Source organism: Bubalus bubalis, chromosome 16, assembly GCF_019923935.1.
Source record: "Bubalus bubalis isolate 160015118507 breed Murrah chromosome 16, NDDB_SH_1, whole genome shotgun sequence".
Taxonomy (NCBI): domain Eukaryota; kingdom Metazoa; phylum Chordata; class Mammalia; order Artiodactyla; family Bovidae; genus Bubalus; species Bubalus bubalis.
This window is the reverse complement of record NC_059172.1, coordinates 27,057,709-27,201,887: the sequence shown is the minus strand read 5'-3', so window position 1 is coordinate 27,201,887 and position 144,179 is coordinate 27,057,709. Positions and strand designations below refer to the sequence as shown.

Genomic DNA, 144,179 nt, shown 5'->3' with positions numbered 1-144,179 from the left:
CCAGCATCAGAGTCTTTTCCAATGAGTCAACTCTTCGCATGAGGTGGCCAAAGTACTGGAGCTTCAGCTTTAGCATCATTCTCTCCAAAGAAATCCCAGGGCTGATCTCCTTCAGAATGGACTGGTTGGATCTCCTTGCAGTCCAAGGGACTCTCAAGAGTCTTCTCCAACACCACACTTCAAAAGCATCAATTCTTCGGCGCTCAGCCTTCTTCACAGTCCAACTCTCACACCCATACATGACCACAGGAAAAACCATAGCCTTGACTAGACGGACTTTTGTTGGCCAAGTAGTGTCTCTGCTTTTGAATATGCTATCTAGGTTGGTCATAACTTTCCTTCCAAGGAGTAAGCGTCTTTTAATTTCATGGCTGCAATCACCATCTGCAGTGATTTTGGAGCCCAAGAAAATAAAGTCTGACACTGTTTCCACTGTTTCCCCATCTATTTCCCATGAACTGATGGGACCGGATGCCATGATCTTCATTTTCTGAATGTTGAGCTTTAAGCCAACTTTTTCACTCTCCTCTTTCACTTTCATCAAGAGGCTTTTGAGTTCCTCTTCACTTTCTGCCATAAGGGTGGTGTCATCTGCATATACACTGAGCTACATACAACAAACTTTAGATTTAAGTGAGAAAGAAATGTTAGAGAAGATTGGCAGAAGAAGACCTTGACTTCAGGCTCAAGCTTTCAGGACTGAGCCAACCAACCTGATTATGAAACCCCAGATTTCAACATTATGTTAACCTCTGTCAGGCTAAAATAGTAATAAAACTGTACTTGTATTTACATCCCTATCATAGTTTTGGTCTGAGAGCTACATAATCTGAGAATATCAGAGATAGAAACAATCTTCACAAATGGAGAATCTGAAGCATAAACAAGTGAAGAAATTTATTCTGGGTCACATAAGCTCAAGGTATCAAGGCCAGGACATCACAGAATCATGATCCAGGGAGGCCGAGTTCATCCCGCTCACCTGGTCAGTCCTCAGCTGCCTTAATCTGACAGCCCAGCCCTGACTTGCACTGCTTGAATTATAGGGTGCTCCCTTGTCTCTGGAGGAATGCATGCAATTGTCAGAGAGTTCCAACTCTTAGAAAGTCCTTCCGTATTTTGAACTGAAATCTCTCCCAGTGGGGTTTTTACCACTCAGAGACTCACAGCCTCATTTATCCCTTTTCTACTTCAAGTTAATCAAAGACCTGGCAGCTCCTTTGGTCAGGCTCCATAGACCCAATTCCTCCAACCCCTCCTTCTGTAATATGAGAACCAGGGTCTCCTCACTTTATCTTATTACCAGGAAGCAGCTATTCACAGTGGTTAAAATCATGGGCTTTGCAAACTGACAAACCTCTAGCTTGAATCTCAGTTCTGCACTCACAACACAAATGTCTAAAGACAGATTACTTATCCTGACCATAGCTTGGGTTCCTTTTACATGCATCAGTGATGATGATATTTCATTTATTCATGAATAACATGCATAAAATAACACACATAAAATTACAAGTACTATATCTAGTACTTCATAGGAATTCAACAATTATATCTGAATGAATGAATGAACAAACCCTGGGTTGGATCTTTGCATAAATTCATCATGAATAAGGGAGCTGTATAGAAAAGAATTGCAAATTTGGAGAAGACTCTGTTTAGGAGAAGGTCGAAGGAAGAATGAAGAGGAGAAGCCCAATGATTACCCCAAAGTGACTATGGCTGATGAGCTTTCCGTGCAAAACATCTTCAGCTTATCTGTCACTAGTTCACCAACTATGTGATAAGCAGGGTACTTCATGCTCATGGCTTTGCTCAAGAAGAGGATGAGGATTCAAGTCTTTTTAACTAATTCTGGACTTTCCCATAAAAGTGTGACCATATGCTAATTTGAAAGTTCTAACACTAAGATATTTGGGGCATGGAAGAGAAGGAACTTTCTATCTTATCCCTCCCCAGCCCCTCTCCACCTACGGAAACAGCTGACCAGACTTTCCTAAATCCTTTCCCAAAGTTCTATGTTTGGGCTGAGCTCAGGCCTGGAAGGTCTCACTCTCAAGAGAAGGACCTGAGAAAGCCATTAAGGCAAATGAAAGCCCTGGAATTGAAATACACAGGGAAGATGGGAATTCAACTGGCTTTTTCTCCCATGTGATCCATCTCTTAATAATAGGAAAATGAAACCAAAGCAAACCATCTTAAAGATAATATCTTTTAAATCACACAAACTTCAACAGAGTGTTAAGGAGAGGCTCTTTAGACACAGACTGCTTTGAGTTGAGTCGTAGCTCTTCCTTTATCACCCGGGCTGTCTGTGGCAAATGATTAAATTCCTGGGCCTGTTTTCTTCTCTATACATGGATACTATGGTCCTTATCTCCTAGGATATTGAAGAGGATCAAATAAGAGACTCTAATTTGGTATATGGGATTTCCAAGTGGCTTAGTGGTAAAGAATCCTCCTGCTTATGCAGGAGACATGAGTTTGATCCCTGGGTTAGGAAGAGCCCTTGGAGTAGGAAGTGGCAACCCACTCCAGTATTCCTGCCTGGAGAATTCCATGGACAGAGGAGACTGGCAGGTTACTGTCCATGGGGTCACAAAGAGTCAGAGACTACTGAATATGAAAGCACCTCAGGGTTGGTAGAAGATGTGGCATGTATGTTACACTATTGCATTAGATGTAAAAGCACAAAGGGACTTCCCAGGGGGTGCTACTGGTAAAGAATCCACCTGCCAGTGTAGGAGATCCAGATTCCATTCCTGGGTTGGAAAGATCCCTGGAGGAGAGTGTGGTAACCCACACCAGTATTCTTGCCTGGAGAATCTGCCTGCTAATGCAGGAGACACGAGTTTGATCCCTGGGTTAGGAAGTGGCAACCCACTCTAGTATCCTTGCCTGGAGAATTCCATGGACAGAGGAGCCTGGCAATCTGCAGTCCATAGGGTCTCAAAAAGTCAGACACAAGTGAAGTGACTTAGCATGTATGCACAAAAGAACAAAGAGCAAGCAGTCTTTGTCCCCTCAATACAATGGGATCGGAATGATTAACACCCACAGTCCACACTCATTCTCCTATCCCTTACATGTTTAGCCTCTTCTTTCCTCCTCTCTCCCTCCTGGCTCCTGGTAAAAAGGAAAAAACTGCACTGACACATGATCCACTCCACTTCCCAACAAACAGGTTATGAAGGAGGAAGAACCACATGCATTGGGGGATAGAGCCTGACATTAAAGGAAAGGCATAGAGGCCAGGGATGCTGATCAGCATCCTATAGTGCACAGGATGACCACCACGACAGAGTCCTCTGGCCCACAATGCCAGTAGTGCCAAGGTGGAGAAACCCTGGTCTATAAATGTAAGACATAAGGGGGGCAGGAGGACAAGAGAGAAATGGTAGTTAGACTGAGGATCCTGAATATCAAATTAAAATTCTTCCCAGACGTAATTGGTGTATTATAGAATTCAAAGCAAGAAGAAAATACAAATTTTTTTTAAAGGTTTGTATTAGGAAGGTATGTCTGATGTATTCGGAGAAGGTAATGGCACCCCACTCCAGTACTCTTGCCTGGAAAATCCCATGGATGGAGGAGCCTGGTAGGCTGCAGTCCATGGGGTCGCTAAGAGTCGGATACGACTGAGCGACTTCACTTTCACTTTTCACTTTCATGCATTGGAGAAGGAAATGGCAACCCACTCCAGTGTTCTTGCCTGGAGAATCCCAGGGACGGGGGAGCCTGGTGGGCTGTTCTGTCGGACATGACAGAAGTGACTTAGCAGCAGTAGCAGCAGCAGTCTGATGTATTAGAGCACAGTGATACTTAGAGAGTTTCAGGATGCCTGATGTGAATTCACATATTTTATATAGTATCACGGTTACAATGCCCCAGCATCTGGCTGAAGACTGAAAGCATCTATCAACAGGCTAATCTTATCTCCTTGGCTGGGCTGGACAAAAAGACTGGACTTCTGGCCTTTACATTGATGAGGCCTCCCCTATACTCTGGCAAGACAATTAAAGGGAATGAGGGATGTTGATTTTTCTAAGTAATAGCTTGGTATGGTGTAGATGAAACATCTGGTTGATTGGCACTTTCGTTTTTCACTTGGTGGTTTTGACATGGAGGACACATAATCATTGTTGGATGTTGGCTAGTCATCATTGTAAACCTAACTGATGGCAGGGTAGAATCAACTTGTCCTAAAATAAAGAATTGTAGGTATGAATCTTCAACCTGAAAGACCTTTACTTACAAGAAAGAGGAGCTCTAGAGTTGAAAATGAAGAACTGATGCAGAATCTTCATTTATGTTGCCGTATGATTGCTTATACCCAAATATCCTCTCGAAGTTACCTTATACCCCTGGGAAGTTTGTGTAATCCATTGAATCATTAGATTAAACATTAGATATCTGCCTGGAAAATGGGGCTCTTTTTTCTTCATACACAAGTTATTGTCTGCTCACAAACTCAAGTGAATGCATCTACTCATGGCAACCCACTCCAGTTTTCTTGCCTGGAGAATCCCATGTACAGAATAGCCTGGTGGGCTACAGTCCATGGGGTCACAAAGAGTCAGACATGAAAGGCGACGGATCATGTACACTTTACTGCTTCCTTCATCAGAAGGTGGCATCTTATATTCCTCCCTTTGAGTCTGGATGGCTGGGGGACTTGCTTTGATCAATAGAATGTGGTGCACGTGACACTGTGCTAGTTCTGGGTCCACAGTTTAAAAGGCCAAGAGCAGCTTCCATCCTTGTACCCTGGAAGCCAGCAACTAAGGTTGGGTTAGACAGTTGCATGAAGGAGCCCAAGTGTAGAGAGACCAGGGAAGGTGAGAAGCCATAACGAACATGACGGGGCCATCTGAGCTCCCAACTGAATGCAGTTGTGCGAATGATCTCATCATAGAACATGGAACAGAAAAATCATTCAGCTTAACCCAGTCAACCCAAAGAATTGTGAAAAATTTAAACTGTGGTTATTTTTAAGCCAGTAAGCATGGAGATCACTTGTTACACAGCAATAGCTAACTTAAACACATCATATCTAAGATAGGACTCTACCACATTCTTTTTCTATCACATTTCCCTGTTGTATTTTCTATTTTCTTTATAGCTCTTATCACTAAAATTATTTCATTTATCTTTTTTGTTGTCTGTCTCCCCCAACAGGAGAAAACTGTGATAGCAGGGACCTTGTCTACGCTGTTTTCTGCTGTAGACTCTGTGCCTAAAACAATGCCTGACCGAGCAGAAGGTCAGCAAACACTGCTGATTAAGTCAATAGATAGACAGTTGTAACTATGATAGATAATAGAAGTAGATGTTGCTATAACTGTAATAAGACCTGGAGAGGGACATCAGGAATGAGAAGACTTATTTTGATAAAATCTTCACATGGTTTGTCCAGAAGGAGAGTAGGGAGAGGGGCTATTTTCTTTCTAGTTACTGTCCAGTTAATCATTATAAGTGTCATTATCACTTTAAACTTCCCATGGTGGCAGGCCATAAAAACTTTTTCAAAATATTTTTAGAGCAACCTTCTGAGGATCCAGCTATTAAATACATAAGTAATCTCCTGAATTATAAAAAAAATTAATTTTACAAAACTGTTTTAAAAAAGATGTGGAATTTGCTCTGCTACTCTGCTAGAATTGTAAATTAAAGGGAAAATTCTGCTTACTCAATTTGAGGAAATAGTTCTTTCTAAAAGTGAGGAGACTTTGAGGAGTGTTTTTTGTTTCCTAAGCACAGAGTCCATTTGGGAATCTTTATGGGAAAAAAGAAAGAGATGAGTTCTTAAAGAATAGATTCAGTGGGGGAGAAACATGGAAGGATCCTTCTCCTTCTTCTTGAGAAAAATGTTTTCTTGCTGGAAAAGGAGAAATCAGAAGAGCTCTGGAGCTGCATGAACCAAAAGTGAGAGTGCAGTAGACATGGTTTCAGGGCTGTGAGTGAGGTGGTGAAGGTAAACAGCTGAACTTTCCTTCAAAGCCAAAACATGAAGATAAGGAAAATCAGAAAGAGAAAAAGAAAAAATGAAGACAGGAAATAATGGAGTTGGTGTCAATTTTGCTATGCATGTGAAATATATATAGAATGTGTGATAGAATTAAATAATTCTACTTTCTTCCTTAAACACATTTTATAAATGTTAATTTTATACACACACATATACGCATGCATGTGCTTAGTCACTCAGTTTTGTCTGACTCTTTGCAAACCCATGGGCTATAGCTCGCCAGGCTCCTCTATCCATGGGGATTCTCCAGGCAAGAATACTGGAGAGAGGTTGCCATGTCCTCCTCCAGGGGATCTTTCCAACCCAGGGATCAAACCCAGGTCTTCCTCTTTGCAAGCAGATTCTTTACCATCTGAGCTGCTGGGAAGCCCATGAATACTGGAGTGGGTAGCCTATCCCTTCTCCAGGGGATCTTCCCAACCCTGGAATCGAACCAGGGTATCCTGCATTGCAGGTGGATTCTTTACCAGCTGAGCTACCAGGGAAACCCACATGCATATCTGCATCTATATTTACATTTATAGGTATGCATCTTGAGTTTCTATTTTTAAATTATTCTTTATATCACTGTTTGATCTTTGTTTAAAGTTTGGTTTGGGAAGATATCCCTGGTAGCCCCGTGTCTAAGAATCTGCCTTGCAATGCAGGAGATGCAGGTTCCATCCCTGGTTGGGAAATTAGGTTCCCACAAACCACAGGGTAACTAAAGCCCATACACCATGACTGCCGAGCCCACACACGCTTTGTAGCCCACATGCCACAACTAGAGAGAAGCCCAAGCTGCAACTAAGACCCAATGCAACCAAACACTCTATTTTTTTTTTCTTTCTTTAAAAAAAAAAAAAAAAAGAAATAGAACTTTGGGACAGTCTCTTCCTATTGCACATTCTTTCCCTGTAGAATTTATCAGGAAGTATCGTTGATCAGCAAAGCACTGGGTATGTTGTAGTCAGCTTTGGTGATTGGAATGTATAATGACACCAGTGTGTCTGCTTCCAGGATAAGAACGCATCTGCCAGTGAGAAATGGATGTTTATACCATCTAATCAGAGCACTCCCTCCTCTGGCTTGTGTCTCTCTGCTTCTCTCTGCTGGGCAACATCTCTTCTGAATGACACATTCTTTTCTTAGATAAGGTAATGCCTTCAATCAGGTTTCAGTCCTGTCTTACCAGCCTGAAAGGCACTCTTTCTCCTTTATGTAGCTTTGTCTATCCCTGACGAATCAAACCTCAAGTGTTCGTGTTATAGTTTAATCCTCATGTGGCCATATTATTTCATTTTCTGTGTGCTTTTTGAGGGCACTTCCTTGTTGCCCCATCTATCAGCAACAATAATGATCTAATTCACCTCCAAATTTGATGGTCCCTTCCTGCTCCTCATCCTCTATGCAACATGAAAATGCCCACCTTGCTTGCACTAGGAAGTTCCTGCTGCTGCTGCTAAGTCACTTCAGTCGTGTCCAACTCTGTGCGACCCCATAGACGGCAGCCCACCAGGCTCCCCTGTCCCTGGGATTCTCCAGGCAAGAACACTGGAGTGGGTTGCCATTTCCTTCTCCAATGCATGAAAGTGAAAAGTGAAAGTGAAGTCGCTCAGTCGTATCCGACTCTTAGTGACCCCATGGACTGCAGCCAACCAGGCTCCTCCATCCATGGGATATTCCAGGCAAGGGTTCCTAGTCATCCCTTTTCTAATTAGTACCCAATTTCTTTCAGGGAAATCACCTTCCTCCATTGTTTTTGAAGTTGGTGGAAGGGTAATTCCTGGCTTGCAAGTGCCCACCTCTAATTCTAGCCCAGACTCTGACTCAGCTAGGATTGCTCTGTGACCAAATCTCAACAAATCAGATGCTTTGGGGACTTTAAGGAGCAATCATTCTTATCACAGGGGAAGATAGAGTGGCAGTATCTACTATATTACCAGCATATAGCATGTTATTTCCGGCTGGGGACATTTGCTAAATGGTTCAACCATCCTGTGTTTTTAGACCTCTGGATTGATACATGTATTATATATGCATTTTATATAATATATATATATACACAGTATATAATGTTTAACATATTGTATTATACTATATTATTTTACATGTTACATTATGTTACATCATTCCTGAGCCTGGTCTCCTTGCTACCTTTTTATTGCATTTGAGGATATTTTCAATAAAAATCTTGAGTTTGAGATCCTGGCTAGGAAATCTTTAGCACCAGCAGTCAGGTTTCTCTGACATGACTCCATGGCCAGCTATGAGATTTATCAAAACAACGAACTCAAGCACATTGAATATTTCAACTTTGTATTCAATTGTTCATATTTAACTACCTCATTAGCTACAAGGCTTCCCTGGTGGCTCAGATGGTAAAGCACCTATCTGCAATGCAGGAGACCTAAGTTCAATCCCTGGGTTGAGAAGATCTCCTGGAGAAGGAAATGGCAGCCCACTCCAGTAGTCTTGCCTGGAAAATCCCATGGATGGAAGAGACTGGTAGGTGACAGTCCATGGGGTTGCAAAGAGTCGAACACGACTGAGCAACTCCACTTTCTTTCTTTCTTTAGCTACGAGATAAACCAACGTAATGCTTAATACATAGAACAGATCAACAGATTCTTCATAGAAGAAAATAATAAAAGACTAACCCTTTACCCATGTTTTCTCAAAAATTTTAATCTAGATTCTAAAATGTGTAAACAAGGATCCATATAGTCAGAGCTGCTTTTATAAACTTTTTTTGTTTATTTTGCTGTATATCATAAAAATGAATATCTGGAAATAAAGGCAAATGTTCAGTGATAAGTGTACTTTTAAGTTACTCATGGTTGTATGAATTTTGTTTATATGGCTATTTGCTTATGTTGTTGTTGTTTAGTCGCTAAATCATATCTGACTCTTCACAACCCCATGGACCGTAGCCTGCCAGGCGCCTCTCTCCATGGGATTTCCTAGGCAAGAATACAGGAGTGGGTTGCCATTTCCTTCTCTATATTTGCTTATATGGGTGTTGTAAATGGCAAGATAATACTCTATGTTCTGTGACCCTCTGAACCCTTTCATTAAATCCTTTTGCTTAAAGTAAATAGAGGAATTTTTATTGCTGCTACCAAGGAGCTTTCAGTCTCCTCATGTGAAATGAATACAGCAAAACGGTTTCTCTTCACATTCCCCAGCACACTGAGTTGTACATATTAGGTTCTCAATAAAGTCCACATAATGGAACTATTGTATATTCAACTGCAGTTGAATTGAACTGCATTGAATTGAATCAAGTCAAATCAAGTTGAAATGAATTGAATAGGCCTTTTCTCTGACCCACAGCAACTATAAAACTAGAATATTTGACCACCATTCAGAAAACTGTGCTCACAAGATTATGTTCTGGAATCTTGACAGATAAGATTTCAGCAACTCTTTATTTAAACCCTTCTTAGATAAATTACGTGCTACACTACATGAGTAGGATTTCTGGCAAGGATTTCCAAGTAAAATGTTATTCCAAAGAAACTGCCTGTGTGTGTAGGTGGCGTGTCATCATGAAGTGGCTGTAACAGACTGCAGTGCAGCTCAGGGCTCTGGTTTCACTGCAGACTCTGACTCTACTTCAGCACTGATTTGCAGAAAAAGAGGGAGGAATGTATGCTGAAAACATTCAGTATGCTAAATGCATGCTGAATTACAGAAAATAGCACAAATTGGTTTTTGTTGTCCTGAAGCTCAGAAAAAAAAAAGGGTTTCTCTCTCTGTTTCTGATTTTCTATAGTACCTCCCTTATCCTAGCATTAGATCAATCCTACTCGGCAGTTGTGCAAAAGTCTGTTAAATAAAAATGAGAGATTGAAGTTATGCTTGTGGAAAACACTTCTTTGTAAGACACTTATGCAATAAGATACTTTTTAAAATAATAAGGATAGACTTTGATTTTTTTTTAAAGGCAATCCATATTTATGTGACTCAAAAGTTTACCAAAATGAGACTATATGCTAACTTAGTCAAGTAGTATTTTTACTTTTTCTTAAGAATGAACCTCTAGAGAGAGAGAGAGAACTATCATTGGAAACCACCAGATCTTGCTGACCACAGAGATTTGAATTTCACCAGTGAGTCCACAGAACTCACTAAACACCACCCCATACGTGTACTGGATAACATACACCATACGGACCATACCATCTCAGCAGCTTTTCACTCTCTAACCAGTGTGCCTTTCCCCAACTTTGCGGAACACTCAAACGTATTCTTTCTTCAAAGTGACCCTTGAATATTCTGGATGAAATCTCAATGGAGGGAGATGAGACCCTCAATGAACACATGATTCGTCTTTCTTCACTGATTGTGATCTGGGAGAAAGGATTCGGCAGCAATAATATATGGCCTGGTTCTGAAAAGTCAACCTGAAAGAACTTAAAGCTATGATTTAGAGCAAAGCAAATCGAATAATATCGACACTAAGAAAAACTTAAGAAACAAAATGTTTAATCAGCCTCACTAAAAATAAAATAAAACTTAGCCATGGTGAAGACAGAACCTTTTCCTGCTTAGTTATGATGGGGAGACTTTGTCTACGGGAAGAAATAATGAGGCCCCTTCTATATCATGCAAGATGTTAACCCAGGTAAAATGTCAAACTCAAATCCCTAAAGTACAAATGATGTAATAGAAAGACCTTCGCAAATTGGTTATCCATATGGCCAAAAATAAAATTGGATTTCTGCCTGCCCCACAAAAATCAATTCCAGATGGATTAGAGAACTACATGTCAAAAGTAAAGATTTTAGTGGGAAATACAAGTGAATTTCTTTCTGATCTCAAGGTAGAGAGAATTTCTTAAAACATAAAATGTGTTGTTGTAACTGAAAAAAAAAGGGATGAATTTTACTATATTAAAATTAAGACCATTTATTAATCAGGAGACATTAAGAAAGTGAAAATACATGTTGTGAACTGGAAAAAGATATTTTCAACATGTACTACCAATAAAAAGGAAATTAAACATATAAAGAACTGTGGGAAATCATAAGGAAAGGGCAAATTGCACACTAATAAGTAGTTAAAGGCATAAGCATACCTTTTGAGGCTATACATTGTTGCCCTATACATACAGAGAAAGATTCAGTATCATCAAATAGCTGGAAAATACAAATTACAATATAAAGATGCCATTTAGATCCATTTAATTGGCAAAATAATAATAAGAGTAATGATTTTTGACTAGTGCCAAATGTTGAGAATAATTTAGATAATAGGTTTGAGAGGTACATATTAACTCTTTAAGACCAATTCACTGTAGGCTTATCTCCCCAAAAAAGAGCCAGCTTCCTGCAAAGCTTCATAAAAACAAGCATTAGTCAAAAACGTAAAGTGAAAGTGGAAGTAAAAGTCAAGAGTCATGTCTGACTCTTTGCAACCCCATGGACTATACAGTCCATGGAATTCTCCAGGCCAAAATACTGGAGTGGGTAGCCTTTCCTTCCTCTGGGGTATCTTCCCAACCCAAGGACCGAAACCAGGTCTCCCATATTGCAGGTAGATTATTTACCAGCTGAGCCACAAGGGAAGCCCAGTCAAATTTTTAGGGTGACATCAATCCCATTTATGCCAGACTTAGAGACCAACACTCTGAAATGCCCTGTGATAGACTCGTGCTTCTATAAACATGAGTACTCATGCCAAGAGGCAAATTCTATCACTCATCATATCATCATACAGCTGCAACTGATAGACTGGGACCCTTACCTCCTGACCCCTGCAAGGAAAGGCTAACGGTACCCTCTACTAACTAGCAAGGTAGGGCTGGACTAAAAGTTTTGCTAAATTACTTTGCCATTTTATTCTGGAATCTGATAACATTGGCAGAGGAGCTGGAACATCCTTAAACATACAGATTAAAAGCCCACAACCTAAGAACCAGAGTCTTCTCCTCTGGCCTGACATTTGGTTATGCCAAATAACTGTAATCTATCCATAATGGGTGAGTAAAAGGTAGTTTTAAGCTATATTCTAGTTCTTATATTAAATAGTGAGTCCTCAAGTGTTTCTGGTATTATTGGAAATAAATGAATAATTATAAACAAATAAACAACAAAACAAATGCAACTATTCATGAGCCAGTGATGAGAGTGCTTCATGGATAAAGACTGATTAATCTCATCCTGTGCTCCCAGGTCCAAAATAGATAGGAAAAATGGTTTTATAGCTTTACCTACCTTTTCTAAATTCTAGTAAGAATTTGTAGTGGACCTATTTTGTATCTATATTTCACACAAAGTAAGAGGATAAGATAGGATAAGTGAAGAGCCCAACACTAAATATCTAATAAAAGGTAAGATTTAAGGCTTAAGTCTACCTGATTATATATTAGTTTGATTAAGCTGCAATGATACTAACCCCCAAACTTTTTATTGGCTTAACACAATAGAAGCCTCCCATTCACATAGGTGTCCCAGGAGCATCATTTGAGTCAGTAAGGCACCTCTCCTTTATATGGTCATCAGTGATCTAAATTTCTTCTCTCTTGTGGATCTACTATAACCTTTTAAGTCTTCATCATCATGTACCAGAAAGAACACTGAAGAACACACTGGAGAAGTCATGTAGTCCAGCTTTAGGAGGATAGTCATTATTCCTAATCAAACTGCATTAGCAAAAATGAAGTCACATGGGCACACGTAACTGTGAGGGGATGCTAGAAAACGTGGGAAGAGTGAATCTGGGGTGACAGCTGGTGACTTCCACCACAGGCTCCAGATCTCATGCTCTTTCCAATCTTTCCAATGTAGTGGGTTGCTTCCCTTGAAGACGAATGCCAAAGATCAAAAATCATTTTGGAAAATCACATGATAGCAAGCCATGAGCCAGAAGTTCCGTGGTGTTGGAGCACATGTGCTCCCTGAACTAGTGTATTCATTGTTGTTGTTGTTGTTGTTCAGTCACTAAGCTGTATCTGACTCTTTGCAACTCCACGGGCTTCAGCACACCAGACTCGTCTGTCCTCCACTATCTCTTGGAGTTTGCTCAAATTCATATCCATTGAGTCAATGATGCTATATAACTATCTCTGCTGCTTCCTTCTCTTTTTTTCTTCAATCCTTCCCAGCAGCAAGATCTTTGTCAACAAATCGGCTCTTCATTTTCCTGGAGTATAAAAGAAACAAGTCCCAAGCAAAACTGTATGAGGTTCTTCCTCTTCACACTTGAATCTGTGGATGCATATTAAACAACTGAATTATACATAGAGCTGGCCATTCTTCAACTGGTAACTATAGGGAAGAAATGGGACTGACTATTGTATGGCACTGGGTGTGTGTGCATTGGCATGAATAGAAGGAACTAATGAAAAATGAAAACAATCATAATGTTATAGACCAGTATATGTTGGTTGTCATCCAAGACATCTTCCCTGGGCTTTGCTTCATAAAATACAACATATTATTTTTAATTTTGGCTAGCTAGCCCATTAGAGTCTAATATATTAAAGAATAATCCATATTATTCATAGGTCCTTCAAAATTGAAACTTGTAAAAAGACAGCTTTTCAAACAAAATTAAAAGTTTCTGTATGACTAATAGCAGATATTAGAAGACCATAGTGGAGAAGGCAATGGCACCCCACTCCAGTACTCTTGCCTGGAAAATCCCATGGATGGAGGAGCCTGGTAAGCTGCAGTCCATGGGGTTGCTAAGAGTCAGACACGACTAAGCGACTTCACTTTCACTTTTCACTTTTATGCATTGGAGAAAGAAATGGCAACATACTCCAGCATTCTTGCCTGGAGAATCCCAGGGACAGGGAAGCCTGGTGGGCTGCCGTCTATGGGGTTGCACAGAGTCGGACATGACTGAAGCGACTTAGCAGCAGCAGCAGCAGCAGCAGCAGCAGAAGACCATAGAGGATATTCTCTAAGCTGCATCTATACGTAGTACCAACTCAATTAGTTATCTGCTTTCATGCTTTTATAAATAATAGTAGCCACCATTTAGTAAGCACATACTGTGTGCTAAGACCTTTATATACTTTATATCATTTAACTACAATGATGCTATCAGGTCGTTATTATGATTCCCAATTTTCAGATGAAGACACTGAACTTGGCTTAGAATGTAGATTTCTCTGATTTCCAATACCTTTCTTCTTCCCCATCATGATCAGCAGCCAGAAGTCCAGCTCAGAGTCAATAATGTTATTTACAGGATGTCAAAAAGAATGATGATTCCCTTGTTTTGATTAGAGCATTTCTTCTGGGAAGGCTACAGCGGGTATTATACTTGGTAAGTCTAAATGATATCCTTTCAGCTTGCCTCTCAGAAAGGTTCCAACTAGCCACCCAATTCTGAGCCACCTGGACACAGGGTACCAGACAACTGAACTGAGAATAGAAGGGATTAAAATATTCTCTTGGTTTAGTCCTTTTGGAAACAATGTTTATCCCTAGGATACCACCAACTTAGAATTTCAAGACTGTGCATTTTTGTCCAAGACATGATCTTTCCGGGGCACTCAAATTATACCCTGCAGGTGGAACAATTTCCCTAGTAGCAATTCTGCCCTTGACTGGAAATGTCAGTTTCACACGTACTAAATAATACGAAATGGAACGGATTTTTCCACCATTTCCTTAGAATTGACTCTTAAGAGCCTATGCAGATGGCAACATGACAAGTACCCCACACTTTATTTTTTTAATTTATTTTTTAATTATAGGAAAATTGCTTTATTGTGTCATATGAACAACTTCTCACCAGCTATCTATTTTGCACATGATAGATATTTGTCGATGCGTCTTTCTCCATTCATCCCTCGCTCACGTTCCCCCACTATGTTCATATGCCTGTTTTCTACACCTGTGTCTCCACTTCTTCCCTGCAAATGGGTTCATCAATTCCAGTTTTCTGGATTCCATATGCTGTGCTGTGTTTAGTCACTCAGTCATGTCCGACCCTTTGAGGCCCCCTGGACTGTAGCCCTCCAGGCTCCTCTGCTAAGCGTTAATATATGATATTTATTTTTCTCTTTCTGACTTCTACTTCACCTCTGTATAACAGGCTTTAGGTTCATACACCTCACTAGAACTGACTCATATTCATTCCTTTTTATGGCTGAATTGTATATAAGTATAAAATTGTATATATGTACCACATCTTCCTTAAAAAGAACAAAAAACAAAGGTGAGCCAAATTCTCTCCAAGGCTTATTTAGAAGCAATAGATCTGGCTCTGCCAGATCCAAACCACGTCTCGGCTACCCGAGTCATCTTCCTCTATTCCCTGCCACCTCCATCCTAAATAAACAGACAAAGAGCTACAGGTATATGGGATTAGGGAGTCACTGACTCCCCAACTCCAGCATCTCGTAAGGAAGAGAATGATGCCTCCTAACTTTACCCCACAGCAAGTGAGGAGAGCACGTAGAGAACAATCTGAGAGCCTGACAGTTCCGCAGCAACAGAAAACTGTCGTTTCATTCCTTGGTTGGACCTTTGCTTACACAATGCACACACTAAACTCCCCGTTTAAGCAAGGCAAAGGGACTGAGGAGAGATGGCAACCAGGAGAAAGAGGCATCAGTGGTGAGATTTGGTAAAGGTGTGTGAAATTTTCAAAGTTAAGTGAACATGGCAAATGGTAATTGAACAGGAAATATCTTGCTGGTAACACACCCAAAAGGGTTGGGCATGCAGTGGGATATCAAGAGCATCAAGAAGCTGTGAGATAAACTAGCAGGAACATAGGCTGAATGGGTTCCATACAGTTAAACTAGAAAGAATCTCTAATAAAAAGTTGGCAGTAAGGAAACCTCAAAGGGCCCTTTTGCATCCCACAAGAGTCGGCATATGCATGCTTGCCTTACAGGGGTATTAGCAGCCAGTCAATCTTAGCTAGTGACTCACTGACTGCCCAGAGATACAGAGAATTCCTGTGACCTGCTAAGGTACAGATGCTTGTACTATTCCATCTTTTTCCTTAATAGAGAGAATAAGAAAGAGAAAATAGAGAATGAAGAGATATAACATGTGTTCCTGCTCTAAATCAAGCTGAAGTCAGATGGAGAAGAGTAGAACAGAAGCAGTAAGTTGAATATGACATTTAAGTTTTAAATTCAACTAGACTAGACTGGACTTCTTTGTACCTAAAATTTACTGGAAGCCTATACAATTCATTTAAAATAGTTTGTATTATTGTATTTCATTAAATTATTTGCAAATGGTCACTCCCTCCCCCTTGTCTGCCTCCATAGACTGGAAGAAAATGGCATGAACCCTGCATTCATGTTGGGCTCAACTATGGGACTTGCTTTGGCATAGGGAATGTTGGCAAGAACACAAATAGCATTTAAGCAGATTGGCTGGCTCTCTTGCACTTCTGCTTTTTACCATGAGAAGATCAAGTCTCAGGTCCAAAGAGGATGAAGAACAAGTGACTGGTCCAAAGAGGATGGGAGACCCATGGAGAAGACATGAACCAAGCTTATAAACTTCAGCCAAGCCCTGTCTAGAACAGCTGGAGCCCAACCAACTGGCAAAATGAGAGAAATAAAAGGATAGATAGAAGTTAATGTAGCCATTCCAGCATGTTGATAGCTATTACATTGTTTACCTTCTTAAAATTTTAAATTCAGAGAATGCTGCAGTCAATATCTCTTTGCATGTTTCATCGTGAATAAGAAAATTATTTCTGTATGCTAGAAAATGAAAGGAAAATTTCCTAGCCAAAGGCATTGCCCATTAAAACTTTGTTATATACTGCCTAAATTCCTGGAAAAACTGATAAAACTGTTCATATCATCACTATTTACGTTCCTACCCACTGGACCTAGGAGGATCTGTTTCTCCATTTCTTCCTAAAGACAGGACTTGATCTTGTCCAATTTTATCAAATTGAGAAGTGAAAAACAGAATCTCATATCTCAGTATCAGTGGTTGAAAATAGTAAGGCATTATTACTATATGTGCTCATAGGGAATGTTTACTACAATTCAAGTGAAAAAGCAAGTTGTAGAATTGTGAACGTAATATAATCTCATTTCTTGTGTACACATATGAACTTATACATGCCTCATGTACAAATGTGTACATGTATATTAACTGTGTGTGTAGGCATACCTTTATGTAAGTCTATATAAACATTAAAAATCTGGAAATATATTCTCCAAACTGTTACCATGATTCTCTATGGCACATTTCTTTGGGGACAAGAGAGTAAACAGAGAACTTTAGTCATGTACTTTATTTATGTAGTTCCATATTATTTAAAATTTTATGATCATGTAAAATTTTATAAGAAAAGAAAATGATACAAATAAAAGCATTTTCTTAAATATGAAACAAAGATCTTCATTACCAGAATTATATAGCCATAATCTCTATTAATGATTTCTTTTATTTCCAAACTCACTGAGAAATCCATAAATTGGTATATTCATGTGATATGTCACAATTATTCTGTGGCTGGTATTTATCATTAATGTTATTTAGTTTAGTAACATATCAAATATGGTAAGTTATAATAAAAAATATTTAAACATCATTTATTGATAAGGCAGGCTTCCCTTATGGCTCAGCTGGTAAAGAATCCGGCTGCAATGTGGGAGACATGGGTCAATGTGGGAGACCTGGGTTCAATCCCTGGGTTGTGAAGATCTCCTGGAGAAGGGAAAGGCGACCCATTTCAGTATTCTGGCCTGGAGAATTCCAGGGACTGTATAGGAATTAATAATAATAATCCTTATAATAAGTAAGGAAGTATGAAATATTTTTAAAATCTCATTCTATATATATTCATGACTGGGCTCATGAAAATAACCAAGTAACACTAATGTACTATAAAATAAATCAATTCCAGCTTTCCATTTGTTTTTCTGTCTCAGAGCTCTGTGTTTATCAATTTTTTAAAAGCCATTAATGGGCCAACCCAACCCTTTTAAGTAATCTGTTAAAAGAGTAAGACAACGTTTCCATTGAGATGTTTTTATATCGCTAGTTTATCTGTCTAAAAGCATCTCAAAATTAAAATTTACTCCTACATTTGCAAACCAAGTACACATGTCCGGATGAAGCATTTCTAGTGGCTTTTGATACTCAAGATGACTTTCTCAGAAGTAGGAAAAAATAGAGCACTTTGAGAAATTGAAATTTGGCTAGACAAATAATGAACCCACAGATCATTATTTCCCAAATATTTAATATAAATGGTGTGTTAACTCTCTTTTCCCACTGCTCAAATCATGCAGTGAGTGAGAAGCCACCCTCTTTCTGCCAAAAATGCCATCAGAGTCTTGTGAGCTAATTGGAAAAATGATCATGAAAGAAAAACAAAGAATGCTATAGAACCCTATAAAGCTGAGAACAAATAAAAAGTATTGTAAATGTTGTAGTCATGCGTTCTGGGAAACAAACTCAATCAGAAGGACAATGCAGATAGTGGAGTGCAGTTTATTACCCAAGGCAGAATATCCTCTTAGCCAAGGACCCGGACCAATTTTTGTGAAAACCTTATATACCCTAAGTGTACGTGCCCAAACCCACCTCCCCAAATTCCCTGAAACTAGTCTGAACAAAAGAAAAGAAAGATACAATTAAAGTTAACCCGTGATTCATATGCCTTAAGCCTAGGTAGTTAACAATGGACAATTATCAATAGGTCTGTGGTCATACCCCAATAAGCATAATAGAATTTATGATTCTATTCGGTTACACAGATAATTAGGGTATTCTTTTAGGCAACAGAGAGTCTAGGTACAAGCCCTGGGGCTCTTCCATCTGGGGGCCTGGTTTTCCAGTTGGTATGTCGTTTCCATAGATACTGGGCATAGAGCTCAAAGTCCACAGTCCAGCCCAAGATTGAGTCCTGCTTTCAAGATGGAGTCTGTTCTGTCTGTTTCTTCCTCCATTCCCCTGTCTTGATACTCTTAACTCATAGTATGAGCATCATGCATAGGGATATATCACACCCTGACTCTCCGACCTCCAATTTGGAAGAACAACATCAACCTTTGGGTTACAAAGTTCATAATACATTGTAAAATAAAGGGTCCACAAAGCAGAACTATCAAGGCAACTATAACAATGGTAAATATAGTTTTCCACCCATCACCCTTCACCCAAGATAGGACCAAAGTCCAAAAGGGAAGATTATCAGACATAACTTTTACCTGACCTTTCATGTCATCTGGGGTGGCTGATATATAGCCAGATAAATCAGGAATATATACACAACATTCAACTTTAATTATAGCACAGGTCCCTCTTTGTACTGAAACTATGATTAGTCTCAGGATGATACCAGCAAGTCCTTGTAGCAGCAGTTGATTGTAGAGCTTTGTCTCTGTTTCTTCTTCTTCTTTTTTTTTTTTAATGTGTTTATAATAGCCAGGACATGGAAGCAACCTAGATGTCCATCAGCCTATGAATGGATAAGAAAACTGTGGTACATATACACAATGGAGTATTACTCAGCCATTAAAAAGCCAGAAAGTCTTTTGGACTCTGTTTCTTCGTTAAGATGATCTTGGTTTCACAGGGATCACTGGGGTCCTGTTGTGTAGTCTGCTCAGCGTCCTCCGGGTCTGCATGATATGCTCTCTTCACCCTCATTTGGTGGATCCATGGAGTGACGCTTGCAACTTTAACTGCAGTAGGGCTGGTTAGAACAACAGTATATGGACCCTTCCAATGTTGGACCAAGGAGTCATGTTTCCAGTCCTTGACCACACCTGATCCCTGGGCACAAATTCATGAATCTGTTCCCCAAGGGGGAATGGCACCCTTTCTTAATGTCTTCACAAATTTAGTCACCTGATTTATTACCTTACCCAGTTGTTCCATCTGCTGTAAAATCTCATCTCCCTTTACCTGAGGCAAATTTGTTGACACCTGTTTTGTTATGGGAGGGGGCCTCCCATACACAATTTTGTACAGAGAAGAGCCATGGGACTGTGGGGTCATCCTGAGCCTGAGCAGAGCCGTCAGAAACAAGTCCACCCACGAACAGTCAGTCTCTAAGATCCCCTTGGAGAGTGTCTCTTTAAGTGTCCGGTTGGTTCCTTCCACCATCCCAGAACTCTGGGGTCTATATGCTATATGTAATTTCCACTTGATCTTTAAAGTTTTGCTTACTTGTTATACTAAATCAGCTACAAAAGCGGGGCCATTGTCTGATCCAATGCTGGTAGGAAATCCAAATCTGGGAACTATCTCCCTAAGCAGGCACCAGGCTACTTTTGATGCTCTTTCAGTCCGGGTAGGAAAAGCTTCTACCCATCCCAAGGACATACATACTATGACCAGCAGGTAATGATAGTGTCGGTGAGGTTTCATTTCAGTGAAGTCCACTTCCAGGTGTTCAAAGGGCAGCGTGCCTTTTAGCTGAATCCCTGGAGGTTTCTGTCAGTGCCGAGAGGCAGCATTGACCTGTGAGCAGGCAGTACACTTCCAAGATTCTGTCCTGCATAGGGAAGAGAGACGGGAAACCAAGAAATATTTTCAAATTAGCTCTTCCAGTTTATCATGGCCTAGATGGGTAGCTTGGTGTGTTTGGCTTACCAGAGTGGGTGCCAACTCCTCTGGTACCAATAATTTGCCACCTGGCAATTCCCACCATCCCTTTTCAATCTTGATGGCTCCTTCTGCTTTGGCTAGTTGGTTTTGGGCTTCAGTGTATTTTGGAGAGTCTAGCGTTAGCTCAGGTAGCTCCGCCAATATGAGAGCTTTAATAGGGGCTTCACTTGCTACCCCCAAGCCCTCGTCTGCTTGTTTAGCGGTCTTATCTGCCAATCTGTTCCCTGAGCCCGGGGCGAGGGTATCCTCTTTTTGACGTCCTCAGCAGTGTATGACTGCAACCCTTTCTGGTTCCCAGGCAGCATCTAATAGGGTCTTAATTTCTTCCTTATTTTTAGTATCTTTTTCACTACCTGTCAAAGGCCTTTCTCCTTATACAGAGCCCTGTAGTGTGGCAAAAGCATACCTGGAGTCCGTGTAAATGTTTGTCTTCTTACCTTTTGACAGCTGGAGGGCCTGGGTTAGAGTATATAGTTCGGCCTGTTGAGCGGACCAGTGTGATGGCAGAGAGCTAGCCTCAGTGATGGTTTCTTCCGTGACTACTGCATATCCCGACAGTCATTGTCCTTGTTTCGCCAGGCTGGTGCCATTGGTGTACAGGACTGAATCTGGGTCCGGGATTGGCAGGTCTCTCAAGTCAGGTCTGCTGGCATATTTCCTTGCAATCATGTGAGGGCCCACCTTCTCCCACAAGAAACAGAGTGGCCAGATTCAGGGCCTGACAAGGCTCAGTAGTAACATGGGGGTCTCACATAACATTCCCTGGTATTGAGTAATCCAGGATGTTGACAGCCATTCATGGGGGTCCCCTCGCTAGAGAGTGTTGACCTCATGCAGGGCTTTTACGAACAAATCTTGGCCAAAAGTCAGCTTGGTTGCCTCCCGGATCAGTAAGGCAACTGCAGCAACTGCCCGTCAGCATCCCAGCCACCCAGGGGCTACATTGTCCAGCTGATTAGAGATAAGTCACTGGTCTGCCCCATGTCCCCATAGTCTGGGACAACACTCCCATAGCCACCTTGTCCTTTTCAGTCACATAAAGGGTAAATGGCTAAGCAAGGTCTGGCAGGCCCAAGGTGGGTGCTGATGTAATTGTACCGGGTTTGAGTTCTATTACCAGTGGGACTTGTTTTCCCAGCCTGGGGGTGGGTGGGGGTTGTCTTCGGCCCAGACCTCAGGGAATTGAGTTAACTCTCTCTCTTGACTGTTTAGTCCATCTGGTTTCCTTGCCAGGAGATTGTGCAACCTCCATTCATCTTGAGGGGTTACTAAGAGGAAGAGTAAATAGGTGGTCGAGCCCACTTGAACAGTGGGTCTTCCGTGGTGGGGAAAGGTCACTTGTGCTCCCATTTTAGACAGAAAGTCCTAAAAAAGGTACTGGGCATTCAGGGATGTATAAAAATTCATAAATACATCTGGATAAGAAAGGAATGTGGGATTTTAGGATTCAGTTTCAAGGGAACAAAAGACACTTAATATGCTTCTCAAGTGCAAATTTGTCCACAATTGCACACATTGGACCAGGTTCTTTAAGACAGTTCAGTGTAGTATATATTTTCTTCCAGTCACACTCTAAATTCATCTTCCACAGTATATTTTCAAATTCTAAATCTGTTTTCCCACACATATGTTTAAGTCTTTTGTTAAGGTATCCAAACAGTCTGGAGAGTACTTCATTTGTTAAACAACAAATCAGAAAACAGAACTATCTGTTACTTTGTCGAAGTACGCTAGCTTGCAGGAAAAGGTTTATGCAGGCATGCACTCGCGAGACAACAGCAAGGCAAGTTTCCTTGGATCCCCCTGGGTCTCCTAGAATTTAGCCAAAAGATAAGAAACATGTTCCATCTTTGAGATCATTTGCCTGGAGACTTCAGGAAACCCCCTAATTTCAAGGTAGATATGTAGGATTCAGATCCACATTACAGAGTTAATCTGGGAACCACTGGAAAATCTTAGAGAGGTATCAGTTTATGTCCTCAGATCCACAGGTACCATTTACTTAGTCCCATTTTCAGCTGTGTGTTCACCTGAACCACCATCAGTGTGTTACACACCTTTCTAAATGCAAAAAATTTAATTACAAACAGCCATTTGTAATATGCCTGTTTGACCTAATTGCACCCAAGGTTATAGATAGTCTTGTGTCTTGTGTTCAACAGGTGCTTGAAGGAATGCAATGGTTTGCATAGCTAAAACCAAATCTGTAATACATGTCACTGAATCTTGGGGGCGGGATACAAATTAAGAATCCCAGGAAGTAGGGATGTCCTTGGAGAGAAATATTTCTGTAAAACTCTGTCTCCCAAGACTCCTCAGTTTTTCCCTCTTGTTTCTTTTACTCTCATCCAAGAGCAGATGCTGCTCCTTGCCGCTCATCTTCTGCCCTAAATGATTCCTGCCCATCTGCTTAACCTTGCTCCTTGCATTCTCCACCTGATCAAGTACATCTGCAGCGGCCTGTCTTTTCCTCAAGGGCACCACACTGACCACTCTCTCAAACTATTTTGCTTTGCGCTTCTCCCTGCCTGAAATATTTTTTATACTCTCTCCCATTCTTCTGTTCTCTCTGCCTGTAATGTTTCTCATCCTCCCCCAAAGGCTGGCTATCTCATCATTCTTGTCTCAGCTTGAGCATTTTCTGCATAATTTTTTTTTAATAAAAGCTTTCCCTGACCAGCACAACTAATGTGTTTTCACACAAATTTCTCTCCACCCTATTTCCCTTTAGTAAATTTTTTACAGCACTTACCACTAACTGAAATCATCTCACTAATTTATTTCCTTCTTGTCTGTGTTCCTCAATAATAGCTCCCTGAGGAGCATCTCAAAGTGTTTATAGCAGGCTCTTAAACATGCTTGTTGAATAAGGGAGTAAATGATTATTGCAGTTGCTTTTAGTCTCTTCATTGCTACAAAGTGAGGGAAGGGAGCTCTGATTTTGAAATCAGAACTGCATTTCAATTCCAGCCTTGCTAATTACCTGCTGAATAAACTTGGGCAAGTTACAAACCTTTCTCTGAGCTCCAATTTCCTCACCTATAAAGTAAGAATAATAGTATCTACCTCATTGGGTTTTGTGAAGATGGAACAAAATGGAACAGGAAACAATGATTAAAGTGTCTGCTCCATAAGAAATGCTCAGTAAACATTAGTGACAAAGTAGTGCTTCTCTCAAAGGACATTTGCATTTGAAAAGGTCTCAGGAAGAGGCTAAATCTTAATGAAGAGATGCTTGCCTTGCAATCAATGAAATGCCTGTTACTGGCATAGTTTCTTTTGGCCAAAAAGAGATCATATTAAGAAAGAAAGTTAACTAGCTCCCTGCACATCATAGTTTGAAGACAACATTTCCAATGGAGAAGGCAAGACCTCTTTTAAGGGATGAGCAAGAAAGGAGCTTAGATATTGGTGAGGAGAAAGACTTACTCAGCAGCATCTCCTGGGTGATTTATCTTAAGGATTGGCCCTGGAGACACAGAAAATGTCAGTCTCTCAGAGTTGATAACACCAAGAGATACTGCCTTGCAAGGTCCACACTGATGCATGTAAACTAGAAGCCAATTTGTTGAATTAGAACAAGAACTCTTAACTTTGAAATGGCAACTATTCATATTAGCCTAAGCTGTCCATTTTCTCTTTCTATGAAAAAAAAATTGTGGAAGACAAATTTCAATATAAAAATGGCTTGATGGGCAGGGAGAACTATTCTTGGGTCTCAAATATTTTTGGATATATTCTATCCGACACTAAGGCATCCTCTTTATTGCCAAATCTTTATGTGGTTGGTGCTAGAAGGGTGTTGGCAGCTTTCTTCTTCTAATTCCTATGTTTCAATATTTCCTCACCTTCCAACTGACCCTTTCCTTAGATATCTTGATATCATTTATCCTGCAACTAGGTGCTTCCCTGGTAGCTCGGATGGTAAAGAATCTGCCTACAATGCAGGAGACCCAGGTTCGATCCCTGGGTCAGAAATAACCCTTGGAGAAGGGAATGGCAACCCACTCCAATATTCTTGCCTGGAGAATTCCATGGACAGAGGAGCCTGGCGGGTTACAGTCTATGGTGGCCACAAAGAGTCAGACACAACTGAGTGACTAACACACACACACACACACACACACACACACTACAACTGCTTGGGTCTTACTAATTCAGACAGGTAAGAGTTGGAAGAACTGTTTCAGCCACTCAGTTCCATGCCAGTTTCCTAGAATGAATTTCCTATAATTACATTCTCAAAACATTTTATTGTTAAGGACTTATTATGCCTTAGTATATTTTATGTTTACTATCTGTGTCATTGAGTTCACACATTTGAAAATTGTCAGTGACTGTAGGAGTAATAAGGATTTCCAGACATTCAGACAGTTCAAAGATACCTCCAGTTTCATCCTCCCAATAACATGATTGGATTGCAGTTATCTGCCTCCTTGAAAGGATGTGTGATGATTGACTTGCTTAACTAATGAAATGAATGGGGGTGATTTGTGACACTGACAGATGGGAGTCTGTAACTTCCAGGCATAATTAGCAATGCTTACTCTGTCACAGCATCTGGTGATGTGCCAGGCAGTAGAGACTTCATCAGTCTAAATCCCCAAGTTCAGTTTTGATTCTCAAGCTCATTGAGCAGATCCCACTGCCCACAAAAAATGGACATGTCATATGTGTAAGAAATGCCCCTCAGTTGCTTTAAGCCATTTAGCTTTTGCAGTTATTTATTTATGCACCATAATTCAACCAGTCCTCACTAATACTGGAATGAAAATCTCTAGAGTGGACACGTAGATGATATCACCTTAATGATACCTGGTTTTTCTTTCCTTTGAAAATATTTCAGATTCACCATCTATAAAATAAGATTTTAAATCAGAAGATGTCTAAGGTTCTTCCCAATTGCAATTATACTTGTACCTTTACTGATGATTTTCCTGAGCCCTGTCTTTAGGTTCATGGGCATATGGATCAATCTGCATTTCCGTTCAGCCATCTGTTCAGAAGAGTTTTCAATACTTTGTGATCTGATCCTAGGTTATCCCTTTTTGGAGATCTTTTGGAGAAAGAACTCTGGGTTTTTGATAGTATAAAGGAAGGTTCTCAGACAAAAATTTTGCTATTTACAAGTGATTTCTTTCTCAGAGTTTTGAATGTATAGAAACAGAGCTCTCTCAACTTTTTCATAGAAATTGGGAGGTAAAACAATGTTTTTTGTGGCATTGTGAAAAGAAAACATGGCTAAAAAAAAGAAAATAAAGAAAAATTATACCTAAAAAAAAGAAATAAAAACATAGCTAATGGTGAAAAAAATATTGAAGGGAGAACAAATGGCTCATTGAGCACACGGGAGCAAAACTGAAATACTTTGGGAGGAAGAAAACACCCTCATGAAAAGTAAAATATATGCTAATTGGAATGATTGAGAAAAAGCAATGCTTTAACTAAGTATATCAATAACCAGTCAATGGACTATGCTCACAGGTAACAACTCTCTCAGCAGAAATGATTACTAATCATTAAGCTTTATTCAATTAGCCAAGCAAATGAGAGGGAGAATGCCACTGCTGAATCTTTTATACTTTCTTATTTTTTGTGTTCATCTTTAATTCCTCACTGAGCATAACATATACAATGACTAAATCTTAGTTATTAATTCAAAGTCCTTTTTCTTTTCACTACCCCAATTTACAAAATACAGCTGAGAGCAAAGTAAAAGCATAAAACACAGCCTTTCCTCCCTGAGGCTCAGATAACAGACTTGTAGCCAAATGGAATTTTACCAAACTTTCTAAAATAAGTAACATTGTGTGAGCACTGTTCCCTTGGGAACTGTATGAAAATGAGATGTCTTATCACAAAGGATTCTCCAAGAAATATCCTCAAAGAAATGGGCAATTGTCTTGATCTAGAGACAACTGTAGAAAATTACAAACACCTAAGAACAGCTTAAACTAAAAAACTTGAATTTTTCCAAATATGAAAATAAAAAGATATGAAAATTTATTGAAAGTCTATTACTCATTCTTTCAACGCCATTTATTGATTGTATCTAAGGTGCCAAGAACCATGTTAGATATTTTTACATGAATTGTGTCATTTGGTCAAGAATTCTATAAAGTACAGATGAATTTATAGATAAATGGCTTATCTAAAGTCATGTAACTATAAACCCTCTTTTCCAGATGTTTATTAAGGTTTTCTGCATGCCAGCACTATTTTATGCACTAGGGTGCATCATAAATGTTTGAGGGGGAGGGTCCAAGAATGGGAGTACAAATTGAGGATCCTATACCATATGGCTAAATATTTAAAATATAAATGTGACCTAACACAAGTTTGTATGCCCGATGCACAATGAGGCCAAAAAAGCCCAAAGTTGGAGTCTGGAGCAGAGACGGTTTTATTGTAGGACCATTAAAGAAGACCAGGTGGTTCGTGCCTTAAAAAATCCTGAACTCCTCAAAGGGTTTCAGCAAAGTGCTTTTATTTTATTTTTTTTAATTTTATTTTATTTTTAAACTTTACATAATTGTATTAGTTTTGCCAAATATCAAAATGAATCCGCCAAGGCAAGGTGAGAACAGAGGCACAGTTTGTGGTTTCAAACTTCTTGGTGTCACAATCCTTTGTTCATGCAGCTGTTCATGTAGGCCAGGTCTGATGTTCCTGTAAAACTCCAACAAAACAAATGCTGTTTTCTGTTCTGCAACTTTTTTCTCTATATGAGTGGACACTTAATTATCATAAACCCAAGAGTAGGCTATTTGGTATATTTCAGGTTATATGCAACATTCTTTTACATAAGGTGCAAAACCAGCATGACTAAGCACAGGCCACAAAGCACAAGGGTTAAAGTCAAAGGAACACATCTAATACGAAATCAGATTTCTTCTTCCCTATTATGTAAATAATATTGTGCTAGATCCAGCTGTTAACAGCTCAGGGGAGCCAAATGCATGCATCTCTTCCCAAATTCATATTTAGTAATATTGCATTGGCAGTTTAAACTTGGCCATGATGGGATCATCTCAGTTCAGTTCAGTTCAGTCGTTCACTCATCTCCGACTCTTTGCAACCTCATGAACCAAGGCACACCAGGCCTCCCTGACATCACCAACTCCCGGAGTACACCCAAACCCATGTCCATTGAGTCAGTGATGCCATACAACCATCTCATACTCTGTCGTCCCCTTCTCCTCCTGCCCTCAATCTTTCCCAGCATCAGGGTCATTTCAAATGAGTCAGCTCTTCGCATCAGGTGCCCAAAGTATTGGAATTTCAGCTTCAGCATCAGTCCTTCCAATGAATGTTCAGGACTGATTTTCTTTTGGATGGATAGGTTGGATCTTCTTGCTGTCCAAGGGATTCTCAAGAGTCTTCCCCAACACCACAGTTCAAAAGCATCAATACTTTGGCACTCAGCTTTCTTTATAGTCCAACTCTCACATTCATACATGACCACTGGAAAAACCATAGCCTTGACTAGACGGACCTTTGCTGACAACGTGATGTCTCTGCTTTTCAATATTCTATTTAGGTTGGTCATAACTTTTCCTCCAAGGAGTAAGCGTCTTTTAATTTCATGGCTGCAATCACCATCTGCGACGATTTTGGAGCCCAAAAAAATAAAGTCTGACACTGTTTCCCCATCTATTTGTCATGAAGTGATGTGACCGGATGACATAATCTTAGTTTTCTAAATGTTGAGCTTTAAGCCAACTTTTTCACTCTCTTTCACTTTCATCAAGAGGCTTTTTAGTTACTCTTCACTTTCTGCCATAAGGGTGGTGTCATCTGCATATCTGAGGTTATTGATATTTCTCCTGGCAATCTTGATTCCAGCTTGTGCTTCCTCCAGCCCAGCGTTTCTCATGATGTACTCTGCATATAAGTTAAATAAGCAGGGTGAGAATATACAGCCTTGACGTACTCCTTTTCCTATTTGGAACCAGTCTGTTGTTCCATGTCCAAGTCTAACTGCTGTTTCTTGACCTGAATACAGATTTCTCAAGAGGCAGGTTAGGTGGTCTGGTATTCCCATCTCTTTCAGAATTTTCCATAGTTTGTTGTGATCCACACAGTCAAAGGCTTTAGCATAGTCAATGAGACAGAAGTAGATGTTTTTCTGGAACTCTCTTGCTTTTTCCATGATTCAGCAGATGTTGGCAATTTGAACTCTGGTTCCTCTGCCTTTTCTGAATCCAGCTTGAACATCTGGAAGTTCTTGGTTTACATACTGTTGAAGCCTAGCTTAGAGGATTTGGGGCATTACCTTGCTAACATGGGAAAGGGCACAGTATAGAAGCCTTTACTGTTTGTCCTAAGATTGATATTAAATACAGAATTCCCAAAGCCCTGGTGGAACTCATGTTTCACAAGAGAATATATAATAGTTTAAATATCAAATATTTAAAACAAATTATTTTCAAGATCAAATTGGTTATATTATCACCGCTCTCTAAGATTAATAGTGATATTAATCATCATAAGATTAAGAATGACTGTTTATGGATAACTTATTTATTTGGAAATTAGTTAGTTCTTGGAGAATAAGTGACTAAAAATTCAGAGCTGAGTTACTGATTTCAGCTTGCAAAATGATTACCAATATTCATTTTTCATCACAGTATTTGTTACGATGGCTGAGGACGGACTCAGAACAGCTTCCTACTCAATAAGAGTGCTCCTTCTACTTACCCGGCTGAGTCCTTTTGTAGATTCTGGCTGGGCCTGCTCCTTGTTCACAGGTCTCTTGATCTTAGATAATGATAGCACTTTTGTTATTTACCTGAGAATTAGAAACTTGTGGACACACAGAGCTGGTTGTTCAATGTTTACCAGCATACCACTGGGTTATACATATGGGTAGTAAATCAGTGTGGACTAAAAATAAAATATTATTAACAGCAATTACTTTTGGGAAAAGGAATTCAAAAGAAGGAGAAGGAAGGCTTTTTATTATATTTCCATATTTTTCTAAGTAATATGAGGGCAATGGGATTATGAGCCATTTTGGTTTTCTTCTTTATAGAGAAGTATGTATATAGCCTTTTTAATATCATTATATTTTGTTTTTTTTAAACCTTTATGAAATGACTAAAATTTAAATAAAAAGAATCAACTGTGTAGGAAGTATTCTGTACAGGTCCTGCTTTTTTTTTCCTTTCACAAAATTGGAAATGATATAAGCAGCAGAATCTTCCCACAGGTACTAGATTTCACTGAAGCTAAATGGTCCTGCCACTTACAATATTTTATTAAGCCCAAGCCATCCCTCACCTCCAGCATCACCAGATGCTAAAAATGAGACAAGTATGTTGCCACTATAGTCTCCAGGCTCCAAAGGCTTCCTCCTTTGGAAACACCACCCATCTTCATATCTTTGAGTTAGATCTTGCTCAATCTCATCAAATCCGACAACATCATAGAAGTCTTTCATGTAACCCAGATCATCCTCCATTCATGCATGCTCACTGAAAGGAAAGCATCATTCATTATATTTCTGTTTAGAATAAAAACTGAGTTTCAATGTGTTTTAATGTCTAACTCATTGACTTAAGTTCAATTATCTATACTTAACAGGGAATTAACTTTTAAAATAAACTTTTCTTCAGTCTAAAGCTTAAAAACACATGGGCAAAATGAAAACATTTCTGGCTCCGATACTGACGTCACCTCTTGCAAGTTTTGTGACCTTCTGTAGTTCATGAACGTCTTCAGCCTGATTTTTTTCCATCTGAAACCCTTAATATTAGTCCTGTTTGCTGCTTCCTGGATAGTACACTGAGAGACCAAATACAAAAGCCAATTAAGGCTGTGAAGGGTTAACTCTGACAGGAGAGAGCCCTCAGGGAACCACTGGTATTTATTTCACTCTTAAAGAGGCTTCTCACAGTCAAGAGTAGAATTTGTTACTATGTTATTTGTTTTCAATGTGGGAATTAATTCTTTATGTGCAGGTTTTTAAACATTAAGCATTAACATGTTTGTTTATTATTGTTTTGTTTCCTTTTACTCTTCTATTAGAACCCATGTTCATGCAGCATATTTTTTTAAACTACGTTCTGAGAGCTAAAACGGAATTCACATAATTTATTCCAGCAACTGTTAACTAAAGCACAAAGTGTGAAATTAAAGTTAGTGGAGTGTATTTCTATTATGTCCTCTAAATGTTTGTTTTTTATATAAATTTATTTATTTTAATTGGAGGCTAATTACCTTACAATATTGTATTCGTTTTGCCATACATCAACATGAATCTGCCACGGGTGTACACGTGTTCCCCATCCTAACCCCCCTCCCACCTCCCTCCCCATATCATCCCTCTGGGTCATCCCACTGCACCAGCCCCAAGCATCCTGTATCATGCATCGAACCTGGACTGGCAATTCATTTCACATATGATAATATACATGTTTCAATGCCATTCTCCCAAATTATCCCACCCTCACCCTCTCCCACAGAGTCCAAAAGACTGTTCTATACATCTGTGTCTCTTTTGCTGTCTCACATACAGGGTTATTGTTACCATCTTTCTAAATTCCATATATATGCATTAGTATACTGTATTGGTGTTTTTCTTTCTGGCTTACTGCACTCTGTATAATAGGCTCCAGTTTCATCCACCTCGTTAGAACTGATTCAAATGTATTCTTTTTAATGGCTGAGTAATACTCCACTGTGTATATGTACCACTGCTTTCTTATCCATTCATCTGCGGATGGACATCTAGGTTGCTTCCATGTCCTGGCTATTATAAACAGTGCTGCGATGAACATTGGGGTACACGTGTCTCTTTCAATTCTGGTTTCCTCAGTGTGTATGCCCAGCAGTGGGATTGCTGGATCATAAGGCAGTTCTATTTCCAGTTTTTTAAGGAATCTCCACACTGTTCTCCACAGTGGCTGTACTGGTTTGCATTCCCACCAACAGTGTAAGAGGGTTCCCTTTTCTCCACACCCTCTCCAGCATTTATTGCTTGTAGACTTTTGGATTGCAGCCATTCTGACTGGCATGAAATGGTACCTCATAGTGGTTTTGATTTGCATTTCTCTGATAATGAGTGATGTTGAGCATCTTTTCATGTGTTTGTTAGCCATCTGTATGTCTTCTTTGGAGAAATGTCTATTTAGTTCTTTGGCCCATTTTTTGTTTGGGTCATTTATTTTTCTGGAATTGAGCTTCAGGAGTTGCTTGTATATTTTTGAGATTAGTTGTTTGTCAGTTGCTTCATTTGCTATTATTTTCTCCCATTCTGAAGGCTGTCTTTTCACCTTGCTTATAGTTTCCTTTGTTGTGAAGAAGCTTTTAATTTTAATTAGGTCCCATTTGTTTATTTTTGCTTTTATTTCCAATATTCTGGGAGGTGAGTCATAGAGGATCCTGCTGTGATTTATGTTGGAGAGTGTTTTGCCTATGTTCTCCTAAGCAGATTTATATTTTCTGGTCTTACATTTAGATCTTTAATCCATTTGAGTTTATTTTTGTGTATGGTGTTAGAAAGTGTTCTAGTTTCATTCTTTTACAAGTGGTTGACCAGTTTTCCCAGCACCATTTGTTAAAGAGATTGTCTTTTCTCCATTGTATATTCTTGCCTCCTTTGTCAAAGATAAGGTGTCCATAGATCTGTGGATTTATCTCTGGGCTTTCTATTTTGTTCCATTGATCTATATTTCTGTCTTTGTGCCAGTACCATACTGTCTTGATGACTGTGGCTTTGTAGTAGAGCCTGAAGTCAGGTAGGTTGATTCCTCCAGTTCCATTCTTCTTTCTCAAGATTGCTTTGGCTATTTGAGGGTTTTTTTGTATTTCCATACAAATTGTGGAATTATTTGTTCTAGCTCTCTGAAAAAATACCGTTGATAGCTTGATAGGGAATGCACTGAATCTATAGATTGCTTTAGGTAGTATACTCATTTTCACTATATTGATTCTTCCGATCCATGAACATGGTATATTTCTCCATCTATTAGTGCCCTCTTTGATTTCTTTCACCAGTGTTTTATAGTTTTCTATATATAGGTCTTTAGTTTCTTTAGGTAGATACATTCCTAAGTATTTTATTCTTTCTGTTGCAATGGTGAATGGAATTGTTTCCTTAATTTCTCTTTCTGTTTTCTCATTATTAGTGTATAGGAATGCAAGGGATTTCTGTGTGTTGATTTTATACCTGCAACTTTACTATATTCATTGATTAGCTCTAGTAATTTTCTGGTGGAGTCTTTAGGGTTTTCTATGTAGAGGATCATGTCATCTGCAAACAGTGAGAGTTTTACTTCTTCTTTTCCTATTTGGATTCCTTTTATTTCTTTTTCTGCTCTGATTGCTGTGGCCAAAACTTCCAAAACTATGTTGAATAGTAATGGTGAAAGTGGGCACCCTTGTCTTGTTCCTGACTTTAGAGGAAATGCTTTCAATTTTTCACCATTGAGGATAATGTTTGCTGTGGGTTTGTCATATATAGCTTTTATTATGTTCAGGTATGTTCCTTCTATTCCTGCTTTCTGGAGAGTTTTTATCACAAATGGATGTTGAATTTTGTCAAAGGCTGTCTCTGTGTCTATTGAGATAATCATATGGCTTTTATTTTTCAATTTGTTAATGTGGTGTATTACATTGATTGATTTGCTGATATTGAAGAATCCTTGCATCCCTGGGATAAAGCCCACTTGGTCATGGTGTATGATCTTTTTAATGTGTTGTTGGATTCTGATTGCTAGAATTTTGTTAAGGATTTTTGCATCTATGTTCATCAGTGATATTGGCCTGTAGTTTTCTTTTTTTGTGGGATCTTTGTCAGGTTTTGGTATTAGGGTGATGGTGGCCTCATAGAATGAGTTTGGAAGTTTACCTTCCTCTGCAATTTTCTGGAAGCGTTTGAATAGGATAGGTGTTAGCTCTTCTCTAAATTTTTGGTAGAATTCAGCTATGAAGCCATCTGGACCTGGGCTTTTGTTTGCTGGAAGATTTCTGATTACAGTTTCAATTTCCGTGCTTGTGATGGGTCTGTTAAGATTTTCTATTCTTCCTGGTTCAGTTTTGGAAAGTTGTACTTTTCTAAGAATTTGTCCATTTCTTCCACGTTGTCCATTTTATTGGCATATAATTGCTTATACTAGTCTATTATGATCCTTTGTATTTCTGTGTTGTCTGTTGTGATCTCTCCATTTTCATTGCTAATTTTATTGATTTGATTTTTCTCCCTTTGTTTCTTGATGAGTCTGGCTAATGGTTTGTCAATTTTATTTACCCTTTCAAAGAACCAGCTTTTGGCTTTGTTGATTTTTGCTATGGTCTCTTTTGTTTCTTTTGCATTTATTTCTGCCCTAATTTTTAAGATTTCTTTCCTTCTACTAACCCTGGGGTTCTTCATTTCTTCCTTTTCTAGTTGCTTTAGGTGTAGAGTTAGGTTATTTATTTGACTTTTTTCTTGTTTCTTGAGGTATGCCTGTATTGCTATGAACTTTCCCCTTAGCACTGCTTTTACAGTATCCCACAGGTTTGGGGTTGTTGTGTTTTCATTTTCATTTATTTATATGCATATTTTTATTTCTTTTTTTTATTTCTTCTGTGATTTGTTGGTTATTCGGCAGCGTGTTGTTCAGCCTCCCTATGTTGGAATTTTTAATAGTTTTTCTCCTATAATTGAGATCTAATCTTACTGCATTGTGGTCAGAAAAGATGCTTGGGATGATTTCAATTTTTTTGAATTTACCAAGGCTAGATTTATGGCCCAGGATGTGATCTATCCTGGAGAAGTTTCCATGTGTGCTTGAGAAAAAGGTGAAATTCATTGTTTTGGGGTGAAATGTCCTATAGATATCAATTAGGTCTAGCTGGTCTATTGTATCATTTAGAGTTTGTGTTTCCTTGTTAATTTTCTGTTTAGTTGATCTATCCAAAGGTGTGAGTGGGGTATTAAAGTCTCCTGCTATTATTGTGTTATTGTTCATTTCTCCTTTCATACTTGTTAGCATTGTCTTACATATTGCGGTGCTCCTATGTTTGGTGCATATATATTTATAATTGTTATCTCTTCTTCTTGGATTGATCCTTTGATCATTATGTAGTGTCCTTCTTTGTCTCTTTTCACAGCCTTTTAAAGTCTATTTTATCTAATATTAGTATTGCTACTCCTGCTTTCTTTTGGTCTCTATTTGTGTGGAATATCTTTTTCCAACCCTTCACTTTCAGTCTGTATGTGTCCCCTGTTTTGAGGTGGGTCTCCTGTAGCCAACATATATAGGGGTCTTGTTTTTGTATCCATTCAGCCAGTCTTTGTCTTTTGGTTGGGGCATTCAACCCATTTACCTTTAAGGTAATTATTGATAAGTATGATCCTGTTGCCATTTACTTTATTGTTTTGGGTTCAAGTTTATAGACCTTTTTTTGTATTTCCTGTCTAGAGAAGATCCTTTAGCATTTGTTGGAGAGCTGGTTTGATGGTGCTGAATTCTCTGAGCTTTTTCTTGTCTGTAAAGCTTTTGATTTCTCTTTCATATTTGAATGAGATCCTTGTACAGTACAGTGATCTGGGCTGTAGGTTATTTTCTTTCATCACTTTAAGTATGTCTTGCCATTCCCTCCTGGCCTGAAGAGTTTCTATTGAAAGATCAGCTGTTATCCTTATGCGATTCCCCTTGTGTGTTATTTGTTGTTTTTCCCTTGCTGCTTTTAATATTTGTTCTTTGTGTTTGATCTTTGTTAATTTGATCAAAATGTGTCTTGGGGTGTTTCACCGTGGGTTTATCCTGTTTGGGACTCTCTGGGTTTCTTGGACTTGGGTGATTATTTCCTTTCCCATTTTAGGTAAGTTTTCAACTATTATCTCCTCAAGTATTTTCTCATGGTCTTTCTTTTTGTCTTCTTCTTCTGGGACTCCTATGATTCGAATGTTGGGGCATTTAACATTGTCCCAGAGGTCTCTGAGATTGTCCTCATTTCTTTTAATTTGTTTTTCTTTTTTCCTCTCTGTTTCATTTATTTCTACCATTCTATCTTCTACTTCAGTTATCCTATCTTCTGCCTCCATTATTCTACTATTGGTTCCCTCCAGAGTGTTTTTGATCTCATTTATTGCATTATTCATTATATATTGACTCTTTTTTATTTCTTCTAGGTCCTTGTTAAACCTTTCTTGCATCTTCTCGATCCTTGTCTCCAGGCTATTTATCTGTGATTACATTTTGATTTCAAGATTTTGGATCTATTTCACTATCATTATTTGGAATTCTTTATCAGGTAGATTCCCTATCTCTTCCTCTTTTGTTTGGTTTGGTGGGCATTTATCCTGTTCCTTTACCTGCTGCATATTCCTCTGTCTCTTCATCTTGCTTATATTGCTGTGTTTGGGGTGGCCTTTCTGTACTCTGGCAGTTCGTGGAGTTCTCTTTATTGTGGAGTTTCCTCACTGTGGGTGGGTTTGGACGGGTGGCTTGTCAAGGTTTCCTGGTTAGGGAAGCTTGTGTCAGTGTTCTGGTGGATGGAGCTGGATTTCTTGTCTCTGGAGTTCAATGAAGTGTCCAGTAATGAGTTATGAGATGTCAATGGGTTTGGAGTGACTTTGGGCAGCCTGTATACTGAAGCTCAGGGCTATGTTCCTGTGTTGCTGGAGAATTTGCGTGATATGTCTTGCTCTGGAATTTGTTGGCCCTTGAGTGATGCTTGGTTTCAGTGTAGGTATAGAGGTGTTTGATGAGCTGTTGATTAATGTTCCCTGGAGTCAGGAGTTCTCTGGTGTTTTCAGGATTTGGACTTAAGCCTCCTGCCTTTGGTTTTCAGAATTATTCTTACAATAGCCTCAAGACTTCATCTGTCACTTTCAAGGCGGTTCCCTCTGTTTTAGCGTCTTCTGTTTGCTGGTCTCTTCAGTGTCTAATTTCCACCCTGACACAAGGGGGCGATGGTGGACACTTTTTTAGGCTCACTTGTTCAGTCCCACTCCAGTACTCTTGCCTGAAAAATCCCATGGACAGAGGAGCCTGGGAGGCTGCAGTCCATGGGGTCACACAGAGTTGGACACGACTGAAGTGACTTAGCAGCAGCAGCAGTTCAGTCGTGCTGTGGGGAGGGAGGAACACTGCAAACAAATAACACTGGTGTGTGCTCGCAGTGTCTTGGCCACACTGGATTTGCCCCCACTCACGGCGTGTGTGCTTTCCCTGTCTACACTGCTTAGGCTCTAGGTTGCTCTGCCAGGAACTGTCTGAGGCCGGCCCTGGGTTGTATGCACTTCCCAGGTCTAAGCCACTCAGGTTCAGGTATTCGGGTACTCCACAAAGGCACAGACTTGGTTGGGCTTGCGTTGTGTGCCCTTCCCAGGTCTGAGCAGCTCAGATGACCAGGTGTTTGGTGAGTGCAGTCGCTGCAACTTATTGCCTCCCCTGTCCCTGCTGCTCGGTTTTCTGGTTGTACGACCAGGGCACCTTCTCAGGTGGATGTTGACCGTCCAGAATCCCAAGAAGTCTTGGTTAGCAATGAAGCCTGCTCGCAGTTTGGTAGATGATGCCTCTCTGGGGCTGTGATTGCCTCCTTCCGGCTCTGGTGGCCTTTGCCTGCCTGTCTCCAGCGGGGGATGGGTTGGTCCATAGCCAGCTAGCTCTAGTCAGTCCTTTCTTCTGTGAGCGGGCCTGGTGCTGTCTTAGGTTAGGGCTTTTGGCATAGCTCTAGTCAGTCCTTTGTTCTGTGAGAGGGCCTGGAGGTGTCTTTAGTTCAGTTCAGTCCAGTCGCTCAGTCGTGTCGGACTCCCTGTGACCCCATGAATCACAGCACACAAGGCCTCCCTGTCCATCACCAACTCCTGGAGTTCACTCAAACTCATGTCCATCGAGTCGGTGATGCCATTTAGCCATCTCATGCTCTGTCGTCCCCTTCTCCTCCTGCCCCCAATTCCTCCCAGCATCAGGGTCTTTTCCAATGAATCAACTCTTCACATGAGGTGGCCAAAGTATTGGAGTTTCCGCTTCAGCATCAGTCCTTCCAAAGAACACCCAACACTGATCTCCTTTAGAATGGACTGGTTGGATCTCCTTGCAGTCCAAGGGACTCTCAAGAGTCTTCTCCAACACCACAGTTCAAAAGTATCAATTCTTTGACACTCAGCTTTCTTCACAGTCCAACTCTCACATCCATACATGACCACAGGAAAAACCATAGCATTGACTATATGGACCTTTGTTGGCAAAGTAATATCTCTGCTTTTCAATATGCTGTCTAGGTTGGTCATAACTTTCCTTCCAAGGAGTAAGCATCTTTGAAGTTCATGGCTGCAATCACCATCTGCAGTGATTTTGGAGCCCAAAAATATAAGTCAGCCACTGTTTCCACTGTTTCCCCATCTATTTGCCATGAATGATGGGACCAGATGCCATGACCTTAATTTTCTGAATGTTGAGCTTTAAGCCAACTTTCTCACTCTCCACTTTCACTTTCATCAAGAGGCTTTTTAGTTCCTCTTCACTTTCTGCCATAAGGGTGGTGTCATCTGCATATTTGAGGTTATTGATATTTCTCCCGGCAATCTTGATTTCAGCTTGTGCTTCTTCCAGCCCAGCATTTCTCATGATGTACTCTGCATAGAAGTTAAATAAGCAGGGTGACAATATACAGCCTTGATGTACTCCTTTTCCTATTTGGAACCAGTCTGTTATTCCATGTCCAACTGTTGCTTCCTGACCTGCATATAGGTTTCTCAAGAGGCAGGTCAGGTGGTCTGGTATTCCCATCTCTTACAGTATTTTCCACAGTTTATTGTGGTCCACACAGTCAAAGGCTTTGGCATAGTCAACAAAGCAGAAATAGATGTTTTTCTGGAACTCTCTTTCTTTCTCGTAGCTCTAGTCAGTCCTTTGTTCTGTGAGCGGGCCTGGCCGTGTGGTAGGCTAGGGCTTTTTGTGGGGTAGCTATCCCACAGTCTGGTTTGCTATCTCAAGTTACTTCCCTCAGATTACCCTCGAGGCATTCAGGCCTGGTCCTTACTCTAAGCAATGCTGCTCATGCCTCCCTGCCCAGCCCAGGCTTGCTAGTGGCAGATGCAGGCATCTGCGCTGCTTCTCTGCTGGGGAGTTACTGATGGGCACGTAATCTGTGGGTTTTAATTATTTATTTATTTTTCCTCCCAGTTATGTTGCCCTCTGAGGTTCCAAGGCTCACCACAGACTCACTGTTTCCTGGTGTTTGGAAACTTCTCTCTTTTTGAAGACTCCCTTCCCAGGATGGATCTCTGTCCCTACCTCTTTTGTCTCTCTTTTTATCTTTTATATTTTTTCCTACCTCCTTTTGAAGATAATGGGCTGCTTTTCTGGGTGCCTGATGTCCTCTGCCAGCATTCAGAAGTTGTTTTGTGGAATTTACTCAGCGTTCAAATGTTCTTTTGATGAATTTGTGTGGGAGAAAGTGGTCTCCCTGTCTTATTCCTCTGCTATCTTAGGACCGCCTCCTAAATGTTTAAAGTATAATTAACTAATTGCTTCTGGCATGCCTATCACCTCAGTCACTGAGGTTTAAAGTGCTGGCAACATTGATGAGTGCCCCCCACATCCACACACCCTCCTCCCATACATGGGAAACAAAACCTGCCTTATTTTCACTGGATGCTGGATGTCAGTCATTTGATCTGGAGACCTGGGAGAGCAAAGGAAGGGACCACAAATGACATGGTTTAAACTTTACTGTGAAAGAGTCCACAGGGCATCATTAATGGAAGGGACACTGCAGTTTTGGAAGGAAGAGTTGCCCTGAGCAGGAAACCAAAGAGGAGACCAAAGAGAGTGGATCTGCATTCTCTCTCCCTCTCTGTGTCTCTAGTTAGCTCTTTATTTCCTGCCTCTCTGAGTATCTCAGGTGTGGATGTCCTTCGGACAAGAATCAACAAGTTGTGGGCTGAGGCTGTTTGGGTACCTTCCTGGGAAGGGTGGTGTTTGCTGGGAGGAGGGCAGAGGGCATGTGTCTCTTTCCTGGACTTTACTTGCCACCTGCAGACTTGCTTTTAATAGACTCTGGGCCCCTGTTAAGAACTAGAACTTGAGACTTGCCCACTAGCCCTCCCTTTGCACTGTTCAGACCCATCTGAATGCCCGGCAGCCAGGCTCTGGGTCCCTGGCATGCTGTCTACCCCGGGCTTTCCCTTTTGTTGCCCTAAGGGCTGTGTGTTGAGAGTCAAGTCACTGGGCAACCAGGTGCCTTCAGAAAAGCCCCACACTCTCTGGCCACTGCAGTTCACTTCAGCCAAAGCTGCAGAGAAAGGAGGGCATCACGCTCAGGGAGACCCATCCCAATCTTCCTACCAGCCCCTGAAAACTAGTCAGGCTCCCTCCAAAGAGACTCATAAGGAAGATTCTATGAACACAGAGATACCATCTCTCTGCTCAGGTGAGGAGCTGGTAGCCCCTCCCTATTAAACATACATCTCAATAATTTTTTCTCCAAGTGAGTGTTGCAACAATAAAGCTGTTGCATGAACAGGTGGGACAAGAGTAAAGGAGCTCCTGCACTTGCTGCTGCCAGCTCGGGGGCAGGAGATAAAACGGGTGAGAACCTGAGAACTGCCCTCCATGTATCAGAAAGATTTTAACAAAGGCAATGTAAGTTGCACTGAGTCCTGGGGTTTTGTGGCTTCCGGAACTAGTAGGAGTTAAAGGATTTTCTCTTTCTAACTGCTTCTCCTCTAGGCCATAAAACCTCTTTACTTTTTTTTTTTTTTTTTCCACCTCCAAGCTCCCCTCAGGAGTTGTTACACCTTCAGATTGGGACATCCATCCTTCCTCATTTGCAAGCCTCAGCTGTGTCTGGGGGCAGGGCAGCAGTGGAGCTGCCAGGAGCAGAAAGAAAGGCTTACAAGTCAGAGCACTACAGGGACACTGGAGGCAGATCCAACTGGGTGGTGACAGGCACCGAAGGTTCCTTGTGCAAAGGACATTGAATAGTAAAGCCTACGTTTTCCTGCCTTGGTAAGTTTTGCATGGTTTGGGGCCTAATGCACATCTGAGAACAGGTAAGGTTGAGTTCAACTTTTTCTTATTTGGAAGAGCTTGTGGATCCAGGTCTATGGATTAGGGGTCGGGGGAGGGGGCATCCAATTGGAAATCCAGTCACATGAGTCTCACAGCCATGTGGGCTGAGATGAGGATGGTCCATTAGGCATTTGCAATAGGCTTGATTTTGGAATGCAGGGGATTTGATTGCTTCTTGGCAGCTTCCTTTCCCAATTATGTTTGGCTTAGTCTAGTAGTCAAATTACTTTGTAGTCCCTAAGCAGATCCAGAAAGCATTCAGAGGGGACAGAGGGGATACTGTCTAAAAAGTAGACTGGGTGATGGGGGGAGGGAGGGTTCTGCCTGGAATCTGAAAATGTTCACTGACCAATCCACGGTCCAGGCCAAAGGAAATGACTGCATATTATATGATGGCCCTTTGTTAAGCTCCCAAACTGAATGTAACATGGTTTTCTAGAATACTGGTCAATTAAGGCTATTGTATCCCTCTTCAATTATTTTGCTTCCTGAATATAGCTCAAGGGGAAGTATGACAGAAATTTTGAAATGTTTTTCCTTGAAAACAAAGGATTTCTCATAATGAATACATATTCTGATTCAAAGATTTAGAGACCTTGTTAAAATCTAGACCCAGTACTGTATAGACCAGTACTCTGCTTTACCTTGATAAACAAATGGATTGATAATTTGTTTCAATCTGAATGTAATAATGTCACCAGATTGAAGCTAAATTTTTCCTTTTTATAGTTTAGGAAGGAAGTATTTGCATAAAATGTGATACTTTAAACAAGTGAGCAGGCAGAAGGGTAAACCTACTCAAGAGAATGGACTGGTTTTAGTAAGGGTTTCATAGAATTCATTATTCCCCTGAGAGTACACTCATGAATTATTAAGTAACTCAGCCACTTATTAAATCAAGTTAGCAAAAAAAGCAACAACTTCTAAAAGTTCAAACGACTTAGATAGCAAAAGTAATGAGTAGAGTATGTATATACTCAAACCATATTAAGGTTCACGTACTACAAATGTGGTCTGGTCAACCTCTACCTCACCAAGTGGAAATGAATTGAGTTTTATGACTTAAAGGTTGATATATAAAAGAATAATAATATTTTAAGCCTTTATGGTGTAATGTCTGGAAAACTTCTTCCTGTCCTCTCCTTTCAATGATGAAATGTCGGATGGTGAGGTCAACCAACAACCAACAATCTTGAGAGTTAGCTGCTATTTTAAAAGTACATTTTTGCTAAATTGAAGTTATTGCCTGGAAAATTATTTGACCATAGATTCTCCATGAGGTAGTCAAGTGTAGTGGCCATGATTTCCGTTTCTTCTGCCTTCAAGTCAGTTTCTTTACCTCTTAAATCTCCAATCATCTGTAAAAGGGAATGATGGCAGGGATCTCACAATGTTTTCCAGAGGATTATGTAAGGTTTATTCAATTGAAAGCATCAGTAGAGCAGTTACCACATAAAAAGCGCTGAATATATGGTTTAGTACATACATCTCATACATTTACCCACGCAATTTGCCTGTTTCTTGCATTTTGATTTTTTTTTTTTTTTTTTTTTTTGATCCTAAAACCTAAAAACAGAAGGTCAAATACAGAAAATCCTGTTCTATCACAGCAGGCCTGATGACTTACCTGAGGAAGAGGAAAAAGACATTAACAGATTCTGACATTTGATAACAGGAGTCTTCTCTATCTAGTCTTCCATTATACAAAAACAGTTGAAAAATGACAGTTTTTATTTTGAAGGGTGAGTAATCTAGTAGATGAATCAGCCTTCTCTGGTGTGTATTATTAACCTCCATCAATTTTAATTTTATATATAGTAACTAGGCAGTGTATTTGTCAATTTCTTGAGAATCCTATCTAAAACCTATTATTCAAATTAGTTGCAATTAGCATTTGAGGAGTTTTTGCACTCCCTTGGATTAGAACTAGAAGGTGTTCACTTTTATATGTGTACAGTAGCTTGGCCAATCCAGGTCTGGGGCAACCTCTCCCACCAGTGTGTGCTTGGACAGATTACACCCAGCATTTCTGAGCTTCCATTTTCCTTGCTATCAGATGAAGCCACTCAACCCAATGATAGCATAGATTTTTCTTTCAGACTCCAGTTCTAAGTTTATTTTATTCCCAAGACCAACACATAAAATAACTTTTAGAGCTATTTTCTTGCCAAGCCAGCTGGGAAATTTTGAGTTTGTAAAACTTTAAAGAAGGCAAAAACCACACCCATGACTGAAGTAAGATAATCTCTAAAACAATTTATTGAGCAAAACAGGAGTCCCAAACAAAGGTCCATAACTCTGAAGGGGGAAAATATGGTGAGTTAGCAAGGAAAATGACAACACATACACACACATCAAGTAATGGGGTGAAATGAAAAGAAATCTATCCCATTAGATAGTAAGCCCCCTGACATCAATCCAAAGTCTGTTTCTCAGGACGTTAATATGACTTCCTCCCACCAAACTCAAGTGATATTTCATGAATTAAATTATAATTGTGAATAATAAGAAGGAAAATGGGTATAAAATAAATATTTTCATTTTATAGGACCATTTTAATTCAGCAAAAATATCTCACTGAGAAATATATATATATATATATATTTAGAAAGAGAAAGAGAGAGGAGAGCTTCTTCATGGCACTCAGCTCTAAGGTCCCCAGGAGGAGAGCATGAGTTCTTAGTCGTTCAGTCATGTCTGACTCTTTGCGACCTCAGGGACAGTAGCCTGCCTGTCTCCTCTGTCCAAGGAATTTTCCAGGCAAGAATACTAGAATGGGTTGCCATTTCCTTCTCTAGGTTATCCTCCTGACCCAGGGATCCAACCTGGGTCTCCCTCATTGTGGGCAGATTCTTTACCATCTGAGCCTCCAGAGAAGTATGTATGTGTGTGTATATATATATACACACAGAGTTATGAGCATCAAATGTTTTGGTTTTTTTTTTTTCTTCAGAGAAACACAACAACTTATCAAATAACTAAATGGTCATTATGCTTCAACACAGCTCGGGGTTTTTTTAAATATTTATTTATTTATTTATTGAAGGATAATTGCTTTACAGAATTGTGTTGGTTTCTGCCAAACATTAACAAGAACCAGCCATAAGAACACAGCTCAGTTTTAACAAGTCAAATTGAAAAATAGACTTTAACAAGCCACACACACATGCAAGCCTATACATTACAGGAGAAAATTTGTTTTCAAGTACAATGTCCATTGATTTTTTTTTTTTTTCCGTTTTCCATTTCATCCCATTTATCCTAATAAAGCTTTAAATAAATCAAGAAAAGTTAAAGAGGGAAACTCTTTTCCCATCCTTTCCCTCCTTTGGTTTGGATTACCATTCACATTTGTCATAAAGTTCGGAAGGGGATTGTAAAGCATAGAAATAACCTGTCAAGTTCCTTCACAGATACCCAAACAATTTAACTTTAGCAACACCCAGGTCTTTCCAGTTCTGCCACTCTCTCGCAGCTGCCTCAGGCAGCCTCCATCAGCCACCCTCTTGATATGGCCTCCTCTCTCAAGATAACCTTCCCAGAACATCCATTTGACCAAGAGGAGTAGGGCAGGGAAGAGTCTGTGTAACGTGTGTGTTCAGTTGCTCAGTTGTGTCCAGCTCTTTGCAACATGCTGGACCGTAGGTCACCAGGCTCCTCTGTTCCTGGAATTTTACAGGCAAGAATACTGGAGTTGGTTGTCATTTCCTCCTCCAGGAGATCTTTCCAACCCAGGGATTGAATCTGAGTCTCTTGGCAGATTCTTTACCACTAGTGCCACCTGTCAAACCCTGGGCCCCTAATGCACTTACCCTCTCCAGTTCAAACTTGCTAGGTAGAAAAAGGAAAAAAAAAAAAAAAGATAAAGAAAAAAAAAGGGAGAGAAAGAAAAAACGTTAGGTTAGAATGGAACAAGTGTTGGTTGGTATGGGCATATCTGTAGGTGTGATCACTTCAACAGTTAGTGGGACTTGGCACAGAGCCATGAGTGAGTACAGAACAGTGTTTATTATGGGAGAAGATGCACCCTTCAAACAATGTAACTATTAAGAATTAATGTGTGAAATTTCAAGTTTTATGAAAATCATTTCAAACAAAACATTTTCAAGCTCATTGGTGGTGGTGTAGTAGCTCAGTCGTGTCCAACTCTTTGCAATCCCATGGATTACAGCCTGCCAGGCTCCTCTGTCCATGAGATTCTCCAGGCAAAAATACTGGAGTGGGTTGCCATTTCCTCCCCCAGGGGATCTTCCCAACACAGGAATCAAACCCAGGTCTCCTGCATTGCAGGCAGATTCTTTACCAAATGAACTACAGGGAAGCCCTTCAAGCTTATTAATCAGCATTTTATTGACAATGAGTTAAGTTTCAAACATATACCAATACACATGAAAGTTTGATGATTAAAAATTAATAAGAAGGGTTTTCCCCCTTGATTGTCTTACTTCTTAGGAGATCTTAAGATGGCATCACCTGTATTCTGGTATTTCCCAGCCTCTTTCTCCAGCTGCTTACCTGGGTAATTGCTGTAGATATTTCACTGGACAGTGATGATTCCAGTTAATTTGGGATAATATAACCAGATCCTTAAATCATACTGGAAATGTAAGGAGAAAAAGAGTAAATATAGTCAATTTTTCTCTAGCTCAGAGGTTGGCATATATATAAAGGGAATATATATATATATATATATATATATAGAGAGAGAGAGAGAGAGAGAGAGAGAGAGAGAGAGAGAAGATACTATATTTTCAGCTTTATATACTTTCCCTGTTGCATGTTCTTGTTTTATTTTTTCATACCTTTTGAGAATATAAAAACCATTCTTTCCTCATGGACTGTGTAAAAACATCTGACCCACAGGCAGCTGCCTGTCCTTGATCAAGTTATGTACGTTATGTTTTTACTACAGTAGGTACAATCTTACTTAAACACAGAAAAGAGTCTTCTTTTTCCTCCTCATGTGTCAAACTAAAATTTTCATTCCAATATTAAATGTCTTCTATGTGCCTGCTGCACTAGAGGATACAAAGATCACTTGGAAGTTCCAGACTTGAAAATAAAGGAGATCATTATGAAAGTAAAAAAAATAATAAGGAAGGCTGGGCATAAGTGACATTGATAGTTGTCTGAGAGGCCCCAGGATGGCCTGTTTAAAGAAGATATCTATATGAGCAAGTCTCAAAGGATGTGAGCAACGCTGCTGAATGCATGTTGATTCCATCTTATTTTCCATCTTCACTAATTAAACATTGATTTATACAGAGCAAGCATGTGACTAGTAAACAGTTATATTTCCCATCTTCCCTTATAGCTAAAGTTAGATTGTGATGTAATTCTGGCCAACAAAATATATCTGGAAGTTGCTAGATGGGGAAGAGTTGAAAATTAGGTAGACTTAAGTGCCACGTGATGTTTTTCCTTTTTCCTCCCTGGAATGTAGATGTGGTATTGGTGATGGAGCAGTCATGTTGCAAACATGAGGCAACAAGCAGAAGGATAAAATCTCTGAGTAGCCTGGGCTCCCCATGATTCTGTGAAATCACATTACCAGTAATGGACAGTCATGTTGGGACTTCTTTTTATACAAGAAAAACAAACTCTTTACTTATTTAAGCCTCTATTTGCCAGATCACCAAGATACAGATAGCCTGGCTCACGAAAAGCAAAGTTTGCGAAAAGTCATCTGTTGAGGTCTTTTAATGTACCAGAACCTGGTGGTCCGGAGTCAAAGATAAGACAGTAAACGAGAGAGAGAAAGAGGCTGATATTCCTTGGTTTACACAGAAAACCAATAAAGCCCTTTGACACAGGGCTTGTGTCGCTCATGAAGGCACCTGGCGCCCTTTTGAGGGGGGTGAAGGCACAGTGCGCCTTCTTGAGAGGGTCTTAGAAGTCTGGGCAGGAGAATGAGCACGATGGGTCTCTGCGCTCCAAAGAATTAGCCTGAGAGAGAGAAAGAGAGCAAGACACGGGGACCAAAGCTCTGATGGAGCAAAGGTCTTTTAATCAACATGGTGTGGGCATATATACTGTCTTACAAGGTAGTTATTCTCAGCAAAGATAAAGATTAAAATTCCAGACTTACAAAACATAGGTGATTCATATTAAAGAGAGAGAGTTGTAAACAATCACTTTTACAGTATGGTTCATAAGAAGGAAGAGGGTACTTATCACCGTGTTGATAAACTAACGAAGGAAATGCCTGGATTCCTCAGCCCCGGGAGAGGCTTGTCTCTCAATTCCTGAATATTCAGGAATTAATAAGGAACAGAGGATTTCTGACAGATCCAAAACAGCACACAGGAAGCCTCCTGTTAAATGCTTCCTGACAATCCCCCCTATTTTATTATATTTGTAAAAAAGGTCCTGACCAACTGAGTTTGTTTAGTATTAACCAACCTTATAGAAAGGCAATGATAAACAACAAATATAATTACCAAGACAATCACCAGAGTTATAGTTCCAGACCTGATGCTGTGAGTCATATTTTGCCTATGGCTATAATGAAAGGAAGTGGGACACAGTCATAAAATATGACTGATTATAGTGAAAGAAATAGTTACTATGCAGCAAGTTTTCAAATGTCCCATTGTTCAGGCCCACTCTGTTTACCGAGGACGATTCTAGGACGAGGTGGGGCTAATCCACCATCAAGCCACCCAAGAAGTCCTTTGTCATGGTAATGTTGCACCGTGGTGTCCGTGACCTTCTAGGTCACTCGTGTAACTTAGTCACACACCGTGTAATTAACCCCTTTTGAGCAGTTAGATAACCACAAACCATGGGGTCCCCAGTCAACCATGTGTTGAGTTTTTAAGACAGATGGAGCCAAAAACAATATATCATCCATATAGTGAATAACAAGAAAGTTAGGAAATTGCTTTTTCACAGGCTCAAGGGTTTTGGCAACGTAGTACTGACACATGCTGGGAGAATTCATCATCCCTTGTGGCAGTACAGTCTATTGGTACCGTTTATGAGGTCCAATACAATTAGGATAAGGGAGAGAGAAAGCAAATCTCTCTCAGTCTAATTGGTGTAAAGGTATATTAAAAAAGCAATCTTGTAAATCAACAATAATAATAATATGCCAATTTTGAGGAATAGTGGTAGGTGATGGGATTTTTGGTTGTAATGCACCCATAGGTTTTATAGATGCATTAACTTTTCTAAGGTCTCTTAGGAGATGCCATTTGTTAGATTTCTTTTTTATAACAAAAATAGGAGAGTTTCAAGGAGAACAGGATTTCTCAATATGCTTTAATTCTAGTTGTGTATCTATAAGTTCCTTGGCCACCTGTAATTTCTCTTTTATTTGTCATAAACCTTTTTTATATCTTTGCATTCATCATTTTATTTGCCATAACTTATATCTTTTTATTAAAAGCATATATCTTACTTTTTTTTAGCAACTATGGAGTGTCTTGTATATTAGCATTTTATAGATTGGTGAATATATTTATTATATCATATTATAATATATATCTATATATATTATACATTATATAATATATTTATTAATAGTTTAAAATCTCTTTAGTTTTTCTGTAAGAAAAACTTTTTGTAAGGGAAGTTAATGTTCAGTAATTAATGTTTTAAAATCTTATTTTATTTGGAAATGACCTAGTTATTTAATAAACTTTTATTATTTAGTTTAGTACAACTTTAGAAATTTAAGTTATCCAAATCTTAAGAGATTATTTTAGATTATAATAATAGATTATTCTATTAAAAATATAATTATTTTTAATAGAGTTTATCTAAAAGTTTTCATCTCATTTATATATTTATATATATATAAAGAGTTACCTTTTTGTTGACAAATTTAATTTACCTTAAACCTAGGCATAATAAAAGTATTATATAATGTTGATGACTTAAGACATGTCTTAATTAGATTAGCAAACAATTATATTTAAATTATATTTATATTTAAATAAACATTATATTTAATATTGAATATTTTTCAGTTCACGTGAATTTGAATTTAAATAGAGCTCTTTAACTTCATATTCTCTAAAAACAAAGCTGGTATATCAACGGCAGCACTGCCAGATGTTGAGGGTTTCAGGGAAAAGATGGAATTTGTCCCTGGTTTTTGTTGAAGGGGATCTGGGGGGTCCCTGCTTGGAGTTTTATGGAATGGGTTTTCCTTCAGTGTCAAATTTAGACTTACAATCTTTGGCCCAATGCATATCTCTATGGCAGCAAGGGCAGATTTTTGGGGTGTTTTTTTTTTTTTTAGCTTTTTTAGGTAAGTCCCTTTTTAAATGGTTCTTATTTCCACATGTAAAGCATCTTTCATTTCCCTTTCTTAAGGCAGCAACCATTGTTTCAGCTAGCAATTGCATCTTTTGAGTTTCTGATCTTAGATTGCGACAAGCCTTCAAATAATCAATAATAGTCTCAGTCTCACAAATTGGAGCTATAGCTTTTTGACATTCCTGATTTGCATTTTCATAAGCAAGTAATTTCTCTAGTTGCCTACTGGCTTCTTCTCCAATTACAGTATGGGAAATAGCAGTTTCTAATCTAGCTAAAAAATCAGCATACATTTCATTAGGTCCCTGAAATTTAAGTAAGTGATTAAGTAAAGTAGAAAAGTGATGGGGCTTTCCAGCCATTTTACCCATATCTTAGTACTTACCGGCCCCAGTAGGCCGTTGAGGTCACTCTGTCCGAATCTGTCACGTGTACCAGGCTCCTGTTTGGGCACCACTTGTTGAGGTCCTTTAATAGACCAGAACCTGGTGGTCTGGACTCAATGATAAGAAAGTAAAAGAGAGAGAAAAAGAGGCTGATATTCCTTGGTTTACACGGAAAACCAATAAAGCCCTTTGACACAGGGCTTGTGTCGCTCATGAAGGCACCTGGCGCCCTTTTGAGGGGGGTGAAGGCACAGCGCGCCTTCTCAGGAGGGTCTTAGAAGCCTGGGCAGGAGAATGAGCACGACAGGTCTCTGCACTCCAAAGAATTAGCCTGAGAGAGAGAAAGAGAGCAAGACACGGGGACCAAAGCTCTGATGGAGCAAAGGTCTTTTAATCAACATGGTGTGGGCATATATACTGTCTTACAAGGTAGTTATTCTCAGCAAAGATAAAAATTAAAATTCCAGACTTACAAAACATAGGCGATCCATATTAAAGAGAGAGAGAGTTGTAAACAATCACTTTTACCGTATGGTTCATAAGAAGGAAGAGGGTACTTATCACCGTGTTGAAAAACTAACAAAGGATATGCCTGGATTCCTCAGCCCCGGGAGAGGCTTGCCTCTCCTCTTAATTCCTGAATATTCAGGAATTAATAAGGAACAGAGGATTCCTGACAGATCCAAAACAGCACACAGGAAGCCTCCTGTTAAATGCTTCCTGACAGTCATCCCTAGCAATGGGGGCAGAATGAGTCTAGGAACTGAGATTTGAAAGTTCCTGATTTGGCTGGATCCAGCGAATTTGGGCCGGAGAAGGCAATGGCAGCCCACTCCAGTACTCTTGCCTGGAAAATCCCATGGACAGAGGAGCCTGGTAGGCTGCAGTCCATGGGGTCCCTGAGGGTCGGACACAACTGAGAGACTTCCCTTTCACTTTTCACTTTCATGCATTGGAGAAGGAAATGGCAACCCACTCCAGTGTTCTTGCCTGGAGAATCCCAGGGATGGGGGAGCCTGGCGGGCTGCCGTCTATGGGGTCGCACAGAGTCGGACACGACTGAAGCGACTTAGCAGCAGCAGCAGTGAATTTGGGCATCAGTTAAAATAGCACAGGTGTGATTGTTACACTTTCCATTTGTGGAGTATTTGTCTCTTAAAAAAATTCCAGAGCTTTTATTCAAGCTTAAAAGTGCCTGTGTCATTGGTTCTGAACTTATTTTTTTTTAAATGCTATGAGAAAACAAGGAATTCTTTCTGTCTGGATCATGACAGAGCATTTATCTTGTTTACTTTTAGTCCCTGTGTTTCTGTTTACAGCTCATGAAATACTCTCATCAGAACAAAGGTCCCAGCACAGATAGGTGAAACCACAAACCCAAGCAAATAGCAGAAGCCAGAGTCCATTTGAATTGTTAGAAGTCAAGTTCAGACCTGATCCTCCTGAGAGTCCTTTTAACACTGATTTGTCATAGCAGGTAGCTGACAAGGTTTACCCCCAAAGGACTAGAAACATGGGCTGCGTCATCCAAAAGGCAGAAGTGCTGGATGGAGCTCACTTGATGCGAATCATCTGGCAGGATGGTACAGACTCTATCTACCCGGCTGTGTGGCTCCGGGACAACTGTCAGTGTCCCGACTGCTACCTTGATTCGGCAAAAGCACGGAAACTTCTTATCGAAGCTCTTGATGTGTACGTTGGGATCAAAGACTTGATGTTTGACAGGAAAAAGGTAACTATCTCCAAATTCTCTCTCCCTGCTCTCTTAACTTAAATAAAAGGTCTAGACTCAAATAATTCAAATAATGAATTATATTGTATTTAATATATGTATATATTATATATCAGAGTCAGGAATGTGCTCAATTAGTCATGTCTTGGCAACCCCATGGACTATAGCCCTCCAGGGTTCTCTGTCCATGGAATTTTCTAGGCAAGAATACTGGAGTAGGTTGCCATTTCCTACTCCAGGGTATCTTCCTGACTCAGGGATCAAATCCACATCTCTTGTGTCTCCTGCATCGGGAGGCAGATTCTTTAACACTGAGCCATGTATAAAAAAAAACAAGACTGCATAGTGCCTGGTGCCAAGTCAGCATGCTCACTAAGGGAAAGTGTCTGCTAATATTATTACTATTTTATTACTACTACTATTACCTTTAATTAAATATACAAAGTTGCTCATTATTCCTTCAGTGAGTGGCAGCCTTGAAGGTACAATCAAACTATTTCTCTAATACAAGGAATGCTCCCTACCTCAGTTTACTCATCTAGAAATGAAGGATACTAACAAGATTTGTTCCTAGAGATGATGTGAAGACTGAATGAGATAATGTGGGTAAAATGTTAGCATGTGGCTGGCATACAGTGAGCACTCAAAAACTTGTATTGATTAATATTTTTAGTCAAATTTGTGAGTAGACGTAAAAGACTTCGTATGGGATTCCTGACAGCTCAGCTCTCAAAACCACAAAGCAGACATGGCCCCAGCCTGTTTCTCTCTTCCAAATTTGCTAGGATGGTTATCAGAAGAGGAAGCGTGACCAGCAAGGTTATCTACCCCACCTCTGTCTTCATCTTGAATCAAGGACTTTACTGCCAGAGTTCACTGCTTGCTAGCTGTGGGATTATAACCATGTTATTTCCTCTTACTTGCCTCACCTGAAAATGTGAATATTAGTTATAGCTTCTCCCACAAGTTCTATGAGGACTAAGTGAGTTATGTTTATAGTGCTTCTTGTATAGTATGCACTCAAAATGGTGCTATTCCTCCTATTATTATCTACCTCATCATCATCATTATTATTTCTGATATTATTGGCAGGAATCTTAATTGATCTCTGACCTCAAGTCATCACAGAAAGTTCAGGGACCACGGGTTTTAAGAATATAAAACAAGAACTTCAGATCTAGCCAGGTTTTGTTTCTTGTGTAATATTTAAGGGGCTTCAGACCTCAGCTGTATCTCCTTGGCGTTCAGTTTCTTCCTTTGCCAAAAGTTTATTCTATGCTTTTGAGTATATAAGTTAAAAAACAGAAGGAAAAAAAGCAAGAGCTAATTTGATTCTCTGATAACCTTAAATAACTTTCAGAAACAGCAATAGCAGAGAACCAAAGTACATAGAAGTATAGTATATGTTTATGTGATATTTGCTTTCTGTATTATAAGGTTCATATCATGTGGCCAAATGACCATTACAGTGAATATGGAGCTGATTGGCTGAAGAAAAGATGCTTTTCGCAGCAGGCCAGAGAAAAACTCCAGAAAGAATTGTTTTTGCCAGGTAACCTTGCTACGGTTTTCAGATTTTAACCTTTAAACCTCATATGGTAAAAAAATTTGCTCAGAAGCAAATTAAAACCCTTGTACCCTGGTTAAAATATTATTGTAATTTACGTGGAATGTTTAATGATTTACCACACAGATCATGCAAGTAGAGATAGAAAGAAACATAGAGCAGGTCTAGACATTCTAGAACTTGGAATTTTCCACTGCAAAAGAAAAGAAATTTAGCAAATTTGTATCCTTGTCATCTAACATGAAAACTTTCACTCCACAGACACTCCATAAGTGTCCCTGCAAAGAAGCAGGATGAATCAAAGGCACACTTGTTCCTTAACAGTTTTGTCTGAGGCCAGAAAAACACAAGATCAACAAGGCAGATATTTCTAAACTGGCATCCACAGATAAAATTATGTGATCCGTGAACCTCATGAAATAGTATACACAGCATTGAATGTGCATGTGAGTGTGTGTGTCAGGCTTGTGCACAGCAAGTTGCTTGGGGAGAGTTTATATGAGTCTCAAGGGAATCTGTGACCACAGAAATATTCAGAAAGTCTCCACTAGACAGATTCAGTCAAAAAGGAAGACTTCATTCTCTTAAAAAAAAAAAAAAAAACCTTCCTTTCAGTCTTTTTTCTTGAAATATAGTTGATTTACAATATGTGTTAATTTCTGCTGTACAGCAAAGTGATTCAGTTATACATATGTTAGGTAGGTAGAATAGGGAAAAAGAGTCCAAAATGGCGGTGGCTAAAAGACAAGGAAGGTCAAAGGAAGGTCCGAGGACCAGAGTGAAAACTTCAGGCAGAACAAACAGCACTCCTAGCTAAGCCCAATTTGCATAGGGCAGGCCCAGGTGGAGGAAAAAACATATAAAAGGAGGAGCCAAAGCGCTTTCTCTCGGACTCTCTCTCCCGTGTGCATGCGTGCGCACGCTCTCTCTCTCTCTCTCTCTCTCTCTCTCTCTCCCCTCCTCCTTCCCTCCCTCCCCACGCACTCCTCCACTCCCTTCTCTTCGAGTCTTGGATTCTCCTGCTATCTTCTAAATAAAATGGAGCTGTAACACTGATTTGCCTAAGAGCTGTAACACGGTTTGTCCAAGACACAAGAGCTGTGATGCGCCGAGGGCTTTAATGTCCGTTGCTCCAAATCTTTGTTGTGATGAGACAAAGAACTGAGGAACATACACTTGCATGACACATATAAATACACTTTTATTATGTTCTTTTCCATTATTGTTTATCACAGGATGTTGATATAGTTCCCTGTGCTGTACAGTAGGCCCTTTTGCTTATCCATTCTACATATAATAGTTTGGATTTGTTAACCGCAAACTCCTACTCCATCTTTCCTCCAATCCCCTCTCCCTTTTAGCAACTATGAATCTGTTCTCTATGAAGAAGGTTTTAATCTTGATCTGAGATACAAAATAAGCACTTAACAAGATAGAAAGTTATTTTTTAAATACGACTTTTCAGAGATATACAATAATACAACTCAATCAGAAGTGCTGGGGAGAAGTGGGAAGTAGTAATACTTTGTGCATGCTCAGTCGTGCCCATCTCTTTGCAATGCCATGGGCTGTAGCCCACCAGGCTCCTCTGTCCCTGAGATTATCCCAGCAAGAATACTGGAGTGGGTTGCCATTTCTTGCTCCAGGGGATCTTCTTGAGCCAGGGATTGAACCCGCATCTCCTGAGGCTCCTGCACTGGCAGGTGGATTCTTTACCACTGAGTCACCTGCGAAGCCATTACAATTTTATTCTCTGCATATTTTGAAGATTTGTATCATAAGATGATGTGGTCAAAGGCAATTTTGAGAACAAGCTGATTCTTATGTATTTACTAGAATCTTGACTTGCACAAATATACTAACAAGGTAAGTTTCCTTGAACATTCTTTCCCACTGTTAACCAGATATATTGGACCACTGTCCCTTTGGGAAACTGATCGGCCTTATTGGATTTTGTAACACATCTCTTCTGGGGATTCTGAGTCATATACCAAGACACAGATTTTTACCTTACTGCTTTCAAATCTGAAATTCTCAAACATGTATGGTGACTCTGCATGGTTTTCAGTGCTAGACTTACAACAGTGTCCTAGGTGTGGAGATATTAGTAATTAGCCCACTTGAACCCTACAGCTTCACCTTGCCCTATGGTTATCAATAGGGTGTGATGTGGTCCCCTTCCTGTTCAAGGATAGGCCTCCATCCCTTAATCTTACCATTCTGACAACTGACGAAGTTTTGCTCCAGTGCTTTCTGTCTAAACCATCAGAAACCCATTTTCCTCTTTATCTAGTCAAGCTAGCTGGTGGAATCCAGATGGATATCCAAGGAAAGATGCTTTTCCTGCCTTCCCCCAGTGAGTTCACGGTTAGATTCTTCAAAGAGTCTCCAATTACATAACTGAATGGAAACTGTCTGGGTCAAATAGCAATATCACAAGTGTATTTTTTTTTATTATTTATTTTAGATTTCTTCTGGTACTCAAAATATTTTTCCTTAACTCTGCCTTAATTTTGTAATCCCGTTGGATTTTACTTTCATTTCCTTCAAGTTCTTTTGATGATCTCAGGGAATAAAAGCCAACTTTTTATTATTACAGCTTAAGCTTTTAAGCATTGTAAGAGTATATGGCCACCCCCTCCATTAATATTTCTTGACAAGCGCAGTTTTATAGCTTGCATTTCTCAGGACCATCAGGCAGTAGCAGGATGGAAATGATACTACTTTCAGTTCAACAGTGGAAAAAACAGGTCACACGGACAGGCTGCAATCAGAAATCGTATAAGGAGAACTGGCTGTTATTTAGACAATGGAAACTATTTTAATGGTTTAAAACAAGATCGGATTTTTTAAATATATTCTCAAGCTGCGTGGTTGGTAGGTAAAAGAAGAAATTAATGGACCATTTTTAAAATATTGCTTCTGTGGCTTTTTGCCTGTAGAATTTGGCACCTTATTTCCCTGCCATTGCATATTTTCAAACATTCATACTCAGAACAAGTAAACAGACTCAGTTACATTTGTGAAAGAGCTTTGTTTTTGGTCCTCAGTGGCAGAGTTTCCTCTGTTGCTCTTTCCTTAGAGTGAAGAAAGACTTTTAAAATCTGATGTCAAGATGCAGATTACTTTTCCTTGATTTTCCCTTGGCATTAGATGTTGCACTCAGAAATGGAAAGACCATCCACCAGAAAAAGCTCTTGTCTTGGGACAGTCACAGCTGGGAAACATGGATAACAATCATTCTCTCATACATTTCTATTCAATTGCACCTATCTTGTGCTGAAAACTGTAAGGAAATACCAAGTTTTAAAAAGACATATTGCAAGACAGCAATGGAGACTTTGGCCACCTGATGCAAAGAGCTGACTCATTAGAAAAGACCCTGATGCTGGGGAACACTGAAGGCAGGAAGACAAGGTAATGGCAGAGGATGAGATGGTTGGATGGCATCACCAACTCAATGGACATGAGTTTGAGTAATCTCTGGGAGATGGTGAAGGACAGGGAAGCCTGGGGTGCTGCAGTCCATGGGGTCACAAAAGAGTCAAACACAACTGAGCAACTGAACAACAGTAGAGACGCAGACGTAGAGAATGGACTTGTGGACTCAGTGGGGAAGTAGAGAGTGGGATGAACTGCAAGAGTAGCATTGACATATATACACTACCATGTGTAAAATAGATAGCTAGTGGGAAGCTGCTGTATAGCACAGGGAGCTCAACTAGGGGCTCTGTGATGACCTAGAGGATTGGGAGGGAGGCCCAAGAGGGAGAGGATATATATATATATATATATATACTTATAGCTGATTCACATTGTTGTACAGGAGAAACCAGTACAATATTATAAAGCAATTATATTCCAGTTAAAATTTTTTTTAGAAAAACATGGATTCTTCCCTAGAAGATTTATCCCACCTAGGAGGGGACATCAGCCATGGAAACAAATAAGTATAGTACATTAATTTAAGTACATGAAGACGTGCATAGAAGATTTATTAGAATGCAGAAGGACTCTGAAGAGATAAGAAAATGCAACTCAAATAAGACCTAATACTTGAACTGGGTTTTGAAGAATCCATTTGTTAGACAAAGATAGAAAGTAAGGAAATTCTCAACAGAGAAAAGAACAAAGAAGTATAATAGAGCAGGGTAGGTTTAAGAAACTGCAATTAGTTTAATATGGATGAAGTTACAATTGTTAGGCAACAAAGAAGGAAGTGGCTTAAGTGCCCTACTAAGAGGCTCAACCCTAAACCCTAAGGCAAGGAAGTTTGCTTAGCACCAAGGTCAAGTATTTTTCCTTCTGTTAGTTTTTCAGGCTGATTCTCTTCTTATCAGGCCAGAGAAATGATTGTTTATAAATTTAAGAAGAAGATGGCTTTATCTATTTTTTTAGGATGCATTTTACATTTTCATTTTTAGGATGCATTTACATTTAGGATGATTTTTACCAAACACATATAATTTCTCAAGTGCCTATGAGATTGTGAATGTCTCCTTAGCTTCCTTTTGTTCTTAATGCATTCTACCCTTCCCTTTCCAGTGTACCCCTTTGGTTCTTGGTTTGTATTTATCTTATTAAAGAGGGTGAAGAGATCAGATCTGTGATGTAGAAAAATCTTGGTCATGGTCATCTGGGCTGGATGTATTGGTGTGGGGAATGCTCAGGAGCAGGGTAACCATAGTATGATCTAGAAATCATCCTGTAAGAAACATTAAGAACTTAAACTAGGGAAGTAGCAGAGAGCACAGGGATAGTATTTGTACTCAAGAAAAATAGATGTTAACCTGGAGGACAGGAGGTTCTGGCCCTCTAATCTTTACCCATTTAAATCCAAGCCTAGCATGTGAATGTTTCCAAATAGATGGACATAATTGAAGATTTTAATAAAACATTGGAAATATGAAGAATTTTTCTGAAATTGCTTTTTAGCTTTCATGAGAAATTGGCATGATTATACACTCATTTTTGGTGACTAACTTTAAGATGCAAAATTCCCAAAATAAAACTGATAGGACTAAAATAGAAGAGAATCAATGCATAATGTAATCTTTTGTATATGAACCTAAATATCTGTTCTTTTTATTAACATGTGGTGGCAGAATGAATGCTTGTTTTCCTAGCTATCTCCTTGAATTGGTACTGGAATATTTGTGTATTACTCTCTGACAGCAGTAATATTTGTTATCGCAAATTGAGATTTAAAAGGTGTTAATTTGAAGAAAATCTTTATTCCAAAGAAGCAATCTGCTCAGTTTTGTCAGCAATCCAGAAACTAAGTATGTTACAGCACAGTCAGAAAAGAATATTTCCCTTCATTTCCATATGTCCCTCTTCTATCAGAGCAAGCCTTCACCTGTGTACTTTATCAGATTACAACCCTTCAGTCCATAGCTATGACTCCCTTCTTTGTTTCAAAAGGAATATGCCACAAGAGGAACTGAAAACTCTCAAGTAGCTATAAGGGTTCTCTAAGATCTCTGTGGTGATTTTGCATATGGTTAAAAAAAAAAAAACAGAGCTCCCCCTTTCTAATAGAGGGCCATATGCATCCTTGAAGATGAAGATTTCTATTATAGTGCAAAGAATAGAGTTGGTTTGGTACACAGCCTATTTTTGTAGAAATCTGCCCCAAAAGCAAAAATTATTATCTTTTTAAAAAATGAACAAGTAATGTACACAATAAATATGCCCAATTTCCTCATAATAGTTCACCCATATCCATAAACGTTGCCCCATCCTTCATCCATTCTTAAACCCCCAGAGGTGGGAATTAGCAGGGCAAGTCAGGGATGGAATGAAGGTATCTGTTTCACTTATTACTTAGTAATTATGAAAAGGACTGGGAGGTTTTTTTTTCCAAGCTATCTTAGAACGTTCCAACTGTATGAACTACCAGTCAGAATGGCTTCAGAAGAGCTCTGTTAAAACAGATGCATCAGAGCAATCAAGCCACTGTGTCACATTGCCAAATATATTGCCTTCCCAGGAAAGACCTAGTATAAGTCACTCAGGCCCACACTCTGATGCACAGGTGGGAGAATGGCCCAAAGTCTTCGTATGTTTAAAAAGAAAGTCTCTATTTTGCCTGCCATATGTGAAATGAACCTACCAAACTTCAGAGAAATGTGTTTGGGGCTTTGATGAAATGAATACAGGTATCTTAAATGCTTGTAAGTTTACAAATGCATATTTTGCTGCCCTTTTTCTCTGTGCCATAGTGATGTCTTTCAATATGTCCTGTTCTTTTCTGAATCACATATCATTTGTTATCACACTCAGTTTCTGCATTGCACTTGAGAAACGAGGGCATAATATCTGAAGGATCTAACATCCCTGTGGACTGTAAGTCAGTGAGTCCAAGATGGGAGATTCACAGCCTGAGAAGCACCCTGCAGTATTGTATACCCAACAGAAGCCCCCAGGCTGGAGGTTGTTTCCACAGCCATCTGCCTAGTTTGGGGTTCTACTTGTAAACTCTAGGTCAGATCCTTTTTCTTTTATGTTTTTTTCATCTCCATCCATACTTCCAGTTAGAAAACACATAATCATATACTCAGAGATATGTATTAAAGTATTAAAGATAAAGTCTGTTTTGAAGCTGGACACATTACAAAAATACAGGGTGGGGGGAAGTCCTGTGAACTACATCTATTACTTTTTTAAAATTTTTAGGTAAGAAACATTAATTATATATTTTTAATCATTTTTATTATTTAACAACTTTATAAAATAAACTATCATATCATCATCCAATGTTAGTGCAAAATAGGACTCTGAAAAGCTCGTGTCTTCAAAAAGTTGATATCTTTAAAAGCCTTGAAAAAGTTTAAGGATATTTTTGAGAATCTAAAGTAAATCTATTTTGAGGAAGAATTATTATAGCCTATTCCCTTTTCATAATTTTTCAGTATACCTACCACATCAAAAGTTAAGGAAAATATACTAATTTCTTTATTCTTGGAAAAGTAATTATCTAGAGTTACACTAAAGTAAATTTATTTCTTTTATTTCCCTTTTCTTTCAAACAGGGAAAAAGTAAAGTGGGCTTTCTCCAATGAGTGAAAAGCTTCCATTTCTCACAAATAAGACTTACTTTTTCTTGCAGCATGGGAATAAGTTTTGTAACATTGGCAATTGGATGGCAAATTTAGAATTTATAAATTAAGAAAATTCTAAAGTGTGGCAATTTCAAGAAGTAAAGTTGTATTGCTTTGTATGCAGGCTTCACTTTACCAAACCTACATATAGGCACATAAGTTATAAATTTAATGTCATTTCTGCTAGTGCCTACACATTAGGAGATTCACCAACTGGGGAAAAAAAAAAAAAAAAAAGGACAACTGATTCTGATTAAAAAACTATTACTTCTCACTTCTGGTTCTACTTTGTTCTTCAAGATGGCAGAACATAGTGGAACAAACATAGTTTGGAGTAATAGATATCTTCATCATACTTAAATTTCTTTAAGATTCCAGTTCCGAACTTTCAATATGTCCATGGAAAAAAATTAGTTTTAATTTCTTCTTAAATTTTTCTATCCCCATAAGGAAAAAAAAAAAAGATTTTGGAAAGACTTTTGATGTTGCTGTTCACCCATTCTGTTGATTTGCCTACTTTCTAGCTGAGCAAATTAGTTAAATAATTTTTAGTCTCTATTCCATTCAACGATTTCTCTAACTTTAACCTTTTGCTCAAAATTCTGTATTTTTCCCAATCTGTAACTTTGCTTTGAATCAAAAGAACAGTATAGCACTGAATTAAAAGTACTCTAGAACCTAAGTCTTGCTAGATCTGTGACCTTGACCAATTTTCTTAACCTTTCTTGTTCCCAAATCTTTATCTGCACAATGGAGATGGGACCAGCTTACAGCCTTGAAAAGCACCACACTGAGTGAAAAACGATGTCTCACTTTACATATGACCTCACTTCATCTTCAGAAGGTTCCCTTGAAAGCAGCTGTAAATACTGATAACTATAGAGAACAGCCTTGAGAGGCTTCTTGACCTTCTTAAATAGTATATCAGTTTACAGAAAAAGAAGAAAAAAAAAAAGCACAATCCTATTTTTTTTTCCATCAGCTATCAAGCTTCCATGTTCATTGCCTGTTTGCCCAGAGAAGACTGACATTCAAAATGCTATAGGTGAAAAAGATTGTATAAGTTGTCCTTCTTGCTAACCACCTAGTCAAAGCCTTTTGTTATCTCATACTTGAGTTACTGAAATAACATGGCCTCTGTGTTCACCCCCAGCTTGCACAACCCTACAGGGTTATCCTCCGGATGCCCATCATTATCTTCCCTCCCCCAGCCCTGGTGATTCTCTGCAGCTCAATACAGTCCAAAGTCTTCCCTGGGACTTTCTAATCATCCCGCAATCTAGAGCCCCATCCACAAGCATGTGGATTCTTCAGTTCAGTTCAGTCCAGTCACTCAGTTGTGTCTGACTCTTTGCAACCCCATGAATCGCAGCACGCCAGGCCTCTTTGTCCATCACCAATGCCCGGAGTTCACTCAGACTCACGTCCATCGAGTCAGTGATGCCATCCAGCCATCTCATCCTCTGTTGTCCCCTTCTCCTCCTGCCCCCAATCCCTCCCAGCATCAGAGTCTTTTCCAATGAGTCAACTCTTTGCATGAGGTGGCCAAAGTACTGGAGTTTCAGCTTTAGCATCATTCCTTCCAAAGAACACTCAACACTGATCTCCTTTTTTTTTTTTTTTTTTTTTTTTACTGATCTCCTTTAGAATGGACTGGTTGGATCTCCTTGCAGTCCAAAGGACTCTCAAGAGTCTTCTCCAACACCACAGTTTAAAAGCATCAATTCTTCGGCACTCAGCTTTCTTCACAGTCCAACTCTCACATCCATACATGACCACTGTAAAAACCATAGCCTTGACTAGATGGACCTTAGTTGGCAAAGTAATGTTTCTTCTTTTGAATATGTTATCTCAGTTGGTCATAAATTTTCTTCCAAGGAGTAAGTGTCTTTGAATTTCATGCAGTCACCATCTGCAGTGATTTTGGAGCCCAAAAAACTAAAGTCTGACACTGTTTCCACTGTTTCCCCATCTATTTCCCATGAAGTGATGGGACCAGATGCCATGATCTTCGTTTTCTGAATGTTGAGCTTTAAGCCAACTTTTTCACTCTCCACTTTCACTTTCATCAAGAGATTGTGTGGATTCTTACCTTTGTCCAAATTCTGCTTGTTTCCCCAATCACTCACTCTATTCTTCTGCCTGGCCGAACTTCACCTCTCTATCCTACAAGATCAAACTCACATCCCAGTGGACCCCTTTACCAGTAGTTCCACCCTAGATTTATAATTATCCCTGAGACAAACCTGCTCAGTGATAAAGAACCCATCTGCCAATGCAGAAGATATGGGTTCATTCCTTGTGTCGGGAAGATCCCCTGAAGAAAGAAATGGCAACCTACTCCACTATTGTTGCCTGGAGAATCCCATAGACAGAGGAGCCTGGTGGGCTACCATCCATGGGGCCACAGAAGAGTCAGATATGACTCAGCCACTAAACAACAACAACAAAGTCAAACTACAAAATATGGACCAGAAAGCAAGCAAGTCCAGAAAACGGACATAATTTCACTGGTAACACTAAAATGCAAGGCTGTGGTATAACAATGGAAGCATATACATTTTTCCAAAAGAATTTTGTTAGAATTTGTTAGGAGAGGAAGTGAAAGAGGGTGGTGTGCCAAGAACATGCTTCCCCTGTAAAACAGCACAGTGTTACAAAAGGAGAACAGCTTTGGAATCGGCAGAGGGGCTTTGACTTTCTGCTCTGTGAGCCTGACTTGTGTCATAAATTATCTGACTCTCACTTTTTCCATATGTAAAAGAGGCAATACCTCTCAGCTGTGGGATGTGAAGAATAAGTGGAAAAAAGTAAGTACTGTGCTTAGCTCAGTGCCTGGCACACTGTGGCTACTCAAATCCTGTTAGGTCCTTTCCCTCCCCTTCTCCTCCTACATAAAGAGCCATGGACATAGTAAAGGCATAATAAAGAACATCTGAGCAAGGATAAAAGCAAAGAGAGTAACAGCATCATGATCATGCTTTATGCATGAGTTCCCCTTACTTGAAGAATAATATTATAATCCTGATTAAACTCTTGAGAGTGACTCAGAAGTGAATTATTGCCATGAAAAGGATTTTACTCATTCAGACATTGATTTTAAGTCTGGGCTAAATTTTTTCTACCTGACAGATAGTTTTCTTTAAATAAAACTAAGGAAGGCAGTGAAAAGACAGGTCAACTTTGACCCTAATTCCAATCAGGTCTGTAAAAATGTTTGCTGAAGCTAGGATGATCAGCAAACTTGGGGAAAAGTGATGTGTCATCTACTGGTTAGTTAAGTATCATTAGAGATGAAGACACCAACACTCAGCAGATATATTTCATGTACAAACCTCAATACTTAGATGAAAAAAAAAAAAATTCCAGACCCAAATTAGATATAGTCTCATGACCATATGAAAACAGATAATATTAATAAAGTAGATAGGGGGAAGGTATCTGAAGAGAACCATGTGCTCATAAAGGAGGAAGCAGAGTGTCTAAGCTCTAACTTCAAAAGGGCATTATGGAAGTGTCTGGGCTTGCCCAGTGGCACCAGTGGTAGAGAACCCGCCTGCCAATGCACAAGACATAAAAGATGTGGGTTCAATCCCTGGGTCAGGAAGATGCCCTGGAACAGAAAAGGGGAACCCACTCCAGAATTCATACCTGGAAAATTCCATGGACAGAGAAGCCTGGTGGGTTACAGTCCATGGGGTTGCAAAGAGTTGGACATGACTGAGCACACATGCACACAGGAACAGAAGTGTCTAGCCCAAAACAGATTGATCAATCATAACCATGATGGACAACCAAAAGGGGGATTTATAAAGTGATTCACTTGGAGAAATAAGAAAAAAGGAGGAAGATCAGAGGAAAGATGAATCCTCTGATGTGAGTAGATGGTCTTAGATAATCCTGCTTCACAGACAGTCTTTCCTGACAGATGGTAGCTCCATCTGTCAGGCAGTGGGGTCAACCACTACTATTTGACATAGTTTTATAAGTCCTAGCCATGGTGTCAGAGAAGAAAAAAAAATAAAAGAAATCCAGATTGGAAAAGAAGAAGTAAAATCTCACTGTTTGCAGATGACATGATCCTCTACCTAGAAAACCCTAAAGACACCACCAGAAATTTACTAGAGCTAATCAATGAATATAGTAAAGTTGTAGGATATAAAATTAATACACAGAAACCTCTTGCATTCCTATATGCTAACAGTGAGAAAACAGAAAGATAAATTAAGGGAAAATCCCATTCACCATTGCAATGAAAAGAATAAAATACTCAGGAATAAATTTACCTAAAGAAACAAAAGACCTATATATATAAAACTATAAAACACCGATGAAAGAAATCAAAGATGACACAAATAGATGGAGAAATATACCATGTTTGTGGATTGGAAGAATCAATATAGTGAAAATGAGTATACTACCCAAAGTAATCTATAATTCAATGCAATTCCTATCAAGCTACCAATGGTATTTTTCACAGAACTAGAACAAATAATTTCATAATTTATATGGAAACATAAAAAAAGAAACCTCGAATAGCCAAAGCAATCTTGAGAAAGAAGAATGGAACTGGAGGAATCAATCTGCCTGACTTCAGAATATACTACAAAGCTACCATCATCAAGACAGTATGGTACCGGCACAAGGACAGAAATAAAGATCAATGGAACAAAAAAATAGAAAGCCCAGAGATAAATCCACACACCTATGGACATCTTATCTTTGACAAATGAGGCAAAAATATACAATGGTGCAAATGCAATTTCTTTAACAAGTGGTGCTGGGAAAACTGGTCAACCACCTGTAAAAGAATGAAACAAGAACACTTTATAAAACCATACACAAAAATAAACTCAAAATGGATGAAAGATCTAAATGTAAGACCAGAAACTATAAAACTCTTAGAGGAAAACATAGGCAGAACACTCTCTGACATAAATCACAGCAAGATCCTTTATTACCCACCTTTTATTTAATGGAAATAAAAACAAAAATAAATACATGGGACCTAATTAAACTTAAAAGCTTTTGCACAAGGAAGAAAACTCTAAGCCAGGTGAAAAGGCAGCTTTCAAAATGGGAGAAAATAATGGCAAACGAAACAACTGACAAAGAATTAATCTCCAAAATATACAAGCAGTTCATGTAGCTTAATACCAGAAAAATAAATGACCTAATGAAAAAGTGGGTCAAAGACCTAAACAGACATTTCTCCAAAGAAGAGATACAAATGGCTAACAAACACATGAAAAGATGCTCAACATCACTCATTATCAGAGAAATGCAATCAAAACCACAATGAGGTACCATCTTACACCAGTCAGGATGGCAGCCATCAAAAAGTCTACAAACAATAAATTCTGGAGAGGGTGTGGAGAAAAGGGAACCCTCTTATGCTGTTGGTAGGAATGTAAACTAGTACACTGTTCTATGGAGAACAGTATGGAGACTCCTTAAAAACTGTAAATAGAACTGCCATATGACCTAGCAATCCCACTGCTGGGCATACACACTGAAGAAACCAGAATTAAGAGTCACATGTACCCCAGTGTTCACTGCAGCACTGTTTACAAGAGCTAGGACATGGAAGCAACCTGGATGTCCATCAGCTGATGAATGGATAAGAACATTGTGGTACATATACACAATGCAGTATTACCAGCTGTAAAAAAGAATGCATTTGAGTCAGTTCTAATGAGGTGGATAAAACTGGAGCCTATTATACAGAGTGAAGTAAGTCAGAAAGAGAAACACCAATACAGTATATTAATGCATATATGTGGAATTTGGAAAGATGGTAAAGACAACCTTATATGCAAGAGAGCAAAAGAGACACAGATGTTAAGAACAGACTTTTGGACTATGTGGGAGAAGGTGAGGGTGGGATGATTTGAGAGAATATCATTGAAATATGTATATTACCATATGTAAACCAGATGACCAGTGCAAGTTCAATGCACAAAGCAGGGCACTCAAAGTCAGTGCTCTGCTCTGGGGCAGCCCAGAGGGATGGGGTGGGGAAGGAGGTGGGATGGGTGTTCAGAATGGGGGGACACATGTACACCCATGGCTGATTCATGTTGATGTATGGCAAAAACCACCACAATATTGTAAAGTAATTAGCCTCCAATTAAAATAAATTAATAAAAATCTAGACTCTTCATTATCTCTTATACCACGCACCCAACGTGCCAAGAAAATCTCCTAACTCTATTGCCAAAACAATCTAGAATCCATCAACATCTCACTGTCTCCTACACCAACCCTCTGTCTGAATTACCAACATGTATACCCTCTTTCTCCCTTCTTTCCCCCTACTCCTTTGCCAATCTTCCTTCTTCATATTTTTAAGCATTGCTAGGCACTAAGCTCAGTGCTTAATATGTATTGCTGCATTTAATCCTAGCAACAACTTTACAAAGGCAACATTATTATAACCTTTTCACATATGAGGAAAATGAGATTGATAAAACTAAGTAGTCCATAACAAAAGAGTTAAAGAAGTGATGGAGCCAAGATTTGACTGAAGAGCATCTGTTGTATTAGATTCCTTTATCATCCTCCTCCTCTTCTAGGTGCTTGTAGCAATTTGTGCCAGCTTCTCTTTCCATGCTGGGCTTCCCTGGTGACTCAATGGTAAAGAATCCACCTACAATGCAGAGATGCGATTTCAATCCCAGAGTGAGAAAGATGCCCTGGAGGAGGGCATGGCAACCCACTCCAGTATTCTTGACTGGAGAATCCCACGGACAGAGGAGCCTGATGGGCTACAGGCCATAAGGTTGCAAAGAGTCAGACACGACTGAAGCAACTAAGCATGCACACATGCTCTTTCTGCTCCATTGCCATTATTGCACTCAAGGGTCAGTGTCTGTGTATTTGACTGTCTGCCCCACTAGAAAATTGGAATCGAGAGAAAAAACTAATATTAATAACAGGTACCATTTTTCGAATATCTTCCATGCATTATAAAATTGTACCAGGAATTGTTCTCTGTCCTGGGGATACAGTGATGAACAAAACAGAAAAATATTCTGTCCTTAAGGACTTTGCATTCTGGTAGAGAATGAGATCACAAAATTTACAAACTTATTTATACCACATTAAGAGACGATAAGGACACAGATACAGGCAGGGTGTTCGATGTGATGGGGGTGAATGGAAGTCTCTTCTGAGTCCTTCTAATTTTTACTGAAACAGGAAGCAAAGCTGTCAGCTAAGCATGAGTAGAAGGAGGATGTGTGGGAAGACTCAGGATAGAGAACATGATAAACAGTCAGCTAGAGTTAACTATAGATTAAGGAGTATGCAATAAAATCGTCATCATGATATGTTTTCGTCCAGCCACATTCAGCTGCTCTGGTTCAAGTGCAGTTAGGTGCGCTATGTCTAGTACTTTCAAGACCATCTCATTTAAATTTCCCCGCAATCCAGCAGATTATTTCCACCCTGTATTTTCAGGAAAGAAGTTGAACTGAGAGAATATATCACTTTCTGAAGGTCATGCAGACAGAAAGTGTGAGAATTCCGACTTGAATCCAGATCTGTCACCCTCAAACCTTTGACACAAAGTCCCTATCAAATTGGACCTGCATCTCATTTCTACATAAGTACTTAGTACATTCTCAGTGAACTAGCTTCGGAAATGAGGACTTGGCTGAGGGGCAATTCTTACATGTTTTGGCAGACTGAAAAGTTAAGCTGAGTCAACAGACTTGAGACTGCCAAAACAAGGTTAATTAGATTTAGGCTGCATGAATAAAAATGTAGTAGCGAGCCCACTGTGTAGGTATGGCCAGAGTACACCTGTAGTATTAGGTCTGATTTGAGACACCCAGGCTGTTATAGGGCATCAGCAAACTTGAAAGCATCAACCAGAGGAGAGCAGAGAGGATGGTATGGGGCTTGGGAGCCATAAAACGTGAAAAATATGGGTGAGATAGGGGCTATTTATTTAGCCTTGTAAAGAAAAATTCAGTTCAGTGACTGTCTTTATACCTTCTCCAAGACTGCCATATTCTGTGTGATTCTGGAGCACTGAATTAGCACCTCAAAGAAGGTGACAGAGGTAGATGTGACTCTGTGTAAGGAAGAAGATGGTGTCATTTGGAGCCGACTAGAACCAGAGTGGGTTGCTCCATAGGGAGACGTGTGCTGTGCAATGAAAAGCCATCAAGAGGGTGTTCTACAACCTTTTCAAGGATGTCAAAGGGGATAGTTAAAATAATGGCAGAGGGTAAAATTGAATTTTCGGTTTGCACTGCCAACTTGAAGGAAGTCTGAGATAATAATCTTCCTTCTTGACATCCTTCGGTGCTTGTTATCCTTCAACAAATTTTTTCTGAATATCCAGAGTCTAGTTCTTCGTGTAGTATCCCAGCTCTGACTTAACATCAGCTGTGTGACGTTGCATCACTTACCTAAGATACTGATGCCTGTCTCATCTATAAAATGGGAACAGTACTAGAACCTCTATTATGGGGTTGTTGTGAGGATTACATGCGACACTCCATGTAAAGTGCTTAGAAAGTGCCTAGTAAGTGTGTTAAGACTTCCCTGGTGGCTCAGGCGGTGAAGTGTCTGTCTACAATGAGGGAGACCTGGGTTCGATCCCTGGGTCAGGAAGATTCCCCTGGAGAAGGAAATGGCAGTCCACTCCAGTACTATTGCCTGGAAAATCCCATGGACAGAGGAGCCTGGTAAGCTACAGTCCTTGGGGTCGCAAAGAGTCGGACACGACTGAGCGACTTCACTTAGTGTTAGCTTCTGTTTTTGTAAATGTTTATCACACTGTCCTTTAGTGCTGTTTCATAATTTCCTGTGTTTTTTCCAACTGTATGGTCACTCTTGTCATAGAGTTGCTGCTGCTGCTGCTGCTAAGTCGCTTCAGTCATGTCCGACTCTGTGCAACCCCATAGATGGCAGCCCACCAGGCTCCCCCATCCCTGGGATTCTCCAGGCAAGAATATTGGAGTGGGTTGCCCTTTCCTTCTCCCATGCATAAAAGTGAAAATAAAGTCTCTCAGTCATGTCTGACTCCTAACGACCTCATGGACTGCAGCCTACAAGGCTCCTCCGTCCACGGGATTTTCCAGGCAAGAGTACTGGAGTGGGGTGCCATTGCCTTCTCTGGTCATAGGGCTGAACATATATAATATATCAGGTACCTAACAGTCCAAAACAAAAATGAGTTTCTCTTCTTTCAAGCAACTTATAAACTTGTTTATACATTCTCAAGGAGACTTTTCAAGTTTGGTGAGATTATCACCTACAGGAAAGGTTTTATGGATTTCTCTATCTTTTAAAATGCTAAAGGGTGCTCAGATACTGTCTTCATTTGAGTTGGTTCCAATTTCCATTCATCGTTAGGAAATAAGCAAATATTTTATTTAGGATACAGAACACAGTAGTTTTATGAAAATCTATTGAATGACAGCCAGCCCTGCACTGTATACCAGGAGGAGAAAGAGTTAGGGGCAACAGCCAGGAGGAAATAGAGATAAATGACAGAATCCTTATAGTTTGCAAGGACCTTGCTGTCTAGTGAGAGAGAGAGAGATGAGGACTCACCTAACCCACCCTTGTTTGCTTTTATACCTCACCTGTGACACCCACGTCTGTCTAGTGCGTCCTAGGCTCAGTGACTTTGAGTTCCTCCAATAAGCTAAGAGATCACCCTCCTTCCTATTGTCTTTCCTATTTGGACACTTTCTCTGCCCTTTGCATGACTGACTTCTCTCACCCCTCAGGATGCAGCTTAAATAGCATCTTTTCAGTTAGACCTTTCTTATCTTCCATGTCTAAATAGGGTCTCCACCCCACTTCCAATGGTTTTTTGTCAATATATCCCATCCCATTTGTTATGCTCATAGCACTTGCTACAATGTTTAGTTTTATGTATTTATTTCTTTGCTTCCTTATTTATTCACCTTTTCCCTCCCAAGGGCAGCGATCACATCTATTTTTATTCACTACACGTTCTCTTTCACATAGCCAAGGCTTTCAACAAACACGTACAGAGTAAATGAAAGATCCTTTCAGCACAGTGTGGTAAGCACTGGGACCGAGGTGTGTATGGTGCTAGGCACCACAGAAGACAGCCATCCTAGCCCAGTCTTGCAGATCCCAAAAGAGGGCATCGCAGAGCCTGTCACAGCCGCGTCAGTGCTCCTCAGCTCTCTTCTCATACATACCAACAGCTTCCTATCCCAAGCCTGCCATGCTCCTGGAGGGTCCGCTCTGCCTAAGGGAGCCTGCTTGGCCAACACACAGGGAAGGCCAGGAGACCCAGGAATGAATCCCCAGAAACAGCTCTCAACCAATAAGTGGTGGGTGTCAGTAGCCTGTGCATCTCAGCTTCCTTGGCTCTGGGTAGGATAACTCTGAATATGAAGTATAGTCTACAGCATTGCCATGAGGTCCAGCAGTGCTGAGTCCTGGCTGCAAAACCCTAACCTGTTCACCTGAAACTATCACAACACTGTTATTTGGCTATACTCCAATATAAAATAAAAAGTTTTTTAACAAACCCATCCAGAGGCCTGCTTCCCTGTCTTACTTCCCCACCTCCTATTGGTGCCTCCTTAGTAAACTGTTGTTTATTTACTCAGTCATGTCTGACTGTTTGCAACCCCATGGATTGAAGAACACCAGGCTTCTCTATCCTTCACCATCTCCCAGAGGTTGCTCAAACTCATGTCCATTGAGTTCATGATGCCATCCAACCATCTCATCCTCTGTTGCCCCCTTTTCCTCTAGCCCTCAATTTTTCCCAGCATCAGGGTCTTTTCTAATGAGTCAGCTCTTTGCATTAGGTGGCCAAGTATTGGAGCTTCAGCATCAGTCCTTCCAATGAATATTCAGGACTGATTTCCTTTAGGATTGACTGGTTTGATCACCTTGCTGTCCAAGGGACTGTCAAGAATCTTCTCCAGCACCACAGTTCAAAAGTATCAGTTCTTTGGCACTTCATGGTCCAACTCTCACCTTAGTAAGTTGCTTGCATTCAAATCCTCATCTTAGGGTCAGCTTCTGGAAGATTTCAATGTAAAAGAGGACAAATGACCAAGATCTTGAAAGGCAGGTTGAGTCACTAGACAAGAGACAAGGATGCCCTTTCCAAAAAGGGCTCAAGTCCTTAGTGCAGAAAAGAGAATCAAAGCCCTATTTGCACTCAGGGGCCTTTCCTCTCCTGGGGGTCAGACTTGGTTTATGGCTGGGCCCCTGCAAGATAGCTACAGGAAAAGATAGTAAGCCATCAGCTGATCCTTAGCACATGAGATGAGCTATTTCAGACAGTTGTTTCAGGCACAGTTCTGTACAGGTGAACAGAAGGTCCTAAATTCATGAAATAACACACTGTAATCCTGCACACTGCATTCATGAATCTTCAGCTGAAGAGCTTCTTTGTGTCTTTTTCTTTTTTGAAAAACAAGTCAGGATTCAGGAATGTGAGGTTTAACCCTGAAAAGCAAGCCTTGTACAAATGGTTCCTTGAAAGCCAGCTTGTAGCCTGTGCATAAATTTTATGATGTGTGAAGCACATGTTCAAGGAAGTATTTATTAGTAAGGCCATAAGTTAAATTAGAAAGGGTGGTTCATGCCTTAAATATTCCGTCATTTTCCATACTGTTTATGTATCCAGACCCAAGTGTGAAATTTAAGTTTGCTTTCAATGTATTCACCTGACCAATGATTTCTTCTAGGCCAATGTGTTTTCATATGGTCCCTGGTGGTGAGGTTTTGTGGTTGGGGGAGATTGGGAAAATGCTTCTAAATTACCTTTTCAACGTCAAAGTTTCTGTTCAGATATCATAGGATCTACACATAGATCATAGAATGATCCTACTGGTTGGATTTATTAAGATGAAGTTTATTTCTCCTGGAAAACTAGAGTATTTTATATTGAGGATGTTAAGATGAATTTGGAAACTGGTTAGTCACAGTGCTGTCCCTGAAAATTACACTTGCCATTATCGAGTCTAGCAGTGACTCATATTAGGACACAGATGCTATGATGGGCTGTGGCCCTTGGTCACTGACTTTTGCAAAGCGGCTGCCTAGGCCCACCGAAATAGGACCTATAGTTGGAGAACTGTAAACTTGGTAGAACTTGAAAGGTACTGTGACCAACCCCTGATAGTAAAATCCTATGAATGTGAAATTATTTATAGTACAGATTGATGCTTATATTAACAGCCTTGTTTTATCTGTAGTCTTTATGTGAATGCGGTTAACTTTTTGCATGTAAAGAGTAACATATTTATTGAAAGAATATAAGAATATTGGATATTGTGTTGGTATGTCCATGTGTGTTTGACAGCATGTGTGTGTTACTCTATAACAGGAAAATGACTCCTGTAGAAAAAAAAATTCATTAAAATATGCTATAAATATATTTTGATGTACATAGTGTGTACCCTAAGCAGTCCTTCTTGAATCCACAAAGTTTCCAAAATACAAAAGTTTTTAAAACATTTACATCTTGTGAAAGTGTTCTTTCCATCTCTATTTATTACATTTCCTTGCTACACAGTCACCAAAACTCTCTGGAAAGTGATAATGGCCTCAAGTAAAACCACTGGCATGGATCACTGACTTACATTGGCATTAACTTTTTAAAAAGAAGCTAGCTGATTTTTAAGCCTTGGTTCACTTCACAAAAGCAGTGAATAGCAATGCTGTTGTAGAGTTGTGCCATGAAACCTAGTTGTAAAGTTTTTTCTGCATTGAAAGTCCTGACTGGGAGCCAAGGTTTATCTTTAAACATTCATGCTTGAACATGTCCAGACGAAGTGTTTCTAATTGTAACTTTCCCTGCTTTACTTTCCATCCAGAAAGTAGATTTTCCATGTAAGGGTTAGAGTAAGCTGTGAACATTCAGACATAGGACTTAAAAATTCATGTGACAACAGTATTTCAAGGCATCAAATGTTTATTTTCTGTGTGGTTGCTAAAATTACAGACTTTGGAATTAGTCACCTGAATTTGCTTAACTAGCTCTGCAAATCATTAGCTGCAAGACTCAGCTCTCTGTTCCCTTCTCTGTAGCATGGGAATACTGAAACCATCACAGTATTCCTATAAACCCTATGATGTATATTTATTATGGATTTTCAAAAAATAATGTATGGAGAGCACCTTAGACTGCAGCTGACTCTAGAAAGTATTCAGCAAATATCAATTGTTATACTATGTATTTTCTTAGTCTCGGTTCAGTTCAGTTGAGTCGCTCAGTCGTGTCCGACTCTTTGCAACCCCATGAATCACAGCACGCCAGGCCTCACTGTCCATCACCAACTCCTGGAGTTCACCCAGACTCATGTCCATCGAGTCAGTGATGCCATCCAGCCATCTCATCCTCTGTCGTCCCCTTCTCCTCCTGCCCCCAATCCCTCCCAGCATCAGAGTCTTTTCCAATGAGTCAACTCTTCAGCATGAGGTGGCCAAAGTACTGGAGTTTCAGCTTCAGCATCATTCCCTCCAAAGAAATCCCAGGGCTGATCTCCTTCAGAATGGACTGGTTGGATCTCCTTGCTGTCCAAGGAACTCTCAAGCGTCTTCTCCAACACCACAGTTCAAAAGCATCAATTCTTCGGCGCTCAGCCTTCTTCACAGTCCAACTCTCACATCCATACATGACCACAGGAAAAACCATAGCCTTGACTAGACAGGACCTTTGTTGGCAAAGTAATGTCTCTGCTTTTGAATATGCCATCTAGGTTGATCATAACTTTCCTTCCAAGGAGTAAGCGTCTTTTAATTTCATGGCTGCAGTCACCATCTGCAGTGATTTTGGAGCCCAGAAAAATAAAGTCTGACACTGTTTCCACTGTTTCCCCGTCTATCTGCCATGAAGTGATGGGACCAGATGCCATGATCTTAGTTTTCTGAATGTTGAGCTTTAAGCCAACTTTTTCACTCTCCACTTTCACTTTCATCAAGAGGCTTTTTATTTCCTCTTCACTTTCTGCCATAAGGGTGGTGTCATCTGCATATCTGAGTTTATTGATATTTCTCCCGGCAATCTTGATTCCAGCCTGTGCTTCCTCCAGCCCAGAGTTTCTCATGATGTACTCTGTGTACAATTAAATAAGCAGGGTGACAATATACAGCCTTGACATACTCCTTTTCCTATTTGGAACCAGTCTGCTGTTCCATGTCCAGTTCTAACTGTTGCTTCCTGACCTGCATACAAATTTCTCAAGAGGCAGGTCAGGTGGTCTGGTATGCCCATCTCTTTCAGAATTTTCCACAGTTGATTGTGATCCACACAGTCAAAGGCTTTGGCATAGTCAATAAAGCAGAAATAGATGCTTTTCTGGAACTCTCTTGCTTTTTTGATGATCCAGAGGATGTTGGCAATTTGATCTCTGGTTCCTCTGTCTTTTCTAAAACCAGCTGAACATCAGGAAGTTCACAGTTCACATATTGCTGAAGCCTGGCTTGGAGAATTTTGAGCATTACTTTACTAGTGTGTGAGATGAGTGCAATTGTGCAGTAGTTTGAGCATTCTTTGGCATTGCCTTTCTTTGGGATTGGAATGAAAACTGACCTTTTCCAGTCCTGTGGCCACTGCTGAGTTTTCCAAATTTGCTGGCATATTGAGTGCAACACTTTCATAGCATCATCTTTCAAGATTTGGAATAGCTCAACTGGAATTCCATCACCTCCACTAGCTTTGTTCATAGTGATGCTTTCTAAGGCCCACTTGACTTCACATTCCAGGATGTCTGGCTCTAGGTCAGTGATCACACCATCGTGATTATCTGAGTCATGAAGATATTTTTTGTACAGTTCTTCTGTGTATTCTTGCCACCTCTTCTTGATATCTTCTGCTTCTGTTAGGTCCATACCATTTCTGTCCTTTATTGAGCCCAACTTTGCATGAAATGTTCCCTTGGTATCTCTAATTTTCTTGGAGATCTCTAGTCTTTCCCATTCTGTTGTTAGTCTACTATATGCTATTCACTACCAGACTCCTTGCATAAACTCATTGCATGGTTAACATATGACCTTCAAGGCAAATATCAGTATGGTTATTTTATAAATTAAGAGATGGATGATCAGAGAAAAGACAAAGAAACAAGCTGGTAAGAGGCAATATGATGACTCAAGCCCAAGTCTCTTTAGCTCCATGTCCTTTATTCTATTCATGTCCTATTTCATATAGTATCAATTACATGTGGCTATTTAAATTAAAGTGTGTGTGTGTGTGCTCAGTTGCATCTGACTCTTTGCTAGTCCAGGGACTGTAGCCCACCAGTCTCCTCTGTCCATAGAATTTTCCAGGCAAGAATACTGGAGTAGGTCGAGATTTCCTACTCTAGGAGATCTTCCCAACCCAGGCACCAGACCCATGTCTTTTGTGTCTCCTGCATTGGCAGGTGGATACTTTACCACGGTGCCACCTAAGAAGCCCAAATCAAAGTTTAAGTCAGTTTAAGTTAAATAAAGAAAAAAAACTCAGTCCCTCAGTTCCACTATCCATATGCCAGGTCTCAATATCCACATATTGTTAGCAGCTACAGTACTGGATGGTACAGATAGAAAATAGTTCCAGCATCTCAGAAAGTTCTACTTGACAACACTGCAGTCTGGACCTTACTATCTCTCCAGTCTGGTTTTCTCTCAATAGGATATGAGATTTTTCTTTTAAATATTATAACAAGGCTCATCAATAAATTACTTAACTCTTTGTAATAAAGACATCACACATTGTTGTAGATGACCATGTAGAGCACAGCTAATCCATCTAGCAGTCTATACAGGAATGAAAAATTTGCCCTTAGCCAGATTATTACAGTGCCCAAGAGCTGAGAACTCTTCAGCTATAGTTTAGACGATCTTTCTATTCAATAATAAGAGCCCATAATGATGGGATATCCTAAAGCCAGTATGAAAATCTCATCTACCTCAATACTCTACAGTTTTCATTTGGAGCTCAATAAGCTTAAAGTTGTTTTCAATATTTTTTAAGATTCTAGATGTAGTCCATTTAGGTGTAAGGTTTGGAAAGAGGATATAGTGATTTATCATTTTTGTTTTTAACACTGATATTTTGCCCAGGAAACTTTTCTCTTTATGGGAAGCCAAATGACTTTTCTATCTAGGTAGCCAATAAGCAGTATTTATGACATTGATCACCTTCTTTTCACAGACCCTTATGATGGGTATCAAATATTACAATCTGGAGACTATAAATGCAAAGGCCAAATAGGAGTGGCAAAGCAAAAAACCATAAAATCCAATATTCAAAAGTCAAGCAGATCTCCTCTTTGAATAGAAGCTCTTTCACATAAATCCAACTCTTGTTAGAGAGCAGAGTGGTACAGCTCAAGCATGCTGGGCCCATAAAAACCAGCTCTGTTTGATTTCAGCAGAAATAGCTGAGGCATGAGGGACAGACATGGGAAACGTCATGTGTTTAAAAGAATAACTGGCATCATAGAAGGAGCATTAATAAGGGATCAGAAGATCTGTTATCTCCACAGTATCTTGAATGTAATTCAACTGTAGCATCCAACAAACTGTGTGCTTTTGTTTGGTTTGTCACCTATGAGTCTGTCTAATCCATACTGTTGTAGGTGGCTAACTTTCACTATTTTGCTGCTTTTACTTATTTTTTTATCAATTTTTATTATAGTTGCTTTACAACATATTGTGTTTTAATGGTCAGCTTCCATGTCCAATCTTCCATAAACCATGAGTTCCTGAAGACTTACTGCTATCACAATGTCTCTCAATATAGCAAAATATTAGGCTTATTGAGGGCTTCCCTGGTGGCTAAGTCGGTAAAGAATCCACCCGCAATGCAGGAGACCCAGGTTCAATCCCTGGGTCAGGGATATCCCTTTGAGAAGGAAATGGCAACCTACTCCAGTATTCTTGCCTGAGAAATCCCATGGACAGAAGAGCTTGGTGGGCTACAGTCCATGGGGTCGCAGAGTCAGATACAACTTAGCAACTAAACCACTACCACCAAACACCACCATCAGGCTTATTGAAAAAATAAACCATCAGAAAATTATTGGGTAGCTAATAGAATCAAGAAACACCAATAATGTGTTTACACCCTCCACCCCCCAAAAAAAATTATGATTATATTCCAAATCATTTTAATCTCATTATTACCACTTTAGCCAGCCTGCTCTGGCAAAACAACATGGCCCATCTTTTCCTCCCCATGGACAGCATTTGCTGACTCCCATGAACAAGTTGACCCCAGATAAAGCTTCTTACCAGTTGAAATAAGAGAAAGCAGGGGCGGTTCCTATCATGGCAAACACTGCCCCCCTCCCCCCAACCCCCAGGGATAGGCTGTTTTAACACATCACTCTCATTTTCTCTCTATTTGGAATTGAGTAATTTAACTTGGCTGTTAAAAATGCACAGTATTTCAAGGCTATTTCTAAGCAATATCCTGACAGAGAAGCCCTAAGGACTTATGTATCAAGAACCATCCACAAGCTACACATTCTCTTGACAAAGTGCTATAGTGAATACCAGTCATGGGTCTTGCACAGTGACAGGCAGAAAGCCTGAGTACACTGGCCTGGCTCCAAGGAAGAAGAGCTGGCAATTTGGGTATTTCTAATATGATTGAACTTTAGTCTGTCCCATGATAGATCAAAGGTCAGCTTCAATGAACTAGTTCCTTCTCTGAAGTTCTCATTGTATGTTAAAAACAGTGTTTTTAACACTGGTTTCTCCTTTTTCATAATTCACAGAGTGTCAGTACTGGGGCTCAGAGTTCCAGCTGCCTACTCTGGATTTTGAAGATGTTTTAAAAGATGATGAGCACGCATACAGGTGGCTCTCCAGCCTCAAGAAGGTCGGCATCGTGCGACTCACAGGAGCAGCTGACAAACGAGGAGAAGTTTTAAAACTCGGGAAAAGGATTGGTTTCCTTTATCTCACATTTTATGGGTGAGTCACCAAATAGTTGGTATTCTGCCATGACAGAGAGAGTTGGATATATTTCTCAGGCAGAGGACTCTTTTGATTGATGATATAAAAATGTCTACACTGTTTTGAACAGGAAGTAAAATGAGAGTCTAAAAAGTGGGATTTCTGTGAGCATGACTGGAATGACATCAGACACCAAAGATAGGGTAGTTAAAGGTGAAGAGTTTGTTTGCTAAGGCCACCACAACAGAATATCACAGATTGGGTGGCTTAAACAGCTGAAGTTTATTTCCTCCCAGTTCTAAAGGCTGAAGTCCAAGATCAAGGTCTTGGCAGCTATGGGCTTCACAGGTGATGCAATGGTAAAAAATCTACCTCCAGTGTTGCAGATGCAGGAGATTTGGGTTTGATCCCTGGATTGGGAAGATCCCCTGGAGGAGGAAATGGCAACCCACTCCAGAATTCTTGCCTGGGAAATCCCATGGACAGAGGAGCCTGGTGGGCTACACTCCACAGGGTCACAGAGTCAGACACAACTGAGTGAGCACACACGTACATTGGCAGGTGTGGTTCTTGGTGAACGCTCTCCTCCTTGCAGTTGGCCACTTTGTCACTGTATCTTCATATGGCCTTTCCTCTGGGTATCTGTACTCTTGGTATCTCTTCCTCTTATAAGGACATCAGTCCTATTGGACTAGGGCTCCACCATTGAGATTTCATTTAACCTGGAGTCCCTGTCAGCCCAGTGATTAGCACTCCACACTCTCACTTTAGAGGGCCTGGATTCAATCCCTGGTCCAAAAAAAAAATTTCATTTAACCTTAATCTCCTCCTTAAAGCCTCTTACTCCAAATATAGTCGCATTGAAGGTCAGCACGTCATCATATGAGTTTGGGGAAGACACTATTCAGTCCACAACAGGTGAGATCGAAGACTGTTTCTGCAACATGTTTTAAAAATATTCAGCTTTACAAAAGTGAAAGTTGATTCAGTTTTACCTCCCAAGAGTTGGTGCAAAATTAAGTTGGGACCTGAGGAAGTGAAACCAGCCAGCAGATGTGTTAGATAAAACTAACGAGCAGAAAATTAAGTCTACACACTTTAGCAAGTAACAGGAAATATTATAATCGATTTTAACTTTGGAACAAAAGGCTGTTTGCATAAGAATTGCCTGGAAGGTAACATTCATTATGGATAATAAAACACTAACAACGGGAAACACTTATCTGGAAATGGGGGCATTCATTAGGGTAAGCCTGTCATTTGAGATGAATACACTTATTCCTGGGCTCAGGGTAGAGGGCACTAAAAGCGAAAAGGACCTCCAAAAGGCAAAGGTCGCAGGCTGGTAGCACACAGGCAGTATTCAGATGTGTTTTGTTTGGCCCACATAACGTTGAAAGAAAATGAAATTAGTCATCTCCCATCAAAAACTGGGAGAGTTTACATTAAATACGGATCTGACTTTTCTTGAAAAATCAAATATAGCAACAACTGAGTTTAACCCCCTGCTTGCCAACAACCTGCAGGAGATATAGATATAGATATATTTATATAAAGGCTGAATCCTGAAGCGAGCACATTCCACACCCCAGTTTCACACATTCTGTCCCCACTCCTGCCTCAGACCTGCAAGGCCCTGCCAGTCTTTGACTTTGCCCCTAGGTCAGCTAATCGAGGGCAAGACCTCATCTGCAGGTAATCAGAAGGTCAAAAATCTTCAATCAGACTTCTCTGGTGGTACGGGGGTGAGAATCTGCCTGCCAATGCAGGGACACATTTTTTGATCCCTGGCCCAGGAAGATCCCACATGCCATGGAGTAACTTAGCCCGTGTGCTGCAACTACTGAGCCTGCATTCTACAACCGGGAACTGAAACTATGGAGCCACATGCCTCATCTACTGAAGCCCGTGTGCCCTAGGGCCCGCGTTCCACAACAGGAGAAGAAACTGCTGTGAGAAACTCATGCATCACAACAAAGAGTAGCCCCCACTCACTGTAACTACAGAAAGACTCATGAACAGCAGTGAAACCCAGAGCAGCCAAAAACAAAACAAATTTAAAAGTTTTAAAAATATTCAGTCCCCAGTGATTTGAACAAGTTTATTCATGGAAGAAGACTATCATGTTTAAGCTTGAATTACCTAGTCTCCATTCCCACCCCAGGAAGTTACAACTACTACCAGCAAATTTGTTGTACAAAATTTTTATCTGCTCTACATCTGCAAGAATTGAAGCTGCCTTTAGAGAAGGCAATGGCACCCCACTCCAGTACTCTTGCCTGGAAAATCCCATGGACGGAGGGGCCTGGTAGGCTGCAGTCCATGGGGTCTCTAGGAGTCGAACACAACTGAGCGACTTCATTTTCACTTTTCACTTTCATGCATTGGAGAAGGAAATGGCAACCCACTCCAGTGTTCTTGCCTGGAGAATCCCAGGGATAGGGGAGCCTGGTGGGCTGCCATCTATGGGGTCACACAGAGTCAGACATGACTGAAGCAACTTAGCAGCAGCAGCAGCAACAGCAACCAGGCCTGACCCTGCTTCGCTTCCAAGATCAGATGAGATCGGGTGCATTCAGATGGTAAAGATTCTGCCTGCAGTGTGGAACGGAGAAGGCAATGGCACCCCACTCCAGTACTCTTGCCTGGAAAATCCCATGGATGGAGGAGCCTGGTAGGCTGCAGTCCATGGGATCGCTAAGACTCAGACACGACTGAGTGACTTCACTTTCACTTTTCACTTTCATGCATTGGAGAAGGAAATGGCAACCCACTCCAGTGTTCTTGCCTGGAGAATCCCAGGGACGGGGGAGCCTGGTAGGCTACTGTCTATGGGGTCACACAGAGTCGGACACGACTGAAGTGACTTAGCATGCATGCATGCAGTGTGGAAGACCCAGGTTCTATCCCTGGGTTGGGAAGATCCCCTAGAGAAGGAAATATTCTTGCCTGGAATTGCACTCCAGTATTCTTACCTGGAAAATCCCGTGGATGGTGGATGTAGCCTGGCAGGCTACAGTCCATTGGGTCGCAAAGAGTCAGACACGATAGAGCAACTTCAGAGATAACAGCAGTTGAAACAGACAAAGGAGAGTTTTAAAATTAATAACAGCTTCGACTGTATTATTTGGTCTTTATTTTTCACAACTTTTTGAAATAGATGTTATCTCTGAGTTCCTTTTGGAAACTGGGGCCCAGAGAATTAAACTATATCCCCAAGGTCCTACAGAGAGTAAATAAGGAACCAAAGCTAGAATCTGGATCTGTTCAAGCCCTGGGCTTCCTAATCTACCTCACTAACAATAACAATATGAAGGAAGAACATGGAAAAGATGCTTTCAGGCACTGGAGGTAAACAGACCACTTCAAAACCAATCTTTTCTATGTTGTTTTACTTCATTTTTACTTGCTGACATCAGACTTTTGCATTGATGCCAACACATTTCATAAGTTCATTACAGTGGCCAAATTTGGGGGCTCTGTTACACTTGCCTAACTCCCACCTCCATGCATCACACTAAGGGTCAGATTCTTAGTCCTGATTTATGGCTTGTGTTTTGTTTTGTTTGTCAAAGTCTTAATAACTCAGCCACTGATCTCATATTGAGCAATTTACTGGAATAAATACTAAAGGCTTGTTGTCCAAACAAATCAGACTTCCTACTACTATTCCACTTCCTTTGCCCAAGATCTTTGCATCTGACCAAATTGTGTGTGTGCAAGGTCGTGTCCGACTCCACATGAGTCCCCTGTGGACTGTAGCCTGCCAGGCTTCCCTGTCCATCGAATTCTCCAGGCAAGAATATTGGAGTGGGTTGCTGTGCCCTCCTCCAAGGGATATTCCCAACCTAGGGATCAAATCTGCATCTATGATATCCCCTGCATTGGCAGGCAGGATTTTTACCAATAGCGCCACCTGGTCAGGATGCCCTGACCAAATAGGTTGCCTACTAAATCTCACCTTCAGCAGATGTCTTCCCTAAGACTCTCCAACTATACCACACTCCAGGACATGCCTTTCTTTCTACTTTACTTCTTTTTCCACTAATGATAACCAAAATCTCTTTTTTTGTTGTTTTTTATTTTTGGTAATTTCTAATCCCCAACTTCAAGAACTTACAGAAAACAGTTTTGCTGTTGCTGCTATTGTTGTTGTAGCTTAGATTTTGTTTGCTTATTTGCTTTGGGAGGGGGGTTGGCAACAGAATGAGAAAACTAATGTTTTCCCCAAAGTTATTTGCCTTTTCTATATTGAAGTTAGGGTAACATGAGATTTTTAAAAAGAAGAGATATTTAGGACAATGTTTCTCAACCTAGGCTGCACAGTGGAATAGCCAATTAAAAAAAACAAACAAACAAACATCTGAGTCCCATCTCCAGAGATTTTTTTTTTTTTTTTTTAAAACAAGACTTGGATTTGGCCTGGGTAGCAGGAATTTTAAAACTCAGCAGGTGATACTCATTTGCATCAAAGGTCTTAAGCCTCTGGTTGAGAGAAAGGGTAGTTCAAGAGAAGGCAGGTCTCAGTTGATATAGAGCTTGGGTTCTTTACAACCTCTGAATTCTCACAATTATGTAACTAAACAGAACTTGTCATGTTCTTCTTGGTACTGTGGTAATGCCTGGACATGACAACTTTATAACATAATCCATAGCTGCCTTATACAGGGTCTCTCCCTTTCATATCTTTATTTCTCTTCTGGCCTTACTCTTGTTTGAAAAATAACTGGTTGGTGAGTGAATGGAAAGAATAAATGAAGGCAATAAATAATGGAGACGAGGGACTGCCAAATGTATGAGAGGGACAGAGAAAGGAAAATGGGGAATGTTAAAGGTAAACTTTGCTTTCCATAGATTTTTCAAGAGCCTGGTTTCTACTCTTACTCACATGCCAAAAACAATAATAGCTTACTATTTCACACTTGCTTGCCTTGGGAAACTAATGCCCACCTAGTACCTTTCCTTTCAAATAGGGTTACTAGTTCGGACACGACTGAGCGACTGAACTGAACTGAACTGAAACTGAGAATTATAGTATCTGATTTGGGGTTCTAACTGTTATCTCCATTCTTATATGATTGGCTGGATAAATAAAAATAGTAGATTCCAGAACTTTGTGTAGTCTTAGTATATAGTAGGCAAGGAATAAATATTTAATGAATAAATTCTCACCTAGGTTTAAAAGGACTGTAAAGCAGTAGATGAATGCAATAATTATTAGAGGATTTCATAATTATAAAATTGTATTCACCTGAATCAAAATGGCAACAGCTTTGAGGGTAAAGCTTACATCATGTTCCACATGTGTATTTTCTCAGATACTTGTCATTTTTTTAACCGTGCGTCATCTAGATGATATTTTTTCATGCAGCCATGTGAAATGCTCAGTAAGCTTACTGCCTTAATGATGAAATCTTTCCTGGGAGAAAAGAATAAGATTTGGTAAAGAAACTCCCATTGTCAGTTTTGTCAAATATATATAAATGTGGAGCAGTATGTAAAAAGATAACATTTTCAGGAGGATTTAAACCTTTGACTTGGGGCAACATAGTTTTTCAAAGTTAAGGCCAAAAACCTCATCCCACATCCCTGACCCCCACCCCAAAGGAATAAAAATAGCTTTCTGGATCTTTTCTTTATTGAAGAAATTATATGAATTTTATGACATAATTTAACCCAATGGGAAATAGTCATTGGGTTAAACACTCCACTGCCACTGTCAAGTTAGAATAAAGCATTCAAGGAAGCATCCCATAGAGTAAATCTGAAAATAAGTATAATCAATGAAAGAGAATGTCTTGGTTGGCGGTATTGTCCTACACATCCATGCAACAATTGAATACTTTGCCATGTGCAAAACACCACACCAGCATTTTGTTCTGAGCCAGATTTGGGTTTCTACTTATGCAAAATTATCTTTGGTGATTCTTGTATGTGGTGCTGGTGGTTTAGTCTCTCAGCTGTGCCCAACTCTTGTGATCCCATGGGCTGACTGTAGCCTTGCCAGCCTCCTCTGTCCATGGGATCATCCAGGCAAGAATACTGGAGTGTGTTGACATTTCCTTCTCCAATTCTTGTATGTGGATGAATGTAAATAGTTGAGTTGACTTCATCTAGATAATGTAGAACAATTAGTGAAAGTTGCTCAATTGTGTCCGACTCTTTGTGACCCCATGGACTATACAGTCCATGGAATTCTCCAGGCCAGAGTACTGGAGTGGGTAGCCTTTCCCTTCTCCAGGGGATCTTCCCAACCCAGGGATTGAACCCAGGTCTCCCACATTGCAAGTGAATTCTTTACCAGATGAGCCACAAGGGAAGCTTATAGAACAATACATATCCCATAAAACCAAGGAATAAACTATCAAGGAGTCCTCGACTTTTGGCATTACAAATGAGGGAACAAGACAGGCAATATATGCCAACAATAATTAAAAGGTAGCATAGAGCTAAAGGATGGTGCTCTCCTGGTCTGCTGAAAGCATGGTGATAATGGGGTGATATTCAGCTATTAATATGCCAACTGGAGAGAAGGAAGCCAGGGCTCCTCAAATTTGCACAGGCTGCTGCTGCTGCTAAGTCACTTCATATCCTACTCTGTGCAACCCCATAAACAGGAGTCCACTAGGCTCCCCCTTCAAGAACACTGGAGTGGGTTGCCATGCTACCAGTGTATAAACAGATGTGATATTAATACATACATATTTAATTACAACTGTATAATTCCGTACAGCTCCTTCTCCCCACCACAAGCTAACTCAACATATATGCAAACCATTTTATCCACCAATGAAGCTGGCAAGGGAACAACTACAGCCATAGTTCTTTTCTCACTTTGCTAGGATTGCTTTTCCCCCTTCATGCTTCACCTTCTTTCTGGCATGCACCTCCCTCACTTTTCCATCTCCCTGCCTTAATCCTGTCTACAAACAACCTGTTCCAAGTCCTCTGTTTTTGGCTCCTTTTCGGTCTTTCATGCCCTTCTTGCTTGGCCTACTCATCTTTCTCTTCCTCTATTCTAACCACCACTCACACTACATCTTCCCTTGCTCTAGCAGCCTCTGCGACTCTAGGGAAGAGAACTCCTTTCCCAGCCTCAGCTCTACCAGCACCTCATTCTCAATCCTGGGCATTAGAAGAAAACAAAATATTAATAAGTACTTTACTCCACTTCCTATGAGCCAGTTTTGCATTCTGAATGGCTTATCCAGAAAAGAGAGTTGAAAAGTCTCCTCTCTCCCATATCTGTATATTCATAGCATCTAGTTAGGCATTTTCCTGTTTCTTGTAAGAGATTCCATTGTTATGGATAATGCATATAGTGTGGAAAAAAAGGAACTATTCTGTTGTAAGATATCACTACTGCTTGTTGGACTGTAGTAATGTTTACTGGTCATTGTCTTTTGAAACTCTAAAATATATGATGACACTGAGAAGTTCAGATGGTCTTCCCTAAAAAGGCAAAAAGATAACCTGAGAGTTCCTTCTCTAATTAGTTGGACAACTAACGTGTGTGTGTGTGACAGAGATGGGGTAGGGGAAGAGGATTCAACATCGTATTTTATAAAGTGTTTACCATTAGCCTCATGTATTAACGAGTTATCTTGCTGCTACTACTAGCCAGGACAACCTTTGACAATAAGTTTATTCATCGCCATTGCTACTTCATACTGAACTCCTTTCAGGTAGGAATGGTGGCCTGATTAGGCCACCACCTTTCTTTAGAACTAGCTTGGTGCTTCACACACATTTATCTCTCAGGAAATGTTAATGAAAGGGAATATAAGCTATGATGTTAAGGAATTCCATTTGATTAAGACATCAAAAATTCTTTTTTAGCATTATCGACATTTATCAGTCCTCAGTTAGAAAATTAACCTCATGAACAACTCACTAGAAAGTCAACCAAAAGAGAACACAAATTTCAACCTTAGCTAGCAAGATTCCTTTCCGCAAGTTCAGTTCTTTCTTCTTTCCAAGAATGTTTTATTTTCTAGCACAAGCAAGATGCAGTAACACATGCAACAAGGATTAGACTAATAAGATTAATAATACATTTTTCTGGAACAGTAACATCAGGGGTAAAATAAAGATGGTAAGAAAGAAATAAAAGAAAAGAAATTTCTGGATTTGGGTGGTAGCCAATTTTTATCTTGTAGAGACAAGCATGAACGTGATATAAATATTGAATAAAACTTATAAGGTCACAAACTGTAGTGGGAAAATATAAATATTTTGAAACACTTCATTTCAAAAAGTTTAGGAAAGAATTAAGGACTGAACACCCCAGACCATCTGTATTGCCTTACTGCCCTGAGAGCTGCCCACAGGACCAATAAGGAAACAGAGCTTAATCATGGCTTCACCACCACCTATTTGTAAGTGAAAAATTAGTCTAAACTTCTCATGTAATTTCCCAGAGTTCTATCATTCTCTTCTAGTGAAGACTTGTTTCTCTTTTCTAAGGGAGTGTTTTAATACCGATCAGGCTCTTCGAGGCCTTTGGATGAAAAGTTGCTGGAAAAAAATGTAAAATGCTACTATTATTGCTGACATTTGCATCTGCATGAGTGCCTTGCATGCAGGCTTCATCAGATGAATCAAAAAATATCAAACAGCAAATGTTTCTGTTGGGCTGTTTGTCAAATACGCTAGCCAGGCCAGTTAAGAATTAGCAATATTGAAGTGGCCTCTGGGGAAAACAAATATATCTCCCATCCAGCATTCACTGGATTTCTGCTAGCATTTCTGTAAGCCAGCCCAGCAGCATTTCACACATTAACTTGTTTTAGAGATTGAGGATGTACGAGTGAAAATATGATTATTTGGCATCTGGACCCTTAGAAATTACTCCTACTGTTAGTACTCCCTCCAAATCTGACTTTGAAACAGCTACTTGTTTGATGTACTTGTTACTATAAAACATTTCTAAAGTGTGGGGACTGAGAAGGGAAAGGAAAAACAAGTTTACCCATTTTGCTGACGTTTCTAGCCAAGCAATTGCTTCAGAAAACCACACAGCCCTTCTTGGATAAAAATGGTTTCTGAGTTAGAAAAGACCAATCTAGAAGCAATTCAGACTTGAGAAGAAAACAAAGAAATCTTGTCTGAGTTCTGAATTGAGTTGTAATTTCATCCTACTTTGTGAAAAATTTGCACTGAGATTTCTTAGTGAGTTGTTTTAAATTTAGCACAGTATTTGAGGATGGGAGGGAGGGTATTTAAAATGTGTACTCTTCTGAGTATTAGGGTTTCCTAAGCAGGACAGCATGCTAAGTTGTTTCAGCCATTGTGAATCCCAGTTTATGTTATCAGCCAAGAGCCAGTCCCTGGAGTTCCTTCTGTAATATTAGGTTTTGCAGTTAATGCCAACAAAACCACTTGAGTATGAGGTCATCTCATGAATGAAAGGAAAAATAATTTCTCTGTCTCATGCTCCTCTAGAAATCACTTGAGGAAATTTATAAGCTACCCTAATAAAGCAGTTGCTTCTCCACAAGCCCTCCGATCCCCGTTACCTCCTTGGTAATACTCTATGATGTCAAGACCAGCAGCTGCTGTTACTGAGGTGTGAGAAAATAGTTTTCCATTAAGCACCTTTTATGTGCTAAGTATTGAACTCCATGCTCTACATCATGAATCTTGACAATTCTGATAAGAATCATTATCCCCATCTTAAAGGTAAGGAAACTGAAGCAGAACAATCAGTTGCTAACTCAGGTTTACTTGACTCAGCCGTCTGCAATCTTGCCTGTACACCATGCTACTATGAGTGGTTTATTGTTATTAACATTTTCTCATAGTTCCTAGTGCCATAATAATCATTGACTATCAAATGTGGCTTCTACTCGTATTGCAAGCCCAGAGGCAGGAAAGTAATTTGACAGCCCTATGTGGAAAGTCCTCAAACTAAACCATAATGACAGCATCAGAATATGCATTCCTTCCCTTCTTCTCTATTAAGCTCAAATAATAGCCAACTGTTTATGCAAAGGGAAGATGACAATTGACAAAGAATCAGATAACTTGTTACAAGAAAAGATTAAGTTTATATTTTAATCTTTCACATTATTAATTAAACTATCATCCAGTTCTTGCTCTGGTGAAATAAATTAAGCAGTTTTCCATCCCCCAACCCCCCAAAAAACCATTACATATGCTTAATGTGGAATTCTCATAGATTTTTTTTTGCAATGGATTGCATTCTAAGTTTTTTATAATGAAGGCCTTTTGAACTTTGAAGCAAATTGCTGTAACTGTTTATGTTTTTAAAGGTAGTTGTCATCTTAGTTGTCATCTTCCTATCATTTATGTGTGTTCAGTCCCCTGCTGCTGCTGCTGCTAAGTCGCTTCAGTTGTGTCCGACTCTGTGCGACCCATAGATGGCAGCCCACCAGGCTTCCCGTCCCTGGGATTCTCCAGGCAAGAACACTGGAGTGGGTTGCCATTTCCTTCTCCAATGCATGAAAGTGAAAAATGAAAGTGAAGTCGCTTGTCGTGTCCGACTCTAGCGACCCCATGATCTACAGCCCTACCAGGCTCCTCCGTCCATGGGATTTTCTAGGGAAAAGTACTAGAGTGGGGTGCCATTTGTCCAATTCTTCATGACCCCATGGACTGCAGCCTGCCAGGCTCCTCTGTCCATGGGCTTTTTTTCAGTCAAGAATACGGGAATGGGTTGCCATTTCCTCCTCCACAGAATCCTCCCGACCCAGGAATCAAACCCTCATCTCATTCATTGGCAGGAAGATTCTTTACCACTAAGCCACCTGGGAAGCCCATCTTCAACTTGATTGCTGAGAGTATTATTAACCTTTAAAAATAGATGATAAAAAAAATACTTCTCATGGTAGAATATAATATGGATAGAGAAAAATCACATAAAACAAATGTATAGTTTAATGAATTACTAAGGCAAACACTCTTAAATACCATCCAGGTCAAGAAATAGAACACTGGCAGCCACTCTACAACCCACCCACAAGTCCTAACCAATCACAAACCTTCCTTTTCTCCCCCCTGTAATAGCTCCCTTGAATTTTAAGGTATTCACTACCATATTCACTTACATATTTTTCTAGTTTAAAGTATGATCACCCCAGTGTGACTCCCTTATCACTAAAGTTTGGATTCCCAACTTTTTAGTTTTCTGATACCTTTTTTCCTCACCTAACAATTGATTCTTTTTGTAAATATAAATTTGTTCATCAGCACCAGTGCTACACCAATGTATTTCTATTCACTTTAGTTGCCTGAAGCCCATTCTCTTGTAAATTTCTCTGGAAGAACTCATGGGAACAATATTCTCTGAATTCTTGCATGTTGAAAGCAGCTTAAGAACTTTATACTTGAAAATCAGCTTGGCTAAATATAAAATTCTTGGCTTATAACATCTCTAATATGTCCATATGATTTTATTAGTAATTTCTTTTCCTTGTAAGTAATTTGGTATTTCTACCTAGATCCCCTCAGAAGATTTTTTTTTTTTTTCGAGAGTACTGATTTTATAGACTATGTCTTGGTGTTGGTTGCTCTGAGGCAACTTTTTCAGAGAGTGTTTGATGATCTTTCAATGCAAAGTGTCAAATATAACTTTTTTAATTTTAAGCCTTTTTTAAATTGTAGTTTCTAGAACTTGCTGTTTTTTAATTTGGGTTTCTTCTTTTGAGGACATCTATTATGTATATATTAAATCTTCTTTGCCTATCCTCTTTTTTTTTAATTTTATTTTTTATTTTATTTAACTTTACAATATTGTATTGGTTTTGCCATATATCAAAATCTTTATTTGTTACTTTCTCTCCAGTACTTCTTATCTCTTCCCTCTTTTTGACATTTAAATTCTTCTCCCTTTCATCCTCTAGCTATCTAAAGGCATTATTTGTTATGCTTATTTGATCTTGCATTTCTTCTAATTTAGCCTTCCTTTTTAAAAAAATTTTAATTTTTTTCCTTTCTGAGTATACCGCCCCATTTTTAGTTTCTAATTCTTATGTGAGTTATTCTTTCATGTAGTGAATCAGAGTTTTCTGGATTCATCAGAAGTAATTATATGTAGAAAACAAATTAGAAATAGGGATAATGATAATATTTTATGCTCATCTTTTGGGGTCATATCCTTCTGGTACATATTGTCTGTGGGTGTGCTATTTTGATTTATTCTTTCCCTCTAAAAAATAAATATGAAACTAAAACTTAATCATTTCTGTGTTGCTCATTTTTATAAAAAATTTGTTTTCTTAACTGTTAAAAGGGTATATGATTCAGAAATCTTTTGTAATTTATGGTTTTATGCCAGATATCACAGTGATGTCTGATAATATTCTTTTTCTCCTTCTCCCAGTCCTTCTCTTTTGCTTTCATTCAGATCTTTGTCCTTTGTCCCTGTAATATTCAATTTGGGGTCTTTTTCTTGGAAGGGAGCTTTATCATGGAAGGGAGTTTGGTAAGTTTTTAGAGTTTATGGGGCCCAGACTATTCCAACTCCTTACCATAGGCCTCTTGTATTCAGCCATACTGGAATGTGAAAAACCTCTCCCGGACTTAATTGTCATTCGCATCCTTACCATAGACCTCTTGTATTCAGCCATACTGGAATGTGAAAAACCTCTCCCGGACTTAATTGTCATTCGCAAATTGCCCCACTGCACTTTCCAGTGAATATGTTTGTGATTTGGGAATTTTCCAGATCCATCAGATATCTAGAACCTTCTCTCTGCTTCCTCCTACACAATTGCTGATACCATGTATTATGGCTTTGGAGGGTCCATCTCTATACCCTAATAGAATGAGATTTTTTGTAAGACTTTGCAGGGGTATAAGAGAATCAGAAATGTGAAGGGAAGCCAAGAACAGCCATGGAGCAAATCCTCTTGGTCCAGCCCACTTGACATCCTCTCTCTCATCCTCTGGCAGACCGTATTCTCTCCCTCCACTGGGCCTTCTCATAAGCTATTTTTTTCTGGCTGTGATGACCCTTATCAGTCCAGTTCACTTGCTCAGTCGTGTCCAACTCTTTGCAACCCCATAGACTGCAGCATGCCAGGCCTCCCTGTCCATCACCAACTCTCAGAGTTTACTCAAAGTCATCTCCATTGAGTCAGTGATCCCATCCAACCATCTAATCCTCTGTCATCCCCTTCTCCTCTCACCTTCAATCTTTCCCAGCATCAGGGTCTTTTCAAATGAGTCAGCTCTTCACATCAGGTAGCCAAAGTATTGGAGTTTCAGCTTCAACATCAGTCCTTCCCATGAACATTCAGGACTGATTCTCTTTAGGATGGACTGGTTGGATCTCCTTGCGGTCCAAGGGACTCTCAAGAGTCTTCTCCAACACCACAGTTCAAAAGCACCAATTCTTAGGTGCTCGGCTTTCTTTAGCGTTCAACTCTCACATCCATACATGACTACTGGAAAAACCATAGCCTTGATGAGATGGGCCTTTGTTGGCAAAGTAATGTCTCTGCTTTTTAATATGCTGTCTAGGTTGGTCATAACTTTCCTTCCAAGGAGTAAGCATCTTTTTATTTCATGGCTGCAGTCACTATCTGCAGTGATTTTGGAGCCCAAAAAAGTAAAGTCTGACACTGTTTCCACTGTTTCTCCATCTATTTTCCATGAAGTAATGGGACCAGATGCCATGATCTTTGTTTTTTGACTGTTGAGCTTTAAGCCAACATTTTCACTCTCCTCTTTCACTTTCATCAAGAGGCTCTTTAGTTCTGTCATCTGCATATCTGAGGTTATTGATATTTCTCCCGGCAATCTTGATTTCAGCTTGTGCTTCATCCAGCCCAGCATTTCTCATGATGTACTCTGCATATAAGTTAAGTAAGCAGGGTGACAATATACAGCCTTGACATACTCCTTTTCCTACTTGGAACCAGTCTGTTGTTCCATGTCCAGTTCTAACTGTTGCTTCCTGACCTGCATACAAATTTCTCAAGAGGCAGGTCAGGTGGTCTGGTATGCCCATCTCTTTCAGAATTTTCCACAGTTGATTGTGATCCACACAGTCAAAGGCTTTGGCATAGTCAATAAAGCAGAAATAGATGTTTTCCTGGAACTCTCTTGCTTTTTCGATGATCCAGCAGATGTTGGCAATTTGATCTGTGGTTCCTCTGCCTTTTCTAAAACCCAGCTTGAACATCTGGAAGTTCACATATTGCTGAAGCTTGGCTTGGAGGATTTTGAGCATTACTTTACTAGCGTGTGAGATGAGTGCAATTGTGCAGTAGTTTGAGCATTCTTTGGCATTGCCTTTCTTAGGGATTCAATGAAAACTGACCTTTTCCAGTCCTGTGGCCACTGCTGAGTTTTCCAGATTTGCTGGCATATTGAGTGCAGCACTTTCACAGCATCATCTTTTAGGATTTGAAAAACTCAACTGTAATTCCATCACCTCCACTAGCTTTGTTTATAGATGACCTTTATGCTTCTAGGTAAATCCTACCCGATCTTCATGTCTCTACTTGATGGTCATTTCTTCACTTTCATAACATCTTGTAAGTTAACTTTGGAAGATAAATCACACTAATTTGTCTTCCCCATAGACTATCAGTTTCATGAGGTGCAAGTACCATGTCTATTCAATTCTCCATCCTCAGTTCCTGGCCTCTAGTATGTCCCTAAAAAAAGTACTGGAAACATAAGTAACTAGAGGTCTAAAGAGTGACTGCATCCAGGAAGTCACATGTGGAAATGTCACAAATATAATTAGAAATAATAAGCAATAGGATATTCCTTTGGATGGTTAACTATACAACTTTTTAGTTTATTTTAGCTAGAAGAGCATTTTCCATGTTAAAATTTAAAAACAAAAACAATACATGACCATTATATTTTTGACCCAATGGGATATATAATGATGTTTCAAAAGGGCATTTTTTCTTAATCTGACCAGAAGAACTTGCAGTATCAGAGGTTGTAGCTGCTAGGGACAATAAATCTAGGTGGCAGGTTTAGAACATCCTTTCATATAAGTACTACTTCAAAAAAGAAAAAGATTACAAATAAATTTAGCTTGATCTTCCAAGTATGATCCACTAACCAAAAGAGTATAAATTCATCACCAAAAGTATAAAGACAAAAAATCTATCAAAAGCTAAACTTCAGCATTCCATACATATTGAAGGATTCAAATTCATCACAAAACACTATTAATATTATGAAATACCATAGTATCTATGAATGGTCATTTAGATTAGGGTAAATCTAGTAAATTAGCACTCAAACCAATTCCATGAAATACTGTCTTAAAATCATGATTTTAATGTACAGAAGCTTTTAACAAACTCTTAAATAGATGAAAAATATAAGGGAAAGTTCTAATTATTAATAAATGTTTAGAATGACATGAACAGCTCAGTGAAAATACATAGGTTTATTTAATGTAGTCTTTGGCAAAAACTTCCCCAGTGGCTCAGATGGTAAAGTGTCTGTCTACAATGAGGGAGACCTGGGTTCGATCCCTGGATCAGGAAGATCCCCTGGAGAAGGAAATGGCAATCCACTCCAGTACTATTGGCCTGGAAAATACCATGGACAGAGGAGCTTGGTAGGCTACAGTCCATGGAGTCGCAAAGAGTCGGACACGACTGAGCAACTTCATTTTCACTTTGGCAAAAACAGTATTATTCATTCAGTGACAATTACCTGCCCCAGGGCAATGCCAACAGGTCTATACCACTGGATATAGATGCTACACTGAGCCTGCTTCCCCAGCTTTAGAACAATCTGGTGCTCCACTTGTGTTGCATCATAACTCCTGATAATCTGCTTTAGTTGTTGCCTTACTTAGATCCAAAGAATATATCACTAATGAGAGGTGCATTTGTAAGTACACCCTAATCTCACTAAGGCCCACAAGTGGGCTTTTAAAAAATGCTTTTTACATAGGCCAATGCATCATGTTTGCATTTATTTCTGCTGTGTTTTATTGGAGATTTGGATTTGAAAAGGATAAGTGAAAACTTAGAGTCATAGACAATCAGCAGCAGCCTTCCTGGCATGATTCATTTCTATAAGGAGGTCGAAAGGTAGATCAAATGACATTTCTAAGATTTTTCCAGACTTATGCTATAACTATTAAGAGAATGTTTTATTCTTGGAACTGGCAAACTCCTTTCCTGGGATTTATCATTATGTGTGAGTGTAGACTTTTAGGCTATACATCCCATACCGTGCCTAAGACACTTAAGGGCTAAAAAATGTTTATTATCCCCTGCCAGTTAGCTCAGAGGGCTGGAGAAGTGCTCTGAAGAGGCCAAGTCACAAGCCTCATCTCTGTGGAAGCCAGTTAGTGTCAAAGAAAAGCTCTGTTCCCTGGCTGAAGTTCACACCTTGAATCTCAGCCAGCTCTGGCCACAGAAAAACTCGGTTCCTCTACTCTTGATCATAGGAGCAATCAGGAAAGAGAATGTAGATGGATCAGTGCAAAACCATCTTCACTCTAGGGAAGAAAATCTAAATAAAGTCATTTCCTCCTGACAGTGTCAACAGCATCATCTTCTTAGAGGATCTTATGTCTTCTAAAACTCGATACAATTACTTTTTTTGTATCCTTAAATCCCTTACTACATGTTGGTTATTCTTGGAGTGCTGATGTTGACAATAGTCTGAATCTGTATTATATATGGGCCATGGAATGACATGAACTTCATAGAGAACATGTATTTCTTGGCTATAGTCATGACGATATAATGGATTGCCTGACTCATACTTGAAATGAGCAGCAGCATGCTATATATACCCTCTTTTCCTTTCACTAGGTCTCTTTCCAGTTCATGGCCACATGTAGATGACTCTCTAATCTTTAATGAAAGATACACCAGGCTTTCCACCCTAAATTTAAATGAGAAAAAGAAAAAAAAAGACCAAAATAGCTAATTTCATCCTCAATCTCAGAGAATGGGGAAGAAGCCCAACCTTTTCATTTCACATTTCCTTGCCTCAAATACCTCTCTCAGAAATTCACATTCTCCTTCCTTTATTTAATTCATGCCTCTATGAAAAATTTCAGCTCTTTCTAGAGTACTTCCCAAAGCATCATTTCTACCATGATGTTCTTCTGGCCCCATTCTTTGTCTCTTTAACTGGCTTTATTTTCTTTATAGCACTTATCTCTGCCTGATATTAGATTTGGTAATTACTTGTTTGTCCTTTTTGTTCCCAACTATATTTTTAATGCTAAAACGATACATGGACTCGAATACATTTGCTCAATATATAGTTATTGAAAATGATTTCACGACTATAAACATAAGGGCTTCCCTGGTGGCTTGGCTGGTAGAGAACCCACCTGCAATGCAGGAGATCAGGGTTCAGTCCCTGGGTTAGGAATATCCCCTGGAAAAGGGAATAGTTACCCACTCCACTATTCTGGCCTGGAGAATTCCATGGACAATATAGTCCATGGGGTCGCAAAGAGTCAGACAAGATTAATCAACTTTCACTCACTCACTCATGAACATAATATAATAGGTGGACATTATAACAACAATAAAATGGCATGTGTATATAGTGACCAACTTCGGTTTATTTTGAGACACAGCTTCCTTCCAACTACCCATTGTTTCCATCTTCCAAGGAAAAGTTGCTCAACATCATTAGCCATTAGGATATTACAAAGCAAAACCATGAGCTACCACTTCACATCCTAAGATAGTTATAAAAACTTAATTTAAAAAAAAAGAAAACAAGTACAGTGAGGATGTGGAGACACTGGAACCATCACACATTGCTGGTGACAATGTACAATGGTTGAGCTGCTGTGGAAAACAATTTGGTGGTAGAACTATACAAAAAGGATCTTCACGACCCAGATAATCACGATGGTGTGATCACTCACCTAGAGCCAGACATCCTGGAATGTGAAGTCAAGTGGGCCTTAGAAAGCATCACTACAAACAAAGCTAGTGGAGGTGATGGAATTCCAGTTGAGCTATTTCAAATCCTGAAAGATGATGCTGTGAAAGTGCTGCACTCAATATGCCAGCAAATTTGGAAAATTCAGCAGTGGCCACAGGACTGGAAAAGGTCAGTTTTCATTCTTATCCCAAAGAAAGGCAATGCCAAAGAATGTTCAAACTACCACACAATTGCACTCATCTTACATGCCAGTAAAGTAATGCTTAAAATTCTCCAAGCCAGGCTTCAGCAATACATAAACCATGAACTTCCAGATGTTCAACCTGGTTTTAGAAAAGGCAGAGCAACCAGAGATCAAATTGCCAACATCTGCTGGATCATCAAAAAAGTAAGAGAGTTCCAGGAAAACATCTATTTCTGCTTTATTGACTATGCCAAAGCCTTTGACTGCGTGGATCACAATAAACTGTGAAAAATTCTGAAAGAGATGGGCATACCAGACTACCTGACCTGCCTCTTGAGAAACCTGTATGCAGGTCAGGAAGCAACAGTTAGAACTGGGCATGGAATAAAGACTGGTTCCAAATAGGAAAAGGAGTACATCAAGGCTGTATATTGTCACCCTGCTTATTTAATTTATATGCAGAGTACATCATGAGAAACGCCACGCTGCAGGAAGCACAAGCTGGAATCAAGATTGCCAGGAAAAAATATCAATAACCTCAGATATGCAGATGACACTACCCTTATGGCAGAAAGTGAAGAGGAACTAAAAGCCTCTTGATGAAAGTGAAAGAGGAGAGTGAAAAAGTTGGCTTAAAGCTCAATATTCAGAAAACTAAGATCACGGCATGTGGTCCCATCACTTCATGGCAAATAGGTGGGGAAACAATGGAAACAGTGTCAGACTTTATTTTTTGGGGCTCCAAAATCACTGCAGATGGTGATTGCAGCCATGAAATTGAAAGACGCTTACTCCTTGGAAGGACTGTTATGACCAACCTAAATAGCCTATTTAAAAGCAGAGACATTATTTTGCCAACAAAGGTCCATCTAGTCAAGGCTATGGTTTTTCCAGTGGTCATGTATGGATGTGAGAGTTGGACTGTGAAGAAAGCTGAGCACCGAAGAATTGATGCTTTTGAACTGTGGTGTTGGAGAAGACTCTTGAGAGTCCCCTGGACTCCAAGGAGATCCAACCAGTCCATCCTAAAGGAAATCAGTCCTTGGTGTTCATTAGAAGGACTGATGTTGAAGCTGAAACTCCAATACTTTGGCCACCTGATGCGAAGAGTTTACTCATTGGAAAAGACCCCGATGCTGGGAAGGATTGGGGGCAAGAGGAGAAGGGGACAACAGAGGATGAGATGGCTTGGTAGCATCACCAACTCGATGGACATGAGTTTGAGTGAACTCTGGGAGTTGCTGATGGACAGGGAGGCCTGGTGTGCTGTGGTTCATGGGGTGGCAAAGAGTTGAACACAACTGAGCGACTGAACTGAACTGAACAAAAGCTTAAAGATAGAATTATGATATAACCCCATAATTCTACTCCTTCATATCACACCTCCACAAATTGAGAATAGTTATTCAAATAAATGCATGTACTTGAAAATCCACATATTCATACCAGGACTATTCACAGTAACCAAAGAGTAGAAACACCACAAATGTCAATCAAATAATGAATGAATAAACACATTGTGATATATCCATACAATAGAACATTATTCAAGCATAAAAAAGAATGAAGTGCTGATACCTGCTGCAACATAGATGAATCTCAGAAATATTATGTTAAGTGAAAAAAGCCAGGCACATGAGTCACATGTATGATTCTATTTATATTAAATATACAAAAGTAGTTAAATCCATAGAGATAGAAAGCAGGTGGGCATTTGCCAGAGACTGAGAAGAGGACAAAGTGGAAAGAAACTGCATAATGGGTAGTAGGTTTTAGTTCGGAGTGATGGAAATGTTTTGAAACTATATAAACAGGCATTTGTTACCAGCATTGTAAATGTTCTAATGCCACTGAATGTCAATGATGTTTTCATTTTAAAATGGCCATTTCATAGTCTATAAATTTTGCCTCAATAATTCACTTTTTAAATGCATTAAGCTATTAAAAACATAACCTACAATCCCATATGCGTGTGTGCATGCTCAGTCACTCAGTCATGTCCAACTCTTTGTGACCCCATGGACTGTAGCTCGCCAGGCTCCTCTGTCCTTGGAATTTTCCAGGCACGAATACTGGAGAGGGTTGTCATTTCCTCCTCCAGGGGCTCTTCCCGACCCAAGGATCAAACCCGTGTCTCCTGTGTCTCCTCCATTTGGCAGGAGGATTCTTTACCACTGAGCCACCTGGGAAGCCCACAATCTCATATACACCTCTTTATAAACTCTGTACTCTTTTTTTTGGAGAGGAGAAGTGAAATGAGAAGCTGATTCTGAGAAGGCTACTTTGGACAAAGAAAGGTCAGACTCTTTTCCTGGCTCGTAGTCATTATGGTAATTATTTCATAAGATGAAGTTTCCATTTCTCCCGTGTCTCAAGTTCATTCTAACACATTTCCTCTGGCTAAGTGACAGACTGTTTAAACATATGTTTCTTGTATTTTACAGACATACCTGGCAAGTGCAAGACAAAATCGATGCAAACAATGTGGCTTACACAACCGGGAAGCTAAGCTTTCACACCGATTATCCAGCCCTCCATCATCCACCTGGGGTAAGGTGAGCCTCAACATGTTTTCCACAAGGCAGGCCAAGGACCAGTATTCTCCTGTATTTTGAGCCTAAAAAACTGTATGTTTCACTAGTTAATTTGTCTTAATGTAGATCTTTCTCCAAACACAATCCAAACTCACAAAATCTCTGTACCTAAATCTTGAACAGCCTCACATTCACAAGGGATAGAAGATTTACATGTATTATTTTTTTTTTTTCACATTTCTTCATTTCTCCCTGGAAATAACTACTGGCACTTACTGCTTTGCCAAGACATTTTACCACAGCACTATATCTTGAGGTCTTTTTGAACATTTAACATTCCCTGGAGAGCTGAAAGAGAAAATAAAACCAGGGAACACAATGTAGAGTTTTTCCCACAAAGTCACATGGCCACCAATCCTATCAGTTAACTATTGCAGTAAAAAAAAACAACAACAACAAATGAACAAACAAAACCACTCCATAACTTACCAGCTTAAAAGCACAGCCATTGACTATGGTTTTACAATTTTGGCTATATTCAGCTAAGTAGTTCTGCTGCTGCTGAGTCTGCAAGGGACTGGTGGACCTAGGTGGTGGCTGAGATGACTTGTCCCTGCCCCATCTGATCTATTATCTCCCCACACACCAACACCCCCACCCGCGCCCTGGCTGGCCCAGGCTTATGCCTGCTACATAGCAGGTAGCAGGATCTCCAGAGAGCATGCTGAAACATACAAGGCCTCTTGAGACCCAGGCTAGCAATCAGCACAGTGTCATCTCTGCCATGTTTTCAAGCTTTTTTGGTCAAAGGTTTTAGCCCAGACTTAAGGGGTGAGGAAGTAGAGGCCATCTTTTGCGGGAGAAGCTGCAAATACATACCACAAAGGGGTGTGAATGCAAGAAGCAGAATAACTTTGGTTGTTTTGGGAAACCATCTACTCTCCCATCTATGCGATTCTTCATCAAGGAGGGAGATGTTCACCATGGAGCACAAATCCTCCAGATCTTCTGGAAGCCTCCCTGTGTACTACCTTGTTACAACATTACCATTTTACTAAACAGCTGCATTTTCACAAAAGCATCATTTTGCTAAACCAAGAAATAAATGGTCAGAAAACTACCTTTGAAAAGAGATGTTGTTCCTATTTTTAGAGCTAAATGCAACTAAATGAAATAGCCCCACAGAAATGTGTATCTTCAAAGATAAATTAAAGTGGAAATTTGGGGTAATTCTCTAGCTAACGAAGGTGAAATGGGGGAAAGTCAAAATCCATCTGTGTTTTTCATCATATTAACTGGACACGCTTCTCCATGCCTTTGTTACCCATTGTCGTCATCAGTATTAACTAAGCTAGGCTAGTATTTTACTTCACCTGTTTCAAATTACTTTGTTGATTGTAAAATACCACGTGATTTCTTTGCACTAACTGCGACAGTGAAATGACCCTCAATAGTCACCTTTTCAGGAAGGGGTTGAGGGGAAGACACACAATGTGATTTGTTTTCAATGTGGCCCAGAAATTTCCTAAAACCCTGGGGGTTCAAAGTCAAACTAATCATCTCAGTTCATTTGCCAAAGACAAGTTGGAGAAGTCAAAGGGAATAAAGTTCTTAAAATTAGACTAGAAAACTAGATTCTATTTGAAATTTTAAATTACCTGGTTTTTTATGAATTTATGTTTTGTTTCAGGGTTAAAATTGAAAGCCTACAGAAAAGTGATCAAATGACTTCATAAACATTCCTGAAGTGTAAAGTTTGACATTTTCATAGTATATTATATTACACTTTCTGTATTTTATATTCTTTCAAAGCATTTTTACTTATATTGCTTTATTTGATGCCTCTTAGCATTCCTTCAAGGTAAATAGAAGCAATCATGTCTTTTTATGTTAAATGAAGGCGCCCAGCATGGTTAAATACTTTCACAGGGTAATAGAGAACTTGAACTTGAAACAAGGCCTCCATCAAAATTTTTTACCACATCTTAGGGATCATGAGTTGGACTTTCTAATTACCATAATTTCTGTAACATGCTGACTATTTATAGACATTGTCATACATTACAAACACATGAAATACAGGAATTGAATCTTTTACTTCCATATTATTTCAAAACTTAGCCCAGTACCTTAGATGTAATAGAGACTTAATAAATATGCTAAAAAGAAGTTTAAAATGCCACAAAGTTGTACCAATCTCTATCAGCAAGTGAAAGGTCCAAATCTAAATAAACTGATAGATTATTAAATAAAAAATGATTCCTGAAATGTCTAGATTCTAGTAAAATAATGATTGAAATTCATGTACTTGCTTGTGCTATTAAGTTTCCACTTTGGAATTATTCAAAGGTTTTTGAACCAAAGTTTGAGTTCTTTTATAGCAAATAGAATAAACCAATATTCTTTTCAGTACAGATGAAATGATCTGTATAATGAGTTACCTGTTGAGAGTTCAGTTTGATCAATTTCAATCACATGGGGCAGGATAAGGAGACATATCTTTAATGAAACACAGATGTTGTTTCATTCAGTGTCTCTAGGCCAAAAGTCACATGCTGCCATAAAGTAACATTTAAAAAGGAAATATTTTGGTTCTGAATGACTTGCATGACATCAAATTTTGTGGGTTTTATACACACCAGGCATATATTTACCTTTTGAATGTGCAATGAAAGTGTTGTCTGGGTCCATCGTTTTTTTTCTTTCATAGGATTGCATTAAAATGTACATATACAAAAGAAGATTATTAGTTGGCCTTGCCATATGTAAAAGACATCAGCTGACCTTTGTTTTAAAGATTTATATTTAAAATATTCTGTGACTTCATTATGGCAGAGTCTAAAAAGGATTTGAAGAACACAGATTCTACCACAGACCAAGTTATGTTATTGCTTTGCCTTCTTGGAGTTTGAGAGACTTGAGGTTGATATTTCCATTTCATCTTGTTTTTAATCATGCTGCTTCACCCCTCATTGCCTTGGCAATGAGCTGATTTTCTACAATGACTTGGCCAGTTTATGCACATTTTTTCAAGCTCAAAAAGAAGACATCAATTTAAGGATGAGCAATTATTCATTTAGGTCAGTTCTCTCATAATAGCAGAAAATGCTGCTGCTGCTGCTGCTGCTAAGTCACTGCAGTCGTGTCCGACTCTGTGTGACCCCAGAGATGGCAGCCCATCAGGCTCCCCGTCCCTGGGATTCTCCAGGCAAGAACACTGGAGTGGGTTGCCATTTCCTTCTCCAATGCATGAAAGTGAAAAGTGAAAGTGAAGTCTTTCAGTCATGTCCAACCCTCAGCGACCCCATGGACTGCAGCCTACCAGGCTCCTCCGTCCATGGGATTTTCCAGGCAGGAGTCCTGGAGTGGGGTGCCATTAACTTCTCCACAGAAAATGAGGTGTCATCAATCTAAAAATGGAAGTTTAAGTTTACAAAACACAACTCACACACCACACAATACTGAATTAATAACAGTGCTGTAAAGGGACTTCTCCCTTCACAGGAAAGGAACTTGCTGTCTGAGGATTTAAAGCACAAAGGCCAAGGTTTGAACACTAGTTTTGCCATATATTAGCAGAGTTCTTACCAGCTGGCCAGTTTTACACCTGAGTCCTAGTTTCTTCCTCTACAGAATGGAGATGAAATTATCAAATTCTAAAGACTGTTGTAGGGAATGAATAAATATGCATTTGTTGTTCAGTCACTCCATCGTGTTCAACTCTTTGAGACCCCAGGGACTGCAACACGCCAGGCTTCCCTGGCCTTCACTATGTCCCAGAGTTTGCTCAAACTCATGTCCATTGAGTCAATGTTGCCATCGAACTATCTCATCCTCTGTCTCCTCCTTCTCCCCTAGCCCAACACCATAATTTAAGACCATGTGTATATTATATTTTAAATAGAACTTTTGTACGATTTTGGAAGGAGGCAGGATTTCTCACAGCCACACATTGGGAGAAGTCACGTGTGGCCTCTTCAGACTGACACATTTGGTTTGTCTGAACACACATTCATTGTATATCTGTTACCAATGAGGCACTCTGTAGGAGTCAAAGAAGCATAGGGAATGTTGTTTCTGCCCTCCAGGAGCTCACAGTTTACAAAGAGATGGACCAGAGGAGATTCTGTCCCAAAACAACAGAATCAGCACCAGGGCAAGAGCTTCCTGAACAAACAAAGATACCAAATGCTGGCTGGGTCATGCAGAATGGGGGCTGTTCAGAGAAGAAGTGAACTAGTTTCTGAAGTTCTGAGATCAGTCAGGCACAGATTAGGAGCCAGCATTCCAGGCAGAGGGAGTGGCTTGCTGGCAGAGGGAGAGTAAAAAAGATAGAATATTCTTTTGGGGGGAAAAAAACCTGTAAACATTCATCATGTTCTATAATAATCTACATGGGGAAAGAATCTGAAAAAGAATGTATATATGTATATGTGTAATTGAGTCAGCTGTACACCTGAAATTAATACAACATTGTAAAATCAACTATACTCCAATATAAAATAAAAATTAAATTTAAAAAGTTAAAAATTTTAAAAAGCATTTTTATTTTCAATCTGCGCTATCCAATACAATAGACACTAGTCATATTAAGTTGTAATTTAAACTAATTAAGATTAAACAAAGTTTAAAGTTAAGTTTCTCAGACAAACTAACCACATTTCATGTGCACAATACACATACAGAACTAGGGATGACTACATTGGGCTCATGGAAGAACACTTCCATCATCACAGAAAGTTCTAATGGGCAGCACTTGCCCTAGCAATCTTCAGAGTTAGCCAAGCTAAATGGATATTTTCCCCACTTATACTGGTATCCCCCAGTCTGTGTATTTGATCATATTTGCCTCTTCCTTTGTATAAAAATTGTCAGACATTGGTTTTTATTTTTATTTCATGAAGAAGGAAGTTTTCACAGCTGAAGAGTGTTAGTTTCTTTATGCAGAAAATCACAGTCTAAATTTAGATATTCAAAATCACCCACCCATGCTGACTTAGTAAAAGGAATCACATAACCAAGGAAAATAACTCCATTCAAAAGAATATTGTTTAAAATATCACCACATTTAGCTTTCCAAAATGAAATCATATTAAGCATTTTTCTCTAAATCTTAGTAAAAGTAACTAACACTTACCATCCTTTTGGTTTCTCATTCCCACTATTTTTGGGGCTTATTCATCCTCATAGCCTCATCCTACCTCATTCCTTTATCATTATACTTGAACTACCTCCCTTGTGACTTGGCCTTCCCTTGTGGCTCAGCTGGTAAAGAATCCGCCTGCAATGCAGGAGACCTGGGTTTGAATCCTGGGTTGGGAAGAGCCCCTGGAGAAGGGAAAGGCTGCCCACTCCAGTATTCTGGCCTGGGAGAATTCCACGGACTGTATAGTCCATGGAGTCGCAAAGAGTTGCACACGACTGAGTGACTTTCACTTTCACTGCATTCGATTCTCAAGTAGTTACTCTCTTACAAGTTTCTCCCTTAAAAAATTGTATCCCTTGTTAACACCACTGGACTAATAATTTTCAACTCAGTCTTGACTACACTATTTCCATATTCAAAAGCCTTTAACAATTCCTCTCTGTGCACAAGAAAGTCCAATCTTTCATCTGACATTCAAGACTTCCCCTGATTAGATCCCAAATTACCTTTCCAAGTGGATTACTATTTCCAGTTGTAACCCTCTACTGAAACCAGATATTTTGAGACCCAGTGAAGTGTGTGTTTTTGCACACCCATCAACACTGCCAAGTGATTTGCTCTCACTGCTCTAGTCTACGTATCCAAAAATCTTATCCCTTCAACTTTACCCAAATTAAATTCCACTTCTTCTGTAAAGCCAACAGTAAGTGCTCACTCCCTATTGCTCTTATGATCTGTGACTTTTGTTTACAAACTTTATTTGATTGCATCCTTGTCTTAAACTGTAACACTATTTGAACAGTAAACTTTTGATTTCAAGCAACTTTTTTCCCTAACCTCTTTCTCTGTTGACACAAGTGATAGATATAAAAGTATATTGCCTTTATGAATCATTCTTTAAAGCTGTCAAAAATGTAGGTGCACACCATTTCAAAACATGGTTCTCTGTTTCTATTTCTAGGTTCAGCTTCTGCACTGCATAAAGCAAACCGTCACTGGGGGTGAGTCCGAAATTGTAGATGGATTCAACGTATGCCAAAAGCTCAAGGAAAAAAATCCTCGAGCATTCCAGATTCTGTCCTCCACCTTCGTGGACTTTACAGACATTGGAGTGGATTACTGTGATTTCTCTGTACAATCCAAACACAAAATTATAGAGTAAGTACTGTTTCTAAGTTTCTCATCTCAGTAAAACAGTTGACAGCAAAAGCTTCATTAACCTAAAGCTTAAACAGAAAAATCCAATACACTTCTCAGCTTTACTTTATATTAACTGTTTAGCCCAGTTCTCGAATGAAGGCAAAAAGAAAGAACCCTGTCACCACTAAAAAAAAAAAAATATGAAACTCCATGAAATCTCTGTTCTTAGTCAATATAAGTAACTAAGACTTCATGTATTCTTCATTTTTAAACTATAAATTCTGCATAATTATAATCAGTGTGATTGTATTAATCAGGACCCTTTCAGAAATGAAAGACTATAACTCAAACTGGATAGTCTAGCAGTTGAAAAGTATCATCTGATATTGACCTTTTATTTTTTCCTTCACCTCTTAGCCAACACATCCAAAAATGAAGTGTTGGCTTCATTTTGAAAAACAATCAGTAGAAACTCCAAGTTTTCATTGTCCTTAGAGCTGGTAATGACAGCACACAGAAAATGCTTATTTTCCAACAGCTACAGCAAAGGTGTAGACTCGCTGCCCGGAATGTTTACGTCCATCCTGGAAGAATCACCATGGCTAGGAAGTCAGAGAATTCTGATTGGCTGTCCCTGGATCACATGTTCATCTCCAAAGAAAGGTCAGCCTCAACTGAACCACAAGGGCAGAGAAACAACAACATCTCCCCAGATTGATGCCAAAAAATAGTATGTTCCCTACACAGAACCTTTTGTGTTCTTTTTTTGTGTAGTATTATTTCATAAGAGAGTATCTACAAAGGCCACGCATATATCCTTTTATTTGAGAATTATCCTACATTGTTTTTCTAGGACATATTTGATTTAATCTGACCTCAATGAATTTTGAGGTGCTTCAATTATACAATTGAGTTTATATTCTTCTTTTAGAGAAATAACCAAATAATATGAAATAAACTCATTTAATAAATAATCAAATCCCCAATATACTAACTCAGCTTTCTTAAATACACACGTGATCGTCATTTATTCATTCAACAAATATTTATTGAGGCCATTCACTCTTGTTGGTGCATGGGATACACTGGTAAACAAAACAGTTTCCTGTTCTCATGAAGCTTCCTTACTAATGGGGGAGGGGAGAATTAGAAATGTTTAAAATAAATGAGGAAATTGAAATGAATGTTAAGATATTTTAAGTGCTTAAGAAACAAGGAAAAGTCAGGCAGGTTAGGGGAGTCTGTAGAGCCAAAGACTTAGGGAGGATGAAATTTGTACCATTAAATAGTGTTTCAGTTGAACTCCAATACTTTGGCCACCTGCTGCGAAGAGCTGACTCATTTGAAAAGACCCTGATGCTGGGAAAGATTGAGGGCAGGAGGAGAAGGGGATGACATAGGATGAGATGGTTGGATGGCATCACGGACTCAATGGACATGAGTTCGAGTAAACTCAGGGAGTTGGTGATGGACAGGGAAGCCTGGTGTGCTGTGGTCCATGGGGTCGCAAAGACTTGGACATGACTGAGTGACTGAACTGAACTGAACTGAAATATTGTTTCAAGGACAAGCTTTACTGAGTAGGTGATATCTGAGCAAAACTTAAGAGTAAGGAATTTTGTTCAGAAGATAAGCAGTTTCCAGAAACAGCTAGAGCAAAGATCCTAGGATGACCCTAAGAAGATGCTTGGTGTGGTCAAGGAACCACAAGAAGCCACTCTGTGGGGCAGAGTGTTAAGAGAGGAGGCCAGACGGTTGTCAGTTCATATAAAGCTGTGTTAACCATCATAAGAATACTGGCTTTCACTCTTAGTGAAAAATTTTGACCAAAAGAGAGACATCTATATTCATATAAAGTTATTTACATTTTTAGTGGATCACCCTGGCTGCTGTGCTCAATATAGTGCAGGAGAACAAGGGCAGGAATAAGAAGTCCAGCTAAGGAGCTCCTATGGGACTGCAGGTCAGAGCTGAGGGTACCTCGAACATAAGTGGTCCTGGTGGGGACAGCAACAGTGTGGAGAAGAGTCCTCTTTGGGATATATTTTTGCATATTTAATCAGCATATTTCCCTGAAATAGTGGATGAAAGGTCTGAGAGGAAGACATACTTTAAAAAATAAATCCTGGTCCAAAGTAACATTATCTAAGAGGTCAGTCATCGAGAATGGAAAAGGAAGGACCAACTCTCAAGATTCCTAGGTTTAACATGATAGTTTTAAATATTTAAAAGGCCATTACAAATTATCATTTTGTTGTGACACAATATGATTACAGATTCTGCAAGGCTAGTGAATAGAGGCAAAAAAAAAAAAAAAAAAAAAAAACTTGGCTTTTGAGAGAGGTTAACCAAATAGCCATCATCTGAATCATAATTTGACCTTGTTATTTTTTTGTAATGAAATTCTAGAATTTGGTCATTATGAAGGTCTCAGAGATATCCCTAGAGAATATCAAATTTTAACATTAATTCACTTAAAATGTGCTTTTAACAACAGGAGATGAAACAGAGTTTTCAGTTAATCAAGGGTTTCAGTACCCTGATTGTTTGGGTTAATTTTCCTAGTGGCTAAATGTTTTCATTCTTTTGAGATGCTTATTTCCTATTTAATACAAAAAGATCTTGGAGGCTGCTGAGAAAGTTAAGTATCATGCAGTACAATAAAAAATAAAGAAAGAAACCAGGACAAAAATAATAGTGGTGATTAAAAAAATAATAATATTGGTCAATTAAGCTATGGCAGTGCAACCTAGTGGTTACAAATCCAGTCACATGAACACAACTCCTTCTCTTGTTATCTGTGTGCTGTTGGTCAAATGACTTATGCTTGCTAAGCCACAAAAAGGAATAATTGTCAGTAAAAAGAAAAATAAGGAGTAATATGAATTCTTGTGCTGTGTTGTGCTTAGTCACTTACTGGTGTCTGACTCTTTGAGACCCAGTGAACTGTAGCCTGCCAGGCTCCTCTGCCCATGGGGATTCTCCAGGCAAGAATACTGGAGTGGGTTGCCATGCCCTCCTCCAGGGGATCTTCCCAACCCAGGGATTGAACCCAGGTCTCCCACATTGCAGGTGGATTCTTTACCACCTGAGCCACCAGGGAAGCCCAAGAATACAGGAGTGGGTAGTCTATCCTTCTCCAGGGAAACTTCCTGACCCAGGAATTGAACCAGGGTCTCCTGCACTGCAAGTGGATTCTTTTCCACCTAAGCTACCTAGAAAGCCAGTGTTAATACCTACCACATAACAATTGCAGTGGGAATTATAGAGAAAATATACAGACAGCCCTGTCACAATGCCTGACTCAGAAAGAGCAGAATAAATTTTAGCTAGCTATCATTTTCATAATCCAATCTATTTACTGGTGATAGATTTTAATTTCAGCTCTGAGTTTCTAATGACCAAAGCAAGACAGGAACATAATGAATTTGCAAGATGCTCTTAAGATATAAAATTTTCTTGCATAAAATGTGATGTGGTAGGCAAGACCATAGTATCTCTCTCAATGAGAAATAATATTTTAATTAATGAAGAGAATCTACAGCACCACACTTGAATTATAGGAGATGATTCCCCAGTCTTCACTGGGCTCTTTTATGGGCATCACTGATGAGGTTTTACATTTGCTAGTTTGCAGTCAAGATGTTGCTGATTTATGATTAAATGCTTGTCCTGCATGCATAGCTAGTATATAGCTGGTTATTCCCCATCTTCGGGGTTTTCACCCTTTCTCAGCATATAAAAAGAGGTCCTCTTCATTAAAGGGGACTGGAATGCAAAAGTAGAAAGTCAAGAGCTACCTGGACTAACAGGCAAATTTGGCCTTGGAGTACAAATGAAGTAGGTCAAAGGCTAACAGAGTTTTGCCAAGAGAACACACTAGTCATAGCAAACACCTTCTTCCAACAATACAAGAGAAGACTCTACCCATGGACATCACCAGATGGTCAATACTGAAACCAGATTGATTATATTCTTTTAAAGATGGAGAAGCTCTATATAGTCAGCAAAAACAAGACCGGGAGCTGACTGTGGCTCAGATCATGAACTCCTTATTGTTAAATTCACACTTAAACTGAAGAAAGTAGGGAAATTTCTAGACTACTAGACCATTCAGGTATGACCTAAATCAAATCCCTTACGATTATACAGTGGAAGTGACAAATAGATTCAAGGAATTAGATCTGATAGACAGAAGTGCCTGAAGAACTATGGAATGGATGGAGATTCGAGACATTGTACAGGGGGCAAGGATCAAGACAATTCACAAGAAAAAGAAATGCAAAAAGGCAAAATAGTTGTCTGAGGAGGCCTTACAATTAGCTCTGAAAAAAAGAGAAGCGAAAAGCAAAGGAGAAAAGGAAAGATATACCCATTTGAATGCAGAGTTCCAAAGAATAGCAAGGAGAGATAAGAAAGCCTTCCTCAGTGATCAATGCAAAGAAATAGAGGAAAACAATAGAATGGGAAAGACTAGAGATCTCTTCAAGAAAATTAGAGATACCAAGGGAACATTTCATACAAAGAAGGGCACAATAAAGGGCAGAAATAGTATGGACCTAACAGAAGCAGAAGATATTAAGAAGAGGTGGCAAGAATACACTGCTAAGTCACTTCAGTCGTGTCCGACCCTGTGCAACCCCCACGGACTGCAGCCTACCAGGCTCCTCCGTCCCTGGGATTCTCCAGGCAAGAACACTGGAGTGGGTTGCCATTTCCTTCTCCAATGCATGAGAGTGAAAAGTGAAAGGGAAGTCACTCAGTCGTGTCCGACTCTTAGCGGCCCCATGGACTGCAGCCTACCAGCCTCCTCCATCCATGGGAGTTTCCAGGCAAGAGTACTGGAGTGGGGTGCCATTGCCTTCTCTGCAAGAATACACAGAACTATACAAAAAAGATCTTCATGATCCAGATAATCACAAAGGTGTGATCATTCACCTAGAGCCAGACATCCTGGAGCAAAATGCAAGTGGGCCTTAGGAAGCATCACTATGAACAAAGCTAGTGGAGGTGATGGAATTTCAGCTATATCAAATCCTAAAAGATGATGCTGTGAAGTGCTGCACTCAATATGCCAGCAAATTTGGAAAACTCAGCAGTGGCCACAGGAATGGAAACGGTCAGTTTTCATCCCAGTCCCAAAGAAAAGTAATGCCAAAGAATGTTCAAACTACCACACAATTGCACTCATCTCACACACTTGCAAAGTAATGCTCAAAATTCTGCAAGCCAGGCTTCAACAGTATGTGAACCGTAAACTTCCAGATGTTCAAGCTGGATTTAGAAAAGGCAGAGGAACCAGAGATCAAATTGCCAACATCCACTGGATCATCGAAAAAGCAAGAGTTCCAGAAACACAGCTACTTTTGCTTTATTGACTATGCCAAAGCCTTCGACTATGTGGATCACAACCAACTATGGAAAATTCTGAAAGAGATGGGAATACCAGACCACCTGACCTGCCTCTTGAGAAACCTGTATGCAGGTCAGGAAGCAACAGTTAGAACTGGACATGGAGCAGCAGACTGGTTCCAATCAGGAAAGGAGTATGTCAAGGCTATATATTGTCACGCTGCTTATTTAACTTATATGCAGAGTACATCATGAGAAATGCTGGGCTGAAGGAAGCACAAACTAGAATCAAGATTACCAGGAGAAATATCAATAACCTCAGATACACGGATGACACCACCCTTATGGCAGAAAACAAAGAAGAACTAAAGGGCCTCTTGATGAAAGTGAAAAAGGAGAGTGAAAATGTTGGCTTAAAACTCAACATTCAGAAAACTGAAGATCATGGCATCCAGTCTTATCACTTCATGGCAAATAGGTGGGGAAACAATGGAAACAGTGAGAGACTTTATTTTGGGGGCTCCAAAATCACTGTAGATGGTGACTGCGACCATGAAATTAAAAGACTCTTGCTCCTTGGAAGAAAAGCTATGACCAACCTAGACAGCATGTTAAAAGGAAGAGACATTACTTTACCAGCACGGTCCGTCTAGTCAAAGCTCTGGTTTTTCCAGTAGTCATGTATGGATGTGAGAGTTGGACTATAAAGAAAGCTGAGCACCAAAGAATCGATGCTTTTGAACTGTGGTGTTGCAGAAGACTCTTGAGATTCCCTTAGACTGCAAGGAGATCCAACCAGTCCTTCCTAAAGCAAATCAGTCCTGAATATTCAGTTGGAAGGACTGATGCTGAAGCTGAAACTCCAATATTTTGCCACTTGATGCAAAGAACCGACTCATTGGAGAAGCCCTGATGCTGGGAAAGATTGAAGGTGGGAGGATAAGGGGATGACAGAGGATGAGATGGTTGGATGGCATCATCGATGCAATGGCCATGAGTTGGGTAGGCTCTAGGAGTTGGTGATGAACAGGGAAGCCTGGTGTGCTGCAGTCTATGGGGTCACAAAGAGTTGGACACGCATGAGTGACTGAACTGAACTGAACAGCATATATCCTGCATCAAGACTTTCTTTTCATCCTCTTTTTACTTACAGCATATCCTGCTTACTAAGGTCCAATTTTGCATTCTAAGTTGATCCTCATGATGCCAAGCACACATCTCCTCTAACATTCTTCCATCCTCAGAATAACATCTTCCTTGCATCTCACAACTAAATTTACTTTCTATTTCCCCTCAGGTCATTTCCTAGAATGTTAAAAAACAAATTTGTGACTTATTTTCTCATATAGAAAGTAAACACCAGGTTAAAAGAAACAGAGACTGTACTACACAGAGAGAGAGAGAGGAATTGATTACTTTTGCCCACATGTATGAACTCTTAGGGGCTTACTCAGGTGGCGCTATGAGTAAAGAATCCACCTGCCAATGCAGGCAACACAGGAGATGTGAGTTCGATCCCTGTGTCGCCAAGATCCCCTCAAGGAGGACATGGTGACCCACTCCAGTACTTTTGGTGGAAGAATCCCAAGGACAGAGGAGCCTGGCAGGCTATAATCCATGGAGTCGCAAAGAGTCGGACACAACTGAGCATGTGAGCAAAAGATGAACTCAGAAATGAAAGCTTAATACAATGTACCATGAAATACACAATTCTGATTTCATTGAATATCCCATGGTACATTGTGTTAGCGGAAAAAGAAACAAATCAGCAGAGTGGCTGGGACGGAAGAGTCCCAAGGGAAGTTTCAAAGATGTAACATCCTTATCAGTGACACGAAGGATGACGCAAAGGCTGCCATTGTTATGTGTGCTTAGTTGCTCAGTCATGTCCGATCCTTTGCGACCTCAGGGACTGTAGCCCTGCCAGGCTCCTCTGTCCATGGGGATTCTCCAGGCAAGGATACTGGAATGGGTTGCCATGCCCTCCTCCATGGGATCTTCCCAACCCAGGGATCGAACCCGGGTCTCCCGTATTGCAGGCAGATTCTTTGCCATCTGAGCCACCAGGGAAATCTGTCATTGTTATATGCACAGAAAATAATGCAAGGGGAGAGGATGGGATATGTGTCAGGAGGAGTTAGGCTAGAATTTTAAAGATAAAGTGAAAAGGCAAAATGTCCTCAGAAACTGTGAAAGGAGTCTGAAACTAGCAGTATGAATACATCAATCGAAAGGACTCAAGCTCTATGCTTTGTATCACTCAAACCTGAAGATCCACAGTCTCTTCTGCTGACTGACCTCTGTCTTCATTCTTTGTTCATGAAACTACAAACTGCAGGCTATAGAGCATCCTTTATCTATGTGGAAAAGATGGGGCAGCAGGGAAGAGCACTTCACTGCCTATTCAGTCATATTTGTATTTTTATCAATATATATATATATAAATTCAAGTTCTAAGAGCCTTTTTTGAACACCTGTTTCTTTCTTACAGTTTCTTTCCTTATATGGGTTCAACAGGTAGTATTAGCAAAGAGTTGCTGTTAATGACTATTTCTAAGAGTTTATCATTCAGTTCAGTTCAGTTGCTCAGTCGTGTCCAATTCTTTGCTACCTGATGGACTGCAGCACACCAGGCTTCCCTGTCCATCACCAACTCCTGCAGCTTGCTCAGAGTCATGTCCATTGACTCAGTGGTACCATCAAACCATCTCATCCTCTGTCGTCCCCTTCTCCTCCTGTCTTCAATCTTTCCCAGCATCGGGGTCTTTTCCAATGAGACAGTTCTTCGCATCAGGTGACCAAAGTACTGGAGCTTCAGCTTCAACATCAGTCCTCCCAATGAATATTCAGGACTGACTTCCTTTAGGGTTGACTGGTTTGATCTCCTTGATGTCCAAGGGACTCTCAAGAGTCTTCTCCAACACCACAGTTCAAAGGCATCAGTTCTTTGGCACTCAGCTTTTTTTATGGTCCAACTCTCACATCCATACATGACTACTGGAAAAAGACTACGTAGCTTTGACTAGACAGAGCTTTTATCATTATACTTGCCATTGACTCACAGGATTGACTGTTAATCTGAGATACCAAGTGTGGGGACCAGGTACCCATACTTTGTATACCACTGGTTCTCTCTATGTGAGGAACCAGCCAAGTTTAATCTAGACCCCAAATCAGTGTCACCAAGCCCTGGAACATGTACCAGAGTCTGTTCCATTTGACCCATCAGTCAGCTATTGGCTCACATTACCACCTCCTAAGCTGACCCAGGAGTAATTCTTGACACTTCATCACCATCCTTGCCCACCTTAAGTTTTTCTCTATCTGTCCTCTTTCTACCTAAAGAAAAGATAAAGTTGGTTGCTATTTTAGAACTGGCTAAAAGTCCGTCTTCCTAATAAGCTAAAAAAGTTTTTTCTTCCTTTGTCTCTGTGTCTAAACAATGCTCATACCTTGCTAATTATAACCAACAAACTTAAATTTAGAACTGTTATTTCTTACATTAAAAACAGTATTATGTTATATTGTCATGATCATGATTTACATTCTAAGAAATACTATAGAGATCACAATATTAGAATCTCTCAAGGTACTCAAAAGACCTTGGTACTGTCCAAAGGTACTAAAAAATATACAAAGTTACATATGCAACAAATATTTATTAACTACCTATTATGCCCAGGCTCTATGTAAGTGCTGGGAATGCAACATTAAGTGAAATACAGTATCAGTCTTCTCGAAGCCTGTACACTAAGATAGCTAATATAGATGGAAAGATCCAAAGAATGTACTTCCAGCTAGACTCTACTTTCTCTGTGCCTTGGTTTCCCCATCTATAAATTAGGGATTGAATTAAAACAGATTATTTCAAGCTTTTAAAAAAACAAGTCTTTCTTCTCAATAATGCTCCAATAAAATCATACTTAAAACCCCAATAGATAAAACATGTAAGTTGATTGATCTATGAATTATAGCATAGGCATATTTTAATATGTAAAAGCAACTCTTTTTCAAAGAATGAAGAATGAATTAATTTTCCTAACAAATAAACATTTTAACTTAAATTTCTCAGAAACATTTATTTTGAAGTAATCTGAATTATTCTGGCACTTTGGTGGTAAGATTTCCAAAAACGCTTGCCAAATGAATAAATGAAAAACCAATAAACACTTTGTATCACAGATAACCTTAGTATTTTCTGTACATGTGTTTGGATTCTTTAATACTGTATTTCAGAAACATCATCCAAGATGAAATGACCCTTACAAATGTAAATAGATACTTCATGACTTCTATATTTTAACTTCTTCTCTTTGAAAAACAGATTAGACGATAAAGATCAGGTGGTTCGTATCAACTTCAATAATGCAACTAGAGACACGATATTTGATGTACCTGTCGAGAGAGTTCAGCCTTTCTATGCTGCTCTGAAGGAGTTTGTTGACCTCATGAACTGTAAAGATTTCAAGTTTACTTTCAAGATGAATCCAGGTCAGTGAACACACCTCATACAACTGAAAGAACGGGTTTTCTTCAATCTTAAGCACTGAGCACAGTATCTAGAGCAGTTTTTCTCAGACGAGGCATGTGGAACAATTTACAACAGAGTCTTGGTGTATAGCCAGCTTGCTTAAATAGCAGACTTCTGGCTCCTACCCTGGCTCTAAATTGACTTTAAAATACTCATTCTTAAATAAGCTCCTAGGTAATCCTTAAACACATCAAAATTTAATAACCTCTAACCTAAAGAATAAATATTGAAAGACAAGCTACAGGCCAAATAAAATCTCATATCTGATACGAAGACTGACAACATATTTTCTATTCTGATAGCCAATCAATACAAACTGAAGCTTATACTTAGTTCTTCTAACTTGGTAAACAGATAAAATTATCCCCATGACTCTCACTCTAAAGTTCATGAGTCATATTTACTCACTGCACTTATCTGATCTGGCAGGCATATTGCTACCTGAAACAAAGCCGTACTGAAATATTCCAGCCACTTGGATAAAGAAGCAGAAAGCATTGTGAGTTCTCTGGACCATCTCTACTTAATAAAGTGACATGAAATTCAAGGCTTTTGATATTTAAAATAAAAGGCCTAATTTCTCCCTCCTGTTGACTGGGCCAAGTAGAAGATACTTTTCTCTTGTGCTTTTTTTTTTTTTTTAATTGATCTTTGGATCTAGTAAAGTACTACTAGAATCTTCATAAATTCACTGCTATGCAGTCAATACCACGTTGATTTTTAAGAGCAGTAATATTTAAAATGGAAATGCAATGGGAGAAAAATACCCAAAAAAAAGGAGTTAGAATTCAAGCTTCACCATTTAATGGCAGAAACCTTCTGACAAGTGCTTCAACTTCTCCGAGCTTCAGTTTTCTATGTATGAAAAGATAAGATAATACTCTTTCTTCAAGATTTTAATGAGGCTTAGAAATAACATACATAAATACTAAGAATATAAAAGACAAATCAAGAATGTCACTATCCTTATAATTATCTGCGGCTGTTAAACTAGAAATAAGCATTTCTTAAGTCAGAAAGAGAAAGACAAATGTCATATGATATCACTTGTATGCAGAATCCAAAATATGGCATAAATGAACCTGTGTATGAAACAGAGAGAGACTCTTAGACACAGAGAACAACTTGTAGTTGCCAAGGTCGGGGGGAGATGGGGTGGGATCTGGGGGTTAGCAGGTGCAAAGTATTATATATAGAATATATAAACAAAAAGGTCCTACTCTAGAGCACAGGGAATTTTTCTATATCCTGTGATAAACCATAATGGAAAAAAATATAAAAACAGATGTATGTATATGTGTAACTGAATCACTTTGCTGTATAGTAGAAATTAACATAACATTGTAAATCAACTATATTTCAATTTAAAGAAAATACTTCTGAGCAGGAGGTAAGTAACAATCAGGAAGAACAATTCAGAAGTTTTGCATGGAGATAATAGTTTAAGAATTATAAAAGTGTCTACAGGGGCCTGACAGCCTATGTAGTTCAGATGTCAAAAGGCTTAAAGCAGTCAGCATCTAGTGGTCTGATTTGCATGAAAAAGCGAATGTGTAATTTTATGTAAAGAAGTAAACATATTGTTTCTTGATGTGAACCACATGGCACTGCTATTTTTGCATTTCACATTTTCCAGTTCAGCAAATCATTTACACATAAGATTTATTCATACTGTAAAAAATCCTTTGTCTAGGTGATGTGATTACCTTTGATAACTGGCGCTTACTTCATGGCCGACGAAGCTACGAAGCTGGAACTGAGATAACCCGCCATCTAGAAGGGGCTTATGCTGACTGGGATGTGGTCATGTCAAGGCTACGTATCTTAAGGCAGAGTCTCCAGAATAGAAACTGACTCTGTTGTTGCTAACCTCAGTAAGAGTCCAATGAGTGTATTTTATAAGATATGACAAGGTTATTTGTCTTCACAGACCATGAGCCATATCAGTTATGTATTAATCTCTTTAACACTGAACATGTCATCTTTCTCACAAGAGTTCTCTTTTCTTTCTAATCATATACAATGCCAACTTTTTAGATGTTGTAGCCATGTTCCCTCTTTTTCAAATAAAGCATCTCTTCTGTTCAGATGCATGTATGATCTAATTTCTTTTGCCCATCTGTGAGAGTCTCCAGAATGCCTTCAAATCATCTTGTACTAAACCAAATTCTCTCTTCAAATAAGGCTTCTTTTTTTTTTTAATTTTTAAATTTTATTTTATTTTTAAACTTTACATAATTGTATTAGTTTTGCCAAATATCAAAATGAATCCAGCTTCTTTTGAATAAAGCTTTGTTTCAAATAAAGTTTGTGTTTCAAATAAAACTTGTCTCAAATAAAACATGTTTCTGCTCTGTTGCCTATAGGGTCTTGTTTTTCATGACTGCATATAACTGTCTTTAGCATGCTTGGGAATGCTATTTTCCCAAGCATAGCATATTGGGATCATATTTTCAAAGATCTCTTTGTTTACTTTTATTAGTGAATTCTGTGACCCAAATTTCCAGCCCTCACCAACTTGGTGAGCTAAGCTTTTCTTGTAATACCTAAATTATGACATCAAACCCAAGAATATGTCAAATTAAAAGAAAATATAGTCCCCTGCCCTTACAAAGCTTCTCTTGCCCCAAATAAATATTCCTAAGGACTGCCAGGATAGCATACCCCTGTCTGTTGATCTGTTCCCTTCACTTCTTGCCTTCAACTAAGAACTAGTAAAAGTAGAACCAAGATAAATGCAACACTCACAAATGAACATGATGTCTGCTCACCTGTGGTCAGCTTTACCTGCTGGTCTTGGCTTCCTCTATGGCCACTGCCTTGTCCCCAGTGGTGGAACACAGGTATCACCACCAGCCATGAAAGCTGTTGTGCCCATTGAGTATGCCTACTGTGCCCAGTCCTTATCCATGTCTCCTGAAAAAAGGAGTCTTGGCATTTCCATTTGCTGAAATCCTAGTAGTATATAGATTTTTAGTCTATACACTTGGGGCCCTAATCAAGCCTCTTACTCTGAAAGTCTTAATCATTGCCACTACTGTAGAGTTCTACCTGTTGGTTTATAACTGAATGAAAATATTACTTCCATCCATGAGTTTCACACTCACACTGTGCCGATGGCACTGAGAATCTGGATGAAAAATGCCTGAGGCCCATGTCAGCACACCCCTCTGTTTTCTGAACTCTGGTATTAAGTCCACATCACCAGCCCAGTCTCCTCTTTCCCTTGTAATGCTGGCCCTTTCTGGGGTGTTCATTGCCCTTTCCCAATCATCTAGTCTTGATGGGGCTATTCTGGTACACCACATATGTTTGGTTTTTCCAAACTCCAAATGGAGTGGGCCAGGTTCTCAATGCCATCTCTTCTAAGGAGCTCCTAGAATGAAAATAGGTAAGTTCAATAGGGGCACGGCTAGAATTGAAGGGGCAGCTAATACCTAAAAACAAATACTTCATTAATACCTAAAAACAAATATATTTCTTGAGTAACCCTAGGTCCATCCACTTACAAAAGCTAAACTCCAGGCACGTGCAACACTAAAGTGACTTGTCATGCTTTTATTCATTTGACAGATATTTAATCACATATCAGGTATATGTCAGGCACAGTGCTAGACTAAAGACATAGAAGGACTTGCGATGAACCTACTTATGGTCTGGTAGGGGAACAGATAAGGATGTAGATGATGATGTGTTTTATTAACAGAATGGTTCATAGGAAGGCATCCAAGATTGGAGAGGTTAATGAAAGCTTCAGTCTGAGTTTAATGAGGGTTAGCAGTAGTTTTCCTGGCAAAGACAGGAAAATTACTTTCCAGCTCAAAAGGTAGAAGAGGCACAGAGAATTGTGAGTGATCACAGTGGATGTGCTGATTTACAAGTAAAAAAGAGCAGAGCACAGGAATGGTGTAAAGCCTGGGTTTGGATGCCTAGATTCAAAGAGTAATAATAATAATCAGTTAACTAGGTGTCTTTGAACAAACAACTTCTTCCCTTAAGCCTCAGATTTCTATATATAAGTGAGACTAAGAATAGTTATCTCATTAAATTTATTTGTGGATTAAGTAAAAGTTCACAGACAGCAGAATTTTCTCAAAATTCTCAGACGATTAGAGTCATGTTTGTGTGTGTGTCTTTAATACTAATTCCCAGTCTCATTCTGTGAAGGCTACGATTCGATGGATCTGAGCTAAGAACCAAGAACTGTATCTTTAGCAAAGATCTCAGGTGATAGACATCATAAGAGAAGTTTAGAAAATATAAATGTAAAGTATTTAGCATGGTTCCTAAGTGAGGGTAAGTACTCAATAAATGGTCATTTTGTTTGTTATAATAACAGAGGTTGTAGAGGGAGAGAATAGAAAAGGATGAGACATGATATATGATGCCAGAGACAGAGATAAGGACCAGGTCATGAAACATCAAAATGAATGTTGCACTAAAGAGTTGACATTTTATCTTGAAAGCAATGAGAAGCCACTTAAAGGTTTTTGTTTTTTTTTTTTTAACAATAGAGTGCCTTGATCAGATATTCATTTTTAAAGATCCATCTGGCTACACTGTAGAGGAAATTATAAATGAGCAAGGCTAGAAGCTATAAATCTACTTATGAGGTTATAAATCTCTTACTGTAGGAAGCTGGATGAGAGATTAAGAAGGACTGAATTAGAATGCTGGGAGAGGAAATGGAGAGATACTTAGGAGGCTAAGTCTAGAGAACTTGATGCTTCTCTGCATGAAAAGAATGAAGAAGATGTTCAAAACGCCTGCCGAGTTTCTAGTTAAGAAAAATGAGTTAACTGTGATTCCATGCTTAAGGAGAGAAGCCACAAAAGCAGAAGCAAGTTTCTGGGCAAGACAATGAATACAGTTTTGCACAGACTGGACTTGGATTGCCCTTGAGCTGATCTACTTGGCCATTGGCTCTACATATACATACAGCTCAGGACAGAGACCTGGATTGGAGATCTGCATTTGGAAAGTATCTGAAAGTAGATGAAATCATTACTTGCTTTCCTGGAGACCTTTAGTGATTGTGACCAAAATTACAAGCCTCATGGTATGATGATAAACAAATGATACTGGCCTAGTTTGTGGAATTAGTTACACCCTGAACATAAAGAATCACTAGTGGCTTATATTCAAAATCAGCTAGACCACTTACCTACTGTATTTTGTCCCTAGAAGATGGCATTCCAAACCAGCATCCTACAGACTGGCTGTTTCCTTCTCTGTTGAAAAATTATTTCTGCCCTTGAGAGAAGGGACAGAGGATTGGATGCTGTTGCCGCAATTTCTGAAGTGTTATATAGGACATGACATATTATGGGCTACAGCAGCTGGTGCCGATGGAAGATGACTAGGTTTCTGGATATAATGGTCTAAAGATTTGACTTTCCTCCAAACTCATAATAGATCTGATGTAACTTGGATTAGAATTTACCCCCTTTTGGCAGTGTGGACTCTTACGGTCTGTTCTATTTCTCTGATTTGACTTGTAGAATATTAGCGTCTTGGCTGGTTAATCGGAATAACTCCACAGGTCACCAGAATGACATGTCACAAGATATCTACACAATAAAGATTGGTCTTTATTTTTCCCCCTAACGGACCATTAAAAGGTGAATAAAGGAGTTTCATTAGTGGGGATGTATGCAAAAAGAGGAAATCCATGGCAAAGCTGATGGACACAGAGGGTAATTTCTCTGTCCAGGAATTTAAATTAAGAAAGAGAAGAGACTTTATGAATAAAAATACCCTTTTGTGTTGTTAAATATCATTTTGAGAATAGATTTGAATCAAAAGTTCTTGCAACAAAAGTTTGATTCATTTGGATGTAATGGCTTATAACATACCTCTGTGTCTCTGCACATACTTCCCCACTGTCTGGACCACTCTTCCCTACCAACTTCTATGCTTGCAAAATTTATCTTCCTCCTTCAATATTTAGTATAAGTTTTACCTCTCTTGTGACTCCTTCCCTGATTCTCCCAGTCAGGCTTAAAAAATCTTTCCCCTGGCTCCCATTGAGCTTTACATAAATGTTTGTTTTGTTGTTCCTCAGTCAATAAGTCGTGTCCAACTCTTTGCAACTCCAAGAACTGCAGCACGCCAGGCTTCCCTGCCCTTCACTGTCTCCCACAGTTTGCTCAAACTCATGTCCATTGAGTTGGTGTTGCCATCCAACCATCTCATCTTCTGTCAACCCCTTTTCCTCCTGCCCTCAATCTTTCCAATGAGTCAGCTCTTCCCATCAGATGGCCAAAGTATTGGAGCTTCAGCATCAGTCCTTACAATGAATACTCAGGGTTTATTTCCTTTAGAATGGACTGGTTTGATCTCCTTGCAGTCCAAGAGATTCTCAAGAGTCTTCTTCAACACCACAGCTCAAAAGCATCAATTCTTTGGCACTCAGCCTTCTTTATGGTTCAACTCTCACATCCGTACATGACTACTGAAAAAACCACAGCTCTGACTATACAGACCTTGTCAGCAAAGGGAGATGAAAACTGACCTTTTCCAGTCCTGTGGTCACTGCTGAGTTTTCCAGATTTGCTGGCATATTGAGTGCAGCACTTTCACAGCATCATCTTTCAGGATTTGAAATAGCTTAACTGGAATTCCATCACCTCCACTAGCTTTGTTCATAGTGATGCTTTCTAAGGCCCATTGGACTTCACATTCCAGGATGTCTGGCTCTAAGTGAGTGATCACACCATTGTGATTATCTGGGTCATAAGGATCTTTTTTGTACAGTTCTTCTCTGTATTCTTGCCACCTCTTCTTAATATCTCCTGCTTCTGTTAGGTCCATACCATTTCTGTCCTTTATCAAGCCCATCATTACATGAAATGTTCCCTTGGTATCTCTAATTTTCTTGAAGAGATCTCTAGTCTTTCCCATTCTGTTGTTTTCCTCTATTTCTTTGTATTGGTCACTGAGGAAGGCTTTCTTATCTCTCCTTGCTATTCTTTGGAACTCTGCATTCAGATGTTTATATTTTTCCTTTTCTCCTTGCTTTTCACTTCTCTTCTTTTCCCAGCTATTTTTAAGGCCTCCTCAGACAGCCATTTCGCTTTTTTGCGTTTCTTTTCCATGGGGATGGTCTTGATCCCTGTCTCCTGTACAATGTCATGAACCTCCGTTCATAGTTCATTAGGCACTCTGTCTATCAGATCTAGTTCCTTGAATCTATTTCTCTATTCCACTGTATAATCATAAGGGATTTGATTTAGGTCATACCTGAATTATCTAGTGGTTTTCCCTACTTTCTTCAATTTAAATCTGAATTTGGCAATAAAGAGTTCATGATCTGAGCCACAGTCAGCTCCCAGTCTTGCTTTTGCCCACTGTATAGAGCTTTTCCCTCTTTGACTACAAAGAATATAATCAATCTGATTTCGGTGTTGACCATCTGGTGATGTCCATGTGTAGAGTCTTCTCTTGTGTTGTTGGAAGAGGGTGTTTGCTATGACCAGTGTGTTCTCTTGGCAAAACTCTATTAGCCTTTGCCCTGCTCCATTCCATACTCCAAGGCCAAATTTGCCTGTTACTCCATGTAACCCCTTGATGAAAGTGAAAGAGGAGAGTGAAAAAGTTGGCTTAAAGCTCAACATTCAGAAAATGAAGATCATGGCATCTGGTCCCATCACTTCATGGGAAATAGATGGGGAAACAGTGGAAACAGTGTCAGACTTTATTTTGGGGGGCTCCAAAATCACTGCAGATGGTGATTGCAGCCATGAAATTAAAAAATGCTTGCTCCTTGGAAGGAAAGGTATGACCAACCTAGATAGCATATTCAAAAGCAGAGACATTACTTTGCCAACAAAGGTCCATCTAGTAAAGTCTATGGTTCTTCCAGTAGTCATGTATAGATGTGAGACAATAAAGAAAGCTAAGCGCCAAAGAATTGATGCTTTTGAACTGTGGTGTTGGAGAAGACTCTTGAGAGTCCCTTGGACTGTAAGGAGATCCAACAAGTCCATTCTAAAGGAGATCAGTCCTGGGTGTTCTTTGGAAGGAATGATGCTAAAGCTGAAACTCCAGTCCTTTGGCCACCTCATGCGAAGAGTTGACTCATTGGAAAAGACCCTGATGCTGGGAAGGATTGGAGGCAGGAGGAGAAGGGGACGACAGAGGATGAGATGGCTGGATGGCATCACCGACTCGATGGACATGAGTTTGGGTGGACTCCGAGTGTTGGTGATGGACAAGGAGGCCTGGCGTGCTGCAATTCATGGGGTCGCAAAGAGTCAGACACGACTGAGCGACTGAACTGAACTGCAGTCATTGTCCACCGTGATTTTGGAGCCCAGGAAAATTAAGTTTGTCACTGTTTCTATTGTTTCCCCATCTATTTGCCATGAAATGATGGGATTGGATGCCATGAACTTAGTTTTTTGAATGTTGAGCTATAAGCCAGTTTTTTCACTCTCAAAAAGGCCAAAAGACAAAACATGTCCACTGGAGAAGGGAATGGCAAACCACTTCAGTATTCTTGCCTTGAGAACCCCATGAACAGTATAGATGTTTGTATATTCATCTATTTATTCTAGTAATATTCACGAGTACCTACTACATGCCAGACACTATTCAGGGCACTGGTAATACAGTGGTGAACAAGACAGACACAAGTGTCTTCATAGAGCTAATTGTCTAATGGTAATACCAGGCATTGATCAAGTAATCACAGAAGTAAATGATTACAAATTGTGATAAATGTTCTATATGAAAAGTCTAAGAAGCTACAAGAGCATGAAGTAAGAGAACAGAACTAATATGAGGGGAGTGGTGTTCAGCCTTCCCTGAAGAGTCGACTTTTGAGCTGTTTGATGAAGAATGATGTACAATAATAATAGTTTTGACTTCAATCAACAGAAACTCCTTACATATCAATAAAGACTTTTTTTATCTCAAAAAACTTTAAGTCCCAGAATGAGGCAGGGCTCCCCACATCGCATTTCCTCGGTCCCAGTCCTCTGTAGCTCTCTTGTGTTTGCCTTACTTCATGTGTGTGCATCAGCCTCAAGCTGCTAAAATGGCTTCAAGAGTTCCAGGCATCATATTCAGACACAACTATGTGGAAGGGAACAAAAATTCTGACATTTCCTGCATCTGTTTCTTGGAAGCAAAGAAACCATTCCTAGAACCCATCCTCCAAGCTTTCTCTCATGTCTTCTCAATCACAACTCTGTCACATAAACTCTCTTAAACTAATTTTTGGCAAAACAAAATGGAACATCCGTGTTTAACTTCAGTGAGTCAGGATCTGCCCTCTGGCTGGGCATAGTCTCCGTCACTGGTGCACACATTGTGTGGAGAAGAGCAAATAACTAAAACATCATGATGAAGATGAAGATTAGTTGACATGTTGGCAACCATCAGCATCTTCTCTAGTCTCTCTCTAGAGAGAGTTATCTAGGTGAAGGGTGAAAGGAGGCAAGGAGAGCATGCCAGGCAGAGCAAAAAGAGTAAGGGCTCTGACATGGAAAGTAAGGCAGTACCTTTGAAGAAAGAGATGAAGGCCATGAGTCTAGATGCTGAGTAGCCAACCAACAGTGTCCAATAGATTACAAACTCTATAGACAGAGATATTTTCATCTGTGTATCCCCAGTATATCAGTATCTGTGGAATACATGAGTGAAGCTAGGGCATATGAGTACTTTCCACTTTACAACTTTGATGAAACTACATCACTTCCCCAGAATCTCAGTCATCTAGAAAAACCTCAGTTTTTACACCAGGCAAGAGCTCATGTATTCTCTGTCTTGCACTTGTATAACACATGTTATCTATGCATTTATCCAGTTTTAGCTTCAAAAGCTTTTTCATTTCCTTCCAGGATCAGTCCATTCACCATTTAAAACATACCAGCAGAGAACTTCAGATTTCCAGATCAGCATGCAAGGAACTTCAAAGTCCTTGCTCCATCCTAACAAGTAAAAGCTGAACAAACTGAAAAACCAATAACACTCCCTAGACCTGTCAAACAAGTGAGGCTACAGGGCAAACTACTGCCCCAAAAGTCTAGGGACAAACAAGCAAATACAGAGAATCACAACTTATCAGAGCACAAACTCCCACAGGACCAGTGCCAGGGTAGGAGAACCTAATTTATAATTGACAAGTGCATTGGTCTTCATACATTCAGAAAACTAAGATCATGACATCCGGTCATCACTTCATGGGAAATAGATGGGGAAACAATAACTTTATTTGGAGGGGCTCCAAAATCACTGCAGATGGTGACTGCAGCCATGGAATTAAAAGACACTTGCTCCTTGGAAGAAAAGCTATGACCAACCTAGACAGCTTATTAAAAAGCAGAGACATTACTTTGCCAACAAAGGTCCATCTAGTCAAAGCTATGATTTTTCCAGTGGTCATGTATGGATGTGAAAGTTGGACTATAAAGAAAGCTGAGCACTGAAGAATTGATGCTTTTGAACTGTGGTGTTGGAGAAGACTCTTGAGAGTCCCTTGGCCTGCAAGGAGATCCAACCGGTCCATCCTAAAGGAAATCAGTCCTGAATGTGGAAGGACTGATGCTGAAGCTGAAACTCCAATACTTTGGCCACCTGATGCAAAGAACTGATTCATTGGAAAAGACCCTGATGCTGGGAAAGATTGAAGGCAGGAGGAGAAAGGGACAACAGAGGATGAGATGGTTTGATGGCATCACCAACTTGATGGGTATGAGTTTGAGCAAGCTTTGGGAGCTGGTGATGGACAGGGAAGCCTGGTGTGCTGTAGTCCACAGGGTTGCAAAGAGTCAGACATGATTGAGGGGCTGAACTGAACTGAATTGACAAATTGCTGGAGACTCACTTTGGACACGTCTAAAAGGGCAAAGCTCTAGGGAGCCCCAATCATAGGGGGGCCTTCACATTTTTGCAAGTTTTACCTTCAGGAGCTTTATACGTTCTCATAGTGAATATCAGAGAAATATCCCCTGCTCTTCCTGCAGTGGGAGGGAAAAGGAACCATTTAAAATATGCCAGAAATGTCTGTTTCTCTTAACAGAAATTAAGGGTCTGCCCACAGGAGAAATTATTTTCTCTGTATAATAATAACATGGTACTCTCTCATTCTACTCGACATTTCTAAACATTTGGCTATTTTAGATTCTACATATAAATCATATCATATAGTATTTGGCTTTCTCTATCTGACTTATTTCACTTAACATAATGCACTCAAGAGCCATTCACGTTGTTGTCAATGGCAGGATTTTCTTCTTTCTCATTACTGAATAACAGTCCTTTGTGTGTGTGTCTTTATACATTCATCTTTTGACGAACACTCATTATTTCCATATTTTGCTGTAGTAAATAATGCTGAGAGAGTAAAGCATTACCAAGGACTGGGAGGGTGAAGAAATTAGGAAATGTGGATCAAAGAGTATAAACTTCCAGTTAGAAGATGAATAAATTTTGAAGATCTAATGCACAGTGTTGTGAGTATAGATGTGTGGGCTTAGTCATCCAGTTATGCCTGACACTTTGTGACCCTATGAACTGTAGCCCACCAGGCTCCTCTGTCCATGGAGATTCTCCAGGAAAGAATACTGGAGTGGGTTGCCATGCAGTCCTCCAGGGGATCTTCCCAACCCTGGGATCGAACCTAGGTCTTGATCATTGCAGGCAGATTCTTTACAATCTGAACCAGCAGGGAAGCCCAAGAATACTGGAGTGGGTAGCCTATCCTTTATCCAGGGAATCTTCCCAACCCAGGAATCAAATTGGGGTCTCCTGCATTACAGGCAGATTCATTACCCACTGATCTACCAGGGAAGGCTGAGTATAGATAACAGTACTGTATTATTATCATATACTTGAAAGTTGTTAGAAGGTTAGTTCATAAATGTTCTCACTACAAAAATAAATGATAATTATGTGATGTGATGGATGTATTAGGTAACACTATGGTGGTAATCACATTGCAACATAGAAGCGTATCAAGTCCACATGCTGTACACCTTCAGTTCAGTTCAGTTCAGTTGCTCAGTAGTGTCCAACTCTTTGCAACCCCATGAACTGCAGCACGCCAGGCCTCCCTGTCCATCACCAACTCCCGGAGTTCACTCAAACTCACCTCCATCGAGTCGGTGATGCCATCTAGCCATCTCATTCTCTGTCATCCCCTTCTCCTCCTGCCCCCAATCCCTCCCAGCATCAGTCTTTTCCAATGAGTCAACTCTTTGCATGAGGTGGCCAAGGTATTGGTGTTTCAGCTTTAGCATCAGTCCTTCCAAAAAATACCCAGGACTGATCTCCTTTAGAATGGACTGGTTGGATCTCCTTACAGTCCAAAGGACTCTCAAGAGTCTTCTCCAACACCACAGTTCAAAAGCATCAATTCTTCAGTGCTCAGCTTTCTTCACAATCCAACTCTCACATCCATACATGACCACTGGAAAAACCATATCCTTGACTAGATGGACCTTTGTTGGCAAAGTAATGTCTGCTTTTCAATATGCTGTCTAGGTTGGTCATAACTTTCCTTCCAAGGAGTAAGCGTCTTTTAATTTCGTTGCTGCAGTCACCATCTGCAGTGATTTTGGAGCCCCAAAATATAAAGTCTGACACTGTTTCCACTGTTTCCCCATCTATTTCCCATGAAGTGATGGATGAGATACCATGATCTTTGTTTTCTGAATGTTGAGCTTTAAGCCAACTTTTTCACTCTCCTCTTTCACTTTTATCAAGAGGCTTTTTAGTTCCTCTTTACTTTCTGCCATAAGGGTGGTGTCATCTGCATATCTGAGGTTATTGATATTACTTCTGGCAATCTTGATTCCAGCTTGTGCTTCTTCCAGCCCAGTGTTTCCCATGATGTACTCTGCATATAAGTTAAATAAGCAGGGTGACAATATACAGCCTTGACGTCCTCCTTTTCCTATTTGGAACCAGTCTGTTGTTCCATGTCCAGTTCTAACTGTTGCTTCCTGACCTGCATACAAATTTCTCAAGAGGCAGGTCAGGTGGTCTGGTATTCCCATCTCTTTCAGAATTTTCCACGGTTTATTGTGATCCACACAGTCAAAGGCTTTGGCATAGTCAATAAAGCAGAAAGAGATGTTTTTCTGGAACTCTCTTGCTTTTTTGATGATCCAGTGGATGTTGGCAATTTGATCTCTGGTTCCTCTGTCTATTCTATATCCAGCTTGAACATCTGGAACCTCATGGCTTACGTACTGTTGAAGTCCAGCTTGGAGAATTTTGAGCATTATTTTGCTAGCGTGTGAGATGAGTGCACTTGTGCAGTAGTTTGGACATTCTTTGGCGTTGCCTTTCTTTGGGATTAGAATGAAAACTGACCATTTCCAGTCCTGTGGCCACTCCTGAGTTTTCCAGATTTGCTCGCATATTGAGTGCAGCACTTTCGCAGCATCATCTTTTAGGATTTGAAATAGCTCAACTGGAATTCCATCACCTCTACTAGCTTTGTTCATAGTGATGCTTCCTAAGGCCCACTGGACTTCACATTCCAGGAGGTCTGGCTCTAGGTGAGTGATCACACCATCATGATTATCTGGATCATGAAGATCTTTTTTGTACAGTTCTGTGTATTCTTGCCACCTCTTCTTAATATCTTCTGCTTATGTTAGGTTGTACACCTTAAACTTACACAATGTTATATGTCTCTTACATCTTAATAAAGTTGGAAAAGATGATACACAAAGCATTCTGTGAACAGATTTGGAAGTTTATACCTGCTACAACTACTATTTTTTATAATTCCAATCTAGTTTTAATGATTTGAAAAAAGAAACAGATGGAGCTAGCAAATGCTATTAAGGAAAATATTTCTTGCTTAAATGCTGTATACTTAATATAAACATTTAATTAAATATTTGAGTAGCATTAAATATCATATTTTGTCTTATAATAACTCAAGGATGATTTTTCAGAACTGTCTTCTCAAGTGTAAACATTTTTTTTTCCTCTCAGAAATAATGAAATAACCATTTGCTGATACTCCAATAAGTAGTTAGATTTATAAAGGAGAAAATGCTCTTAAATAGCATTTAATTAACTGCTTCCCCAAGTATGGTAACAATAATATTAAAAGTAGATTTGATTATTTTAGAGTTTCTGGAATAGACTTTTTAATTTTTAATTGTTATATACTTTATACTTATGACTTTCTAATTATAGTGATAATTGGGTTTATGATAATGATGTAAAGTTCCTTTTTCTACTTAAACTTAATAACCATTAGAAGAAAGCTATTTCTAATAGCATATGTGACACTCTTTTCAAGGTGATACTTCATTGACTGAAGTCAGGAAAATTCTGATCATCTTATTAAGAAGCAAATAGAATGCAAGAGGAGAAATTACTTTCCATGATCATACAAAGAGAGTGACAGACCCAGAGTTCAAACATGAATTTTGGTTTCCCATTCAGGTCTCTTTCTATTTTTCCATACTGTGAAGATTTTAAATTCATGTAGAATTAGGTTGGCTCCTTGCTGCTTCCAGTTATCCAAAACCAGTGGCTTTACTCTCCTTTTTCTGTGAAGTTATCCCAGAATTGATTCAGAGACAAAAGTGAAAGGATGCAAACAGAGGTCATTTGCGGGTCTAATAGACATGAGTGCTAACGTTCCCAAATCATGGAGCATGTGAAAATCACTGGGAAGCTTGTTTAGAATGCTGACTCCCAATACACACCCATTTGGATTCAGTAGGCCCAGGTCTTGGAGTGTTGGTATTTGACAAACATCCCAGGGAACTGGTGGTAGGTGGTCCATGGATTCTATTTCAAGCAACAGTGTTTGGATCACGTGGTCCAGAAGAAGCATTACAACCCTTACTGAAGAGACATCTGGGACTTTTGATAGTCAGACAGCATCTGCACTTGTTTCACTCTCCTTACTCAATGATTTCCTTTATTTTCCTCTGGTATACCAGTAGCAGAAAAGTATCGCAGAGAGGGCCTCCTTACCCTGTCTGCATTAGCAGAGGTCAGCAACCACTACTGTCTGTCAGTCCCAAGAAGCCTCAGCCTCTTGTCTACCATAGATTGTCCTTATAAGCTGAACATTTCCTTGGAAACATTTAGCACAGCTGTAATACAGGGTTTTACAGGGTTTTATGCATAACTAATTATTCAGGTTTTTTCCCTGGACATTGTTACACTCATAAAACACAGTATACAGGGGACCCAGGTGACACAAGCGAAGTATCACTTTGGGATACAAACTTTTTTCTTTTGAAAATAATCCAAATTTCACACTCAGTAGATAGAAGACAGGAAAATTTTCCTTTCCTTTTATTTTTTTGGAGAAAATGGCATTTCCAAAAGTCATCCTGTGATGTGGCTGAAGGATACTGGCTATAAAAGTCAAATTGCTGAAATCAATATAATGAGAAAACATTTACAACGAGTGCAAAAGGGGTGATTTTGGCTTATTTATATATGATGTAAGTAGTGGCACTGAGCTAAGCTTTGCATTTCCTGGAAAGCATACAGAAAATATCACTGTCAATGATGCTTGATGAGCTCAAATATTGCTATGGTTTTTCTCCAAGAAATATTAATGTGCTGACCCAGCTGCTTAGTGTTCATTGTGTATTTTAAAAATATAAATCACAAGATTTCTCTTTTAATACATTTATGCAAAATTACAGATCTTACCACCTGAGTTTTTCTAAGTTAAGTCAATATAGAGAAACTTATTTCTTGAAAAGGAATTGGGTGTGAGGAAGTAGGGTACAGAAGATGCAATTCATATAGATATGTGGTTTTATTTTAAGACATAAATCAAGCATTTCCTTTTTAATATGCTTGGGCAAAATTGCAGTCCTAGTTGTTTATAGAGTTAAGACATACATAGAGACTTAATTCTTGGACCAGTGATGGGTCAAGGCCAGATGGAAAACAGGATGCAATGAATATAAATATGCACATGCAAAGAAACCTTATTTAGTGGTTTCTGTTTATCTCCCATACAATTTGCTTTCAAAATTTTAGGCAGTGTCTTTGAAATGTGGGGTTCAATCAGCATTAAAATGAAACCCTTGTGAAAGTTGGCATTTAATGATTCCTGGAAACTTCTGCACTCTTTCTTGGATACAACTGAAGCATTGGTGATGATAAATAATGTATCCTCCTTAACAGAAGTTAAAGGAATAACTGATCTCAAGTTTGAAGAAGCCTTCCTGTGACATCATCACCAAGGTGATCCCCACTGGGATTATCTGCTGAAGAAACTAAACCAGAATCCAACTGGCAAACCTCTTAAATAAGACAATCTAAGATACCACCTTCTTTTCCTTAGCAGCAACCATTAATAATGTAGCCTTTTAAATTAACTTTGAAAAACAATGTAGTATTTAAAAAGAAAGTCAGAAAAAGGTACAATTTGCCTATCAACGAGTCAACCAAACCAGATGACCCGGGCTCATCAAAAGCTAATTATTATTGGCGAATTTTATTTTTAATATTTTGGCATATAAAAATATGATTCAGCAAGTATTTATAATTAAAATAGGGAGCCACAGTCAACATTAGTGACTCTGGATATGAGACTCATCTTTGATGATGAGACTGTCTGGAGAATAAATTCAGCTAAGTCACAAATGAGTCAAGAGCTTAACAACAAAGCTACTTTATTTATTACATCATTGGTACTGAAATAGTCAAACAGACCAGTGAAATGGAATAGAGAATCCAAAAATAAAACCTACTATGTGAAATAATTTATTGTATGATAAAATGACAGCTCAATTCTGAAATAAAAGGATGAATATATTAAGTGATGATTAAAACAACTATTTTTCTAGAAAAATAAAGATAGAGACCTCCCTATCCTAATCTTACACCATCCACAAACATAAATTACAGGTGGACGGATGGATACACAACCTTCATTTTTTAAAAAGAATAAAATATTGAAAATAAACCTAGGAAATGGCACGTACAATCTGCATTGAAAACCCAGATGGTATAAAGCAAAAATGATAGCCATTTGACTACGTTGAAAAGTTTTTCAAGTTTTTTGTCAGTAGAAAACCAGCAAGGGTTGGTGCTGGCTCCCTGCCAAGTGTTAAACCAGATGAAACCATAGACATGAAAAGGAAATATGGATTCCCAGACTCATCAAGAAAATGTGAGAAACCCTGGAGAGCATGATGACTGTCTTGGCTGGGTTGTAGAAGACGCAGATCAGTGCAGCCTGGGGCCAAAGGTGGTCTGAAAAGCAGTGAGAAGAAAAACTGGAGAAAATCTTTAAAGTTCTCTTCTTGTTCTCAGGCTTGTTACTTTGAGAAAATCATGGCTTGTCCCTTCAACACCCAAATCTACAGCAATAACAGAGCCACAGGCAAAATTTAAATGGGGTCTGGGTTTCAATAGTAATATTAGATCAATGTTATTTGATTCTAATAGATGCCTCATAGTTCTGTGGGAGAGGGTCCTTAAAGCATTTCAGAGTAAGAAGGCATTTTATCTTCAAATTATCCTCCAATGTTTGAGAAATGATAATATGATATTAAAAATTAAATACATATAGGAAAATGAAAATTTAAATATAGTAAAAATGTTAACTTTTGGAGTATCTGAGTTAAGATGACACAGATACTCTTTTAACTATTCTCGCAACTGTTTAGTAAGTTTGAAAGAAAGGAAAGAAGGAAGGAATCTTTTGAAATGAAGATTATCTACTGATAATCCTTTACATCCATATAATTCGTATTCCTAAATAATATCTCACTGGATACTCATAATGACTCTATGTGTAGCTAAAGGAAAGAAGGAAGGAATCTTTGAAATGTAGATAATACTTGCCTTGCAGATTTAAACAATATATGTAAAATGCTGGGCTTTTCTGAGAGCTCAGTTGGTAAAGAATCCACCAGCAATGTGGGAGACCTGGGTTCAATGTGGGAAACCCTGGGTCGGGAAGATCCCCTGGAGAAGGGAAAGGCTACCCACTCCAGTATTCTGGCCTGGAGAATTCCATGGACTGCATAGCTCATGGGCTCACAAAGAGTCAGACATGACTGAGTGGCTTTCACTTTCATGTAAAGTGCTTAGTGCTTTGACTAGCAGAGAAGGCAATGGCACCCCACTCCAGTACTCTTGCCTGGAAAATCTTATGGACGGTGGAGCCTAGATGCTCATTGCTGTTATACAGCGTGAAGCTCTCATAATGTACCTATGCAGTGGTTCTAATGAACTTTTGAAAAAGTTTCTGACATATTTTTACTTTTCTTTAACTTACAAGGAGATTGTAACATGCAAGTATATTTCAGTTCCAGAATTTAAGACCATAAAACTGTGTACTCACCTTTCCCCCAAGTGTTTTAATGAAAAGATATGTAGCTAAAATTAATGCTCCCATTTTACAGATAGGATTTAACAACAGGAACCAAAAAAAATCTTAAATGATTATATATAATAAATGGTGAGAGCAATCCTGTGTTTTGTGACTTTAGCGTGTTTTCTTCTATCATGTTGGCCAAAGCTTTTGTTTGTGTTTTTCCATAACATCTTAAGGAAAAACCTGAAGGAATTCACTGGCCAACCCAATACTTAGAGTCAATGTTACCACATTGCTCAGAATGACAGAATCTTATGTAACTCAAACAAATTAGTTCCTCTCAGATGAGTAAAATATTGCTCAAAACAAGACTGGCAGTGCCAACTAGAGAAGACCATTTAAAAGGAAACTAGAATATATAGGTATAAATAAATCTAGAAATAAACATGAAAGATTTAGACAGCTTTAAAAGACCTGAACACTGTAGACACACCATGGAGCTAGATGTAAAAGTTTAATATTATAAAAATGTCAGTTCTGTTCCAATCAATAAATTCATAAGGAAATGAAATAAGAGCCATAATTCCAACCGGATCATTTGTAAACTGTGACAAGTTAATTCTAAAATTCATGTACAGATAAAATGTTAAAGAATAGCCAAGAACACTGGAAACAGAGTCAGGGAAGGAAAGGGGCTCCTTCCCTATCAGATGTCAAAGTAAACTGTGTCACAGGAACAAAACCACAGAACTGGAACAAGAATAGAAGACGCTTTCATGGTATAAGATAGAGTCCAGAAACATACCCATAATTTTACTTTTGATAAAAGTGGCATTTCATATCAATGAGAAAAAGATGGTCTTTCAGTGAACAGTATTTAAAAACTACTGGCTATCCATTTTGAAAGAATTATATTTAGATATCTTCACCCTCTCAATCTCATTTTATATACAAAATCAATTCCAGATAGATTATACAGTTAAGATAAATATACAAAATATGAACATATAATAAGAACTACAGGAGAATATTTTATAACCATGGAGGGGTAAAGACTTTCCTGGACAAGACACAAAAACCTGGAAGATAAAGGAAAGATTCAGTTCAGTTCAGTCACTCATTCATGTCCGACTTTTTGCAAACCCATGGACTGCAGCATGCCCGGCTTCCCTGTCCATCACCAACTCCCGGAGCCTACTCAAACGCATGTCCTTCAAGTCGATGATGCCATCCAACCATCTCATCCTCTGTCATCCTCTTCTCCTCCCACCATCAATTTTTCCCAGCTTCAGAGTCTTTTCCAATGAGTCAGTTCTTCATATCAGGAGGCCAAAGTATTAGAGTTTCAGCTTCAGCATCAGTCCTTCCAATGAATATACAGGACTGATCTCCTTTAGGATGGACTGGTTGGATCTCCTTGTAGTCCAGGGGACTCTCAAGAGTCTTCAACATCACAGTTCATAAGCATTAAATCTTCTCAGCTTTCTTTATAGTCCAACTCTCACATCCATACATGACTAGTAGAAAAACAATAGCTTTGACTAGATGAACTTCTGTTGGCAAAGTAATGTCTCTGCTTTTTAATATACCGTCTAGGTTGGTCATAGGTATTCTTCCAAGGAGCAAGTGTCTTTTAATTCCATGGCTGCAGTCACCATCTGCAGTGATTTGGGAGCCCCAAAAATAGTCTCTCACTGTTTCCATTGTTTCCTCATCTATCTGCCATGAAGTGATGGGACAAAATGCCATGATCTTGGTTTTCTGAATATTGAGCTTTAAGCCAACTTTTTCCTCTCCTCTTTCACTTTCATCAAGAGGCTCTTTAGTTCCTCTCCACTTTTTGCCATAAGTGTGGTATCATCTGCAATCTGAGGTTATTGATATTTCTGCAGGCAATCTTGATTCCAGTTTGTGATTCATCCAGCCTGGCATCTCGCATAAGGTACTTTGCGTATTAGTTAAATAACCAGTGTGACAATATTCAGCCTTGATGTACTCCTTTCCCGATTTGGAACCAGTCTGTTGTTCCATGTCCTGTTCTAACTGTTCCTTCTTGACCTACATACAGATTTCTCAAGAGGCAGGTCAGGTGGTCTGGTATTCCCATCTCTTTCAGAATTTTCCACAGTTGGTTGTGATCCACACAGTCAAAGGCTTTGGCATAGTCAACAAAGCAAAAGTAGATGTTTTTTCTGGAACTCTCTTGCTTTTTCGATGATCCAACAGATGTTGGCAATTTGATCTCTGGATCCTCTGCCTTTTCTAAATCCAGCTTGAACACTGTAACTTCATGGTTCATGTACTGTTGAAGTCTGGCTTGGAGAATTTTGAGCATTACTTTGCTAGCATGTGAGATGAGTGCAATTGTGCAGTAGTTTGAACATTTTTTGGCATTGCCTTTCTTTGGGATTAGAATAAAAACTGACCTTTTCCAGTCCTGTGGCCAGTGCTGAGTTTTCCAGATTTGCTGGCATATTGAGTGCAGCACTTTCACAGCATCATCTTTTAGAATTTGAAATACTTCAACTGGAATTCCATCACCTCCACTAGTTTAGTTCATAGTGATGCTTCCTAAGGCCCACTTGACTTCACATTCCAGGAGGTCTGGCTCTAGGTGAGTGATCACACCATCATGATTCTCTGGGTCATGAAGATCTTTTTTATATAGTTATTGGACCTCCCCAAAATTTAAAAATTCTATATAAGAAACATTGTCATACACAAAGACATGGCAGACTGAGAGAAAATATTTGCAAAATATATAACAAATGATATAGGGAAAGTATGCCAAAGTACAAATCATTTTTAAAAAACAATTAATAAATAAATTATTTAAAAAAAAGACACAAGCAGCTCAGAGAAGAAAAAATGTGATTGGCATATATATATATATATATATATATATATATATGCATACAAAGATACTCTATCTCACTAGTAGTTGGGAAACTGGAAATTAGAACAACAATGAGATATTGTGTCGGTCAGACTGGCAGAATTCTTTTGTGAATAGTGACATCAAATGATGAGTCAGAAGTGAGGAAATGGATACTCTTACCCAGGTGAGTCAGAAAAACAAGGCTATTGAGATGGGAGAGGACAAGCAGAAGTTCTAGATTAGGAAAGATGGATAAAAACTACCACACTTCCTTTCCTCCCATCCAAGTACTAACCAGGCCCAACCCTGCTTAGCTTCCGAGATCAGTCGAGATGGGGCGCGTTGAGGGTGGTATGGCCATAGACTACGCTTCCTTTCCTGAAGCAAGGCCAAAATGAAATAGGGAGGAAGCCTCAACTCTAAATCAAAGCCACATTTGTGTATTATTACTTGCAATTTAGCATGGTAATTAGTGCACTATTATATTTTGTAATTCAAAGTGACTAGAGAAGGGACAAGACCTAAATGGGTTTTCCTCCAGGGCAGGGGAAGAACTATCTCTTCAGATAAGGCTCAGAGGGGCCACTGGGAATAAAATAACATTGCCCTATAATCAGATCTATGAGCTCTGCTTAGCAACCATTGTATGCATATATATAAACAATATATATATTACATGTGTATATGTGTGTGAATATATACACAGACTAAAAAGATACATCTAAATTGTTGCCAGAGGTTTCCTCTGGTGAAGGAAGTGGAAAGCTGAGAATTCTCATAAATGGCACATATTTTTCAACGGTGGTTCTTAAGCAATTATTCCTAAATAGTAGTAGCTTAATTCTGTGGCATTATGAATTGAAGGAAGGATGGAAGAATGATTCTGAGACTAACAAAACCAAACCTTATTCAGAAAACAAAGAAAGATTTTGTCCTTCAGTCAGTCCTAATTCATGCCCTTGTCATTTCTCACCTGAACTACTGGTTTCAGTCAGAACTTAACTCCGTTCTCCACCCTGGTTTCTTATTAGCTGTGTGTTCTTGGGCAAGTTAAGGGTTTTCTGAACCTAAATTTCCTCACTTATGAAACAAGGTTAAGATTGCAACATTTACCACTAGAGGTTATTGTGAAGATTAGCCATTATGCAAAAAACAAGTGAAATTATGTTTGAAAACTAGCCCAGCGTTTCAATCTTTATGATTGATACAACTATTTTAAAAACTGAATACCTATAATAGTATAAATACATAATACTTATATTAATATACTATACTTAATGCTCAGTATATGATAGCTATTGATACTATATGAAATTCCTAACTAATATCCTTTTCTCTAACCTTATCACCCACTAGTTCCATTGTGACAAAATCATCTTCCCAAAATAACAGTTAAGTCCCAACTCCCTATTTTTAAATTCTCTAATGATTCTTTATTACACCTAAATGAAGTCCCAAATCTTGAATGAACAACCAAGCCACACTTTCTACTTCTTAGCCTACCACTATGGAGAAGGCAATGGCACCCCACTCCAGTACTCTTTCCTAGAAAATCCCATGGATGGAGGAGCCTGGTAGGCGGTAGTCCATGGGGTCGCTAAGGGTAGGACATGACTGAGCGACTTCCTTTTCACTTTTCACTTTCATGCATTGGAGAAGGAAATGGCAACCCACTCCAAGTGTTCTTGCCTGGAGAATCCCAGGGGCGGGGGAGCCTGGTGGGCTTCCATCTATGGGGTCGCACAGAGTTGGACACGACTGAATCGACTTAGCAGCAGCAGCAGCAGCAGCCTACCACTTATGAATCCTATACTCTACATGTAACAATTTCATCTCCCAAATATGTGCTTTTGAGTCTGTCCTTCCTACTTATCCTCTAAGCCTCAGCTTAGACATATCTTCTCCAGTAAGTTCTCCCAATTCTTTTCCTTTTGTGGGTGATGGTCCTTCTCCATTGCTCTTCTGTATAACCTTGTGTTAAAATCTATTTCTTTGCATTATATTTACCTCATATGTGTAATCTTCCTTACTTGGTGGGGCTACACAAAGTGAGAGAAACTAACATAACCTGAGTACCTCTAATGTGAAAAGCACTGCCTAGCATTCCACATTATGTTTTTTGATTATTCCTTGACCGACAAAGAAATAAATGCTAAATATCTTGCCCAACTGGATGACTAAGGTGGAGAACCACTATAGAAACTCAGTCTTTCTACTCTAAAGTCCATGTTTCAATGCCTAAACTTTTTACCTCTTGGTGTTCCCAGAACCTGTTATGTGATTTAGTTGATACCTGAGGAAAAAAAAAATTTTTAATGTAGTCAAAATGGAGGCAAGAGCCATTTTTATGTGATAGAATAAGTCCCTAACAAAATAATTCTCCAACAGATGACCATAACCACTGGGAAAAAAAGATAGGAGAAAACAGAAAAAGATAGGAGGTGTCTTCAGCATAAACAAAACAGAAAAATTGGGAAGGGATATCAAAATTTGGGATAAGGGACCGGAGTAGGATGAGTTTTTCCATTTTTACCCCTTTGGGCTATCACAAGCTACAGTCATGACATGATGCAGAATGACTAACCCCCTGACAGGAAGCCCTCCCACCTGCTCATCTGAGGATCTGAGAAAGTGAGGAGCAACTTCAGATGGGAGAAATCTAAAGAGTGTGTGAGTTTCATCCTGCCCAACTCTTTGTGACCCTTTGGACTATAGCCTGCCAGGGTCCTCTGTCCATGGAATTTTTCAGACAAGAATATTGAGTAGGTTGCCATTTTCCTCCTCCAGGGGATCTTCCTGACCCAGGGATCAAACCCACATCTCATGTGTCTCCTGTGTCTCCTGCATTGCAGGCTGATTCTTTACTCATAAATTATGGGTAAGAACTCCAAATCATATATGCTGGATACACTCAAACAACTCATCTGAAACTAACAGAACTAATTTGAGATTTTAACTTCCACCAGTTACACAGACTTTCCAGTCTGAGTTTAACTAAATTAGTTGCATATTAGAACAAAAAGTATCAACACTCTTTGGAGGTCTAAAATGGTGTGCTGAGTCCTGACATGTGAATCCATAATGTGCAGATACAACCCAAAGTTATTAAAGTTTGAGGAATCAGGAAATCGTGAGCCATTCTAAAAGCAAAAGATAAACATCGAAGTCAACCCAGGTTGGAGTGAGGGGCAATCAGATGAAGGCAACCAAAAAGTTACAAACTTCCAAGTAAAAGATAAATAAATACTAGGGACCTAATGTACACAAAATAAATACAATTAACACTGCCATACATTATATATGAAAGTTGTTAAGAAAGTAAATCCTAAGGGTTCTCATCACAAGAAAAAAAATTTATTTTCTATTTTTTTAACATCTACACAAGATGATGAGTGTTCACTAAATTTATTGCAGTTATCATTTAAGATAGAAATATAATACAAAAATAGAAAAATGCAAATAACCGTGAACATCTTATCAAAAATTATGGGGACCAAAAAACAGTAGAACAATATTTTTAAATTGCTGAAAGAAAACTGACAATCTAGAATTCTATATCCAATGAATATATTCAAGAATGAAAGTGAAAACAACCACTTTTTTATAAAATTAACTAAGAGAATTGATCGCTGGCAAATCTACACTAAAAGAAGTATTAATATAATAACTTCTTCAGACTAAACAGATTTGATTGCATAGGAATACACGGTTCTTTAAGAATGAGCAAAAAAAAATCCAAAATAGCAAAAAGAAAATGAGTAAATTAAAATCCAAGTTTTCTTTCTTAATGTCTTTAAAATACAAATAAATATTTAAAGCAAATATTGTCATGATACTTAATTTCACATTTCAACTTAATGGAGCTATAAGATATGAGGTAACTGGTAAGAGTATTTCTGGGTGAGTCTGTGAAGGTATTTCTGGAAGAAGATTTTTAGAAGTGGAAGTTTTCTGAATGATACTATAGTGGGGGATACACATTATGTTTGTCAAAACACACAGAATGTAAACACCAAATTCAGTTCAGTGGTTCAGTCATGTCCAACACTTTAGGACCCCGTGGACTGCATCACACCAGGCTCCCCTCTCCATCACCAACTCCCAGAACTTGCTCAAATTCATGTCCATCAAGTCAGTGATGCCATCCAACCATTTCATCCTCTGCCATCCCCTTCACCTCCTGCCTTCAATCTTTCCCAGCCTCAGGGGCTTTTCCAGTGAGTCAGTTCTTCGCATTAGGTGGCCAAAGTATTCAGCTTCAGCATCAGTCCTTCCAATGAATACTCAGGACTGATTTCCTTTAGGATTGACTGGTTTGATCTCCTTGCAGTCCAAGAGACTCTCATGAGTCTTCTCCAAAACCACAGTTCAAAAGCATCAATTCTTTAGCGCTCAGCTTTCTTTATGGTCCAACTCTCATATTCATACATGACTATTAGAAAACCATAGCTTTGACTAGATGGACCTTTATCGGCAAATAATGCCTCTGCCTTTTAATATACTGCCTAGGTTGGTCATAGCTTTTCTTCTAAGGAGCAAGTGAAAGTGAAAGTGAGGTCGCTCAGTCGTGTCTGACTCTTTGCGACCCATGGACTGTAGCCCACCAAGCTCCTCCATCCATGGGATTCTCCAGGCAAGAATACTGGAGTGGGTTGCCATTTCCTTCTCCAGGGGATCTTCCCGACCCAGGGATCGAACCTAGGTCTCCCACATTGCAGGCAGACACTTTAACCTCTGCACCACCAGGGAAGCCCTTAAATACAAGAATACAGTCTCTCAGAAAACCTCCTATAGAGACACAGAGCTTCAGATCCAAGTACTAACATCAAAGATTTCAAGGGAGGAACGGAAGCCAGGTTGAAAGAAGAAGGGGGAGGAGGCAGGAGAGGGGTACGAAAGGGTTGGCCTTACAGATGTCTCCTGCCACCTACAGATACCCAGGCGTTATGGGACTTTTCCCTGGGCTTCCAGAGAAGGGAGGACTGGAACTCGGCCCTACCAGAAATCAGACCAGACCAGAACCAGAATTCAAGTTCTCTACCAAGAGGAGGTGATCAGTCTCCAATCCTCAGCTCAGGCTGAGGGCCCTTCGACCAGATTCCTGCATCCAGGACTGGGGGACTAGAAAAACGGGGAAGGATAGGAAGGGTTAAGGAGAGGAAATAGAGATGGAAGGGGAGAGAGGTCAATAAAGTCTCTTGTTCCTTACCGGTCGGGGCACTCTGGCCAGTTGTCCACGTCAGGAGGATACCAGGGACAAAAGGGTCCCAGTTGTGGCCGCTGGGTCTGGTCCATTGGCAGGCAAGCTGGCCCCTGAGTATCCCGAGTGGTCAGGATGTCAGTCTCAGCAAAGAAGAGTCCCCACCAGAGTCGCCATTTGTTGCAGGAAAGAGGACCCCTTCCAAGGCCCGAAACTGGGCTCTTGTCTAACATTAGGAAATGAATTGTCTGAGGAGACACATGTGCTGACAAAGCAAGAGATTTTATTGGGAAAGGGCACCTGGGTGGAGAGCAGTAGGGTAAGGGAACCCAGGAGAACTGAAGCAACTTTTAATTCCATGGCTGCAGTCACCATCTGCAGTGATTTTTTAGCCCAAGAAAATTAAAGTCTGTCACTCTTTCCATTGTTTCCCCATCTATTTGCCATGAAGTGATGGGACCAGATGCCATGATAGAGTGAACCATAATGTAAAACTACAGACTTTGGGTGACGATGATGAGTCTATGTTGGTTCATCAGTGATCACAAATGCACACTTTGGCTGTTCATGTGTAAACACATGAAGTGTACAGGAATGAGCTGTCCTTTCCACTCCATTGTGCTGTGAACTTAGAACTCTTTAAAATGTCTACTAATTTAAAAAACAGTAAATAGGCATAAACTCTCTCTCTCAAAGCACATTTACATGTTCAATATATCTGTCTTCTTTTGGCTGTGGGGCTAATGGAAAGACAAAAAATAGCAGGTATCTAGCATTGTTAAATTCTCAGGATTTTGCTTTTTAATATTTCATTTAAAGAGGTCCTAACTTTGATCCATCCACTTAAATGAAAAAGAATCTGGACTGAATCAGAAGCTAAATTTTATTTGGAAAAGTTTTGAACAGTTTCCATTGTTAGATTCTTTATAAATGCATCCCTTAAGTATTCCCTGATTTTCTATTTTGGAAATTCTAAGCAGAAAAGGGTGTGTAGGCTACTGTATGGTCATCAGTGCTCATCAGGGAAGAATGAAGATGGGGATGAAGAGGAGGACAGAATGGGGAAGGAAGGGCAGGAGAAAAAGGAGGAAAATGTAGTTTTAAGTATTCTTTTTGTAACTTTAACTTCTGCTTCTATAACTGGTTATAATTTGATAGCCTAAAAATAATCATTTTACCACTATAACATCCTGTCTTTATGGAAGAGGACTTTTTCGTGATATTTGGGTTTAGAAAAAATATAGGCCAAATTTAAATTTTTCCAGTGCCTTATCTGTGTTGTCTTGTCAGGAAATCTCTGCAGAATCACAGCAAATGAAACCAGCATGTGTTATATTTAATAGGGCTTATAAAACTTATTTTGAAGGAAAAAAAATAAAGAAAACATAACTCTTAACAGAATCAGAACGGAAGGTTTTTTTTCTTTTTTATTTGATCTTAAATGCTACCTAAGAACTATCTGAACTTAATACAGAGGAGAAAGAGATTAGAGTAGAGGGCTGCAAATTTAATAAAATCTATTTTTAAAAAAAAAGTGAGAAGTGCTGGCCGGCTAGCAAAAAGGGACTTAGTCAATAATTATGTACCCATGGAGTGCAAGGAGATCCAACCAGTCAATCCTAAAGGAAATCAGTCCTGAGTATTCATTGGAAGGACTGATGTTGAAGCTGAAACTCCCAATACTTTGGCCGCCTGATGCGAAGAACTGACTCATTGGAGAAGACCCCGACGCTGGGAAAGATTGAGGGCAGGAGGTTTGACCAATGAAGTTCAGCTGCCCAGTCTAGCATCCAGTACCCCTAAGGACTGAGAATGCTTTTATTTTCAATAAATTTGTTTGATACTAAGAAGTTTACACCCACCCCTCAGTGCCCTTCTTACGAAGCAGCCAGAGGCCTAAGCTTCTGAGAATTCACAGAAAATGGAGCCACAAGCTGGCTCTAAAGCAGCTAGCTCCATCACTAATCATTTAATGAAAATACCAGGCAGTGTCTGCCTTCAGCTCCCACCAAAATAATGGTGAGGACCAGGACCTGGAAAACACACATCTTCAGTGTTGGTGGTTCTCCAGGACACTGTGCCACCTGCTGAAATGACATGGGATGAACGCTCTGATGGTAAGGTAAATAAAAGCCCCTCAAAGGTGCCATGTGTCAATTCCCTGAGTCTGTGAATGTGTTACCTTACTTGGCAAAGAGGACTTTGTGGATGTGATTAAATGAAAGATTTTGAGATGGGGAGATTATCCTGGATGATCCAAGTGGCCTCTATTTAATCATTAAAGGTCTTTGTAAGAGGATGGCCAGAGGGTTAAAGTAGACAGCAGAGGTAGGAGAGAGAAAAGGGAAGCGGGCAAAAGGTCCGGAGGGAGGTTTGAAGATGCTTTGTTGTTGGCCTTGAAGATGGAGAATGGAGCCAGGCACCAAGAAATACAGGAAGTCCCTAGAAGCTAGAAAAAGCAAGGAAGTTATTCTCCCCCGGTACCTCCAGAAGAAACTCACCGCCTCCCCCGGCACCCGCCCGAACACCTTGACTTTAGCCCATAAGGACTCATTTCAGACTTCTGACCTCTAGACCTGTAAAAGTCCATGAAATTCTCCAGGACAGAATATTGGAGTGGGTAGCCATTCCCTTCTCCAGGGGATCTTCCCTACCCAGGAATCGAACTGGGATCTCCTTCATTTTAGGCAGATTCTTTACCAGCTGAGCTACCAGGGAAGCCCCATAAAGTAACAAGTTTGTTTTGCTTTAAGCCACTAAGCCTATGGTAATGTGTTACAGCAATAATAGGGAGGAATTCGGTCCCTCACTCCAGAGCTGGTGCAACTCTGAAGAAGCCTGCAGGCCCTTTGGGTCTTACCATAGATGCCCAGACCCACCCCACCAGCTCTGTGCTTGTGGCCTCTACTACAGAGGTAGTCATGCAGACACCCAGGCACCAGCAAGAGAGGCTGAGTGGAGCTGGGGCCTGACCATGATCTTGCTTGGCCCTACATCTTTTCTTCCCCCACTGATAGTGTCTCCATCTGCTTCAGCAAACCCAGCCCAGCCCTAGCTCTGCAGGACTGACCTCGCCTCTGTATCAGCCTTGACTCATCCCAAGCCAGCAGGGCTTTCTGTGTCCTTAATGGGAAACCCCTGTTCTGGGACCCATCTCAGCTGTGCAGCTCAGCAAACCCACTTGTGTCAATTTCTAAACTTCAGGTACAAGGAAGAGGGTAATTTAGGAAGGTGCTGAGAGTAGGATCTTTAATTGGATAGGCCTAGTAAACTGTGGTGTTGGAGAAGACTCTTGAGAGTCCCTTGGACTGCAAGGAGATCCAACCAGTCCATTCTGAAGGAGATCAGTCCCTGGGATTTCTTTGGAAGGAATGATGCTAAAGCTGAAACTCCAGTACTTTGGCCACCTCATGCGAAGAGTTGACTCATTGGAAAAGACTCTGATGCTGGGAGGGATTGGGGGCAGGAGGAGAAGGGGACGACAGAGGATGAGATGGCTGGATGGCATCACTGACTCGATGGA

General features: G+C 39.5%; 1 protein-coding gene and 1 long non-coding RNA gene across 4 annotated transcripts; one reads left to right on the top strand and one right to left on the bottom strand.

The window, feature by feature from the left end:
• Nucleotides 1-40,392: 40,392 nt before the first annotated feature.
• Nucleotides 40,393-116,158, top strand: BBOX1 (gamma-butyrobetaine hydroxylase 1). 3 transcript variants are annotated; one of them, XM_044929326.2, is made up of 8 exons: nt 40,393-40,523; nt 50,715-50,969; nt 52,407-52,521; nt 77,369-77,567; nt 98,046-98,151; nt 104,243-104,439; nt 114,098-114,264; nt 115,998-116,158. In XM_044929326.2, exons 2-8 carry the CDS (start codon nt 50,751-50,753, stop codon nt 116,156-116,158), a joined length of 1,164 nt encoding a protein of 387 aa, XP_044785261.1. In that variant the 5' UTR covers nt 40,393-40,523; nt 50,715-50,750. The 3 variants fall into 3 exon arrangements, with proteins under 3 accessions (XP_044785261.1, XP_044785260.1, XP_025122123.2); XM_044929325.2 differs by having other exon boundaries at nt 40,398-40,523; nt 50,712-50,969; XM_025266338.3 differs by lacking the exon at nt 40,393-40,523 and having other exon boundaries at nt 50,584-50,969.
• On the bottom strand, nt 44,287-49,453 carry LOC112579610. Its single transcript, XR_003103920.3, has 3 exons — nt 49,237-49,453; nt 45,102-45,183; nt 44,287-44,417 (listed from the first exon to the last, which is right to left on the bottom strand). It is a non-coding gene; the product is annotated as an uncharacterized LOC112579610 (long non-coding RNA).
• Nucleotides 116,159-144,179: the final 28,021 nt, after the last annotated feature.

Bases quoted from the DNA above. Each gene is read 5' to 3' on its own strand.
- BBOX1 (XM_044929326.2), top strand. From the start codon at position 50,751: ATGGGCTGCGTCATCCAAAAGGCAGAAGTGCTGGATGGAGCTCACTTG. The intron at 77,568-98,045 runs GTGAGTCACCAA...TGTATTTTACAG, and splicing joins CTTTATCTCACATTTTATGG to ACATACCTGGCAAGTGCAAG. The intron at 114,265-115,997 runs GTCAGTGAACAC...TCCTTTGTCTAG, and splicing joins TACTTTCAAGATGAATCCAG to GTGATGTGATTACCTTTGAT.